The 101,305-nt window shown below is 44.4% G+C and overlaps 4 protein-coding genes and 1 non-coding gene across 7 annotated transcripts; 3 read left to right on the top strand and 2 right to left on the bottom strand.

Annotated features, from left to right (window-relative positions):
* Positions 1–4,637: 4,637 nt before the first annotated feature.
* CASS4 (Cas scaffold protein family member 4) lies at positions 4,638–42,200 on the top strand. The gene is made up of 7 exons (XM_043884729.1): positions 4,638–5,027; positions 24,781–25,197; positions 30,395–30,496; positions 32,524–32,604; positions 33,484–34,794; positions 35,659–35,736; positions 38,991–42,200. Exons 1-7 carry the CDS (start codon positions 4,992–4,994, stop codon positions 39,399–39,401), a joined length of 2,436 nt encoding a protein of 811 aa, XP_043740664.1. The 5' UTR covers positions 4,638–4,991; the 3' UTR covers positions 39,402–42,200.
* Positions 31,040–31,111, bottom strand: TRNAW-CCA. The gene has a single exon. It is a non-coding gene; the product is annotated as a tRNA-Trp (tRNA).
* A 6,201-nt stretch (positions 42,201–48,401) lies between the features above and the next one.
* RTF2 (replication termination factor 2) lies at positions 48,402–89,240 on the top strand. Of its 3 annotated transcripts, none has more exons than XM_043883733.1 (9): positions 48,402–48,550; positions 52,603–52,697; positions 53,854–53,947; positions 55,728–55,867; positions 60,603–60,681; positions 84,366–84,479; positions 87,866–87,920; positions 88,014–88,109; positions 88,857–89,240. In XM_043883733.1, the coding sequence occupies exons 1-9, from the start codon at positions 48,482–48,484 to the stop codon at positions 89,012–89,014; spliced, it is 900 nt and encodes a 299-aa protein (XP_043739668.1). In that variant the 5' UTR covers positions 48,402–48,481; the 3' UTR covers positions 89,015–89,240. The 3 variants fall into 3 exon arrangements, with proteins under 3 accessions (XP_043739668.1, XP_043739669.1, XP_043739670.1); XM_043883734.1 differs by having other exon boundaries at positions 48,408–48,550; positions 88,860–89,240; XM_043883735.1 differs by lacking the exon at positions 84,366–84,479 and having other exon boundaries at positions 48,408–48,550.
* LOC122681534 (beta-1,3-galactosyl-O-glycosyl-glycoprotein beta-1,6-N-acetylglucosaminyltransferase 7) lies at positions 69,198–77,655 on the bottom strand. The gene is made up of 4 exons (XM_043883732.1): positions 77,375–77,655; positions 71,696–72,724; positions 70,871–70,966; positions 69,198–69,421 (listed from the first exon to the last, which is right to left on the bottom strand). The coding sequence occupies exons 2-4, from the start codon at positions 72,663–72,665 to the stop codon at positions 69,198–69,200; spliced, it is 1,290 nt and encodes a 429-aa protein (XP_043739667.1). The 5' UTR covers positions 72,666–72,724; positions 77,375–77,655.
* Positions 89,241–92,277: 3,037 nt separating the features above from the next.
* FAM209A (family with sequence similarity 209 member A) lies at positions 92,278–93,829 on the top strand. The gene is made up of 2 exons (XM_043883951.1): positions 92,278–92,559; positions 93,490–93,829. Exons 1-2 carry the CDS (start codon positions 92,311–92,313, stop codon positions 93,745–93,747), a joined length of 507 nt encoding a protein of 168 aa, XP_043739886.1. The 5' UTR covers positions 92,278–92,310; the 3' UTR covers positions 93,748–93,829.
* The last annotated feature ends 7,476 nt before the right edge of the window (positions 93,830–101,305 follow it).

Raw genomic sequence — 101,305 nt, 5'->3', positions numbered from 1 at the left:
GTCCCCCGTCCACAAGCTGTTGGCTCCTTGAGCAAGGTTAGAACAAGTCACACCGCTTAGTGGTTTAGAGAAACCTCTGTGTGGTTTCAAGCTGAGAATTTAAAGCAGCTCCAGCTGGTAGTGGAGTGTCAGGCTAGCACCTCTCCACAGCTGGGTTCCCCAGACTCCTGGATCTAATGCCTGTTCTGAGGTGGAGCTGATGTAATAATAATAAAGTGTACAATAAATGTAATGTGCTTGAATCATCCTGAAACTGTACCCCCTCACCCCAGTTCACGGAAAAATTGTCTTCCTTGAAACCCATCCCTGATGCCAAAAAGGTTGGGGATTGCTGCTCTTCAGAAGAGCACATCTTAGCCCCAGGCCTCAATAACTTCTCCCAGAGAAGCTCTAAGAATCATTTTCCGGGGCTTCCCTGGTGTCTCAGTGGTAAGGAATCCGCCTGCCAATGCAGGAGACTCAGGTTCAATCCCTGGTCCAGGGAGATCCCACGTGCCGCGGGGCAACTAAGCCCATGTGCCACAACTACTGAAGCCCAAGTGCCTAGAGCCCGTGTTCCCCACCCAGAGAAACCACTGTGATGAGAAGACTGCAAACCTCAACTGGAGAGCGGCTCCCACTCACAACTAGAGCAAGCCCATGCACAGCGACGAAAACCCAGTGCAACCAAAAGTATAAGTAAAAGAATCTTTTTAAAAAGATAATCATGTGTTCTCAAGTGTAAGAAACAGCCACGGTGATGAGAATCAGCAGAAATGAGTCAGACAGTGGAATTAGCAGGTGCACGATAGGTAAGTATTGTGTAGAATACCTCCGAAAAACTAAAACAATAAAATGGGGTCAAGGATCAAGAGACTTTAAAAGTAACTGAGTAGATTTGAACCACCACAACAAAATAACTTTAGAAAAACTTTCAGCATTTCTGTAGCTTTTGTACCTCTTGTCTTTGCCCTGTACCTTTGTCGTTCTTTTCCCTTTAGTGGGTGTTGTCATCTATGAAGACTCTTTCCCATTTTCTGGCCAATTGTCTCTTCCCTTCCTGGTTGCTCCCCTATAATGACTACTGGCTCGTGGCATCATTTTCTGCATTCAGCCTTGCCCTCCAGCTTTACACACCTTTCTCCACCTGTAGTGTTTCCTCTGTGTTCTTTTTTTCAAGTCTTGCTCTGATTCCTTTCTCCTCTCAACCTTGGGATCAAAATTCAGGCTAGTAAGCTGAGCTATCACTAATTATAATACCTGCAGTATCTCAATCTTCCCCATATTACCCCTATACTCGGGTTTTTAGATGAATTTGTTGGCAATTTATGAAATCCTACTTTGACCAAAGGAGCTCTTTTGATTTCTTCTTGAGGTTACTATCTGCCAGATAACAGGTGATTTTAAAGCAGCACAGGGGATTCCCTGGCAGTCCAGTGGTTAAGATTTCAACTCCCAATGCAGGGGGTTTGGGTTGGATCCCTGGTCAGGGAGCTAGGATCCCACAGAAACAATATTGTAACAAAACCAATAAAGACTTTTAAAGCAGCACAGTCTGAAATGTCCTGCCAGAACTTTAATGCTGTGGACATTCTGAGTCTGGTGTTCGTCTGGTCTTTAATAAGTCAGGTATTGAAGTGACACTCATAAATCTGGATGGCTGAAAGTCCACACAAAAACAGTATAAAAGCGTATGAAAAAGAGCTAAGTACACAAAACAATATGCCTTCCTGCACATTTATTAGGAGTTATGAAAATGATCAGACTCCCTAAGTTCTGAAAAGAAACTCAACTCAAAATTCTGTTCTCGGGGACTTTGCTGGTGGTGCAGTGGCTAAGACTTCACGCTGTCAATGCAGGGGGCCTGGGTTTGATCCCTGGTCAGGAAACTAGATCCCACATGCCACAACGAAAGATCTGGCATGCCGCGATGAAGATCAAAGGTCCTGTGTGCCTCAACTAAGACCCGGCACATCCAAATAAATAATAAAAATAAACAAAATAAAATACTCTTCTTAGCAGCACATTACGTAAGAGGAGGGAGGATTACCTTATTAGAAGCTCTCTCACTTGGTTCTCTTAATTCTAGCTGTTTCAACCTTTGGTCTGTGGGATATTGTGAAAACAACCCAGTTTCCTAGAATAATCAACTCTCGCAATGTTGAGTTAAAATGTAAATATGAATGGACCGCAGCCAAATGTCTACAGCAAATGTCTACAGCTTTTCCATTCAGAAAAATCATAGCTGATCAAACAGGAGTCTGAGAAGTCAAGCCCCTCATTCACAAAATACCACACTGAATATCTATGCAGGGGTGAGTATTTAATTTTAGGGTCAAATCCTATTAGTTTTGTTTTTCGTTCAGACTGTTTTTCCTTGAAAAAGATATGCAAATGACAGCATTCTATCTGTATAGGGACCTTCAGGGTCATCCCTTCAGTACTGGGAAGAACTGCTGTCTGGAATTCACCAAGATGATGGGAACCATCCAAACTTAAATTGGCGTGAAATCTGTCTGTTGTCTCTTCCAGGAGACTTGGGTTCAGAGTCTATATCTGTTCATCACTTGAGCAACTTTGTCCAGCCTTTCTACTTTTTTCCAAATAGACTCAGCAGTCAACAATACAATAGAAAACAGAGGTTGCCAGTGTGGAGAGGAGAAAAAGAAGTGACTACTGATAGGTATCGTCTTTCTGATTGGGGTGATGAAAAAGTTCTGAAATTAAATAGTGGTGATGGTTGCACAACTCTGATTATACTAAAAAAAACACTGAATCATACTTCTGTGGTATGTCAGAGTGAAGTAGTGAAAATGTCAGTCGCTTCAGTCAAGTCTGACCCCTTGCGATTCCATAGACTGTAGCCCATTAGGCTCCTCCATCCATGGAATTCTTCAGGCAAGAATACCAGAGTGGGTTGCCATTCCCTTCTCCGAGGGGTCCATGTGAATTATATGTTAATAAAGCTGTTACTTTTTAAAATTCAATATCAGCAGTACAGTACAATGAGTCCCCATGGATCCATCACTCAGACTTCCCAAGTTTCAGCTCATGCCCAGTATTGTTCTAATTACCTCTATCTACTTTCCCCTTGAATTATTTTGAATTCTCAAATTTTGTCTGTAAATATTTCAGTGTATATCTCTGAGAGATAAGGGCTTTTAAAAATGCAATCATAACATCATTCCATCTCTATACATAAGAAGCATCAGAGTTTGGTTTCATAGATTCCCTCTCTGAAAACACGAACCTCAGCCTTAGCTAGACAGTGCTTGCCTCTTCCTTATAAGGTGCTCCATGACCCAAGGTCACTGACACAGAGGAGCTGGTAAAGCCAGAAGAAAGCAGGAGCAAATTGGTACACCTGAGAGAAATATCCAGATTCATATTTAAAATCATCTGCTATTTTGTAGCGGCCTTTGCCTCACAAATATCACCTGCAGTAGTACTAATGATTTGTCTCATCTGTAAAGATAAACAGGATAAACAGGGTATGTACCTGTAAAAGATAAACAGGTACCATCTGTTAGTCCAGGCTCTACACTGACCTGCCCCTGCTTCTCATACCTTGCCTTCCATGTGAAGCCTTTCCTAGATTATTCCCTCTTCTCCTATCTCTGTCCTCCGCTCTATGGATCTCCACCTTGAGCTTGTTGCTCAGTCATTTTGTGATGGTTCTGTGTGATCTTTGTTCTTTCCCTCTTATTTGCTCTCATCTATAACATGTCAACCATTTGGCCAGGGAAGTTCCAACAAAGGTAACAATTTAGAATATAGATTGTCTCCCACTGGAAATCAGCTCTTTCCACTCATAAATCCTTCCTGGTGCTCAGACAGGACAACCAGCAGACAAGACAGTAAGTGCTGTAATCACAGGATGGGAAGAGAGAGAGAGCTCATTGGAGAACCTGAGCATGGCTGGAAGGATGGACACCAGTTTGTTTACATGAAACAAAAATGCCAACATGCCTAGCAAGCCTTTTGCGCCTCTGTAGGTCCTCTCTGGATATTTAGTCTGAATTTAAGGAAAGTGGAAAGAATCTGCCTGCAATGCGGGAGCCACAGGAAACTCAGGTTCGATTCCTGGATGAGGAAGATCCCCTGGAGAAGGAAATGGCAACCCTTTCCAGTATTCTTGCCTGGGACATCCATGAACAGAGAAGCCTGGTGGGCTACAGCTCAAAGGATTGCAAAGAATTGGACGTGACTGAGCAACTAAGCACGCATGCACACAAGGAAAGTGGAACAATTTAGCAAGTTGTACTGAATTGCATGATGAACTAGCATTGTGGCTTCAAGTTCAGATGGTGGGCGGGTGAGATTTGCGAGATAATGTACTTGTATTGACAAGTGCTCAGCATAGCCCTGCTGCAGAGACCACACCCAAAGACCAGGGGGTGGGCAATGGGGGTCGGAGCAGGAGGACGTGTGTGCCTGACCCAGAAAGATGTGGGAGGAGGTCTCCTGGGTACCGCTCCCCCATCCCCGGACTCATTTTCTCTGGCTGTTGCAGGGCAAATCTTAAGGGGCAAGAAGGAAGAAACACTGACTGCTATCAGAAATGTGTCCTGGCGGCCTGTAATCAGAGAAATAAGTTTGGTCTGTCCAGTGGGAGTTGTTCCACGACGTTCAAGGAATGAGACTGCCGTGCATTCATACACTCAGCTTTTCAAAGTAGGAACTTCACCCTATAAAGGAGAAGACTATTTTTTTCCCCTTTTGTGGTTTCTCAGAGCAAATGTGTGACAGTCTCTACTCATAGACGTAGAGGCATTGAGGAGTGAGGGTGGCCTTGATTTCTCATCTCCCCTCCTTCACCTCTTTTCTTCTCCTCCTTTCCATAAAGTCTGCCTTCTGGGAGAACCATTCTGACAATTTCCTGTGCTGTCAGATAGCTCCATAGAATTCAGTTTCTGAGAACCAGCCAGAGGCATGCAGTGACATTGCGTAACCGCTTCTGAAGTCAGAGATATCAGCCGCCGGGCTCAGAGGAGCTGGTTCACAGGAGCAACATGAAAGGAGCAGGCATCCTGGACAGAGTGCCCAAGGTGAGTGGCTGGGCGGTCTGCAGGGGCAGAAGATGGAGCAGTCTGTTTGGGTTAAGGACAGCAGCTGATTTCAGTGCTGAGTTTCGGATGAAGTAAAAAATGTAACAGTAACCTGTAAGCTCTAGAGGGGAAAGTTTCATGGCAGTTTAAGTGCAGAAAATATATGTCCTGTAAAGCTCCTTACCAGTCTGACTCAGAGTTGGATGCAAATTATTTTCTAGCAAAACTCAGTGTACATGATTGATAACACAACCCATCTCTTTGTGCCCATTCATCTTCTAACACATTTCTGAGCGAGACACAGGTCTCTGCTCTGGCCCTGAGCCTTCAGCAGGCTTTCCTATGCTGTTTTCATACCTTCTGTACTGATTATGCCTGAGCAGAGCTCAAGTCTGTGGCAAGGATCAAAAAGGTTTTGCTATTATAAAGTTGAAATGGCTGCTTAAAAAAAAAAAAAAAACTGCTCAGACACAGGGAAAGTGAAGGTCAGGGTTATTTTGCTACATCTTCTTAAAATTTTAAGTAGAACAGGAAAAAGAAATGAAGCAATTATGAAATGGGGAGCTTGTTTATATGATTAAATATGTGATATTTATTATTAAAATAATAATCATAGGTGTCACTAGTGAAAGTTACAGCTGAATAGCCTATGACAGCCTCTGTTATATATCTTAGCTACCCTAGAATTTTGTGCTCAACTATTTTCTTTGAAAAAGTTTTAAAGCACTGGGAAAACAGAAAAAAAAAAATTCAGTAAACTTATGCATTATCCTTTACCTAGATGCACTGATTCCAGGCACTTTATCACATTTGTGTGCATCTATTTGTATATATTTAGATGCAGGCTACATTCACATTTTCCAGAAATCAAAAATTATCCTTCCTACCTTTTTTGGCTATTAGTATGTCTTTGTGTATGTGAGTGTTTTGTTTTTCTAATCCCAGACTCATTCCAGGATCACACATTTTGTTTGTTAGGTCTCTGTCAACCGTCATCTAGAACAATCCACTACTTTTTATTTCTTTCCTAATGTTGGCATTTTCTATGAATATCCAGTTTTTTTTATGATTTAGACTTCTTTTTATTTATGGGCCGCTAAATCTGCCCAGTTTCTACAGAACTTTACAGCATGTGATTAGCATATATATATATATGCATGTAACATATATCTGATAGTCTCAGCATCCCCATAAAATTCTATTATTGAAAAAAAAATTCTATTATTGATATTATACAGATAGTAACAGCTGACCTTTACTGACTGTCCATCTGCCAGGCCTGGTGCTGAGTTTTCTGCTTGCTTTTTCTTATTATATCCTCTCACCATCTCCATGAGATAGGTGTGTTACTTTTATCCTCATTTTACGGATGAGGAAAGTAGACCAGATAAGGACAGATGACCTTGAAACAACTTGACAAGGTCATTCGCTAGTAAGTAGAATGCCAGGAACCAACCAGGTAGACTGACCCAAGCCCCAGCTCTTAACCACCTCACTACAACCTGATCCTTAGGCAAGAGGTCCACACTGTTTTCATAAAGAGCCAGATAGTGTTTTATGCTCTGTGGGCCACCTCTGATCTCCAGTGCAAATTCTTGTTTGTTTTTACAACCCTTTAAAAATATGAAATCATTCTTAACTCTTGGACTGGTCATGCAGATTTGGTCCAAAGGCCCTAGTTTGCCGACCCAAGTCTTAGATGAATGACATGTGAACTGGTTCAAATGTCCCCACCCGGTAAGGGCAGTCGCAGGGCAAGAACCCAAGTCTTCCACTCCCAGTCCTAAGGCAGCCTCACCTCACAGTTTCCCCAGCATTCCTACAAAACCACCAATTCACAAATAAAATAATATGCTTTTAAAAAATGGCTTTACAAGAGTGGGAGCAGTAACTGAATATCTGTGGGGCTTCTTGTCTTTCACAGTGAAAATTATGTATTAGAATGCTGTCTGTTTTAGCACTGTTGATCTACCTCAGTATTTTTAATGCCTACATTGTTGTTTAGGTGCTTCTGATTAGATGGTAACACAATACTTGAGGGGTCGTGCCATGGGAGTGGTCCCCCACATTGGGGCATCTGACTTTATTTTTTTTTTAGGGGGGGCATCTGACTTTAAAGCAGCCCCGCTTTTCACTCGGGTCACCCCAACACCTCTCATGCCCCGATGTCTGCCTGTGCACGTCGGGAGGCGAACGGAGCCTGCCCTCTCGGGCTGTCCCCGGTGTTGCTGCCTAACAGCCAACCTGGACTTCCTCGTCAATAGAGTTTCACCTGTGTGAGCAGACTCTGTGTAATTGTCTGACTTTTATAAAGTTTCCCCAAACTCTCTTATTAAATGAAGAGAAAAACTGAAAAATAAACGTGATAAAATTAGAGCTAGGAAACACTGACCTCAAACAGTGTGACTGCAACAAAAATAGAGACCATGATGCGTTGCCAAGTTGGTAAACCCAGCCTCTCAGTGGACTGTAGCTGACTGGCTCCACGTCCAACTCATTCAAAAGCTAGAAAATTAGGTCTAAAAGACAAGATGAATAAGTGGTTTTATTAAATGTAAGTCTTTGCTTTGGACTTTTGGTCATTTCATAAGTGCCTTATTTGTGAAAATAGAGTCTGCGCCTACTTTTGTGATTCAGTCCCATTGGTTGCAAATTGTGTTTACTTCTGAGTGTGTGTGTGTGTGCGTGCGTGCGTGCACACGTCCCCACACTTAGAAGTGATACTGAAAATAGCATCTTTGTCTTCCTGGAGTGAATGTCCAGAAATTGAAAGAGGAATCATGGGTCAGATAAGCATGATGGTTATTTTCCATCACTTTCTGAGAATCTCGACTATTTGAAAACCTACTTTCTGTAGTATTTTCTCTACAGTCTAGACGTTCTCTCTTATGAGTAGAGCTATAGGCTGTTTGCTCACTTGGTTTTCTGAAGGGAGTTTTCAGACAAGTGTCTTCATTGTGTTACTGAAGGGTGGATGGTCCAGAGAACTGATTGAAATCATATTTATGTTTTAAGAACTTTTAAATGTCCTGAAATGTTGTCAGCATTTCAGATTTCAGCTTTGGTTGAAAAGCAAATGGTCCTGCTCCATCACACCTCTGAGTGGAATGGTTCCAGATTCAGTCAAGGAGGGTCTATAGTGAAGACTTTGAATTGTTTTTTAAAAAAAACCACCAACATTCCCAGGGTTGGTTTAAACCCTGATAGACTAGGGTGGCGTCAGAGTGTCCACCAGTTGTTGAGACTCTCCTACTCTGGTGCTTCTGGGCAAGAATGCTCACTGAGGCTTTGTTTGTGAGCGGGGAGCAATTTTAGGCTCTCCTTGTACCTTTAGAAGCTCTGAAGTCGTCATGAGACACTTGAAACCCAGTATTTGTTGAAGAAGAACAACTGGGATCACATGCAGAGAGCTTGCCATGGCCCACAAGGCCTTACCTGATCCACTCCCACCAGCTCCCCCACTGGAGCTGAATTCCTCCCTCACCGAATTCCTTCCCCTTCTCCCCTGCCATTCCTGGCCTGGCATGCTCCTCTCTTCCTGTGGCTGGACCACTGGGTACTCCTCTCAAGCATCTCGCCAGCCAGAGGCCTCTCTGCACCACGCCATCTAAACCGCCTCCCTTTATACACCCATTGCATCATCTCACCATGCATCTCAGCCTCTCTTATCAAGATGGGAAATTGTTTGTTTCCCGCTCTGGAAAGTCAACTCCATCAGGGATAGATCTGGGCTTTCTCATTCAGCGCTGCAACTTTACGTATTTACTTATAGATGTGCTGGATCTTCTTTGCTGCACAAGGACTTTCTCTAGTTGCAGAGCGTGGCGGGGGTACTCTAGTTGTGGAGGGCAGGTTTCTCATTATGGTGTCTTCTCTTGTTGCAGAGCATGGGCTCTAGGTGCACGGGCTGCAGTAGTTGTGGCTCCTGGGCTCTAGGCTCAATAGTTGTGGTGCATGGGCTACGTTGTCCATGGCATGTGGGATCTTCCCAATCAGGGGCGGAACCTGTGTTTCCTGCATTGGCAGGTAGATTCTTTACCACTGAGCCATCAGGGAAACCCTCAGTGCTGCATCTTTAGTGCCTACACACAGTAGGTATTCAAGAAACACTTAGGTGTATGTGTGTGTGTGAATGAATGGGAGGTTAACAGGCGTGCAGAGCCCTTGCAACACAGCCTTGAGGACAGGAACAGTACTTCCCGCTTATCAGATGTCTGGGAACAGAGGTCATCCCTGACTCTCAGCTTTCCTAACCCCTCCCTGGCCCCAACCTGACCCACCTCTCAACCTAGACACTTGAGAATCACCTGCTCCTTCTCCCGTGATCAGATATTGCTTTAGCTCTGAGCCTTTGCAACCGAAGTCATAGCCATAAGGACTGGTGGCCTCCCTCTGACCTTATCCAGCAGCTTGACCCCTTCACCTGCCTCCCAAGGCAGGACAGGCCAACACAGCACCCAGTGGAAAACACAACTCATGGTTCACTGTCATCCTTTCACCCAACACATAGTTATCAAGCTCTGGGGATCAGGGTGATCAACACCCTGCTCCCGTGGAGTCAGAAGGTCAGTAAGTCAGTAAAGGGACACAATGATTTCAGATGCTGCTAACTGCCCTAAAGAAAACCAAACAGGGTGACCTGGCAGAGGTGATAGACAAAAAGGGCCTCTCTGGAAACTGGAATGATGGGGAAAGTATTCCCGGCAGAGGGAACAGCAAATGCAAGGGCAGGAATGAACTCAGCAGAGCAGAGTGTCGGTGAAAAAGCCAGTGATGTTAAAGAAGAGTCACAAGGGGAGAAAGTGTCAGAAGTGACATTTGAGGGGTCAGCAGTGTCCTGTGCACACTGGGTCTCGTCGACACTGTAAGAACTTGGACTAAGAACTTGAACTGCAGTATAAAGCAGTAGCCTGTTTAAAGCAGAAGGTGACATGGACTGTCTTACCTTTTAAAAGATCACTCAGGCTGCTGGGTGCCCACGGCAGTCAGTAGGAGAGTGCAGAAGCAGGAGGTGAGTCAGGAGACTGAGCAGGGCTTCCTTTCCATCTTGGATGGTACCCTGCTGTTCCCGATGCACATGGAGAAGCATCATTCGCTCTGCTTTTTGAAAAAAATAAGATGTTTGGTGTTTGAAAGTCACCAGGAGATGTGAACAGAATGAAGAGTGAATAAAGGTATAAATAGCTTTTAGTGAACTGCATGTGCTAAATAATTTTCTAAGGAACTGATTTTTTATTTAATTTTTTAATTGGAGGATAATTGCTTTACAGTGCTGTGTTGGTTTCTGCCATAGAACAATGTGAATCAGCTTTAAGTAGACATATATCCCATGTATCCCCTTCCTCTTAAACCACCCTCCCAGCCCCCTCGATTTTTTTTTTTTTTTTTTGGCTGCACTGAGTGGCCTGAGAGATAAGTACCCAGAATTGGGATTGAACCCTTGCCCCCCTGTAGTGGAAGCTCAGAATCTTAACCACTGGACCACCAGGAAAGTCCCAAGAAACTGATGTTTATTTTTCACCAACTTTATTTCCATTTTCTGTTGAAAATCCTTTCCTTCAAAAAAAAAAAAAAAAAAGAAAATCCTTTCCTTCATTCCACAAACATTAAGCCAGATGCTGCTCTAAATGCCACAGAGAAAAAAGGTTTAGTCTCCTTTCTCAATACTTAATAAATCATCATTAGCATTAAAAATCCAGTACAGAATATTATTCTTTCCCCTGTTTGATAACCTTTAATTCCCTTAACAGGGTATTTACTAAAGAGCTCACTTTGCTGGGGGCAGGGGGGGCGGTGGTGGTGGAGTAGGGGAGGAAGCAAAACACAACACAACACCATCGCACTTACCCCTAAAGTTAAAAACATCTGCTAGGAGACTTTTCAAAGGAAAGTGGCCTGCATGATAATGGAATGGGGAAGTGGCTGTAGAAACATGTGTGGTCATCTTGGAACCGTGATGACTCAGGGAGGAAATGACAAGAGGGGAAATAACTTCAAAGGAGGAAGGTGGGAGGCTAGTAACAACAAAAAAAAATGCCCCTACAAGTGATACTCGAAGACTTCAACATGAGTTGCAAAAAGGGGAAGTCATCTGTTAGGAACCACTTCCAAATGCAGTGCTCATGAGCCATGTGTTTAGCAGAATGGGAGAGGGCTCTTGCGTGCCCACGGCCAGGACAGAGTTAGGACCCAGAATGCAGCAGAGGGGCGGCTCCTCGCAAGAAGGGTTTGCCGGTTCCTAAGGCACCTCAAGGAAGTGTTCATCCTGGGCAAGTCCAGGAGACCCATCTACCCATTCAGAGTGGTTTGCCATGACTTTATAAATTAGTGAAATGTTCTTTTTCTTTAAACCATTGCTTCTCATGACTTCTCTGGTGGTCCAGTGGTTAAGACTCTGGGCTGCCAGGGCAGGGGTCATGGGTTTGATTCCTGGTCAGGGAACTAACCTTTGCGTCCCAAGAGCAACAGCAGTTTTGTTTGTCACACATTTGTTACAGCAGCCTATCATTTGGGGGTTGCAGTTGGGGAGAACTGGGGTAAGAAAGCAGTAGGATGCTTCTCTCTTGGAGATATTTGACATCTGGTTAACAAAAGCTGAAAGGTGCTTGGTGGTCCAGTGGCTAAGACTCCAAGCTCCCAGGGCAGCAGACCCTGGTTCAATCCTTGGTCAGGGAACTAGATTCTGCACACCACAATTAAGACCTGTTGTAGCCAGATAAATAATATATTTTAAAAAAAGAATGTTCACTTGGGTTCAGAATTTAAACTCACAGGTTGAAAGAGCATGAGAATCAATTACTAACAGTGGAAACATCAAGTGGCTTTTATACTTTGGGAAACACCAAAATGTAGGGATCAGAAAATCAACAGGGACAGTTGCAGAGCACATTGTCTATAACCTTCCTTGTGGTGTCTCCTGTAAGACTAGCAATTGGTTTGTCTGTGGCTCATTACTGACAACAAAATGAATAAACCTGGTAACCTGGAAAAAAATCCTGCTAACAGAAGGGGAGAAGAACTTAAAGAACAGGTGGCTTGTTGCTTTCCTAACAGCCCTAAAAATGACCCTAGGCAATGGAGAATTCCGTGAACAAGTATGAACCTTCACTTATTTCTCTGCAATCTATTAAATAGCTTGGACCAGGTTTGAATTCTTCCTGATCAATCAAATGGAAAAACCACACCCTGCAGGGACTTTGACCTCGGTCACACGAGATTACTTTAGGTGTGGTCCATAGATGGGAGATTTGTTAATGTTAGCTATGTATTCTAATGTGCATTGGGAAAAAACCAAAGCTAGCTCATCAAATTTTTAATTTCATAGGTCATATTGCTTTGGGAGAGTGTTTTTTTTTTTTTAATTGGCTTAATTTAATATTGTTCTTTAAGTTAGAAAGTATACAAACAGCACACAGATATGACAGGAAGCATGCAGTTAATAGTCACCCTTCCTGGTGGCTCAGACGGTAAAGCGTCTTCCAGTAATATGGGAGACCCAGGTTCGATCCCTGGGCCAGGAAGATTCCCCTGGAGTAGAAAATGGCAACCCACTCCAGTACCCCTGCCTGGAAAATCCCATGGGTGGAGGAGCCCGGTAGGCTACAGTCCATGGGGTTGCAAAGAGTTGGACACAACTGGGTGACTTCACTTTCCTTTTTTCCTTTCCTATGCAGTTAATAGACACACAAAGTTTAAGAAGCACAGTCTTAGACAAAGCTTTCCCCCAATAGGGGTGGTGTAATTGCTTCAGACTGCTCAAAGGCCATGAAACACCTTCTTTGGTCTCCACACCATTCCTTCCCTTTACCTTTCAAAGCAAGAAAAAACGAAGGAAGGAAAAGATGAGATAGGAAAAGATCACACCTGTCACTTTCTTTAATTCCTCTGATGACTTTCACAAAATAGGAGATAAGAATAAGAGAAGAAACTATGCAAAATGTGGGGGGGTGGTTGGAGCTGGATGGGAACCCTACACTTTCAGATGAGGGTCCTGTCCTGAGATCCAGGAAGTTCTCAGCTACTTGCCTTCCTCCCTCCACAAGTTTCTCACAAGAGAAGGCTGAATCCCAACCACTTACCTTGGCCCACCTTTGCTCTCAACAACTCTTTTCCCCAAACCAAGTATCTTAAACAAAAATTCAGGGACTTGTCTAGCAAGGAAGGAACTTGGAGGTGGAAAGGGGCTTTGGGGAATGGATGAACAAATATCCTGCGTCTCTAGGGCACTACAGGCTACAAAAACAGTTTGGTACAACACCAACCTGTCTTGGGCCACATCCAAAAAGATCAATTACTTAGAAGACCTGGGAGATCTTCACTGTTTGATCGTTTCAACCCTGAGCTTAGACTAAGGGAACTTGTTCACCTTGCTCCCCCTAATACACATCAGACATACAGTTTGTGCTTGATAAGTGTCAAATCAGTGAAGCAGGGAAAGCATATTTTAGCAAAGTTCCCATGAATAGGGGAAGTATATTCAAACATCTGGGTCTGGTGAAGACCCAAATCTATTGGATAACCACACTATTCAGGCATCAGGGAAGAAAATGCCTCATTTCCACTCAGTGGCTTTGGAATTTTTTTCTGGCCACTGTCTCTTCCTCAAACTCTTATTAGTCGACAATGCCTTCTGTGTCTACGGAAGTCCCCGTGTGAGAGACTTTTACATCTGAACCATCAGGAAGAATTCAAAGCTGAAAAGATCAGAGTTCAACGTTCTGATGGAGAAATCAGTTAAGGTTGTGCCTGTTCACATAGTCAGGATCATTTTTAGAGATGTTGAGAAAACAAGGAAACCTTCTTTTATTTGTTTCTCTCTCTCTCTTTTTTTTTTTTTCTTTTAATATTTTTGATGCATTCTTAGCATGCTCTTTCTTTCTTTTTTTTTTATTTGGTTGCACTGGGTCTTTGTTGCTGCTCTCAGGTTTCTCTAGTTGAGGCGAGTGGGGGTTATTCTTTGTTGCAGTTCACGGGCTTCTCATTGCGATGCTTTCTCTTGTTGCAGAGTGTGGGCTCTAGGGCAAGTGAGCTTCAGTAGCTGTGGCTCTCAGGCCTTAGAGCATGGGCTCGGTAGTTGTGGCTCACAGGCTTAGTTGCTCTGTGACATGTAGGATCTTCCTAGACCAAGGATCAAACCCATGTCCCCTGCATTGGCAGATGGATTATTTACCACTGAGCCACCAGGAAAGTCCTGTTTCTCTTAATCTGGAAAAGGGTATTTCAATATCTCAGTTAAATAACTTCAGATGACTTTCTCTGCATTCTGGAGCCTTTCTGTCCAGAACTTTTCAATTTTTTCCTCAAAGTGGAGTAGTGGAAACCAGTTATTTTCCTAGCCCATCCAAGCAAATTAATATTAAGCACAAGAAAGACAGCAGTTTTCCCTCAGCATCTCTCATTTAACTACTTTGCAAAGTTAAAAAAAAAAACTCCAAAAGAAACTACCCTTCTTTATACTGTGGGGATGATGCAAGAAATCACTTAGCTCTCACTTCATTAAAAAAAAATCTAAATATTTCTAAAAATTTCTGAAAATGAAAAGCAGATCAATGCAGCCACGGTGTCTCAAGTTCTGCAGCACCCATGTTTAGGCATGACACATTCAAAGGAAATAATTTAATAGAGTTGCCAATCTCCAGGCAAGTTCTGGTTGCGAAATGTACCATCTTGCTATGTTAAGCGACTCTCGGTTCCCTGTAACTTGTGGAATTTTACTTTTCAATGTAATTGTGGCTACAGATAGCTACTGAAATTCATGAAAGGAAAGAAAAGTTAATATAACTTAAAGAAGAGAAAGAAGAGGAGGCCTGGTGGTCTCATAATACAATTCCATGCAAGTGGTTAAGCTAACACCTTCCCCAGTGTTAGAAGCATGCAATGCACAGCTGCAGTGTCCTCCGGCTGCTCATCCTTCATTTCTGGTCTTGGGAACAGCCCCCTCAAAGGAGGCCACCCATCTGGTCCAGGTGTTTGTGCCCAGGACTCCTGTCATTCTGCAGTTGACCAGAGCGGAGGGGGCGTGATGGGGACAAAGGCAGCCCGCCTCCCCTGTTTGCCTGGAGGCTCATTCCATGCCTCTCACACTTGCCTGGGCCAGCCCAGAAACTCCCTTAAAGCTTATTCCAGACTAAATTTCCGTAATTTTTTTTTCAAATTGTATTTGTTTATTTATGGCTGTGCTGGGTCTTTGTTGCTGCCCGGGGGCTTTCTCTAGTTGTGGCGAGCGCAGCTCCTTTCTAGTTGCCGTGTGCGGGCTCATTGCAGTGGCTTCTCTCGTTGCAGAGCATGGGCTCTAGGGCACGCAGGCTTCAGTAGTTGTGGCCCACAGGCTTAGTTGCCCCATAGCATGTGGAATCTTCCTGGACCAATGTTGGAACCTGTGTTCCCTGCATTGGCAGGTGGATTCTTCACCAACGGACCACCAGGGAAGTCCAAACTTCTGTGATTCTTAACACACCTGTAGTTAGACCCTGTTGCATTTATTTTTAATATTATTTATTGATTTTTTTGGCTGAATCGGGTCTTAGTTGCAGCGTGCAGGAGCTTTCATTTTGGCACACAGAGTCCTCTCTAGCTCTGGCACACCGGCTTAGTTGCCCAGTGACATGTGGGATCTTATTCCCCAACCAGGGATCGAACCCATATCTCCTGCATTGGAAGGCAGATTCTTAACCAGTGGACTAGCAGAGAAGTCCCTGACCCTGTTGCATCTAAGTGGTAGGTCTTTGTGGCCTTCCCTGGGGATCTTCACGCTGTAGTCCTACTCTCAAGGAGCTGGGGAGAAAAAAACACTGACAAAATCAGCTGATTCTCGACAATGGTCCAAACACTTCTCAGCTTTTCTTTCATGCTGTAAATGGTCCTCTGAATGGATGGACAATGAAAGTGCCATCAATGGTGTGAGTTATCCCAGAAGTTCATGAAGGGTCTCCTCAGGTGAGGGATGCTTTTATGTGACAAAATGCTTTTGGCTGAGATGAAGACTGACTTGGTCAAGGTTCCCATCTAGCAAATCTGGAAGTAGAACAGTGATCATGACAAGCAGGAGTGCAAGTTCACCAACACAGAAGTCATTTTCTTCCAACAGAACAGAACCCTCTTTACACTAGATTCTTGAGTTGAAAAATCAAAGCATGCACATGTGATTTTAAAAACTGAGACTGTACCAGTGAACATGGACTGAAAGTATGTTTTCCTTTAATCCCAGATCTCTAGGGTTTCCTGGTCTCCAGTTCCCCAACCCAGAGGGGTAGCCCCAATGACTTATGTCTTCTTCCAGAAAGATGCTGTCCTCATAGAAGCATACCATCTGCACAGTTTCTCATCTTGCATTTAAAAATATTAGCATTCAGGGATTCCCTGGTGCTTAAGTGGTTAGGACTCTGAACTTTTGCTGCCCAGGTCCAAGTTCAACCCTTGGTCGGGGAGCTAAGATCCCACCAGCTGCATGACACAGTCAAATAATAATACTCTGTTTTTGAGACTGTTCCACTTCAGCTCATATAAATTCTACCTCATTCTTTTTAATGACTGTATAGTATTCCATTATACAAATGTGTCATTATTTGTCCATTATTACATTGAAGCCATTGTCTGAATTCTTTTTTTTTTTGTCTTAATTCTTAATGCAGTATCTAATTCTGATGCTCTAACCATGCAATTTATCCAACTGTGTTAAAATGTTTTTTATCAGCTTGCCATCCCTCTCTCCTGAGGCACCCTTGGTCATTTCCTCATCCAGCGAAATGCACATGACATTGTGTGATGGACAGTGTGCTAACCACTATGACTTGAAGGCTAAAAGGAAAGACTCCAGGGTCAGATTTGCCTGTGTGCCAATCTTGGTTCTATTCCTTGCCTCTCTGAGCAGCTTTTAGCTACTCACTCACCCTCTCTGTGACTTAACTTTCACATCTCTTAAATGGGACGTTAGTAACAGTCCCTGCTTTATGGAATTGTGACTACCAAGTGAGATAATCAATACTGATTACTTATCCCAGTGCCTGGCACCGAGTTGAAAAGTTATGCGCAATCCATATGAATCAGGTATTGGCTAAATTAGTAAACAACAGCATGAACATGCCTCAATATACCTCCGGAAGATTAGAGAGGAATTTTTTTCTCTTTGCTTAATTACAGGAACTCAATATTAGCTGACATACAGTGTGTAAGAAGTCTGCATTGTTATATCGACATTGCAAAGTGGGGAGCCTCCCCAGAGAGTCTTTGCAGTGACTCCTTGAAAGCCTGTCTGCCCCTCCCTCATCTCTCCTGAGGTTACCTCACAGAATGTTGTCACTCATCAGCATCTCCCATGAAAAGATGTCATGTGGATACTGTGCTTCTTCCTCAGGGTTGTCCTTCTTCCTCTCTCTTTCTTCCCCTTTTGGAGAATGTGGGTGGGAAAGGAAAAATGGAGGTGGTAAGGGGATTTTTATTATGCTTTTGGAAATTTTCTTTCTCTCTCTCTCCTTAAAAAAAAAAAACAACAACATTATGCTTTAAAATATGATGGAAAATAAACAGTCACAAGCCAACAGATAGCACCATTCTCTCTGCTTTGATCATTCTAAGCCTATCTATGTATTTACATGATTTGAAATACTTCCAAATACATTGAAGGGGAGACCTTTGTCTGTAAAGATGATCAAAGAGCTTTCTCCATTCTGCATTTGCTCCTGATGTTCTAAGTCTGGACAGCAGCCTCATAAAGATGGATGAGAGAATACTGCACAGATCTCAAAGAAGTTCCTACATCTAGGGAAAACCTTCGTGAACCTCAGGGGTTCACATTTCCCATACACCACAGGATTTGAAATATTTACAGTATATGTGGTTTTAAAAATTGTGACTTCTGTATAACTGTTCTCTCTCATGGCCCTCAGAAGGGAAGTATGAACCATTCCATCACCTTCCCCTAAAACTAACTAAGAATTCTTGGAAGTAAGTCATGGAATCTGTGAGAAGGAAGCTAACATGCTAAACATGGACACTTTTCAAAGAAGGATTTTAGTAGAAGAAAAACACTCATCTTGTTAATGGGGTTCCATGACGTTGTACACAGCAGGAACCCAGCAACCACCTGCTACTCAGAGTTCCTTGCACATTTATGATCTCTCTCTCTCCTTGTTCATGGCATTTATTTATTTACTACTTCCTGCTGTGTGCTGATACCCTCATGGTATAATTACCTTCCCAAGGAAAAGATTATTTTCTAGCTACTTTAATGGAAACATCCCAGGATCCTTATTCTCCTATCCCCTGCCACTAACTCTGTAATTTCAGGTGTACAAGAGTCTGGGAGTGAGGGGAGACTTGTGAAGGATAAAGCAAGGAGGGAGCAGGATTGGGCTGTGATGCTGCTGATCGGACCCTTGTGGAGGGAGAGAGGGGAGCCAGCAGGGGAGGATAGAGAGAGCCTCAGACCAGGAGCAATTTGCCTATAGTCATGGATAACATAATGGGGTGGGTGGGAGGCTTCAGAACAGAATGTCCATTAGAGAACTCCTGCATTGGGCATGAATGCTCCAGCGACCCCTAGTTTTAATGCCCAGTTTGCAAAGGAAACCAGGGTGAGGCCTCTAAGACCCTAGCAGTGGGCTGGACTCAGCAGTAGAGTACGTCATTTGACCCCAATATTAATAGTTATCTTTTGAAATCTGTCTGAGCATGCCAAAGTCCCCACCACTCTCAAATGTCTGACACCTGGCCTTCCTCCCTGACATACACATACTTCTTGCCTGGTTCTTATGATCATTTGAGTTTGCCTCTCCTGCCTACGGCTTCCCAGGTGGCTCAGTGGTAAAGAATCTTCCTGCCAATGCAGGAGATGCAAGAGACCCAGGTTTGATCCCTGGGTTGGGAAGATCCCCTGGAGTAGGAAATGGAAACCCACTCCAATATTTTTACCTGGAAACTTCCATGGGCAGAGGAGCCTGGTGGGCTGCAAAGTCCATGAGGCCTCCAAGAGCCGGACATAACTGAGAGGCTGAGCACACACACGCACAGGGACTTTAGCAGAGTAGAACAGGAATTGACTTGGACTTTGGGAGGCTGTGCGGTGAATTGGCCATAGCAGGCTTCAGAGTCAGGGAGACTCACATTTGGATCCCTACTCTTCTGCCTGCTGCCTTGTGATCTTAAACTCTCCTAGACGCAGGCACCTTAAAGCCTTGAAATGTGGCAAAAACAATAGATGAGGCCCAGCTTGAACACTCTGAGTTTCTGCCACTTTGCTCTTTCAAGTGAACTGAAGAAAAGTGGAAAGGCAAGCAGGAAGGCAAGCTGGGTTCTCAGAGAGCCAGTGTGGGGCAGTCACCTAAGAGCTGTGCCCACCCTCCTGGTCTAGAGAGGATGTGACCACCCTGGCAGTGGGAATGATGCAGAAGCAAAAGTCGGTAGCTTCAGCAGGTGGCATTTCTACAGGCTCCTCTAACTGGCCTCTGCTTGGAACTGTAGCTGCTTCTGCCAGCTTTCACATCACTGCAGAAGACAAAGTATGGGACCACATCTCTCTCTGCATCTTACTTCCCCTGATCCACAGTGCAACTCTCTTTCTTTCTCAGCAGTTATAACCCTGCCCTTCTTTCAAGACTCACCTCAGGGTTGCACACAATCCCTCAGCAGCTCCTCCCAACTGTGCTCCTATAGCCAACCACCTCCATCCTCAGAGCCTCAGGCCTCTCCCACCTGGACTGGACCACCACTGGCTTTGATGAGCTTCTTTGGCTTCACATCAGCTCCATCTAATCCCCTTCCCATCCAGAAATTAGAAACATCAACCAATATGGGAGGAAGCCTCAGGTTTTTGTTTACTTCTCTCCAGACAACCTGGTCAGGGCTTCCATGATAGCTTAGCAGTAAAGAATCCACCTGCCAATGAAGGAGACGCAGGTTTGATCTCTGGGTTGGGAAGATCCCCCTGGAGAAGGAAATGGCAACCTGTTCCAGTATTCTTGCCTGGGAAATCCTATGGATGGAGGAGCCTGTTGGGCTACAGTCCATGAGGTTGGAAAAGCATCGAACACAACTTAGCAACTCAATAGCAACAACAAGACAGCCTGGACATCTTTCAGTTTCCCCGACTCACCATACACTTCACAAAAACACACAAACTCACTCCCTCCCTCACCCATTTCTCTTCCTCTGCCTGGATGATTTCTCCCCTTTTCTCAATCCGACTAATTTCTACTCACTCCCAGATTGCAACTTCCATGGCCAGTTTCTCAGGAAAACGTTCCCTAAGCCCTTATCCATCCCCACTTCCTAACTACACTCAGAATTCCTCATAACTTTCTGTATTTTTTTTGGCTGCCCTTAAGAGAAGTAGAAACCCTATGTTTATTTCTGTTGTGATTGGAGTGTGTCTCCTCTGCTAGGATACACACCGACATGAGATCAGGAACTGTTTTCTTCACCACTTTATCTCCCCAGAGCGCCAGGCATATAGTTGATGCTCAAACCTGATGTATGAATAAATGAAGATAGCTAATTACTCCCGTGGCTCATTGCCGGTTCAGTGTGGATTAGCACTTTGCCTCTGGCCATTGTGTGAACGTCTCCCCAGAGAGAGAAACTCTTATTCTTTGCCTCTGTTTCCCTAGTCTCCTTTCCCTTCTCCCAACTATTGTATGAAGATGGGCATTTGGGGGAAAGGTCCTTTTTGGAAATTGGCAAGGAAGGTTTCTTCTGTTGTACCTAGGACCTAACTGTCTTTGTGCCCAAAGAGAATAAAAATATAAATACATGCCTTCCTTCATCTCTTAAGTTTCTACACAAATGTTCCCAAATTAACACTACCCTGAAATCCCCTAACCTCACCTGATCTTGGAAGCTAAGCAGAGTTGGGCCTGATTAGTACTTGCATGAGAGACCACGGGCATACCGGGTGCTGTAGGTCTTTTGGGCTTCCCCAATGGCTCAGGGGGTAAAGAATCCTCCTGCAATGCGGGAGATGCAGGAGATGCAGGTACGATCCCTGAGTTGGGAAGATCCCCTGGAGGAGGAAATGGCAACCCACTCCAGTATTTTTGCCTGGGAAATCCCATGGACAAAGGAGCCAGGCAGGCTACAGTCCATGTGGTCTCAAAGAGGAGGACACCACTGAGCATTCACACACAAAGAATAACTTGGGGGTGGCCTCAATGATGATCATGGTTGTAATCAGAACGCTGTTGCCATAGCCCATCAGTCCCTTCGGTCTGTTGTCTGTAAAGCGTTCAGCGCAGTATCAGGGACATAAGAGCTCGATACCTGTTTGCTGAGGCTGCTATTTCTTTTTTTGTTTAATTAGATTAATTAATTTATTTTTATTTTCTGCTGCGCTGGGTCTTCGTTGCTTTTCTCTAGTTGAGGCAAGCAGGGGCTACTCTTTATCGCAGTTCGCTGGCTTCTCATTGCAGTGGCTTCTCTTGTTGCAGAGCACAAGCTCTAGGGCATGTGGGCTTCAGTAGTTGTGGCTCCTAGGCTCCAGAGCACAGGCTCAGTAGTTGCAGCACACGGGCTCAGTTGCATGTGGGATCTTCCTGGACAAGGGGTGGAAGCCATGTCTCCTTCACTGGCAGGCGGATTCCTCACCCTTCAGCCACCAGGGAAACCCAAGGCGGCTATTTCTCATTTCTCCCCACACTGCCAGCCTGTCCGTAAAAGTCTGGCTGGGTCCCAACTGGGTTCTTTCTTAACATGCCCAGAGGGCCCTCTAAGTCCCTTAACATGCCCTCTAAGTCCCGTGGATGCACGTGGAGGAGGAGCCCAGCCTTCCCGTGTGGTCAGGGACAGCCTCTACAGGAAGTGACTTGAGCTGCGATCTGAAGGATGAGGAGTCACTTGTGCAAATATATGGCTGAAGAGTGAGTGTTCAGGGCAGAAGGACTCACAAGGGCAAAGGTCCTGAGGTGGAAGTAATCTTAGTGCATCGGAGAAAGAAAACAAGGCAGCTGGGGAAAATTGACAGGAGAGAAGCACTAAAATTAACAGGAGGAAGTCACTCAAGCCGGGCAATCAGGCAGAGAGTTTAGGTTTTGTTCTAAAGGTGGTTCTAAGCAATTGGACATTTTTAAACAACAGACCAACAGTCTGATTTATATGTAAAAAATATCATTCTATACAAATCAAAACTACCATGAGATATCACATCACACCAGTCAGATTGGCCATCATTAAAAACTCTACAGAACAATAAATGCTTGCAAGGGTGTGGAGAAAAAGGGAAGCCTCCTACACTGTTGGTGGGAATTTATTAATAAATTAGTACAGCCAAAGGAGAACACTGTGGAGGTTCCTTAAAAAACTAAAAATAGAGCTACCATATGACCTTGCAATCCCTCGCCTGACATATAGCTGGAGAAAACCGTAATTCAAAAGGACACATGCACCTCAGTGTTCATTGCACCATTATTCACAATAGCCAAGACATGCATGCAACCTAAATGTCCATTGACAGAGGAATGGATAAAGAAGTTGTGGTACATATGTACAATGGAATTTACTCAACCATTAAAAGAGTGAAATACCATCATTTGCAGCAACATGGATGGACCTAGAGATTATCATACTAATTGAAGTAAACCAGACAGAGAAGGAGAAATATCATATAAAATGTCATTCTGATTGGTGTCTAGAGAATGAATTGGAAGGAGAAGGGTGCAATAATGGATATGAGGAGAAAACTTTGAATCCATGGGACCTCAGACAAGTCATCTAATCTCTCTGACCCTCAGTTTCCTTGTCTGTAAAATGGGAAGAAGAAAGCCTACCTCTGAGGCACCTGAGAATTAACTGATATGATAGCTTCAGTGTCCCCAACACAAAATAATTCCCCATTCAGTGTAGTCTACTGTTAGCTCCCTTTTCTGGGAGAGGAATTCTCCAAGATTTCTTACATGTATTTAATTCTTTTATAACATAAATATTGATAGTCTTTGTGCTCAAAACTTTGAGACATTATTTGACTGCAGGAGGTGTCTCTGGACCAGTTATAACAAAATACCATTCTGACGGGAATCCTGTTGTAGCAACATAGTTAGGGTTTTCCTTTGCTGTGACTGTACGCCCTTTAGGGTGTGGGCTGCCACTCTGAAGATTGCAGACTGTCCATGGAATGTAAACCATGTCTCCAGAGCAAGACTGTCGATGTCCATTTTGGACAGTTGTTGGTGCCTGATTAGGTGGGTGATCACACAAGGCAATTGTTCTCCAGACAAGTATCCCCTTTTGAAACAGGCAAGTCCACCAGCTAAGCCGCTGCCAATCTGGGTGCTTCCCAGCAACTGCCGTGTTGAAACAACTGCTCTGCCTAAACACACACGCTATCTTATTTCCAGACAAATGCAAGCACATTTCAGATGATGGGTTTTTTCTTCTCAGACTGCATTAGACGTATTTCATGTATTTAATTGGATGATAGATTGGAGACTGTGTTTTGCTTTCCTTTTTCTCCCCAGTGTGAACAAAGTCTCATTTTCAAAAAGGTAAAATCATAACTCTCATGCAAATATGAAATGAACTCACATCAAGGATTTTATTAAACTGATTAATTAATGAGGGAACCCGAAAAAGGTTAAAATCAGGTCAAGGGACATTTGAGGAGTTAGGTATTTGTAGGCAGTACAGTACCATTGCTGTCATTATAACAGGTGGGGTTTTTTTTTTTGTTGTTTGGGATTTTTTGAGAGCCATATAGCTTCCAGAAAGAGTCTGGGCCTGAGAATTAAGAGATTGTTTGTATTTTGATCCTGGCTGTGTAGACTAGTCACTCACCCTCTGTGTCTTTGTTTCACTGCACGTGAATAAATGAGCATAAATGGAGCCTCTGCTCTGAGCCTGGGTCCATTCAGTGCTGCGAGAGAATAGCAAATATAGCAAGACGTGATCCCCAAAGTCATGGAGCTTCCAAGGCCAGCCAGGAGAAAAGCAACAACCAGGAAAATAGCAATAGAATCGCTTTGACAGTTTGCAGCCAAGCTTTACGGAGCACTTAGGAAGTGCCAGGCGCTGTTCAGTGAGCTTTCTATACATACCAACCCATTTAATTAATAACTTTGTGAGGCAGAGGTGGCGCTAGTGGAAAGAATCTGCCTGCAGTGCAGGAGATTCAAGAGACGTGGGTTCAATCCCAGGGTCGGGAAGATCCCCTGGAGGAAGAAATGGCAACCCACTCCAATATTCTTGCCTGGAGAACCCCATGGTCAGAGGAGCCTGGAAGGCTACAGTCCAAAGGGTTGGAAAGAGTTGGACATGACTGAGTGACTGAGCACACCCACATGAGGTAGATAGTGCTATTATTCCCGTTTTACAGACAAGGACACTGAGGTCAAAGATAGTGGCTAATTTACTTAAGGGCACAGAGCTAGGAAGTCAGAGCAAAGATTTCAACCTAGTTCTGCGCTAGGCTGCCGTCTACCGTATCCCTCCGGTGGGTCATTTGTTCAGTCATTCAGTGGTGTCCAAGTCTTTGTGACCCATGTACTGTAGCATCATCTCCTGGATCTTGCTCAAACTCATGTTCATTGAATCAGTGATAGGTAAGACTACCTAGAAGTTCTGACATTTCACCTGAGACTTTTCCAACCTCCCCAAGAATGGCTAGAAATAACTTAGGCAAACAGCAGGGACGAGGGTCTCTGCGGGGGGAGGTGGGTGGGAGGGGAGGAAATGAGATAAAGGAGCAGCTGTGACTGTGTTCTAAGCGAGTGGTGTGGCAGTCTTGGTCCTTGGCAATAACAATGACTGTGAATTCTTTCTCTCCCATCTCCAGACCCTCTTGGCCAAGGCACTTTATGACAACCACCCTGACTGCGCTGATGAGCTGGCTTTCTGCAGAGGAGACATCCTGACCATTCTGGAACAAAATGTGCCAGAAAGCGAAGGCTGGTGGAAGTGTCTGCTCCACGGGAGGCAAGGCCTGGCCCCTGCCAACCGCCTCCAAATCCTAGTGGAGGCCCCCACAGACAGGCCTCGTCCCCCTTTCCTGAAAGGCCTGGACAATGCTCCCACCATCTCCCAGGAGACCTATGAGGTGCCCACCCTGCTCGACCCCACATCTCCTGTGTACGAGCAGATGAAGAGTTGGGTGGAGGGTCCCCCACCTCCCACAGTCCAAATCTACGAAGTCCCTGACCCACCAGCCTGTGCCAGAATCGTCTGTGAAAAGACCCTAAGCTTTCCAAGACAGGTAAGTACATTTCCAGACAGAAGAAATAGGTCAAAAGGTAGGCAGCACCCAGGGCCTGAATACCCTTGAATTGTGGCTATCCATCAGGAGAGCAAACGTACAGGATGGGAACCAGACAGTTGGGGTGATTGGGTTGTCATTAACACTCTGGGTACCCTGGTGGTTCCTGGCTTGCCAAGATACCCACACTTTGCAGGAAACTGAATGCTTAGTTGAGCAGAGTCTGAAAGAATGACAACATTCACAGTGGTCTCTTTTTACACTAGGAAGAAACATTAGTTAAATGGAGGGGTTGAATTTCCATGGGTCAAAGGCAAGAAATCATGCATCAGATTTAAAATATGTGTTCCTTTCAACCTAGAAAGAATTTCCAGAATTGTTGCAGAAATATACAAGAAGGCAGAAATATATCTAAATGAAGAAGTCATAGCCATTGCTGTATTATTTGTTATAGGGGAAAATTCCAGTTGCCTAAAGGAATATTCATGGAGAATTGGTGACATAAGTTTTGGCAGTACCCTACGACGAGCCACTGTGTGTGTGTATGTGTGTGTGTGTGCGTGTGTGTGTGTGTGCGTGTGTGTGCTGCAGTTATGGGGGGAAAAAATGAAATTAGTTCTATAAGGTATTTATAAGGGAAGGAGAAAGAGCCATTTAAATAAAAACCTAACAAACAAACCAAAAAACTTTAAAAAGTATACGTATATATGTGTGCATTGAAAAGAACACACACCAGCAGTGGTCACCCTTAGGAAGTGGAACTGGTTAAGGAGAAAGTGAAAGAAGTCATTAAACAGGGATCTATACTTTATTCGCTTCTGTGTCCCCTGCACCTTGGACGTGCCTAGCCTGGGGTGGGTACTTGATAAATATTTGATGAATAAAGAGACTAAGAGGTTGATTTGTGTGTTATATAGAACATGTATTACATCTGTAATTTTTAAAAAGTAACATTTTTTTTAAAAGCAGAGGAAAAGAAGCACTTTGTAAATGCAGAATGAAACATTTTTTTAAAGTAGGAGAGGAAGGGGCTTCCCTGGTGGTCAAGTGGTTAAGATTTCGCCTCTAGATGCAGAGAGTGCAGGTTCAATCCCTGATTGGGGAGCTAAGATCCTATATGCCTTGGGGCTAAAAACCCAAAACCCAAAATGTAAAATAGAAGCAATATTGTATCAAACTCAATAAAGACTTTAAAGATGGTCCACATCAAAAAAAGAAGAAGAAAGAAGCAGGAATTAACAAAAGAAAAAAAAAATTAATGCACTGTTTCCCTCCAAGCCCCAGCCTTCATGAGGTGTTAAGAATGCAGCACAGTCTTGCATGGTCTTCAGTCACTGCAAGCATTTCCTGTCATCACACACTTTGCTTTCAGCTCAGATGACACATCCCACCTGGCCTCAGCTCTGCACAGAGGTCCTGATGAGGCCCTAGGCCAGGAGAGGCCCCTCCTCCCATGTATGTGCTGTCCCTCCTCCCAGGAATGTCCCACCTACCCTGCAGGCCTCCTCCACACCAGCTTCTTCTTTGATCCCTTAAGAGATTTTTAAAAAGTCTTTATTGCATTTGTTACAATATTGCTTCTGTTTTATGTTTTGGGGGGTTTGGGAGAGTTGGGGGGCACTAGGGATCTTAGCTCCCTGACCAGGGATGGAACCTGCTCACCCTGCACTGGAAGGTGAAGTCTTAACCGCTGGACCATCAGGGAAGTCCTTACGAGATTCTGAATACTTCAGATGGCCTGCCTCCCTGGGCTGCCAGGGAGACGTCCCCAGGCAGATGACCCCAGGCAGACGACCCGTGTTACACAGAACAGCTGCCCCTCTAGGCACCGACTACAAACACCAGAAAGAGGTGGCTGATTGCCCTGCAGCCATCTGTGGGGTGGACCTGAAGTCCCTTTTCTGGAACAACTGGCCCACATCTAGACCTGGCACACTCAGCTGTCATCCGAGCAGCTGACCCAGAGTGGGGCCTGGGTGCTGGCTCCTCTGAGAGCAAGTGGCCTGGGCTGAAGTTAATTGAGTTGCTCCCTGACAGCTTAGTTGGTAAAAAATCCGCCTGCAATACAGGAGAACCCAGTTCCATTCCTGGGTCGGGAAGATCTGCTGGAGAAGGGCAAGGCTACTCACTCCAGTATTCTTGGGCTTCCCTTGTGGCTCAGCTGGTAAAGACTCTGCCTGCAAAGTGGGAGACCTGGGTTCAATCCCTGGGTTGGGAAGATCCCCTGGAGAAGGGAAAGGCTACCCACTCCAGTATTCTGGCCTGGAGAATTCCATGGACTGTATAGTCCATGGGGTCACAAAGAGTTGGACACGACTGAGTGACTTTCACTTTCAAAGGAAAGAAAAAAAAAAAATCAAAGGCCAAGTGGGACGAACTCAGAGAGTAGCATTTATGTGTATCCACTACCATGTGTAAAACAAATAGCTAGTGGGAAGGTGCTGTATATCACAGGCAGCTCAGCTCAGTGCTCTGTGATGACCTAGAGGAGTGGGATGGGGATGGGGGTGAGAGGGAAGCTCAAGAGGGAGGGGGTATATGTATATATATAATTATGGCTGACTCATGTTGTTCTACAGCAGAAACTAATGCAACATTGTAAAGCAATGATACTCCAATTAAAAATTTTTTAAAAAATCTTCTGGAAAAGGAAATGGCAACCCACTCCAGTATTCTTGCCTGGAAAATCCCATGGATGGAGAAGCCTGGTAGGCTGCAGTCCACGAGGTCTCAAAGAGTCGGACACGACTGAGTGACTTCACTCTCCCTTTCACTTTCAATAAAGGTCTTAACCCATCTGTAAAAAAAAAAAACAAAAACCTTTTTTTAAATCTAAGGTCATTTTCCCTGCCCCCTAAAAGCACAGCGGGTGCAAAGTCTGCAGTTTGCTGGGGATTCTGAACCCCCAGGACCGTGCCAGACTCCTGCGAGATGCTCCATAGACCTTTGTGGAATGAATGAAATGACCAGATCCAACATAACCATGGGCTCACTGTCAACTTCTAGCCTGATGTTGGTGTAAAAAGAGAGATGAGTTGACCATCCTAACTCAGAAAAGGGTCAGGGCATTAGCTGTAAGATTTGTCCTTGACATGAAGCGTGGAGACCTCACTGGTGCAGGCTGTGGCCATGGACAGAAACCACAGCCACTGAAGGGGATTTCAGAAGCCAGGGGCTCCTCACCACTCAAGCAGGTTTTGAGGTGGCTGGCCCCAGTAAAACACTTGGGGAAATTTCCTGCCTTTTGTTCCTGCCTAAGTTCCCTCCATCACTGCCCTATCTATATTTTGACCCTCTCCCCACTCCCTTTTTCATCGCTTCTCTGTGCTTGAGGGTCTTTTAAAGCAAGCAATGTCATCTACAGCTTAGAAATGAGGAATCCAGGTTCACTTGGTTTCTGCGGCAGCCACGGCCATGCTGGGTGACTGGAGACATCACAGCACCCCTGTAGACTTCGCTTTCTTGCTCTGTATCAGGAGAGGGTTCAGTTCAGTTCAGTCACACAGTCGTGTCTGACTCTTTGCGACCCCATGGACTGCAGCACGCCAGGCTTCCCTGTCCATCACCAACTCCTGGAGCTTGCTCAAACTCATGTCCATTGAGTCGGTGATGCCATCCAACCATTTTATCATTTCTGAGTTCACCTCAAACTGTAGCTTTTGGTAATTCTGAGTAATTTTGCTTCTTCCTCTACTACAAGAAGGAAGGAGCTAGAAGGATGCAAGACTATAATAACTTAAGAATCTTCTGATCCACAGAAGGCAGTCATCTCCTCCCTACTTGGGTAATCCAGTGGTGAGCTTTGAGTCTGAGAACGCTGAGAAAATAACATTCTGAACAGAAGGAGATGTTGGTAAAACTAAGCAAGCCCAGCCACTAGCTTTGAGCTGTTTTCCAATGGGCAGTAAACAGGCTTGGCACCTGGCCCGGGGGACCTGTTTCAGAGATTCCCCTTATACTCAGGTTGAGCATCTCTAGATTAAGGTTGGCCAAAAATTAAAAACCAAGAAGGTGAAAATATGTCCCTTGTCTCAAGTTGTCCTAATCAGGGACTCTGCATCTTTTTAGCTGGAAGAGACCTCTGTAGATCTGAGAGAAAAAGAAACCTCTTTAGGTGAGAACAACTCTTCATTTTACAAATGAGGAAATTGATTCCCTGGGAGGTGAAAGGCCCATCCAAGGTCATATCCTGATGAACACCAGAGACTAAAGTTTCTTTGTTGTATCTGTGTCTGTCCACACCCCCGGCCTGCCAACACCCAAGACAGAGCCCTTGGCATGCTTTTGATCTAGTTCACCTGACTCTGTGGCTGATACTATCTATTAATGTTTTATTGAAGTTTAACCTCTAGATCCTCATAGTTCAGTCATTAGTATCGGAATCCAGAAATACAGTGAAACCAGCACCCCAGAAGCCCCCTCCCACCTCTCCCAGCCACTTCCCCCCAGGGTAACCACGATCTTGAGCTTTGTTTTACTTTTTATTCCAACTTCCTTATTATAATACACTGGCCTCTCTAAAAAAAAAAAAAAAAAAAGACCATACAAAGAAGATATTTGATTTTGGTTTAAATTCAGAAAGGGTAATCTTTTGTATTTCAAGTAAAAAGATCATATTTCCTGATGAAATCTGCTTTTAGGTTTAAATTGCTTGTAGACACTCTAGTTCTTGAACTAGAGTTTCCTTTCAAAACCATGTTTCTCAAAAACATGTTCCTTAGTTCCCATCTACATTTTCCAAGAAAACACTGGGCATTTCTGAACTGGCTTCTTTCCACCTACAATTCCAAACCAAGGAAAGTCCCATCATAGGCTGTAGGTTGTCTCTTGGGCAAGTGTGACCCACAAAGTCAGCTCCATAAGTAAAATTCTGAGAACATCAGAATCACCTGAGGGCCCTGATGATACTGCAGTTTCCCAGGCTCTCTGTCAAGACTCAGAGATTCTGTGCAATGCACACGGGGCCCAGGAATCTGCATTTCCAACCCACTTCCCAGATGAGGCTGATCCACATGGTGAGGAAGACTGCCCTCCATCATGGACCTCCCAACCAGGGTCCTGCTGTCTCAGAGTAAAGGGTCTCCAATGAGAGGTGCCCAGAGAATGTCCTAGCATGTTAGTGCTGCCTTTGCTGTTTCGTGGTCCATGGATGTGGTGGTAACATTTCTTTCCCTCTGTTCTTCTTTTTCTCCCCAAGGCTGTCTTCATGATTCCCAGACCTGCTCGGACCTCATTACCAGCTCTGGCTTGCCAGGTGTACGACGTGCCTGCCCAGAGCCGGTGCCCACCAACCCTGAAGGTGAGCCTCATCAATGGCCCTGCTCCTCTCCTTTTTCTCTATCCAAATCGTGGGCACTCAGCATTACGCTGAACTTGCATTTCAGTTTTACCATTGAGAGATCTTTGGAACCTCAGTTCTGACTCCAAGGGACCCATCACCACTCAGAAACTAACTTTGTGCCCAGGGAACCCAGACATGCTCAGAAGAATATTACTACTTATTTGAATTCTGAATATTTAAAAATTTTTTACTTCTCATTTGTAATACTTTATGTCCATGCTTATATACACACTGGAGAAAGGATTGGCAACCCACTCCAGTTTTCTGGCCTGGAGAATCCCATGGACAGAGAAGCCTCGTCAGCTACAGTCCATAGGGTCACAAAGAGTTGGACACAATTGAGTGACTAACACAACAATATATAAATAGCGATAGTGAAGTCGCTCAGTAGTGTCCGACTCTTTGCAACCCCGCAGACTGTAGCCTACCAGGGTCCTCCGTCCATGGGATTCTTCAGGCAAGAATACTGGAGTGAGTTGCCATTTCCTTCTCCAGGGGATCTTCCCAACCCAGGAATCGAACCCGGGTCTCCCGCATTGGAGGCAGACGCTTTAACCTCTGAGCCACCAGGGAAGACTATATATACACATATCTACACGTGTTTTTTTTTTTAATCTGCACGTTTTAAAAGTAATAGTATCACGAAGGATATACGTCATAGTCTTAACATTATTGTTGGTTATCTTAACACTGATTATATCTTGGGGAGGAAATTTCAGAGTTTTTGGGTTTTTTTTATCTTACGTGAATGTAACTGGTACATCAGTTTTGTAAGACATACTTCCTGTAACAGAAAACAACTTCACTCACTTCTTAGCCCATCAGAACTGCCCCATGGTCATGCTCTCCCCTGCCCACCAAGCACAGGGGAATGGGCTGGATGCTTCAGCCATGCCTGCTTCCTGGAACCACGCCCAGAGAATCTGAGGTTTGAGATATGGGGTGGGACCCAGGCAGTAGGAATTTTAAAGCTCCCAGGTGGTTCTCAAGCTCAGCCAGGGCTGAGAGCCACAGCTCCAATCAAAATAAAAATTTAGGCTGGTTGGGTGACTTCCTGGTCACTTACAGGTAGTAAGAAGTCTCGGTGGAGGAATTTAATGTTCAGAGCAGGCAGTACCAAACTTCCCCCTGCCTGTAAAGTGAAAGGAGGAGACTTGGAGGAGACTCACAGCCTGACTCTCTCCAAAGAAACCCCTCTTGGGAATTCCCTGGTGGCCCAGTGCTTAGGACTCTCACTGCTGAGGGCCCGGGTTCAATCCCTGGTTGGGGAAATAAGATCCCACAAGTTATGATATGCAGCTAAAAAAAAAAACCCAAAACAAAAACCCTCTCCAAATTTCAGCTTCTTTTCTCTTTCTTTGCAAAACCTGTTCTGGTGCTCTTTCACCTTACCTTGGAATATGGAACTTATTTTTCACGTCCTAATTTATGTATTCCCTAATTGTTGCACCTCCCCCACAAATGTCTATTATCTCTAGAGGCGCTATGTCTTTTGCTCATTACTGGGTGTACATATGTCACTTAGCTCAGTGGCTAGTCATTAGTAGGCACTTAGTAAATATTTGCAGGATTAATACATGAGTCATAAGCACAGGAAAATTCCTACTGGGAAAAACAAGAAAGAAAAAAGACATAGTAAATTCCAATCTTATATTTGGTCTTCTTTAATTCAATCTTAGGGTGAACTTACAGAAGGAAATGAACTGCTGTTTTTAACTCAGACAAATGCAGCTAATTCTCTCTATAGTTTATCCCCACCTTTGATTGAGAAGGTGCCTTTTTTTAAAACACAGAGCCCATTGTTGAAAATGTACTCAGAACAGCACACACTTGTGCCATAAAACCATCATGACTGAAAGCCCCAGTCTTCAGTGATTTGTGTTTTTACTTGGAGAAAAAAAACAAAACACCAGCTTTGAGATGGTTTGTGATGTGCAGCCACCAGGAAGTAAAATTCCAAGCTGACCTTTGTGGTCTTTTCCCAGGAGCCAGGCATGCAGCAGCTATATGATATCCCCCCCAGCCCCCAAAAGGCAGCACTGGGTCCCCTGGCCAGCCAAACAAACGTAAGTATGATCGGCACTGAGATCTGAGACTGTGCAAACCTGAACCAGCTCTGGAAAATGTTTGCTTGGTCAAAATTAGGAACGCAAATCCCTCATAACAGAATTTACTTCACTGGAGGCAAAACTTGTAACTGTGAAGGTGTTCAGTTACCAGACAAGTCATGTGATCTAGATAAATCCTTTGATTTCCGTACACCTCCGTTTCTCTTTACAAACTTATTGTGAGAATTGACATGAAATGAAGTGTGAAGTGAAGTGAAGTCGCTCAGTTGTGTCCGACTCTTTGCAACCCTGTGGATTGTAGCCTACCAGGCTCCTACGTCCATGGGATTCTCCAGGCAAGAATACTGGAGTGGGTTGCCATTTCCTTCTCCAGGGGATCTTCCCGACCCAGGGATCAAACCCGGGTCTCCCGCATTGGAGGCAGACGCTTTAACCTCTGAGCCACCAGGGAAGCCCAATGAATTGACATAATCCCTGCAAAAGACCTAGTACAGTGCTCGGCATAGAGCAAGAGCTCAGGAGACTTGAGATAAATGCTTCTTCTTGCAATCTACCTTGGAGACATGTTGTGTTGAGCTAGCTTTTTATTTGTATGGAGGGGAGGTGACTTAACTTGAAATCTGTACTCCATGCTTATCAATGAATTCTGTCGCATGCATACAATAAATACACCTATGCACAAGGTGGGTTTTCCAGGTGGCGCTAGTGATAAAGAACCCACCTGCCAATGAGGGAGACATTCTCTCCCTGGGTTTTAAGATGCACAGTACCCAGCGCTTGGTGGCTCCTCGGTGTAATACACATGCATCTCCAGAGTCACTCCCCCTGTCTTTTCCTTAAACTAAATAACGGGTGACTTTGTGTGGTTCTTCACAGAGGCAGAATATTCCCCCGACATCAAGCATCGCCTTAAGGAGAGGTGGCTGCAACACATTGCCAAGCCCTCAAAAATCGGAATGGGTTTATGACACGCCAGTGTCTCTGGAAAAGGCTGATGTAAGAAATGCATCTCCAAGTAGCTCTGTGGAAAAATCGGGGTACCATGCCCTCCCCAGATGTATGTCCAGCTTCCACAGCCCTCCGAGCAACAGAGCAGGGACTCTCAATCCACGCCCACAGAAAAACATGTCCATGCAGAAAAAACTCAGCCTTCCAGAAATTCCTTCTTATAGCTTTCCACCAGCCAAGGGTGCATTCCCTTTGGATGAAGGTGTCAGCTACAAGGTTCCTTCAAGTTTTCTGATCCCCCGAGTGGAGCAGCAGAACACCAAGCCAAACATTTACGACATCCCTAAAGCAAGGCCAAGGGACCCCCAGGCTGAGAAAGAGCTGGGGAAAGCCACCATGCCTTCAGAGAATTCCTCGGACCATAACTCCCTGTGGTTTCCCAGCCAGGCAGCATCACTGTCCCCTGAACCAGACAGCTCGTCTGTGTCCAGCTCTGACAGTAGAGCCAGCATTCTTTCCTCCTGCTCCTCCACATCCACTGACTCTTCGTCCAGCTCCTTCTCAGAGGAGTCAGCCAGAGAGCTCCCCTTGGACCTGGACTTGGCCAGAGAAACGGTCACAGCTCTGCAGCATAAGGTGGCCAACTCTGTCGGGGGCCTGATGCTCTTTGTCAGTAGGAAGTGGAGGTTCAGGGACTCTCTAGAGGCCAACATTGATGAAATCCGCAGGGCTGCTGACCGCACAGAGGAATCCTTGAGAGAATTCCTGGATTTTGCCCGAGGAGTCTGTGGGACCACGTGCAACCTCACCAACAATAACCTTCAGGCCAGAATTAGGGATCAGCTACAGACGATCTCCAACTCCTACCAAATCCTGCTTGAAACAAAGGAAAGTCTGGAGAGCTGCAATTGGTCCCTGGAAGTCCTTGTGACTGACAAAATCCAGAACAGCCCGGATGACCTGGAGAGATTTGTCCAGGTGGCACGGATGGTTCCGGAAGATGTCAAGAGGTTGACCTCCATCATCATTGCCAATGGGAGGCTCCTTTTCAAGCTGAACTGTGAAAAGGAAGATCCTGTGCAATTGACCCCAAATGCAGAGTTTAAGCTTGCCAAACCCATCCAACTTCCCCAAAGGGAGATTGAATCCTATCAAAGGAACACGCCTTTTCATAAGCAAAAAGAAAGCAAACACTCTCCTGAACTATTAGAGAAGAATAGGACAAATGTTTGTGAACAGGTGAGTTCAGAGTTCCATGGTATTAATAAAATATAAAGTGACTTTGCATTTTTATCTGGAGTGGTCACCCATAAGCTAGATGCTGAGAATCTATTGTTTCATCTTTGGGGAGGCATGAGTTCTATTTTCCAGAAAATAAAATTCATGAAAGCAAAATTCTGTATGAGATCTTAGTAAGAAGAAAGATAAGTGTTTTAATATTAAGACAAACAGGATGTCTTCTGGACATTTTGTGGTTTGGGGCTTACCTCTGATGCTAGGATAAGAAAGGATTCTGAAAACTTTTTGAAACCTGTTCTTTGAGCAAAATTTTTAGTCTCACCATCAAGTTTCCTTGCACTTTGGAAAGTTATAAACTGAGTCATTGTCAGTGTGCTTCTTAGGAACAGAAGAGGAAGTATAAACACTCTTCCAAATTGTCCATGGTCCTAGCAGCCTCCAGACTCTAGTTACTCTTAGAAATACTTTCCTCCATGAGGTGAGACACTATAGTAAGACACCTTTAGTTTAAGAATTGCAAGTTGCAGGAGATGCAGCAGATAACAGGGGCTGTGTCACAGGATAAGTTGGTGCTTTCAGCCCCAGTCTTGGGGCTTTCTGCTGACATGCCTTATGGTGCAAGAGCTTTAACACACTCCAGAGAAGCTGGACATTTAGATATTTTTCTTTTCTGGTTAAACTCTGTGTCCTTATATTAGGCTGTGTTGATAGGCAAAATTTCGCTCTTGAGCTGCTAAAATCACCTTTGTTGGCAAAAGGTATCATAGGCAGAACCTCAACAAAAGCGTAAAAAGAAATGCTCAAGTTTTAAAGTGGATTAAAAGACCATTTTGGTTGGTAATTCGAAGGGATTTTATGTTTCAGAAGTTGCCTCTCCTGGTAGAGAGAGAAAAGCCCATCTTGGAACAAAGGTCGGATGAAAACAGCAACTTAGAAACACAGGTAAGTGATGATGCTGACTAACTCTCCAACCCTTCTGATTGACTAAAATGCTTTATCCCCAGAGACATCTGCTGTGACTAATTCAACATCACAGCCCTGACCCACATGGGAGGAGACTTGGTTTTGTGATAGTTCTTCCTTATTTAAAGTAGAAGGAACCCTGGAGATGAACTAACCCAGTGAGCCCCCGAGTGTGGAACACGGTCCTTTGACTATTCTTTTCAACATCCTTTTTTTTTCCGCAACCCCTGCCTTTGGCTTAAACAATAGACATTTATGTTCTCACAATTCTGGAGGCTAGAAATCCAAAATCAAGGTTCGTTTCTTCTGAGGCATCTCTTTCCCTGGCTTGTGCGTGACCATCTTCTCACACTTGATCTACCCTCTATCTGTTCATCTGTCTGACATTCTCTTTTAATGTTTCTGGTTACAACAGAAAAACCATTTTGGTTTGAAGCTTGTGTACCTTCAGCACTTCTTTGACATATGATGTTCTTTTTAAAAAAAAACAAGGATGTTATCATTGTGCTTAATTATAATTGGTTACCTCCTGTTGCTGGCAAATGACACTAGTTTTCCATTTACCAATTTAAACAGTTTTAACTTAAGTAAAAACTGGATTGTTTAAAAACAAAGATGAAGCCAACCGAAGTCAAGAGGAAGGTAGAAACTTCATAGCGTGTGAAGGTTTTCTTTGCATAACTGAAGCCTGGGAACCAGTGAACCCACTCAACTTTCTGGCTGGGGGATCAGGGTAGGCAAGAAGGGACAGAGTTATTCAATGATATGGATAAGATTGTTGCCTTTTCAGAGGCCAGCTAGGATAATAACCCAAGCCTTCTGATGCTTAGTTCTGCAAACTCCAAACCCCAAGCTTAGTGGCCTGTCACATTGCTAAAATTCATGCTATTTTATTCAACACGAAGTCTGTCTTGGATTAGCAGTTCTCAAATTTGAGAGTGTGTCACAGTTTCCTATAGGGCTTGTTAAAACCCAGAGAACTGGGTCCCACCCCAGCGTTCAGAATACAGTAAGTCTAGGGTAGGGCCTGAGAATTTTCTTTTCTAATAAGTTCTCAGGTGCGACTGGTGCGGTGGTCCAAGAACCACACTTGGAAATACCCTGCTTTAGACTGACTGCTTCTTAGTATGGGTGGAGGGACCACTGACCATTGGGCAGACAATTCTCCATCATGTGGGATGAACCATTAAGTATCCCTAGTCCCCTGACTGCCCGTATCCTGTGGTGCTCCCTCATCAGTGTGACAACCAAGAATACCTCCAGAGATTTCCAGCACCCCAGGATAAAAGACAGTACATTGTTTGTTTACCTACAGGTGATATTCTCAAGCTAAGATGCCAACATTCCAATTCCGCAGATGGTTGCTTCGCATTTCTAGCCTCTGAAGCATTCTTCTCATGCTTCCTGCCCCTCCAAGAGTCTACCACAGCCAACATTCCAATCTTTTCTTTGTCACTTGTCCTTGTTTGTGCTGCTACAACAAAGTACCATAGTCTGAGTGGCTTGCAAACAAGAGAAATGTATGTCTCACTGGCCTGGAGACTAGGAGTCCCTAAAATCAGGATGCCAGCATGGTCAGGTTCTGGTGAGAGATGCCTCCCAGGCTTCAGACCTGGCAGAGGACACAGGCGGGAAGCAAGCTCTCACATGACCCATATAAGAGCACTAATCCCCCACCCTGGGGGCCATGAACCACTGGGGAAGCCCTAATTCTAGTCACCACCTCCCAAAGCCTCCATCTCCTAATACCTTTACCTTGAGGGGTTAGAGTTTCATGATATGAATGTTAGGGAGACACAGTCAGACCATAATGCAGGCTGAGCGCTTCTGAGCTGTGAGTTTTGAGATCTTAGATTGATTAAAGGGTGCCGTTTAACAAAGAATGAGAATTTCAGACTTGCTGACTCGGCTTAGAGCTCCAGAACTTTTTTTTTTTTTAATATTTATTTATGTATTTGGCTGCACCAGGTCTTAGTTGTGGCTTGTGGGATTTTTAGTTGTGGCATGTGGGATCTAGCTCCCTGACCAGGGATTGGAGCCCGAGTCCCTCCACTGGGAATGTGTCTTAACCACTGGACTGCCAGGGAAGTCCAGCCCTCCAATCTTTATTTTGCTAATTGAGTGACCCTAGGTGACCTCTTCTCTTCTGGGATACTCATTCTTGTCACCTATCACCTAACAAAGGGGCTTTTTGATTGTTACCTGGGGTGGCTGCCACTAAATTTGATGCTGAGAATCTTTCACTAGTGAATAGGCTTTGGCGCCACATTGCAGAAAATAAAATTCACGAAAACAAAATTCTAAATGAAACTTTAACTAGCAAGTAAAATAAATATTTTAATCTTAAAGCAAATAGGTCAGTATATTTTTATTTCTTCTGGAAATTTGGGGGATTCAAGTTTACCTCTGATACTGGAATTAGGAAGGATTTTTTAAAAATGCTTTAAAACCTGTTATTTGAGTAAAATATAAAAAATCTCACCATCAACTTTCCTGCATTTTTAAAAATTTATAAATTTAGGGGACTTCACTGTGGTCCAGTGGTTAAGACTTTGCCTTCCAGTGCAAGGGGAGCTAAGTTCCCACATGCCTCGAGGTAAAAAAAAAAACAAAATATAAAGCAGAAGCAATATTGTAACAAATTCAATAAAAATGTTAAAAAAGGATCCACATAAAAAGAAAAAACAAAAAAAAGGTATAAATTTAGTCATTGTAAGTTTCTTAGAATGGGTTTCTAATGGCTTGTTGGGAAGACTGAATATAATTTTATGTATATCTAATATGAATGATTATATATAACACAATATATAAGATTATAAGGAAGCTTTAAAAAGGGTTTCCCTGATGGCTCAGCAGTAAAGAACCTTCCTGTCAATGTAGGAGATGGCAAGGATCCAGGATTTGATCCCTGGGTCGGGAAATTTCCTGGAGGAGGAAATGGCAACCTACTCTAGTATTCTTGTCTGGAGAATCCCATGGACAGAGGAGCCTAGCGGGCTACAGTCCATTGGGTCACAAAAGAGGTGGACAGGATTTAGCAACTAAACAACACAACATGCTTTGAATTAACATTAATTTGTTAGGCAGAATGTTGCACCTGCACATGGGGCTTCCCAAACAAAACTATACTTTTTCTTATAAAAAGCTTGCAAATTAAGCAAAAACAGGAGAAGAGAGACAACCACAGCCTGTCGCTCACATCTCTGATCTGTCGTCTTCTTCCCCTTCTCTAGAATCCTAGCTCCCTGGTCCCCCGGCCTTTGAGTCAGCAGAATCCTGAGAAGAAAACCCGCCTTTCTGAACATTGCCGCCTCTATTTTGGGGCGCTCTTCAAAGCCATCAGCGTGCTGAACAACAGCCTCCAGAACAGCCAGCCCCCCGAGACCTTCATCACGCAGAGCAAGCTGGTCATCACCGTCGGGCAGAAGCTGGTGGACAGGCTATGCCGGGAGACCCAGGAGCAGGACGTGCGCAATGAGATCCTGCGGGGCAGCAGCTGCCTCTGCAGCCTGCTCAAGGACCTAGCACTGGCCACCAAGCACGCGGTGCTCCAGCACCCCAGCCCCGCCGCCCTGCAGCACCTCCGGGCCGAAGCCAAGAAGCTGGAGCAGCACGCGCAGCAGTTCCGGGGGACGCTGGAATAAGCCTCCTTCTCCCTGTCAAACTCTTCACTTCAGCTGCACACCCACAACCTGTGCAAGTCTGTCGTCTGGGCAAAACCAACCTGGGAGTGTACAATGGATGGCAACTGTCATGGTGCCCAAACCCAGTGTTACCGAGAGTCTGGGCAACTCCAGGATGTTGGCTTATCCCACAGAGTCAAGGAGGAGTTAGGTGTGAAGAAAGGACCTATCGTGTAGGGCCAGTGTATGAAATGAGGTTGTGGAATCCAGTGTTCTATATTAGCTCAATGTGTGCCTGTTTTAAGTTCATTCATTCATTCAGTACTTATTTATTGGGTACCTATTATATGTTAAATTCTAGGTGCTGGGCTTGTAGCACTGAATCAGACCAACGCTTTGCCCTCAGGGCGTTTACAATCTAGTGGGGAGACAGACAAAAGATGAAGAAATACATACACAATATATTAGGGACTAGGGAGAAGCCTACTTTTGGGCTTCCTTGGGGGCTCAGTAGTAAAGAACCCACCTGCCAATGCAGGAGAAGTGGTTCGATCCCTGGATTGGGAAGATCCCTTGGAGAAGGAAATGGCAACCCACTCCAGTATTCTTTCCTGGGAAATCCCATGGACAGAGGAGTTTGGCAGACTACAGTCCATGGGTTGGCAAGAGAGTCGGACATGACTGAGCAACTAAACAACGGGGAGAAAATACAATATGAGAATGGGGGTAGAGATTATTTTCAAGTGATTGATTTCTGTCGCATCTGCTAGAAAATGTAGTAAAATTTTCAGTTTGGATAGAATCAATTCTGAGAGACTGGTACAAATTCTATATCTGTGACTTACACCAAATATGTATATATATATATATATTTGCTGTTTTATCTGAACAGAGTTTAACAAGCATGTTATAAGTAGCAGTAATTTGCAACACAACATGTTCTATTGGGTTCCCTATTTATTTTGTACATTATAGATTCTGTGTTGATAAATTCAACACATGGATCGAACATTTAGTATGTTAAATCAGAAAAGGTTTATACCTCAATAGTCTCAAATGTGTTACCATTTATAATATTATGTCAATACAGTCATGAATTGAAATATCCTTTGCACCAATCTTTTCTTTGGAAAGATGTTTGATCTGTGTCACTTGGGTTCTGGTACCAAAGCAAAATGTTTATTTGTGTCACGCAAATGCTTCTCCCCAGAGTGTGCAAGGAGAGGAAGTAGAGGCCAAGTTTGCACATGCAAGGCTGGCTCTGGAAAAGTAGAGCCAGGAAGTGTGGTATAAACAGCATCCCTATCACTGGGCACAGATCTGAGAGTGGCCCAGAATTCCCCCCCACTCCCCCGCACCAAGTCAAATACCTCCTCTTCCTGTCCTCGCAGCTGGGGCTTTAGCTCACGTTTCTATGGTTACATCATCACTTCAAGTGGAGGTTCATGTCTTCTATGTGCCCCTCTGCCATGAGACATCTCTAGGCTGGAAATTACCTGAAATGGTACCAGCTGCAGTTCCTATCTGCTACTCTGCACTTATAAATTGTTGATGACCAAAAGACTGATTGTATACATCGAGTTACTCTCAGGGTCCCTAAAGAAGGATCCTGTCCTGGTGAGGCTTGGTTCTCTGCACTAGAATGGAGACATTTTCTGGGAGCAGCCGTGATCTGTGTCAGTTAGGACTCCTTCTGATACCATCTCTCTTAAGCAATAAAAGGAATTTATTGACTCAAGTATCTTAACATAATCCAGGGGCAAGTTGGCTTCAAAAACAGCTGTTTTGGGTACCCCTAGCAGATTCATCAAGGCCCAATTTCTGAGTCCCACATTCTCTGTGTTAACTCTCATGGTTTCAAGGTGTCTGCCATGAGTTATGGTCTTTCTTGGTCTGTGGCCAGAGGAGAAGAAAGAGTCTTGTTTTCTGCTTGGACTAGTTTAGATCAGATGTCTGCCCCTAACAACTCCGTGGTAAGACGGGTGTATAATACCCAAGGTGTCCTAGACCTGGGATTCACCCCTACACACAGACACACACAGACACACACAGAGAGCCGTGTGTTCCTAGACAGATAAGGAGATGGCTCTAGCAAGAACTGTGAAATGTCTTCTCTTACTTCAAAGTAACAAGTCAGCCTGCCATAATCTCATGGATGCTGAGAGAAGACATGAGATTCTGGGGTCAGAGACCATGTCGGGGGTACCCAAGACCACCCTGAGGCCCCCTGATTCAGTAGGAAGCTTCACAGGTTCCCACGTATGGTGTCTCACCACTCTATCACAATGAAAGGAGACAGAGCAAAATCTGCAAAGGGAATGGGCTGCATGTGGGAATGAAGCGCCAGGGCAGGCTCAGGCTGTCAAGAGTCCCCTCCCGGGGGTTACCTAGGACCCCCTAATTCCCCCAGCTGGGAGCCATGACAATATACAGGGAGTGTTGCTGGCCAGAGAAACTCATGACAGCCTGGCCTCCAGGGTTTTCACTAGGGTTGATCACGTGTGAGCCTCTGTGTGGCATGGACCAAAGTTCCGGACTCTTTGAAGGGAAGCAGGTGTCCTGTGTGAATCACATTGTTTGTACAAACAGTTTAGGCCCTGCTCCATTCTTATCAACTCAGGGATGGTGGAAACCCTCCCTGAAACCAAGTTCCTATACAACCGCCAAAGCCAATCTTGCCAGCAGGCCTTTCTAGGATATTAGTCAGACCTATTATTATGTCAACTCTCCTGCACAGAGTCAAAGGGCTTCTCTTACAGCCTCACAAGCAGTTACTGATTCATTTTTTAAAATAAAAAAAAAATAATTTATTTATTCTTATTTTTGGTTGTGCTGACTCTTCATTGCTGCTCATGGACTTCCTCTAGTTGCAGTGAGCATGGGCTACTTTTGTCGCGGTACATGGGCTTCTTATTGCAGTGGTTTCTCTTGTTGCAGAGCACAGGCTTAGTGCTCATGGGCTTCAGTAGTTGTGACTCCAGGGCACTTGGTTGTGGCGCACAGGCTCAATTGCTCTGTGGCACATGGGATCTTTCCAAACCAGAGACAGAACCCATCTCCCCTGCATTGGCAAGATGATCCTTAGCCACTCTACCACCAGGGACGTCTGCTAATGCTTCGTTTTTACATCATTGCCCCATATCCCTCAAGTCCCAGGGGCAACACAAAGGTGTGTGTCTGTGATGCTATGCACACAAAGGGTTTGCATCAAAGCCATAAAAACCCCTGAACCTAGCAAGCTCCCAATCTTTTATAGCAGTCTCTGTGTAAACCTGACCAAGCTTTGCCTCAGATGGAGACTTTATCTTTATGACACTGGACAGCAAACAATCCTGCCCTTCGGCTTTGAAGGAAGGCGTTGTCTCTGTCTTCCAAGGGGGTTTGCTATATACATCCTTGACAAGATAGTCTGGAACAAAATGTCAAGCCAATGTCTCTGTTCAGAAGACATGCAGAAACATGAGAGACCCCTGGAGAGCCGTGTCCCAGCCAGAGCCCCTAGCAAAGAGAAATGGCACCGTAAAGAGGAAGGGTTGCTCCAGGGAGACACCAGTCAGGGTTCGCTCCAGGAGGCAAAATGACATGTTACACGCTAGTGATAGCAACGGGGTGTATCTATTAAGTGATGACTACATTCCAGATACTGTTCTAATGCTTTAGATGTTTTAACTCATTTAGTCCTTTATAAGTGACGTAGTCTCCAGTAGGTAATGAATAGGTCCCACGTGGTTTCAGAACACTATGTATGTACCTATGTATGTAGAGAGATAGAATGATCGAGAGATAGAGCCAAAAAGAGAGACAGAGACACCACAAAGAGACAGACATCTGGAGCTACATCTATCTATCTATCTATTTCTTTTTTTGAAATCAGTTTAAGCCAGGGACCTTTGGCAACAAAGTGTAAAACCAAAACCACTAGGTTCAAAACTTTGAAAACTGCTGCTCCTAGCTAAATGGGTTTCCTTCCTTTTTTTTGAAAGAGAGCAGTTATGGGATGAGTTTCCACTGATTGATTTAATAGAATAATTACTTCTGAAAAAGTTGTAAAGTTGGATAAAATCATAATTTTTTAGCTTTCAGCAGCTTTTTGCTAAGTCTGTTTCTTCAACGTCCAAAATTCTGTACTGTTTCCTCTCAAGGTAGGAAGAGGAAATGGTGGGTGTATGGTGGTGGTGGTGGTAGCAACCTGACCTCAATTAAGTTAAATTTCCTCAGGAAGATGGAAGTGGTGAGAAGCCTCATTTAGAGATCTTTCAATGTGATAGGCACTGGGGGAGCCAAGAACCCAGTTGGGTGGCAACTATTTTTCTTAACAAAGCATCTTTTAAAAATGTTATGTTCTCCCCAAGTACGCACCCCAGGTCTCCCGAAGCTTTCTCCTTGCAAGTTGCCCATATTTGTAGGTTATTTGCTAATGTCCTTTTCCTTTCCTTCATTCATTTAACAATCACTTATTGAGCATCTCCTATCTGCCCAGGCCTCTTCTGATCACTAGACGTGCTGCAGTAGACAAAACAAAGGGTCTCATCATGCAACTTTCTTCTCAGCTGAGGGAGATTGAATACCAGGGCCAGAGTGAGGGTGAAGGCCAGTGAGGCACTCTCTTTGAATGCAAAATGCAGGCGGGCACACCCAACACTTGGTAATCAAGATAAATTGTATTTTGATATAACATAAAAAAATTCTAAATTACTGCAAAAACTCCATGGTGAACAAGACATCAAAAGTTACACTTATAACAGGTTATCAGTGATGGTAAATGAAAGGAAGAAATTAAATCAGGGTAGTGGGTAGGGTGATGTGCATTTTTAAAAAAGATTTATTTTATTTTTTGGCTGTGGTGGCTGTTCACTGCTGCACTCAGGCTTTCTCTAGTTGCTGCAAGTGGGGGCTACTCTTCTTCACAGTAGGCGGGCTTCTCAGTGTTCTGGCTTCTCTTGTAGCGGCACACGGGCTCTAGGGCAGGTGGGCTCAGTAGTCATGGCACGTGGGCTTAACTGCTCTGTGCTACGTGGGATTTTCCTGAACCAGGGATCGAACTGGTGTCCCTTCATTGCAAGGCAGATTCTTAACCACTGGACCACCAGGGAAGCCTGAGTTTTTTGTTTGTTTGTTTGTTTTGCTTTTAATCGCACCCTGCAGCATGGCGGATCTTACTTCCCCGACCAGCAAGCAAACCCATGCCCCCTGCACTGGGAACACAGAGCCTCAACTACTGGCCCACCAGAGAAGTACCAAAATGTGCCTTTTCAAATGGAGAGGTCTGGAAAGATTGCTCTGAAGAGGGGACCAGGAGCCAAGTGATGATGCATCACTGAAGAGAGTTTGGCAAACTTGGGGGAAGAGTGTTCTGCAAAAGGAACAGCAAGGGGAGTGTGCAGAGTAGACCTGGAGAGCAAACATATACCTGGAGAATAAATGTACACCTGGAGAGTAAATGTATACCTGGAGAGTTCTACCAAGCGGAGGAGATGCCAGTGTGGGAAAGAAAAATGAATGACATGAGCTGGGAGGTGTAGTTAGGAGCCCAGTTCATGTAAGGCCCTGTAGAGTCCTGGAATAGTTTTAATATTTCACTGAAACTGCAAACGAAAAGTAACTTTTGTCTTGAATTACTGTGGCAATCACTTCCATTTTCTACTTTATTTCACCTGTCTTTGGGACACCCTCCCAAGTGTAACCTTAAATGAGGCTGGGAAATTCTTTTTAGTTTTTGGCCATGCCAAGAGGCATGTGGGATCTTAATTCCCCACCGGGGACTGAACCTGTGCCTCCAGCATTGGAAGCATAGAGTCTTAATCACTGGACCACTAGGGAAGTCCCCAGGCTGTGAAATACTTAAAGAATCCTAACACATAGTTTTGCATTTTTGTTTTTGTTCTTTCACGCTGACTCTTAAAACGAGTTGTTCTGCATATAAGGTTTTTCCAGACAGAATTTAAAACTGCAGCTTTGGAAGAGCACATGGGCAGAGCTAACAGGAAATAAAACCCTCAATGGTTTAGAAGTCGGAAGTATTTGGGAACTATTGTAACAGGCAGTAGAAGCACTTAAAGTATTGGTTCTTAGCCTAGGCTTCAGGAAGCCATGAATAAAATGCATATATATATATAAACTACAGCTGGGCTTCCCAGGTGGCTGAGTGGTAAAGAATCCACCTGCCAATGAAGGAGACAAGGGTTCAAACCCTGGGTCAGGAAGATCCCCTGGAGAAGGAAACGGCTACCCACTGTAGTACTTTTGCCTGGGAAATGCCATTGACAGAAGAGCCTGGCGGGCTACAGTTCATGAGTCACAGAGAGTCAGAGACGACTTAGCAACTAAAATAACAAACTGTAGCAAATTTTCCCGAGTGCTTATGGATAATTTTTCTGGGGAATAAGTCCAAAGTTTTCACCAAATTCTCCAACAGGTCCAATGACCCCAGAAAGGTTAAGGAATACTGATTTTTTTAATTGGCTGAACAGCATGTGAGATCTTAGTTTCCTGATCAGGAATGGAACCATGCTCTCTGCATTGGAAAAGCAGAGTCTTAACCACTGGACCACCAGGGACATCTCTAAGGAATACTGATTTTTGGTAGAAGATAATGGTTTTCTCTATCATGATTTCACTCCTCTCCTGCCCTTCAAGTTCACAGCTTGATCCAGGGATCAAACTTGTCACCAAGGATCCTCACAAGGGAATATCCTTTACCGTCTCATTCAACAAAGACAGTGGGAAGAAGCAGCAGATAACAGACCTACTTCCCAGTGTGGCTGGAAATGAAATACTCTAATGAAATAAAGGCAGAATACAATGCCTGACAGCTCTCAACACAAACTAGTAGCTCCTGATGATAAAAATAAACCTGTACATTTTAGCTGTGTATAGTCTGCAACACAGAGTAGCTTAGAAACCAATATTCTAAAAGAGGAAACCAAGGGGGAAGAGAAAAAGCATCCAGCTGCCTGAACTTTAACGCCTGCATAGTCATTACTACTGGGTGTCATCAGTAGCTTTGGGGGGAGGAGGTGAAGGATCCTGGCATCTGTGGTTAGATGGGCATCATTTGAGAAAGCCCCTCCCTCACCTCCTTCCCCTTCTACTTCCCTGATGTGTGCCATGGACCCTAGACATCTGGCACATCTGAGCCTTAGGGTTGTCACTTGGATAGCAGAAGGCACCATACTCCCTACTAATGTTGAGAGGACAGAAGGCAAAAATGCTTCCAACTCTCCCAGCATAGAATTACAGCTTGATAAAGAGCAGCTAATTTTGTTTATTTTGCCCCAAATGAATTTGGTGAGGGGTAGTTGTACTTGTCCGAAAAGAACACTGGTTTGAGAGTCTGTCTAAAGATCCTTTGTTTTTGCTCTTCTCTGTTTTTCTGTCCACTGCTTTAAGAGAAAACTAATCTTAGAACCCATCCCCAGCTCTCACTAGCTGTTTAACCTTGGACCAGTGCTTCTGGTCTTTCCAGCCTTCTGTTTCCCTACCCTAGAAATGAGATTCTAGTTGAATGAAACTTTTTTAGGGTCTGCTGGTCAACCCTCTCGGAATGAATCTGTACTTTTTGGTTTATGGAGGACTGAAGACTCTTACAGGCACTGAGAATGCAAGAGGGAGTAAAACAAAGTCCCTAGGGAGTTTACAGTTCTTGAGATGTTAATAAAAATAAATCAGGCGCCAATCAGAGACCAACTGATTAAAGGATTTTTCTTTTAATTCTCATTAATTGCAGTATCAGATAACTCAATCATCTAGCCCTTGAAGCTTTCCAATCCACATACACTGTATTTTCTGTTCCCAAGTGGGGAGTATTTTTAGTCTTTTTGTTTCATTTTGATCAAGGTGGAAACACCCAGTCATAAAAGGTCTGCTTTACTAGCAGTGGATAAGCTTTCCTCTAATATTTATAATAATTAAAGGAACAAATGGAAAGATGGTCAAGAGCATGAAAGCAGACAATCATGGATTTTAACAGGTTTTGCAAGGGTTTTGAGTTCTCATTATAGATATGATACAGCCTGTCTCTCGGAAAAGACATGGAAACATCAGTACACATTTTATAATTATATCTGTGTCTGTCAATTATACCTGCTTTTTCCTTTGTTTTTAATTTTCTGTATGTGTGCTCAGTCTCTTCAGTCGTGTCCAACTTTTTGCAATTCTTTGGACTGTAGCCCGCCAGGCTCCTCTGCCCATGGGATTTTACAGGCAAGAATACTGGAGTAGGGTGTCATTTCCTCCTCAACGGGATCTTCCTGACCCAGGGATCTTCACGATCCTGTATCTCCTGTGTCTCCTGCATTGCAGGGAGATTATTTCCCACTGAGCCACTGGGGAACCTTTCAATTAAAAAAAAAAAAAATTATCCTGGGCTTCAGGAGGCTGTGAATGAAATATATACATGTACAAACTGTGTGAACTCTTTTATGTATATACAATATGCATGGCAGTATCAGAAAGTTTAAGGCCATATAGAATCTTACTCCCGCGCAATCTCAGTTAACATTACTTCTTTGTTGTGAGTGCTTCGATCACAACCGACGCCCAGTAAAAAGATAGGTTCTCTTTTAGACACATAAACGTTAACTGAAATGATGGCTCCACCCCTATTCATCGCTAATTGCACTAACAAAATTCAGTCTTTTCCTCCACACGGTCCCAGTCTAGGGATGTCTGCCCACAGTCAGAAAGGCTGGGGTGGGATGGGGCCCAAAAACACGGCTGCTGCTCCAGAGTCGTCCCCACCCGCGCCGCCCCGGAAGGGTGGAAGAACGATTAGGCGGATGCAGCAGGAATCCCACGTCCAACTGAAAGATGAAGGGACTGGCGGCAGCCGGAGAGTGGGAGTACACTCTGCGCGTTGCTTGCACCAAGACCCAGCCTTCGCTTTGCAGCTGCCCCCGCTGCGGGGCCACGCCCAGCGCCTAGCGACGCTCTCCATAGCAACCAAGACGCGGCACAAGCCCTTCCCACCCCGCCCCGCCCCGCCCCTCCCGTGAAGACTGGCGTATTGTGTCATTGCGGTGCGCCGGAAGTGAGTCCTACAGTCGCCAGGGACTCCGGAAGTTGCTGCGGTAGGTGATTGCTCTGGACTCTGTCGGCTTGCGATGGGTTGCGACGGAGGAACAATCCCTAAGAGGCATGAACTGGTGAAGGGGCCGAAGAAGGTTGAGAAGGTGAGTTACGTGGGCCCAGTAACCACCTAGAGGTGGTGCGGCCTGCGAACGCTCCCAGGAAGCGAAGCGGTGTGGGAGGAGGAGCTAGCGGGTTTCCACATACAACCGTGCTTATTTATCCCTTTCGGGGAACTCAAAATTAACCACAGTGTTAATAAGGGACCTTTATTGACTGCGGGCTGTTGCCATTCATCCGACAGTACGCATAATATGGGGTGTCTCATGTAATTTTCAAAACAGCCTTACGGGTATATACTTTCAGAAGCCTCACTTTTGAGACTTGGAAATTGAGGCTCAGGAGGAGAAAGTTGCAAAGCTAGTAAGTGGCAGAACCAGGATTTGAAGTTTGTCTGCTGCTAGTAACAATGATACAAATGGTCGCTGTTTATTGAGTTCTGTACACGCTAACTTCGTTTTCTCAGTGAAGTCTTCTCGAACTGTTACCTTTGAGGTCAGGGCATCCACTTAAAAAGTAACCACCGTGTACACTGCGTTCAATTTGATTACTGTTGGTCTCAGAGGGTGGTTGGGCTTCGCTGATAGCTCAGTTGGTAAAGAATTGCCTGCAATTCAGGAGACCGCGGTTCGATTCTTGGGTCGGGAAGATCCCCTGGAGAAGAAATAGGCTACCCACTCTGTATTCTTGGGCTTCCCTTGTGGCTCAGCTGGTAAAGAATCCGCATGCAATGCAGGAGACCTGGGTTAGGAATATCCCCTGGAGAAGGGAAAGGCTACTGAACATTTCCCAGTGTTCTGACCTGGAGAATTCCATGGACTTTATAGTCCATGGGGTTGCAAAGAGTGGGACAGGACTGAGCGACTTTGACTTTAACTTTCAGAGGATGATAAGCTCCTGGGGGCTGAGGCTGCACCTTTTCCCCCTCCTCAACTAGCACTATAAATACGGTAGATAAACGCAGGTTTGAATAATCCATAATTCTCACCAATGATTGAGCAAATTACGCATTATAATTTCCCTGCTTTTGTTGTTGTTCAGTCGCTAAGTCGTAGGCTACTAACAGGGAAATTGAGTCAGTAACATGACCAAGATCACACAACTGTTAGGTAATGAAGCCAGGATTCCCATCCAGTTATTCAGGATTTCAGAGTTAGCACCAGTGATTACTTTTTAATAATAGAAGGTGTTTAAAGTACCTAATATTAATACAACTGACTGCCACACTGGGTGGTCCACATGAGTCTCCAGTCAGTAGCCAGAGAAGTCTTTAAGTAAATTCCATGTATCACTACTATATTTAAATCACTACTGTATTTAAACCCCTCCAGTCATTTCCCATTGTATTCAGAAAAAAAGTCCCACAAGACCCTGTGTGATCAGACAGGATGTGATCTGTTTACCTCATCTTCTGCCCTTCTCCACTTCTTTTATTCTATTTCAGCTCAGAGGCCTTGTTCCTCAACCTGGAGTTTAATTTCCTCAACCTGATATGTCCTTCACTGAGACAATCGTATCATTTGGTGGTTTGTTTTTTTTTTAAACATCAGTTAATTCTTTACTGAAATGTCATCCCAGCCCACCGTAGCCAAAATACATCTCTCTTCTGATCACTCTATCCTCTATCCTCTTCTGCTGCTTTACTTTATAGTGCTTATCACTATATTTATTCATTCTTTGTCTATTTCTTGTGTAGACAGAGACCATGTATGTGTCACTTTTGTGACCCCTGTGATGTGTTTGCCACACAGTCAACTTCCAACAAATGTATATGGAATTTGAGAGTGAATAAACACCCACGGTGATGGCGTATGCCCTCTGATCACAGCTACCTATGCAGAGATTAATGCTTGGTAGCTACCACTTGTGTGAGCGAGCTTTTACCCAAATAGTATTTAGCTCGGTTTTGTTACCTTGAGCCCAGAACTGAAGAGGAGTAGCTTATTGACAGGCTTGGCTAAGAATAGATGTCAGAAGGGGAAAGAAATGAAGAAAGGGTGATCTGAAACAACTAGAGTACTCAGGCAGGGTGGATTTTTATTCTCCTTATTCACTCAACAGATACGTATTAAGTGCTTACAATATACACTATACTAGGCCCTGGGGATATAGCAGTGAACAGAGTCCAGCCCTTGTAGAGCTTGCATTTCAGATAGGTGTATAATAACATTTGTCGATCACATACAGTATGTTTGATTTGACCCAAGACATTCCTCAGGTTTAAGACCTTGGGTGGACCAAATTTTAAATTGGGAAAGAGTAGTTCCTTCCCTGTTCCCAACTCTCCCAGGCGGTTTTTTTGAAGCAGTGAAGGACTGTGGTAAAGCAGGTGGGGGATCTAGAAAGTAGATACTAAACTTGCCTAATGTAGCTTTTTAAATCTACAAAAAGTATAGTACATCAGCTTCACTGGTGACGAGTCTTGATGCCGAAATGTGGCTGTTGGATCTTGGGACCGAATAAAACAACATCTGCTGTAGTGTGGTGGGGTTTTTGTTGTTTGTGTGTTTGGTTTTGTTTTAAACTATAGAGGGGAAGGACACATTTATCTGGATTAACAGATACTAACTACTATACATAAAATCAGGATGAGATGGTTGGATGGCGTCATTGACTCAATGGACATGAGTTTGAGCCAACTCTGGGAGATAATGAAGGACAGGGAAGCTTGGCGTGCTACAGTCCATGGGGTCACAAAAAGTTGGATGTGACTGAGCGACTGAACAACAAATACATAAAATAGATAAGCATATCTTGTAACAGCCTATAATTGAACGTAATCTGCAAAAATCTCAAATAACTATGCTGTACACCTGAAGCTAACACAATATTGTATATAAACTATACTTCAATAAAAATAAATAATATAAAAGTTATACAAAATAATACAAATGTAATAGAGAGTAGCGATTAAAAGCATGGTCTTTAGAGCCCGCCTGCCTGACTTTTTATCTTCACTCCTCTGCTGGAGTGTGTGACCTTGACACGCAACCTAACTTGGTACCTCAGTTTCCTCCACTACAAAGATAAGAATCCTAACTCATAAGTTTTTATGAGGGCTAAAACATGCTGAAGCTGGAGCTCCAATCCTTTGGCCACCTGATGCAAAAACTGACTCACTGGAAAAGACCCTGATGCTGGGAAGGATTGAGGGCAGGAGGAGAAGGGGATGACAGAGGAGGAGATGGTTGCATGGCATCACCAACTTGATGGACGTGAGTTTGAGCAAGCTCCAGGAATTGATGAACAGGGAAGCCAGGCATGCTGCAACCTATGGGGTTGCAAAGACTCAGACACGACTGAGCAACTGAACTGAGAAGACTTACGTCACAGAAACTGTCTAGCACAGTACCTGGCACACAGTAAACCCTTAAATAGTTCCTGCAAAAATTAAATATGAGGGAATTTAAATTCTTTATTTTTTCTTCCCCTTTTCCCCCCAAGTGTGCCATCTTGTTACATTATTCGGGTTTGACATTTTAGGAACAGTAGGGTGGGACATGGGATATTAAATAGGTGGAAATATCATTTGAGGGCTTTGGAGGATCTCTGATCTGAATCTTTAGAGTGTGGATAATGACTTGATAGGCCTCGTAGTGAGTACTCTGCAAAAAACGTTTCTGTTAAATGGGTGATTTTTGTAAGGAATTATACAGTCTTTGTGCTGAGTGTTTTTGTTTTTGTTTTTGTTTTTAATGCCTGTCTTCTCAATTCTTTGCCCTTAAATTCTGCTACAACAACTTTGGAGCTGTTCCCACTGTTAGAAATCAACCTGTACTGCTTGTTATTTCTGTATGAGCTTCCTAGTTTACTATTAGGATATAAATATTAATATTTATATGTAATTGACATAAGCAATTTAGTGATTTGGTGTACTTTTATTGTACACATCATATATAGAGAGGCCTTTATTTGACATACTGTTGATTACTTGTGACTTTTTAAATCCCAGGTTCGTGTGTCAGTAATTTGATTTAAAAAACAAAAATCATCACAGCGTGGTATTACTGACTAAGCCTTTATATGTAGAATTCTGTGGAGCGTGTGTCTTTCAAAGAAGAAAATTAACTGAAAGGATTTTTTTTTCTCTTCTCAGGTTGACAAGGATGCTGAATTAGTGGCCCAGTGGAACTACTGTACTCTAAGTCAGGAAATATTAAGACGACCAATAGTTGCCTGTGAACTTGGCAGGTAGAGTTCCATCACTTAATGGAGATGAGTTTTTATTACATGGTGTTAAAAAGAATTTTAACATGTAAATGCAGTTCTTGATTCATCAGATGTGAGTGATCTCAAGCAAATTTGTGAAGCCTGGGTTGTCATTCCCTGTCTCAGAGCATACTTCTGCACTTTTCTCTTCAGTTTGGTTTGTTTAATCCATGGGTTGAAAACTCAGGGGCCAAGAGGAGGGAGCTAAGTTACAAACATAAATGCATGAAGGACCCATGTGGGATCAGTAGGGCATGGTGAGGACTGGGTGAACTGGAGAGTTCATGTTCCCTGGTGTTCCAGTGGTTAAGACTTGTTCTCACTGCTGAGGGCCTAGGTTCAGTTCCTGGTTGGGGAACTCAGATCCCACAGGCTGCATAGCAAAAAAGATAATAAAATAAGAGGCAGCCGGTATCCAATTCCAGCTTGTTGTTACATTTCAAGAAGGTAGACTGATTCCAGAACATCTGATTTTTTTTCCCCCCAGGGAAAGTTGAAAATGTGTACTTTAATTATTTTTTTAAATAATTTAATTTATTTATTTATGGCTACGCTGGATCTTTGTTGCTGAGCAGGCTTTTCTCTGGTTCCAGCGACAGGGGGCTGCTCTCTAGTTCCAGCGCACAGGCTTCTCATCGTGGTGGCTTCTCTTGTTGTGGCACACGGCGGTGCTCAGGCTTCAGTGTTTGCGGCACAGGGCTCAGTAGTTGAGGCTCCCAGGACCCAGAGCACAGGCTCAGTAGATGTGAAACACTGGCTTAGTTGTCCCTCGGCAGGTGGGATCTTCCTGGATCGGGGATTGAACCCGTGTCTTCTGCACTGGCAGTCAGATCCTTTACCACTGAACCACTAGGGAAGCCTGAAAATGTTTCATGTTAAATTTCCCAATTTAAAAAATCTGGTTTGGGTCACATTCAGTCCTCTGACTGCCAATCTACATAGCCCTTGATTTAAACTGGTTTCTTTCTTTGTATGCTTTGGAAATGGTTGAGACAGGATTAAATTTACTTTTTTAGGAGTGCGAGGACATTTCTGTTATCAGATGTCAATGACTTTGGATTGTACTCAGTTTAGTCTTCTTCCCTTGGATGAAGGTTGATTGTTGCCAGAGTGTCCTGACTGATCTTTATTGTTGCAGACTTTACAACAAAGATGCAGTCATTGAGTTTTTATTGGACAAATCTTCCGAAAAGGCTCTTGGGAAGGCAGCCTCTCACATTAAAAGCATTAAGGTAAGATAGGTGATTCTGAAGTGCTCTGGGGGTCTCAGTGGTTAAGGTTTATTGTATAGAATTCATGTGTGTTTTAGACTGAACTTGGAAATTGGAATTCCAGTCCCATCCAGCCGTCTAATAAAGGTGTGATTTAGGACAGGTCACTTAAAGTTCAAGCCAGAAGTCCCCACACCTGTACTTAACTGTATTATAAATCTCTGGTGACTTAATATGTGTGAAAGAGCTTTAAAAATTCTCAGTGTGCTGTATAAATGTTAAGAGGCATAATTTTTTAAGTTAAAACTCAGCTACTTGAAATTTTTTATTTAGAAGACACTTCTGTACAATTAGAGATTTTTATAGATAGATCACTTTTCAGTCATTGTGGTTATCTCCTGCTGATTAGATGTTCTGATTGACATATTTCTATCACAGAAGCGGAAAAACAAGTTTTTTAGTAAAGGAACTTTGTTGAGAAGACAAAATCTTTCAAATCTGGTCAGTGGGAGAAAAATCGAAAAAGTAGTGAAGAATCTGAGAACTGCAAACTTGTCAGACACTTCATCTCACTTTGTGTGACTTCATCTCACTGTGTGTGACATGTTGAGGCCTCATGGCTTGTCAGAGGGTTGCTTAAATCAGAGCCAGAACCCTGACTCCCAGGCTGAGGCTTTGAGTTTTTTCCTTCTCCTCTTTCTTTTTTTTTTTTTTTTCTCCTCTTTCTTTTCTAAGTTTTTAGCCTATTACTATAATAGGCATTTTGTTTGAGTTTTGGGGGGGGGGTAGTAAAAGGATACGGGGATTTGGAATAGTTCATTTCAGACAAATTAGTAATTCTGAATTGTGGCTGATGGTCATGCTGTGGAGATATCCATGTCGATTTTTGTCATCATTTCCTTGAGAAGAAAATTTATTTCTCAAAAACCCACAGTAGCAGAATTACCTTATCTCAAAAATGTGATGACCAATGAAATTAACTTATACAAGTCTGTACTTACAATATATAATGTATGTGGTTGAACTTTTAATTTTAATGCAAAATATTTTTTCTAAGAACTCATAACTCTATAAAGACAGAAGGATTCAAATAAAACAATGCAAAAGTGATTATTACTGTAATTAATAATCCACAAATACCCTGAGCAAAGAACCTAATGAACACACACCAGCTCTCAAGCAAGAAGTTGACAGTTTGTGTGGTGGCTTTCCTTCCGACGTGCTCAGCTGCTCCCTGGAGTTGAAATCAAATTGGTGCAGTTAATTATGAAGAAATGCTTCAGATGCTAAAGTGAGGCTGTTAAGTCACTCCTTGTAAAATTGAATTTTGAAAACCCAAATAACTGGGTCTAGGAGTATGACAGTAATATCCAGCTGATAGCCTGCCTTGGACTCATTAGACCGTGGCCTCACAGATTTTACTGTCTCTTCGGCTATTAAATTAACATGGCAGGTCAGTAATATGAACAGCCTGACTGAGGCTTCATTAGCCAGGAAAACAGGTGTTCCTTTCCAGGGAATACTATTACAAAGCTTTCTTCTCTTAGTGGGACAAATTTTCATGTCCAAAGTTCCTTTGCCTTATTTAGCAAAATGCTAGTAAAATAGAAATTAATAATTTGCTAGACAGTACATTTAAAAAATCTTGTTTTCTATCACAACTTATGGTTTAATTTCATTTCTGTGTTAATTGATGTGAAAGGAAAGTAGAAAAAGAGATTTGGATGGGAAGGGACTAGAACAATAATTAAGGCTAAGGATGATCCATTTGTCAAAGGAATTTTTGATGTTTTTTTCACAGAATGTGACAGAGCTGAGGCTCTCTGACAACCCCGCCTGGGAAGGCGATAAAGGAAACACTAAAGGTGACAAGCATGACGACCTCCAGCGGGCACGTTTCATCTGCCCTGTCGTGGGCTTGGAAATGAACGGCCGACACAGGTAGGTAGTCAGTGTGGACAGGTGACGTGGACTGTGGGTAAGTAATCCCAGGGCTGTTATGAACTATGCTGTAGCTTCATAATCACACTGGTTTCTCAAAGGTGTCTTTTGGTTAGGGAAGCGCTTCAGCCAATCTGGAGTGTTCTCGCACATCTGTACATGGCCGTCTAAGAGACATATGTACATTGTATGCGGAAAGCTACGCCGGAGGAACCGACCACCCAGCTCTGAAATGAAATAACCTAAGGCTTCATTGGTTTGTGGAGAAGGAAAACTTAAGGCCCAAGGATCTTGTACTTTTAAAGATTATATTCTTCAGAGAGTCTGAATGGAAATTGTTTAGGCCTCTCTTAAAGTTTACATTTAGTGGTGACCTTGTGAGGTGATGGGTATGTTAACAAGCTTGTTTGCGAGGATTATCTTAACAGTTTATACATATAGCAGATCATCAAGTTGTACACAAATATATACAATTCTTGTTTGTTTGTCAGTTATACCTAAATAAAGCTGAAAAAAAGAAAAGTAAATAAAATGAAAGGCCAAAGTTCACGAGAGAGATTCTGAGGAATGAGATTTGTAACTAACCTTGTTCTGTGTGTGTGTTGTGTACATACACAGTATTTTGAGGTGAAGTTCATAACGTAAAATTGGTCATGTTAAGGTGTATGTTTCAGTGGCATTTAGTATTGATCCAGTCAGAGTTGTGCAGCTGTCACCTCCATCTAGTTCAAAAACCCCCCACCCATTAACCAGTCCCTCCCCATTCCTCCCGCTGCCTCCATAGAATTACACACTATGTGACCTTTTATAGCTGATTTCCCACTTCTTTTTAAGAAAACCGTGGTTCACCCCAAAAGAGGAACTTAGCAGAGACAGTCTCAGCTCCGGGGTCTAGAGCAGGGGTTACCTGCAGTACGTTGCTCCAATTGTGGTTTACCCTAGATTTTCTTTTCACTTGCTAGTTAATCTCTTCTCCTTTTTCTCTTCTCAGTTCATTGAGCTTTGCCTGTTTTGGCTTTTCCCTGGTGCTATTTGTAGGACCTCCACACTAGAAAATTGATTTTGGGGTTAGTTTATATATTTAATATACAAAACGAAGCAGGTCAAAGGCTAACAAGAGTTTTGCCAAGAGAACACACCGGTCATAGCAAACACCCTTTTCCAACAACACAAGAGAAGACTACTCATGGGCAGATTGATTATATTCTTTGCAGCCAAAGATAGAGAAGCTCTATACAGTCAGCAAAAACAAGACCAGGAGCTGACTGTGGCTCAGATCATCAACTCCTCACTGTCAAATTCAGACTTAAATTGAAGAAAGTAGGGAAAAACCACTATACCATTCAGGTATGACCTAAATCAGATCCCTTATGATTTTACAGTGGAAGTGAGAAATAGATTCAAGGGATTAGATCTGATAGACAGAGTGCCTGAAGACCTATGGACGGATGTTCATGACGCTCTACAGGAGGCAGTGATCGAGACCATCCCCAAGAAAAAGAAATGCAAAAAGGCAAAATGGTTGTCTGAGGAGGCCTTAAAATAGCTGTGAAAAGAAGAGAAGTGAAAGGCAAAGGAGAAAAGGAAAGATATACCCATCTGAATGCAGAGTTCCAAAGAATAGCAAGGAGAGATAAGAAAGACTTCCTCAGTGATCAATGCAAAGAAATAGAGGAAAACAGTAGAATGGGAAAGACTAGAGATCTCTTCAAGAAAATTAGAGATACCAAGGGAACATTTCATGCAAAGACGGGCACAATAAAGGACAGAAATGGTATGGACCTAACAGAAGCAGAAGATATTAAGAAGAGGTAGCAAGAATACACAGAAGAACTACACAAAAAAGATCTTCATGACCCAGATAACCATGATGGTGTGATCACTCACCTAGAGCCAGACATCCTGGAATGAGAAGTCAAGTGGGCCTTAGGAAGCATCACTATGAACAAAGCTAGTGGAGGTGATAGAATTCCAGTTGAGCTGTTTCAAATCCTAAAAGATGATGCTGTGAAATTGCTACACTCAATATGCCAACAAATTTGGAAAACTCAGCAGTGGCCACAGGACTGGAAAAGGTCAGTTTTCATTCCAGTCCCAAAGAAAGGCAATGGCAAAGAATGTTCAAACTACCGCACAATTGCACTCATCTCACATACTAGCAAAGTAATGCTAAAAATTCTCCAAGCCACGTTTCAACAGTACGTGAACTGTGAACTTCCAGATGTTCAAGCTGGATTTAGAAAAGGCCGAGGAACCAGAGATCAAATTGCCAACATCCATTGGATCATCGAAAAAGCAAGAGAGTTCTGGAAAATCATCTACTTCTGTTTTATTGACTATGCCAAAGCCTTTGACTGTGTGGATCACAACAAACTGTGGAAAATTCTTAAATAGATGGAAATACGAGACCACCTGACCTGCCTCTTGAGAAATCTGTATGCAGGTCAGGAAGCAACAGTTAGAACTGGACATGGAACAACAGACTGGTTCCAAATAGGGAAAGGAGTACATCAAGGCTGTATATTGTCACCCTGCTTATTTAACCTATATGGAGAGTACATCATGAGAAACTGTAGGCTGAATGAAGCACAAGCTGGAATCAAGAGTGCTGGGAGAAATATCAATAACCTCAGATATGCAGATGACACCACCCTTATGGCAAAAAGTAAAGAAGAGCTAAGGAGCCTCTTGATGAAAGTGAAAGAGGAGAGTGAAGAAGTTGGCTTAAAGACTCAACATTCAGAAAAGTAAGATCATGGCATCAGGTCCCATCATTCATGGCAAATAGATGAGGAAACAGTGACAGACTTTATTTTCTTGGGCTCCAAAATCACTGCAGATGGTGACTGCAGCCATGAAATTAAAAGACGCTTGCTCCTTGGAAGAAAAGTTATGACTAACCTAGATAGCATATTAAAAAGCAGAGACATTACTTTGCCAGCAAAGGTCCATCTAGTCAAAGCTATAGTTTTTCCAGTAGTCATGTATGGATGTGAGAGTTGGACTATAAAGAAAGCCGAGCACTGAAGAATTGATACTTCTGAACTGTGGTGTTGAAGACTCTTGAGAGTCCCTTGGACTGCAAGGAGATCCAGTAAGTCCATCCTCAGGGAATCAGTCCTGAATATTCATTGGAAGGACTGATGCTGAAGCTGAAACTCCAATACTTTGGCCACCTGATGTGAAGAACTGACGCATTTGAAAAGACCCTGATGCTGGGAAAGATTGAAGGCAGGAGGAGAAGGGGACGATAGAGGATGAGATGGGTGGATGACATCACTGACTCGATGGACATGAGTTTGAGTAAGCTCTGGGAGTTGGTGATGGACAGGGAAGCCTGACATGCTGCAGTCTATGGGGTCACAGAGAGTCAGACATGACTGAGCGACTGAGCTGAACGCTTGTTTCCATAGGGAATGTTTCTGTAGGAGAAATTCAGAAGAGTGATGCTTTACCCGATGCTGCCAGTTGTCCTCCTGAAATGTAGTACTGTGTCATACCCACCCACCCACAAATGTGCCTGTTTCCTCAGACAGTGTCCCAACTGGTCACCTTCAGACTCTTTCATTACTGCCTGATCGGTAAAACAGTATGTGTCTTTGTTTGAAATGCATTTCTGTAATTAATAGATGGGGGTTAAGCATCTTTTATGTGTTCTGATGTTTATGTTTCTCTTGTCAACCACATGTTAAGGCCCTTGGCCCATTTTTCTGTATTGTTTATTACTGCTTTGAAAGACTATTTTGAATATTCATAAACTCTGAATCTTGGGACTTCCCTGATGGTCCAGTGGTTATGACTGTGCTTCCAATACAGGGAACCTGGGTTCAATTTTTGGTTGGGGAACTGAGATCCCACATGCTGCATGTAGTGGCCAAAAAAAAAAAAGAAAAAAAACTGAATCTCATATATATTTAAAATATTTTCTCCCTGAGTTCCTATTCTGTCTTTTGACTTTTGCGGAGTTTTTTAAAAATGCATTTATTTATTTTTATCATTAGTGTTTTTTCCAAAAGATTATTGCAAGGAGGTGGGAGTGGAACTGTGGCCTGTGTTTGTGGTTTCAATTTCAATATATGGGATTCTTCTCTATCTGAAAAGTAGAGCTTTCCCTAAATTTGTATGAATTTTTATAAGAATTTTTTTTACAAAATGAAGAAGCAGTTACCTTGGGACATACCTTGCTTTCACATGCACAAAATAAATAGGGATAAAGGCCTGATGTTCACAGACATAATTCAGAGCTGTGGCAGCTTGATGCTGAGATGGTGAATGTAGTTAGCTGGAAGGAGTTTGGAGTGCAAGCTACCTATATAATAGCTCTCTGCAAAACAAACACTGAATGCTATTTTCTACTTTTTTGCCTTGTTTCATAAAAGCAAAAATTCAGTTTGAGTTTCTTTCCATTAGTAAAAATAGGTGCTCATGTAGGTCTTTTGAAAAAATGAAAGTGTAGGTCTTTTGTAAAGAATGAAGTAGTCTTAAAAAAAAAAGAATGAAGTCGTCTAAAGCAGACTTTCAAAAAGTGGGGGGATACCTCATGTGTGGGTCTGTACTTATTTATTTATTTATGACACACTGATTTTTTTTTTTTTCTTAAGGGAATCAGATATAACCATTTTTCTCTTTGTGGTTCTTGGCCTTTGTGTAAACAGAATAAATATTAATCAATAATGTGGGTGGTAATTTTTAAGTTGTTATTTAAGTCATTCTCCGTGTTGTATTCTCTCTCCAGGTTTTGCTTCCTCCGGTGCTGTGGTTGCGTGTTTTCTGAGCGAGCCCTAAAAGAGATCAAAGCAGAAGTTTGTCACACGGTGAGTTGTTGACATTATTTGTTCCTTCTCAATAGCTGAAGACATCAGATGGTTTGGGCTCCCGCTCTCCGTGTGTTATTTCCGCATCTTTCAATTCTTTTGGAGACATGGATCTCATCAGTTGCTTCTCTGCATAAAACCCTTCCATCCCCATCCTTGCTTTGAATCCATCTTCCATCCCCTCCTTGGAGGTAGAGATTCAGACCACCTCTGGTGCGTGTCCCTGCCCACCTGTCCTCTCTGGTGCCTTTATTCCTTCTAGCGGGTGGAGGCCTGCTCCCAGAACCTTAGTTCAGAGCCGTTGCTTCCTGTGTGAACCCAGCCTCCTTCCCCATTCCTTGGGCACCTGGTTATCCCACAGATCTCATCAGAATGTACTTGCTGGTTGTGTGGTACTTTTCCCATTGGACTATGAGAGTTTCTTCTTTCTCATTTTCTTTTTTATTTTTATAAATAGGACTTTATTTTCAGAGCAGTTTAACGTGCATAGCAGAATTAAGAGGAAAGTAAAGGGTTTCTCACAGACCCTCTACCCCCATATGTGCACGGCATCCCCCTGTATCCACATCCGCACCAGTGGTGTATTCATTCCAGCTAATGAACCTATCTTGATCCCTCACCATCACCTGGGTCCCCTTTACGTTAGGGTTCATGCTTGGCAGTGAGCATTCCTTGAGCTGGGACAAGTATGTAATGATGTGTCTGTCACTGCAGGCTCACACAGTGTGTCTTCACCGCCCTCACCATCCCCTGTGCTCCACTGGTACATGTTTGAAAGTGGGAGCAGGGCTTGCCTGTCCCTTCGCCCTTGCCTTGCTCTGTCCAGGCGTGCTGCATGTCCTCAGTAGACGCTCATACTCGTGAGCACACGTGTAAGAGTGCCCGCTCAGCTCACATAAGAAGGTGCAGAGGACTTTGCTCTCTGGGATTGCCGCGCAGCCTAGGACCTCTGTGTCTTGGTGTTCCGCCTCTCTGTGAAGAACCTGGCATTTATTTTAATGTCATGGATGCCAACAACTGACTGCATTTTCACCTATATTAGCTCTGCTTGGGTTTCCTTAGGCTTCCCAGGATGGTTTCTTCCTGTTGTGAGTTATTCTTTGATTCAACAGCTTTCATAAGACAGCTGTTATGGGCCAGCCCCATCCTGGCAACTGTGGAATGGGGTACACGGTAGGTAAGATTGATTCAGTCCCTGCCTTCATGGAGCCCACTTTGCAGTTGGAGAGACACTCAGATAAATGAGCAAGGTAATGCTGATTGTGATAGCGGCCAGGAAGGAAATGCAGAGGCCGAGGTACCAGAGGGAGGAAGGCCTCCCAGTGGTCAGTGGAGGCGCCTCTGCAGGTTTGAGTTAAGACATGAGGGCAGGAAGGACCCCGCTGAGGAAGGTTTGTGCCTAAGCTCAGAAGTGGCAGAGGATTTTGCTAGTTGAAGGAACAGAAAGTGTGGTGGAGGGTGGGGACGGGAGAGGAGAAGTGGGTGAGGTGGAGGGTTAGGCAGGGTTCACCTTCCGTAGGCCCGGGTGGCCACGTGGGGGCTTGTGGATTTTATCCTCAGAGCAGTGGGAAGCCGGGGGCAGCTTCCAGCTAGGCCGGATGACTTTAGTTTCAGAATGACTTCTCCTCAAAGAAGCCAGACGCAGAGGAGGACTCACTGAAATGTGATTTCATTAATTTGAGGCTCAAAGGCAGACAGAAGGTGATGGGTGGTGAAGAAGTTGGGGATGTATAGTTGTTTCCACTTTGGGGTGATTATGGATCAAGCCCATCTCAAAATTTGGAATCTTTCTCATTAAGCTTTTACCAAAAAAAGAGAAATTTAAAGAATGCATTTAGGAATCAATCTGTGTCGTTTATCGTCCAGTATTGATTATGTCTCCGGTATTAAAGACGATGTTACAGGGGTTCCCAGGGAAAGTGGGATGTGGATGACTCGGTCCCTGCGCTTAAGGAGACTGCAATCCTGCAGGAATCAAGTTACATGAAAAATCGTATTCTCCTTTGTTTCTTGAGTTGTTGTTGTTTAGTCACTAAGTTGTGTCCAACTCTTTGCACCCCTGTGGACTCGCCGCCAGGCTTCTCTGTCCATGGGGATTCTCCAAGCAAGAACACTGGAGTGGGTTGCCATTCCCTTCTTTGTTTCTTGAGGCCAGTTGCCAAGTGGATGTAAGGATGTTATTGGAGTTGAGGGGCCAGAGAACTTCTGGTCGTGCTGGTGAGAAATGGCTTTATGAAGGAGGCATTTGTTTTGGGCCTTGGAGGCAGAGCGTGTTCTCATCAGTCAGGCTTTCCCAGAGATTGGGACGTCACTGTCGGTGTAGGAGTGCTGGCACGGGGACCACAGGAAGGACCCCAGACGTCCTCACAAGACATTGCGTGGCAGGACGGCAGCTCCCATTTCCCGTGCCTTCTGTCATGTGCCTGCCCTGCAGGGAAAGTTTCCATTTGGTCCTGGGATGGTTTTAATGCATCTCCAACACTCACTCAGCTCCCAGGAGAATGGGCCTTAAGCTCAGAGCTTGGGCAGGCAGGGCCTCCAGAGATTTGTTTTCGGCATTTCTACGCTTCCTAAATCCCATGGTCAGAGGAACCCGGCAGGCTGCAGTCCATGGGGTTGCAAAGAGACAGACATGACTTTGCATGTGCACACACACACCATTTTTATACTTAGCAAGATCAAGTTAATGTTTCAAGTAAATTTAAGTAAAAACAATGGGTAGATTTAAAGAAAAATATTAAGATGCTGACAGTACATTAGGCAGGGGAAGGCCTGAAGTTTGAGAGATGCTATTAGTGATGTTGGGTGCGCTGTGGGGGTGGGAATAGGTGGGAGAGGAAGAGCAGCGGCCGCATTCAGGAGAGGAAGTGCCCAGGCAGCCTGAGAAGGTGGGGGCTCGAGGTGCCATCACTGCCCGGGCCGCTCAGGAGCAGGGAGAAGCCAGGGGTGTGAGTCAGACTGCCTGGTGGAAACCAGGAGCACCAGGCTGAGGAGCAGCTCCCCGGGGGTGGGGGCTGAAGGGCAGTGCTGTTGATGCCTTTGCAGCAGCAGAGAGCCCTGGGGGCAGCAATGTGTAGGTCTGTGCAAGAGTGACAGAGAGAAAAGACTAAACAAGAGCAAGTAAGAAAAAGGAGCCTGTGAGAGAAGCGTCGTGAAGGAGAGGGAACTCAGCTGGCCTGGGGTTCCCATGAGCAGGAAAGGAACCTCTCTGTGTTCAAGCGTTTGTGTGTTTTAACAAGTAGTGTGTGAGGCGCTGTCTGTGTCAGGCACATCCACAGGTGCACTCTGGAAGCTTGCTTGGAAGAATGTAAATATGAGAAGGTGGGAAATTAAGCTGAAATCTTAAAGCAGTCAGATACCCTAAACCAGTGGTTCCCAGCCCAGGTGGCGCTGTAGAGTCACCGCAGTGGTTTTTTAAGTCCCCACTCCCGACCTCAGGCCCTGCGTCAGGATTTCAGGATTAGTGTGGAGCCCCCGAATATTTCTTTTCTTTCTTTCTTTCTTTGTTTTTTATTTCTGCTGGGAGGCTCAGCGATCTAAAGGAATCAGGCTTTTTCCCCTGACCCTCCGGGGGTGACCATCTCTCAGATGGGCGTGCAGTTGTCCTCTTCACTGGCTGACCTTGGATGTCCTTGGTGGTAGCCATTGTGACAGACCTGCAGCAGAACAGGAGCGTGTGCTCACAGCTCTGCAGAGAAATTGTTTTATTTCATGGAAAGGCAGTGCCACTCGGGAACTCTGAAGTCATTCTGTTGGTGTCTCGGAACAAAGTGCTAGTCAACTCTGAAAGTCACCGTCCAGTGCTTCAAGGAAGGGGAGGAAGCAGGGGGAAAGGGGAAGTGACCTCGTCAGGATTGCACAAGCGGCGGCCAAGACCAGGTGAGAACCGGAGCGCCGGCTCCTTCTACCTCCTGACGGGCCGCAGGGCAGCCGAGACCGCCCAGTCAAGACGGGACCCTGGCCGTATAACTCGGGAACCAACCTTAGGACCAGCTTCCCTTAAAATCAGTCTGTTGTCAGAAGAGTAATATTTTACTCTTTTCACTTAGGTGGTCTCCTTAAAAATCGCCTTTGCACACAGAGCTAGGTGGAGTACTCTGCATTTTAGTTTGCTAGGGCTCCTGTAACCAGGCACTGCAGACTGGGTGACCCAACAGACATTTAGTTTCTTACCCTTCTGGAGGCTTGAAGTCTGCAGTCATAGTGTTGGCTGGGCTGGTACTTCCCGAGGGCAGCGAGGGGAGGATCTGTTCCAGATCTCTGTCCCTGGCTTGTCCATGGCTGCCTCTCCCTGTGTCTGTTCACAGTCTTCCCTCTGTGGAGCGTGTCTTTGTGTCTCAATTCCCCCTTTTATAGTAATCCCAGCCCACGCAGTGACTGCATCTTAACTAACTGCATCTGCAGAAGGTGACATTCTAACGTCCCGGGGGTTAGGACCTCACCATTTGTGGGGAGGTGGGGAGCATAATTCAACTGATAACACTATTCGGTTTAGAAAATTAGAGCTTGGGACAGTCATTGGTGCCCTTGGTGGGAGTCATTCATTCAGTCACTCATGCAGCCAACACTGAGAGCCTTGTATTTTATAGGTCAGACCTGGGTATAGTACTTACTGCTTCTGCTCACATGCCTTTGGCCAGAATTTAGTCATGTGCACACACCTACCTGCAGGAGCCTGGGGATTGCGGTCTAGCTGGACACCCCGGAAGAAGAGGTGAATACCAACCACTTCTGCCCAAGTACCCAAAGGAGGAATAATGGTGCAGTTTCAGGAGCTGTGGTGCGTCATGAAAATGTGAATGAAGGGAGATAAGGCCACAGTGTGGAAATCTAAAGCAAGTATTTTCATGTTTTAGATAATGTCTGAAATTTAGAGGAACCAGTGTTGTAAGAACGGTGTCAGGGACTTCTCTGGCAGTCTAGTGGTTAGAACTGTGTTTCCTTTGCACAAGAACACCGTTCTTGGAAACAGGAAGGAATAAACACGTAAACAAACATGGTAGAATGTTATGTTTAAAAAGAAGAACAGTGTCAGGAGTGATACTGAGGGGGTGCACTTTCTCCACTTTTTCCCTCTGTCATTCCATGGACATGGGGCTTTTTGGTTCACCAGAAGAGACTCCAGGGTTTGAAATTGCCCTGGTTCTGTGTTCTAAAACACACGCTGTGTGCTTGACTTCAGAAAACAGAGTCCAAAGAGATGTAGTTGCTAGGTTTTTCTGTTTTCATGGTAAACAAAGCACTAGCCTAAAACTAACAGTATTCCCCACTGTGTTCGTCCCTGCTTGTAATAAGAAGAAACACATTGGAGTAACCACGGGTTGCAAAATAAATGGTGTGCTTGTTACTCAAAACATGAGCCATGGTCCTGCGAATACTGACGTCACCTGGGAGGGTTTTGCTTTTGTTTTTTAAGAAACACAGACTCCCAGGCCCCTCCTCAGACCTGCAGAATCAGAAACTGCATTTTAACAAGAGCCTCCTGGGGGATTTGTATGCACAGGTAAGCTTGAGAAGCTGACCTGGATGTTAAAGGGGGTGGTGATGGTGTTCCATCACCGAGTCATGTCTGACTCTTTGCCACCTCATGGACTGCAGCACACCAGGCTTCCCTGTCCTTCACTATCTCCCAGAGTTTGCTCAAACTCATATCCATTGAGTCGATGACGCCATCCAACCATCTCATCCTCTGTTACCCTCTTCTCCTGCTCTCAGTCTTTCCCAACATCAGGGTCTTGTCCAGTGAGTCAGCTCTTTGCATCAGGTGGCCAAAGTATTGAATCTTCATCTTCAGCATCAGTCCTTCCAATGAGTATTCCAGGTTGATGTCCTTTAGGATTGACAGGTTTGATCTCCTTGCTTGTCCAAAGGACCCTCAAGAGTCTTCTCCAGCCTCACAGTTGGAAAGCATCAATCAGTAGAGGTGTGAGTAGTAACATTTGGCTTGCTGACCTGGCTTCATTTAGTTAGGATTTGTGACAGGTGAGTGCAGTGTGTGGCTGTTTTAAAGTCAGAAGTGAAACAAAAATTTACACTCATACACTGGTTTTTTGTTTTGTTTTAGTTTTTATCATGGAGTGAGCAGAGTGGAAAGGGGAGAAAATAAAGAAGGAGGCACTTCAAAACCTGGTGGTGAATTCTGCTTCTCAGGCCCAGCCTCCTTCAGTTGTTTCCTTTCTGCCATCTTCATGGTCTCTGTGAATAATAAACCTTAGGAAATCACACAGCATACAGCACAGGCAGCCTTAAATTTTTACATGTAAGGAAAACACAATAGGAAAATTGAACAGTAGACTCTACATGTTCGCAAGCAGGTTCTGTATCCGGAAACTTGCAGAAATTATCTCAAGATCCCTATTTGTCTCACGATCACCTTTAAGATACAATCCTTAGAAATATTGTTCAGACTTTATTTTATATGTGATTTAATTTTGTTCTTTTATGTGATGAATAAACGCAGTCAGAGGCTGGCTCAGGGTAGAGAGCGCGGCAGCTTCCCGCTGGTTCTGATGTCCATGGAGGCTGCTGCTTTGTCTCGGCCTCCTGGGAGGTGCCCTGATGCCCCACTAACACCCAGCTTGTGCTTCCCCAGATCTCACGCTGCTTCATTCCACTGTGGTGGTGGTTTAGTCGCTTAGTTGTGTCCGACTCTTGCGACCCCATGGACTGTAGCCCGCCAGGATCTTCTCTCCATGGGATTTCCCAGGCAAGAATACTGGTGTGGGTTGCTGTTTCCGTCTCTAGGGTATCTTCCCGACTCAGGAATAGAACCCAAGTCTCCTGCACTGCAGGGGAATCTTTACCAACTGAGCCACCGGGAAGCCCCTTTCATTCCTCTACTTTTAAGTTATTTTTTATTTATTTATTTGGCTGCACCGGGTCTTAGTGCAGCATGCAGGATCCAGTTCCCTCACCAGGGATAGAACCCAGGCCCGCTGCGTTGGGAGGGCAGAGTCTTAGCTGCTGGACATGTCTTTAAGTTATCTTATTATTTTTTAATCTCACTGTTACAGAAATGATTTATTGCAGTATTTGAGCCTTTTGAGGGCAGTTGTGTGAATTTGTGTTCTATAATTGACATTGAAATGAAGGGAAACTTATCTTTTAAGTAACTTGAAACAATGTAAGCTTCTTTTATTTTTTATTTTATTTAATTTAAAAGTGTACTGGGGTTTGCACTTACTTGCGAAGAGTTGTTATAAAATGTAGGGGACAGGATTGTGGTGAACCTGAGCTTTCTGAACAACCACTCAGAGCATGACCATCAACTCTGTCTGCTTGTGAGCAGGCTGTCTGGGGCGCTGACGTTCTCTGATGGTCTTAACCTTCTATCGTGCGCTTTCCCTGGAATCGCATATCTTTGGGGAAGAAATGTTTGTTTTAGTGGAAATTTAAACGTGCTATGGTTAGCTCAAGTTTGATTTGCAGGCTCTGCTTTCAGAGCCTCTTTTCTTCTGTGTAGTTCCATGCTTTTCAGGCGCTGTTTTCATTGACTTAAGTGGAATCTCATTTAGTTTCTGTGTTTGAGAAGTGTCAGTTCACTGAGGGGTATGCTTTGTCCTTGAATTATACATTTATTTCTTTAGTGTCCTGTCCTGTGGTTCCTACTTGCCCCTTATTTTAGTTGTTTTAAGTTATGCTGTTTAATAGTTGTATGTTTCTAGCCCTGTATGATGCCGTGGGCTCTAAGTATATAAAAAGTCCTCGACAAAGATTTGTGGATTTTTGAAGACCTGAATCTGTGAGTAGAGAGAAGTAAGACCATCCATGCCTTTGACCTGTGCTGTTCTGTATGGTAACCACCAGCTACGTGTGACTATTTCAATTTTAATTAATTAAAGTTAAAGTTAAGGTTCACTTGATCAGTCACTCCAGCCACATTTCAGGTGCCCAGCGCCCCCTGTGGTTGTGACTGGTATAGGCAGCTTAGATATAGACCATCTCATCATCGCAGCTGCAAGCCTGCAGAAACTTGGGGGCAGCCTTTGTAAGAAGTTGTGTTTCAACTCCATAATTTCCTTTTACCCAAAGGAAGTAGACTTCCTTGTTTTTCTAGGATTTCTAGAATAAAGTTACATTGTTCCTAGCCAAAGAGGACTGCTAGAAGCATATTTTCATCTTCAGTGGGAGTTTGTTCTTTATTAGAATCTCATACACAATAGTACCTTTACGACAAGATACATTCTTACTCTAACTTGAGCCTGGATCTAAGTGTTTGGAGAATCTTGATTTCCATTAACTGTTCAGTGAGGCAGTCAGGTCTCCATGTCACTTATCCAGTCACCAGTGGAACTTTGGATTATTTTTTCTCTTGTGATTTCTTTCTCTAAACTGTGAAAGTAGCTTATCATTAATAGTAGAGTCTTTGTCAGTAGCAAGTTTCTAAATTCATTTTAGGACTATCTTCTGTCAAGGAATTATTTTTCCATTCTCTTTTGGTCGAATGTTCTCTGATTTCAAGTCAAGAAAACAGAATGATACCAATAAGAAAGCAAACACTCTCTATAACTTCCGACTCAGCGGTTCATTTCCGTATTGAGATGGCTCTTCCGTTGGAAATGCCAGTGTGCCTCCACAGGGACCTCTGCCTGCCCTAGAACTCTGCGTCTGTGCCACCGCTCCAGGCACGAGACCACAAGAGGCTCGGTCGAGTCAAATTGGTTGGCAAACAGAGAAGGGGATTGAATGATCCATGGCAAGTCTCCTGGTCCATACACACAGGTGTCCTGGACGTAGTGGCCTGCAAAGAGAACACAGAAACTTAGCTGCCTTGGTCGTCAGTTTACATCTACGTGGACAAGTGACACACTTCCAAGATCGTCTGTCAGGCCTCTCTGCTTCTTGCAAGTTCAGGTTAAACATGATTTCCATAGTTGCTTTGAAAGGGGCTTTTATTTTCAACTTTGAACTTGTGATGGAAGGGAACCATCACTAACCATTTGTTTGGTTAGTGATTCCTGAAGTCTTTAAGGGCTAGTTTAGGTGAATTCTTTAGAATTTTAGCTTGTCATGAGCACAAGTTTTCCATGAGCTGCAACACTCTGGCCCCCTGATGCGAAGAACTGACTCACACACGGATTTGCTCCAGTTTCCACTAGTTCTCTGTCCACCACGAGCTGCGGGCTCCCAGAGGTCATGCATGCTCTGTTTTCCCTTCCGTGTGTGCACCAGAGAACTTGCCATCTTTCTACTGGACTCGTCCGTGTCCTGTTGTGAATTGTCATCCACCATTTCCTTCCTGAGACTGTCTGCCCCTCTCTGCCCTCTTCACACTGCAGGTCTGGGTGGGCGGGGAGAGCCAGCTCAGGAGAGTAGGCTTGAATCGATCCCCAGGAGCCAGGTTCTGGCTCTTCAACCCGGAGGTGATTGCCCCAACCTGATGAGCCTGAGCACTCCCCTGCAGCCTGCTAATTCTCTTCCAGACTGTTCAAGAACAGAGGCACTGCTCTCTCCTCCACCCACTGTCTGGCTTCTGCTTTTTGTCCCAGTAACTGAAACCTCTGGGACACCAGTCAGAGGGGCAAAAGAATTCACAGTTCCTGGAGGGAGAGCCTCCTGAGGGCAAAGCAAAGAGACCTTTTTTCAGCAGGAACTGTGTTGGAAGTGTGGGGTATCGCTGGCTGATCCCACCAAGGAGCACAGACTTGTGTTATTCAGTTGTTTTGTTCTCATATGCCAGGGAGGCAGGGAGCTCATTTTAAATAAATGTTTGGGTTTGAATTCTAGGAGCAAGTGGGGAAAGCCAGATAGCTGGTGTATTTTTATCTGAATTTTTATCTGAATTTTTATCTGTATTTTCTCTTTGGAAGTTGCATCCCTGTTGTGTGTTCAGTTCGTGAAAATTTATTGACTCAGATTCTTAGAATTTGTATACTTTTCTGTCTGGAGAGTAGTTAGAAGTTTTTTTAAAAATTGACACCATGCTAATTGGATCATCACATACATGACCATTAGCCTTTTCCTACTGTTACTGAGGCAGCAGTTGTATAATTTTTGTAAAATTTGAAGGCATCCTGGGGCGTGTGTTTTTGTTTTGTTTTCTTTTTTTTTTTTTTTTTGTTTTCCTGAGCTGCTTGGCTTGTGGAATCTCAGTTTCCGGACCAGGGATGGAACTTGGGCCCCAGCAGTTGAAAGCCTGGAGTCCTAACCCATTAGGCCACCAGGGAGCTCCCTTGGGTTTTGTTTTTACCTTTACAGCCTTCATGAACTGTTCCCTCCTTGTTTCTCCATTTAACAGCTCGAATGTTTCCTTCCCAGCCAGTGTTTGGGGTGGAGCCTGGAGCATCTGAGGGAGAAGACAGGCAGGCTTACAGTGAGCAGGTGGAAAGAAAACCCCACCTCACTCAGGATGCCTGCCCTTGTTTGCACAAAGGACAGCTCTTGGGGGTAATTTGAAAGGATTTTCAGTGGTTAAAAATGTCTTCACCCATTTCTTCTGGACTCATTGTTTGCACTGTCTTCCTGGACCTGTTCACTTAGCTATTCAAGCTTGAAGGCATGTCCCAAATAGGAGCTAGCCAACTTTATATAAAGAGCAAATAAGCCCATTCAAAGGAAAGCATCATATTTCCCTCTGCCTCTCAGAAAACCTACCTACCCACACACAATGGCTAGTTTTAATATTTTCCATTCTTAAAGAGCCCCTAGCATGATATACAGTACTAGTAGGTATTCAGCAGTATTTAATAAGCAAATGAAGAAAGGAGGAACTTTCCAGTGATCTGTGCTCAGAATTTTCAAAGGGCTCTATTTGAGGAGACGCAGAATGCTGGCACTTCCTTCTGGAGAGGAAACAAAGAAGCGAGCCTGGCATGGGAGCCTGGCAAACCCCAGATCCCTAAAAGCAGAGACGCCCCGCACCCCCACCCCCGCCAACAATCACACAAGGGGGAGGTCTTACAGAATATATAGAGCTGTTTGGCAAGTCAAAGAGCTGAAATAGAATCTTTACGGTTATACGTCTGCTGCTGTTGCCTCGGGCCTGCACAGACACCCCTCTGCTGGGTTGTTTTACCTTTCAGTCGGTTCAGAGTCACCCAGTAGTGTCTCTCTGGGCCGTGGATGTCTTGGGACCACTGGAGCATGTCTTTTGCGCGGATGTCAGTCAGCACAAACTCCACAAACTTCCTCGTTAGTACATAGTAAGCGCTTCCAAAATAAATGGTTAAGTTATGGGGTGGCTCAACCTTGAATCCTGCATTTGGAGACACGTAGATGTCTCCTTCAGGGCTGAATTCAAGATGGTTCTGACTTGTCTTAGAGTTAATGCTTGGTGGCTGGATTACTCCGGGAGTGATATTTTTATCTTTCCACTTGCTTCTGATGTAGTGTATGATTTCTTTGTTGGTTCTGATTGGAAAGTCCTGTCCGCAGAGATTAATGACATAGTTCCATTGAAACTTGGAATGAACTAGATCTCTCATACAGTTAATATCTGCCTGTAGTCTTCTAAAGCCAGTGTGAGCCATTTTCTCTCTCTTTGATGAAATAAAAATGTTCTCAAAACAATTAACCAGGGATTGCACCGCAGTCTTATACTTCTTTGGGGCCTTTTCATCCACATGAATACAGTAAACATTCTGAGGCACATAAACAGCCCTGAGTAGCTGCACAAACATAGCCAGCTCCTTATGAATAGTTATGATATATGCCAAAGAGAAGCTGCCCTCGTCTGCAGACAGGGGTCTGGTTATGAAATGCAACTTGTGGGAAATCCTGGAGCAATTTCCTGGTCTGTGTAAATGAGCGAGTATTTCAGATCCATGAGGGTTTCTACAGAACTTTGCAATCTGGGGAGCCGCCTCTTTCCCTTCAAACAAAGCCGAGCACAGTTCATCTGGATAGAAGCCACATTCCACCACTGCTGGGTGGGTGGGTTCCTCCTCTGCTTCCTCGGGAGTCAGATTCCTTAAATAAATAAAAATGAAGATGCAAACGGCTGTGCATACGAGAAGACCAGGCTTTGTGGCTCGCAGCTGGCTCATGCTTCGAGCTCCAGTTGCCTTCTTATTACCATGGTTTGAAATATTCTCCTCTCAGCTTCCTGAAGGAACAACAGAAAGAATTTAGAGTGTTGTAAGTGCTTGTGAAACCCACACCACAGTCATGTTAAGCATTTCTTTTACCCCATAAGAGTTTTCTTGGGCCCCTTTTACTCTATCCTCCTTCCATCCTTGTCTCTGGGTAATCTCTTAATGTGCTCTTGTCACCATAGATGCATTGGCATTAACTGCAGTTTTATATAAATGGAGTTATACTTGTGTATTTTTTTGCCTGTTTTTTTTTCACTTAGGATAATGCTTTTAAGATTTAGGATAATGCTTTTAAGATAATGCTTTTAAGATTTGATCCACATCATTGCATTTTTCACCATTTTCCCTTTTTACTGCTGAGCAGTATTCCATCAAATGGACGTGGCACAATCTGTTTGTTCATCTGTTAAAGGACACTGAAGTTGTTTCTAGTTTTAGGATACTACAAGGTGCTGTAAGCATTTGTGCATAAGTCTTTGTGTAGACCTGAGTTTTCATATCCCTGAGGTAAGTACTTAAGAGTGAACTAGCTGGCTCGCATACAGGTTTTTATGTTTTAACTTCTTAAGAAATTGCCAGGTTGTTTTCCAAAGTGAGTATGCCATTTTATATCCCCACCAGCAAAGTATGAGCATTCCGTTTACTCCACATCCTTACCAACACAGGGTGTAGCCAATTAAAAAAATTTTTACCATTCTAGTAGGTGTGTAATGGTAATTCATTGTGGTTTTAATATGCATTTCCCCAATGATTGATGATGTTGAGTATATTGCCTTTATCTTGGCGGGAAAAAAAATTCTCAAATATTTATTTTGGACATAGATCCTGTCCTGGTTTGCATTACCCAGAATTTCTTAGGCTGTTATTCTGTATCATGTTATGAGGATATATCTTTTCAATAAAAGGAACAGCAAATCAAGAGAAATTTTGTGATCACATAATTCAACTTATTGAAATGAATTTATGTATTGTTTTAATTTTTTTTAGAGAAGGCTTCAGTGATTAAAAACAAAATATCTTTAATAAGATTATTTGATAATAATTTAGTTGCCTCCCTTGAACTCTATAGAGATGCACAAGTAGGTGTTTTAATTAATTATTATTAGCATACAAATACCATCCTTGGGAATTTTGGGAAGAAAATTGATCAGGTAAAATGTCTGTATTGTTAGTCATTTTTTTCCTTGTTTATGAGTCTTATTTCTAAGTTTCTGTTAAAAAAAAAAAGTCATATCATTGCCTATTCCTCCTTCCTGTTTTTAAAAACCCATTTACTTTTGACCAGTGTTAATCTCAAATTTGACATAAGCCCCTTACCTTTCCACATCATTATTGCAAATACCATTTGGGTAAAGTATGGATGAGGCAACATTTTTGAGTTATCTCTGTGCTTTTAAAACTGTGAGCCAGGAAAAACTATAAATGCTGATTGAGGGTTGTGGATTTTTAAAATGTATGCATTTTCATTGTATAGTTTTCTTTTTACACATCATGCTTCGAAAATAAAAAGCAACTGCTGCCCAGATGTGCGAGGTTACATTTTACTCTAGTTCAGTAAATGTTTGTTGATGGTCCCAAACATAAAACCTGATGGCATAATTTTAAAGACTTTTTTTTTATAAAGTACAGAGTCATCGTTATAATTAACACATTTCATATCTGGTCTCTAAAATAGACACAAACCTTTATCATGAAAACAGAAATCCAGTTGGAAGGAAATACCTTCCTGAAATGAAAACAAATGCTTCTCTGTTAAGAATTTTGGTTAAAGGTAAACCATGTACCATAGTTTATTACATTTTCTCCTGCATTTAGCTTTAGCATGGGAAGAGGGTTTGGGGTATTTTTCAGTTTGTTGTCTTGGTTGATGTTTTTAAGCTTATGGTCAAAGTAAAACCTGCTGGCCTCATCACAGAAATGTTAACCCCGCTTCACTGACAGACTCCACTTCATGCAGTGCCCAGAGGATTGGGTATTTTCCGTGGTTTGTGATAATTAAATGAAGATGAGCCCCATGTGTAACCTGTTGTCCTTCAGGGCAATGCATGGGCGAAGTCCCTGCCCTCCCTTATAAAGAGATGGTCAGTGGAGTGTGGTCAGGGTTAATCAGCTGCTTTTCCACCTCTTGTTCTGTGGCACATTGTTCACAGTTGCCCAGTCTTCCTTTTAGCTCGGGTTCACTTTGGAATCTAGAAACTGGGGAGTGCTAGAATGTCACATTGTGGGAAGGGTCACCAACTTTATTTTCATTGCTTCAACACACGCTTTTCGAGGACAGCCTTGAAATGAAGCCTTTGGAGACTCCACTGAAAATTCCTATAGGGATCAACCCTTTAGGGCCTGGCAATTTTTTCTTTTGAAGTCGTAATGAACACCATTTTCAGCTTTGCAGGCATTTCCTAGCCTCTGTTCTTGGTGATTTGTTGTTGTTTTGTTTCTGTAATGTAAAATCAACTTTTATAGTCATCATGAAACTATAATTGTTAAGCATGTGACTTTTTATCACTAATTTCCAAGAAATATAAGCAATATTTTTCAAGTGAGGGGAACATGCATCCCATTTAAAAGTACAGTCTTTTATTTTTGAGCCATTTTTTTTCTTCTGCAAAAAGTTTTATTTAAACTGTATTTTAAAGGCTTTAGAAAGAGCGGAAGTTATTGTGTTTCATGAAGCAGGAGCAGATATAGAAGTTCTTTGTTCAGACTTTTTTTTTTTTTTTTTTTATAATGAGTAGCCTCATTAAAATAAGGCTTCACAGGTGGTGCAGTGGTAAAGAATCGCCTGCCAATGCAGGAGCCACAGGAGACTCGAGTTCAGTCCCTGGAGTGGGAAATGGGAACCTGCTCCAGTATTCTTGCCTGGAAAACCCCACAGACAGAGGAGCCTGGCAGGCTATAGTCCATGTGGTTGCAAAGAATCAGACACGACTTAGCAACTGAGCACAGCAAAAACATCATTGAAATACATATAATGGAACTTTCCTGGTGGTCCAGCGGTTTAGACTCTGTGCTTCCACTGAGGGGTGGGGGGGTGGGGCACAGGTTCTGTCCCTGGTAGGGGAATGTCCAAAAAATAATAAAATATGTATAGTGTACGGTAGAATTAAATAGCTTCCAGACAATGAATAATGTTTTGAAGGTTTTACAGTCAGTTGACTGAAGACATATGACATCTCAGAGATTTTGTAGAATATCCTTCAATAGAAGTAATTACCAAGGCTATGGTTAAGGATGGTGTTAAGATTTTTTCCTTTTTGTGGTATTAGCAATCGCACATGATTTCTAATTCTAGTTCTCAGAATGGAATAATTTAACCTTTTATGTTTTTTGTCCAAGCCTAAAATGTTTCCAAGAAGTTATTTCACAATTCCTTACTATCCTAACTGTGAGAGCCAGTGAGTATATTTTCCTTCTTTCTTTCTTCCTTCTCTATCCTTCTGTAGTCCTCCTCTCCCACCCCACTAACAAGCCTTAACAGCCCAAAACAAAGCCAGTAATGTGGGTTTGGTACCAGGTATTGCCACTTGAACACTTCAGGGCAGTCGTTTTGAATTTTATTATGATGGGATTTAAGTTGTTATATAGACTTTTCAGGGCAGGTTGGCAACATTCTGTATAAATTAATTATTTTGTTGAAACTCACACTTATTTAAAGATTATTCCTGTTAGTAAATAGATCGTGGGCATCTTTAAAGATGAATGTGTAGTATTTTGCCATATACTCTAGTATACTTCTGTTTTAGAGCATTAATATTAGCTAGTTAATGTCAACTTAACAGGGATTAAACAATGTAGTCTTTATCTTCTGGACTGCAGGTTGGGGTATATGATAGAACCTGTCTCGTACGGCCTGGGGACCCAGGGTTGTGGGAGTGGATGGATGAGTGTTTCCTCCTGAGCCTGGCCTGGGAGGGTGCTCGATGCTTAAGTTGGATGGCGGTGCCTAGGACCCACCAGTCCCCTGGAGTGGTGAGACCTTTGGACCATGAATGTCAACTCTCTCTCCATTTACTGTGTGTTTATCCTAAAAAAGTCACTGTAGCTGCAGCGATGAAAACTTTGTTTTTTCTGTCATCCCTAGGCTCAGAATGATGTCCAGAGCATCCTATAAGTTAACGGTTTTTTTCTTGAACTATTTGAGCTTTAACATAGTAGACTAGTTTTGAACTCATACCGTCTAGCTATCTGGTAAAATAGATGTCTTAATCACAACATGCTAATTCCTAAAATGAGTATTTGTTTCTTCAGCCACTTTGATATGAAGAGGGAAACTGCATTTCAGGATATCCACTCAGAACAATCACAGCAAATACAACATTCTTATTATTGGTGGAGATTGAGAACTGAGAGTTTGGACATGCCCTTGAGGCTGACTTAGTTATTTCCCACATGAGGAATCAATAAATGGCAGCATTTAAAATTTAAAAATCAAATTGATCTCATTCTTAAAAACATTCCACTTTAAATTTTCTTGGCTTAAATGAAAAAAGGAGGGCTGTTTTTTGAGAGGAAAAGATGCACGATACTTCTGAATTTTAAAATATTACTGATATTCCAATAGTTCTATTTTAAAGGCATGGAGGAGACACAGAAAAACTTAAATTTCATTTTATTAGTAGTAACAACACCTGCTCAGCCTGTGGCATTCACGAAGCACTTACCGAGAGATGCTCCTCGCATGGGTCGGAGGTCCTGGCGTGTCTGCACCCTGCCTGGCTTTTCTTTTCCTTCAGTTGCTTCTCTTTCTGTGGCTCCTGCTGAAATCACATGAACCAGAATCGCTTGGCAGGTTTTGTCACCCTTTCGTCCCTGGAGGATTTTATTCTTGTCGATTCTGACCCATGGGTTGAAAAACAGAACCTGAGTGTTTCTTCGGGGCTGGCTCCCTTTACAAAACAAACACCTGGCTCAGGTGAAGGGCAGCGCGGGTGCTTCTCGGATTCTGAAAGCTGGGTGAAATCCTGGCAGTCCTGGGTCAGATTTCTTAAATGTTTTTAAAAGTAGGAGGCCAGAATTGATTATTGAGCCTTTTTCATTCAGGGAGTAAATAAAAGTCACTTAAAAATCTCCTTGCTTCCTACGTAGCATTGGAGCAGTCGAGTGCCTTAGCATGGCTCTCCAGAGGCCTGACTTCAGGGACACAGGCAGAGTCCTGGCCCTGCCCCGTCTTCCCACAGCCACCAGCTTAGCCTGTGCACAAGTCGGAGGTGGAGTCTCTGTCCACCAATAGTGGCTCCCCCCTTTGTTACTCTCCTCTGATGGGTACGTCTCTTAACATCCTTCCCTTTTCTGGCTTAAAAGGTCCTCCACTTGCTGGTCTGTTCTTTAGGTTTACCCCCACGTGTGTCTGCTGGGGAGAGCGAAGCCAAGCGATGCAACTCAGAGCCCTCAGAGACTCTCACCCTCGTGGGTGTCCAGACACCCGTGCTCTTTGTTAAGTCAGACGGGTCCAGCTTTTCTTCACCTGCGGTCACTTGAGATACCTGTTGCTCTTTTGCGGAACAGATGTTTATTAAGGTTTCTTAATGGGGCAAAGATAACCTGGTCTGTCTGATCTTAAGGGGCTGCAGCATTGCTGTATGTGTGACATGCATGCTTTTTATATAAAAACAGATCTGTGCAGCCTTTCAGTGGGGAGACCCTGTGTACATTTGTATGAAGGTACTCAGAGTCTCTGAGTCGAGAGACTAATTTTACCAAGAAAGGAAAGGCTATCCTGCCAGCTCGTGAAGTATTGCTGCACTGCTGCCCCCCGGGACCCTGAGGGCTTGTCTTAAATGTCCCGTGGGTGCTGCTGAACTGGCCTGGCAGGTCCGTCCCTGGGGGAAGAGGTTTGGTGCTGGATTTCACCTGGATCTCACATCCGTAACCTGGGGAAAAAAAAACAGTAGAAGAAAACAGCTGAGAAAATGATGAGGAGAGTTGCCTGAATGCACTTCACACTCCCAGAGCTCTCAGGAAAATACAGAATAAAAACCAAACATGTTGGAGGAGCTGTTGTAATAAGTGGACGAAAGATAGGGTTACTGTATCAGTTTCTTATACAGATTGATTCAGCTAAACTTTTTTTAATGAAAATCCTAATAAAACAGCCTAAACACATAAATAACAGAAGAGGTGCTATGAATACAGTGGGGTATTTTTGTATTTCTTAAAGCCCAAGAGGAGTGATGTTCTCCTTTTTAGATTACCATAAGTTTTTTTTTTTTTTTTCCCCTGCCTTTGACGTGATGTGATGGGCATTCTCACGTTTTAGGGAGTGTAAGTTTCATGCAGCCTTTTAGGGGAGCTATTTGGCATTAAAATTTCACTCCATTCCATCCTGGTTTGAAATATTTCTTTAGGTTATGTTCTTACTCATTTAGTCAGCAGTTATTTACTGAGCGTCCACTGTGTGCAGGAGCCTGTGCTTAAGACTTGGCTACAACCAAGAAAGATGAAACCTTCTCCTTTGGATCTTACGGTGTGACAGAGGGAAGCCCTGTTTTAAAAGTCCACACACACATACAGGCAGACATTCATTTATTAATATTATAAGCCATGAATGCAGGAAACTGACAGGGTTCTATGACAATAACCAAGTCTCAGAAGTGAAATTTCTGGGTCAGAGGTCCGTGTAATCAGTTCTTCATCACAGTTACTGTTTGTAAGAACAAAAATTGAGAAACCACTACTACATTTGTCTCCTATATAAAAATACAGATATAGAAGCATATTACTCTTAATTCTGTCTCCTTCAGCACTTTCCTACCTACCTGTTTTTTTCAATATTTAAAAAGAAATTAGCATCCAGAGATCGTATGAATATATAACTTCCAGCCTACTTTTTCTTTTAACACATAATCATTTTCTATGTTGTCAGAAACTCTAAAATAGCTATATATACTCTTCCTTTTTAAGAATGTATTATGATTTATTTAGCTATTCCCCCCCCCCCATTTTTTTGGACATCTAAGGTCCAAGTGATGAAGCAAAACTGAAAATGAATGTATGATTTCAAGTGTATGGTAATGGCACACATAGAAAAATGCATTCACAGGGAAATATGGGTGTTTTCTGCTTTGTGTGCATGTTACTTTTATAGGCAGAAGATCAGTCCCTTTGGGGTCTTTGCAGCAGCCCTCCCCCACCCCCCTTTCTAAAGTGGCTCCCACCCGTTAGTCCACAGAGAAGAGTCCCAGTCTGGAGGCTGGCATCATGGCAGAAGGCTGATTCCTGCCCTGGTTTCACTTACCTCCAGGGATGGTTTGCTCCACCTAGGGCCCTGGAGTCCTGCAGAAGCCTAGTGAGGTCAGGTGACAGGCCTGCAGCTGGTGGGAGAGCCAGGTGCTGTCTCCAAGGGCTGCCAGATCAAGTCCAGGCAGTTGAGGCCTTGAGGGAGCAGTGGGTTTGATATTAGTGGGTCTTTTAAATTTTGGAGACAAAGAGCAAGATACTGCGAGGTGTTTTTTTTTTTTTTTCCTATTTATTTTTATTAGTTGGAGGCTAATTATAGTATTGTAGTGGTTTTTGCCATACATTGACATGAATCAGCCATGGATTTACATGTATTCCCCATCCCGATCCCCACTCCCACCTCCCTCTCCACCTGATCCCTCTGGGTCTTCCCAGTGCACCAGCCCTGAGCACTTGTCTCATGCATCCAACCTGGGCTGGTGATCTGTTTCACCCTTGATAATATACATGTTTCGATGCTGTTCTCTCGAAACATCCCACCCTCGCCTTCTCCCACAGAGTCCAAAAGTCTGTTCTGTACATCTGTGTCTCTTTTTCTGTTTTGCCTATAGGGTTATCGTTACCATTTTTCTAAATTCCATATATATGCGTTAGTATACTGTATTGGTCTTTATCTTTCTGGTTTACTTCACTCTGTATAATGGGCTCCAGTTTCATGCATCTCATTAGAACTGATTCAAATGAATTCTTTTTAATGGCTGAGTAATATTCCATGGTGTATATGTACCACAGCTTCCTTATCCATTCACCTGCTGATGGACATCTAGGTTGCTTCCATGTCCTGGCTATTATAAACAGTGCTGCGATGAACATTGGGGTGCACGTGTCTCTTTCAGATCTGGTTTCCTCGGTGTGTATGCCCAGGAGTGGGATTGCTGGGTCATATGGCAGTTCTATTTCCAGTTTTTTAAGAAATCTCCTCACTGTTCTCCATAATGGCTGTACTAGTTTGCATTCCCACCAACAGTGTAAGAGGGTTCCCTTTTCTCCACACCCTCTCCAGCATTTATTGCTTGTAGACTTTTGGATAGCAGCCATCCTGACTGGCATGTAATGGTACATCATTGTGGTTTTGATTTGCATTTCTCTGATAATGAGTGATGTTGAGCATCTTTTCATGTGTTTGTTAGCCATCTGTATGTCTTCTTTGGAGAAATGTCTGTTTAGATCTTTGGCCCATTTTTTGATTGTTCATTTATTTTTCTGGAATTGAGCTGCAGGAGTTGCTTGTTTATCTTTGAGATTAACCCTTTGTCTGTTGCTTCGTTTGCTATTATTTTCTCCCAATCTGAGGGCTGTCTTTTTACCTTGCTTATAGTGTCCTTTGTTGTGCAAAAGCTTTTAAGTTTAATTAGGTCCCATTTGTTTATTTTTGCTTTTATTTCCAATATTCTGGGAGGTGGGTCATAGAGGATCCTGCTGTGATTTATGTCGGAGAGTGTTTTGCCTATGTTCTCCTAGGAGTTTTATCTTCGACAAAGGAGGCAAGAATATACAATGGAAAAAAGACAACCTCTTTAACAAGTGGTGCTGGGAAAACTGGTCAACCACTTGTAAAAGAATGAAACTAGAACACTTTCTAACACCATTCACAAAAATAAACTCGAAATGGATTAAAGATCTAAATGTAAGACCAGAAACGATACCGCGAGTTTTAATGTGAGCAGTTCCTGACTTGGTGGTGTTAGCAGCTAAGTCAGCTCTAAGAGTACAACGCTGGGGGCAGCACACCACAGCAGTAGGCAGGGTAGAGCCCACTGTTACACACAGACAACTAGGCAGTCATGTACAGGGGAAGGAGGCTGCAGGCTGCTGACGTGATCGGACCAGGGCAGCAAGGCATGGTGGAAGGTGGAAGGAGGCACAGAAAGCCCCCAGAGGAGGACGACGAGGACTGTGACGGAGCAGGGGAAGCAGACACCACACCTCTGCCTCATGGTTGTGTGCTCAGGAGGGTTACTGACACGGGAACCCGGCACCAAGCCCTACTGGGCCTTATCTACCACCCGATCCTGTTCCTGCAGATTTTCTCTCATTGTCTCTCCAAGGAGGACACCTCCAGGGGAAGGCTCTGCCCAAATCTCCCACAACCCGGGGCTTCTGGGTTAGGGGGACTCTCTCCCTGCAGAGGGGCTCTTCCTTTCCCCTGGCCTGCCAGCCTCACTGTTCTCCAGGGGCAGCCCTGGCTGGACGCCAGGCTGGACACGCCTTTCTCATTGTGCACAGAACTATTTGTTTGGCACCGATCTTGGACTTGGTGGGTCAAAGGAATATCTTTTCGGTTGAGAAAACTTACCGAAACATGAGCTTATTTTGACCTGAAGCTATGCTTTTTGGACTCGGAACCACAATAAATAACCCAGCTAAGGCAGTAGCTGAGGAGGGTTGGGAGATTCTGGGAAAGCTTTGGCAACTTCTAAGAACAGCACTTGCATGTCTTTTCTTGTGCTGAGAATGTTGTCTATCAAAGAGATTCTGGGCACAGTGGGTCTCTTACTGGTCTGGGCAGAGTGAACTAGTAGGACCCACTGGACCTGCCCTACAGCTGTCCTCATGGCCCAGCTTTGTCCACTGATCCAGCAGGGGTGTGTAGCCCTCATGGTGAGGGATGGAGACTTGGGCAGAGTCTAAAGGAATCCTGTGAGGCTTCCTTCTGCATTCTCCCCCAACGTGGGGGCGCACCTCCCAGCAGGGAGAACACAGCCATGTGACTGTCAGCCCTCCTTACTGGGCTGGGGGCTAGGGGGTTGGTGCAGGACCATCCCCCGCTCCAATACCAGAATCCGAAGATGCTGAAATCCCTTATATAGCATGGTGTAGTATTTGCGTATGACTGACATCCATCTTCCCATATACTCCAACCCACCTTCAGGTTACTTAATAAAATACCTAATAGAATGTACCTAAGAATAATAATAATACCTAATGATCTTCCTGGGTTGGGAAGATCCCATGGAGAAGGAAATGGCAACCCACTCTAGTATCCTTGCCTGGAAAATCCCATGGATAGAGGAGCCTGGTGGGCCGCAGTCCATGGGGTCGCGAAGAATCTGCAGGACTGAGCGACCAACACTACTACTAATAGAATGTAAATGCTTTGTAAATACGGTGTAAATGTTATGTTAATAGTTGCGGGTCTGTGTAAATAGTTACTGCCCTGCACAGATGTGTGGTAACTATTTAAATAGTATTCAAGTGTTGCTTTCTGGAACTTCATGAAAAAAATTTTTTTCCCCAGTTATTTCTAGCTAGAAATTGGTTGAATCCATGGATGAAGAACTCAGGGTAGGCAGTGCTTCTGCCTAAGGAAGCTGGTTAGAGCATGGTGTGGAGGGCTGTGTCTTAGAGCTCCACCTGTGATGATACCGGAAGCTCTGCTCCAGGAAAATGCAAAACTGCAACAGTAGCTGAGGATGGTTGAGTGCTCATGCCCAACTCGGCATTCTAGTCCCTTCAGTGTTACCCTTGCTGGAAGTTCAGTTTATTCCCATTTAACAGAGGTGGTAACTGAGGCCAAGGTCTAGGCAGAGGGCCTCTGGAGAGCCCACAGGAAGAAGTCCTCCCTACCCCCTGGCTCACACCCTGTCCTCAGCAGCGCAGGCTCCCCAGGGAGCAGCTGAGAGTGCAGGTCCCTGTGGGGATGACAGTGGCCACTGCAGCCCAGGACGGAGCTGAGATGCAGCTGTGTCTCTGGAATGGTGCTTCCCCTGTCCTGCTGGAATTCAGCCCATTTACCCAATTGCCAACTTCCTAAACTCTAGAACCGTGGTTTTCAAGGCGTGGTTCCCCCACAGGCAGCACCTGCAGGACCTGAGAACACGTTAGAAATGTAAATTCCCAGGTCCCACCCCAGAACTCCTGATTGGAAACTGGAGGTGGTTCCTAGGGATCCCCCAGGAAGGGGCTGCTCTGAGGTCAAGGTTACAGACCTCTGTCTGGAATGTGAGATCCCCTGGTCCCTTCCCTTTTAGCCTTGGCTCAGCTGTGTGTGAGCCTCATGGGCTCTTATTAAGTCTGTCATCATGAGATGAGGCAGCAGTAGGTGCTCAGTAAGTACTGCTAGTGAGTCCTTAACAGGCATCTCCTAAATGCCCACCCTATGCTCGGGTCTGTGCACCCAGAGGTCGGGTCCAGTGGTGGGGATGGGGACTGTGAGCAGAAGCCCAGCACAGTTTGGAAATGGGAAGAACCCTCCAGAAACGCACGTTCCCAGATACCAGCCAAGGCCAGTCTCGTAGGCAGGCCTACTGGGCTAACCATGCCCAGAAACTTCTCCAAGCAGGACGGGACCTCCACAGCTGATCAAGCCAAGGTGCAGGCGGGAAAACGACAGGAGGCCCAGTGGCTGGCCTGAGAGCCAGGACCTGGGGTCACTGCCGTCCACGTGCTCACGGGACCTGTCTCCTCTCTGTCCAGTGTGGGGCTGCCTTCCAGGAGGATGACGTCATCGTGCTCAATGGCAGCAAGGAAGACGTGCAAGTGCTGAAGAGCAGGATGGAGGAGAGGCGGCTGCGAGCCAAGCTGGAGAAGGTACTGCGTCCTGGGCTTTGCCCTCAGCCTCTGAGTCTGGGTGAAAGTAGGTCCTGCCCAGCTGTTGCCCCTGCTCTGGAGCCCGTTGCAACCCCCCAGCTGCACTGCTGGTGGCGCCCTCAGGGTTTGCAGTGATGGAGGTGGCTTTTATGACCTAGAAGAGCCTGGGCTCTAGGAAGATGCCTCGCAGCTTAGGCTCCATGGTCTGCTCCGCATTGAGCTTCCTCTGAGCTTCCTCCTCAGTGTGGAGGGAGGAGTGGTCAGTCCACCCACAGGGGATGGACGTGGCCAGGAGAGTAGAGAACAGCCTTCCCACTGCTTGGCCTCTCCTCCTGCCCACCTGTTTTGAGTGGCGCCTCGGTGAGCATCAGCTGCAGGCAGCACTCTGGGTGGGGATGTGGGGGTGCAGGCTTTGTTTTGTGCCCCAGGCTCAAAACAGTTGATCAGCTAAGAAATTTGTTCAATATGCCATCGATTCTGGATCCAGCAGTAAATTTTGTTTTTTCTTGAGTACTTAGAGTGATAGCTATGGTCTTTTTTTCATTCTTAAAAGAAAAAGGTTTAGGTTAAATGTGGGAGAAATTTCGTGTCTTCAGAACTAAGGCAAAAGAATGCCTAAAATACTAGAAAATTGAGGACATAAAATTATGGGGAAGAAAAAATAGCCTGCCTGTTTTTATGCAATTGGAGTACATCTACCAGTGATGTAATAATTAAAGATTTTTCAGGTTTTTCTTTTTTAAAACCCATAATAGAGGAAAGTGCAGGACTGTATCACTCTCAAATAATATGTAGTTCATGTTCATGGGGCTTTAAAAGCCTGATGCTTGAGAATGTGGTGTTGGTATTACGTGTCCAGAATTCTCAGAAAGAGCTAAACCATTTGGGTTTCCTCCTCTTATTGTCTCACTTAGGTAGAAAATAAATAATGTGTGTGAATTATTCTGTAGTGCAGGAAATTGTGCCCAACTTATGTGATCAAATGCCAATAGAAGTGTTCCTCGAAGTGGTCTTGTACGGGGTTATTACAACATTCATGAGGATAAAGAGCCACTCTGTGTTTTAAAGGGGTGACTTTAGGTTTCAGTTCAGTTCAGTTCAGTCGCTCAGTCGTGTCCGACTCCTTGCGACCCCATGAATCGCAGCACACCAGGCCTCCCTGTCCATCACCAACTCCTGGAGCTTACTCAAACTCATGTCCATCGAGTCGGTGATGCCATCCAGCCATCTCATCCTCCGTCGTCCCCTTCTCTTCCAGCCCCCAATCCCTCCCAGCATCAGGGTCTTCTCCAATGAATCAACTCTTCGCATGAGGTGGCCAAAGTACTGGAGTTTCAGCTTCAGCATCAGTCCTTCCAATGAACACTCAGGACTGATCTCTTTTAGGATGGACTCGTTGGATCTCCTTGCAGTCCAAGGGACTCTGAAGAGTCTTTTCCAACACCATAGTTCAAAAGCATCAGTTTTTCGGTGCTCAGCTTTCTTCACTGTCCAACTCTCACATACATACATGACCACTGGAAAAACCATAGCCTTGACCAGATGGACCTTTGTTGGCAAAGTAATGTCTCTGCTTTTAATTTTTTTTTTTTTTTGTCTCTGCTTTTTAATATGCTATGCAGGTTGGTCATAACTTTCCTCCAAGGAGTAAGTGTCTTTTAATTTCATGGCTGCAGTCACCATCTGCAGTGACTTTAGATTTAGGAGAAATTAAATCTATAAATGTGTTCATTTTAAGTTGGTTTTCTAAATAACTGTGATCTTATTATCAAATGAGCAAAAAAAGAAAAAGCTTGAGATGTTTTTGACAGAGCACATTTACCAAAAAGGATCTGCTTGTTCTTGATTGCTACTATCAATCAAGTTCAGTTTTGAAAAAGCACAGAAGGGGGAGATTGTATTTTGAAGGAAGTTTTAGGAGAGACGGTAGGTGTGGTCGTAGCCCTCTTACCTTAGTTGTCTCCTGTGTCCCAGGCTTCCCCCAAGTTGTTGAAAGCCCAGTGGAGCTAACCTGCCCGTCTCCGCAGGGTCCTCCCCGGAGCTTCTGGGAATGCCTCTTAGAGACAGCTGCCGGGAAACCAAAATATTTCCCAAATATACCCACAGCTAGGAATAGGACATAGCATTTCCTTTCTAATGCCCCATTGCCGGTGCTTTTCAAATATCATAACCTTAGCTGTGAATGGAGGGCTTAGAAGTCAGTTTTCTGTATTATTTTTGAACCGTGAGGTGTTACCCTCAGAGTTGAATGCATGTCTTGCATGTGTGAAATGAACAAGACGTTGCGTTTTGTACAGGTGTTACAAATCACATGGCATATATATATATATTACAAGACCAAGAGACCACTGCCTGAGCAGGGTCTCTGATGTTTTCTAGAGATGGGATGTTTTCTAGATATGGGAGCCTCCTGAAAGGGTTAGGCTGTGTATCTTTAGCGCCACCTTTTGCATACTGAAGGAAATGGCATGATTAAAGTAAATTCCCTCAGTGAACAGAGTCCTGTTTGTCCCACGATTCAATCAGCTGTGTGGTTTTTAATATTCTTCTCTTAATGTTTATTTATTTATGGCTGCACTGGGTCTTCACTGCTGCGTGGGCTTTCTCTAGTTGTGCTGCATGGGCTTCTCATAGCGGTGGCGTCTCTTGTTGCAGAGCATGGCCTCTAGGGTGTGCGAGCTTCAGGAGTTGTGACATGGGCTTAGTTGCTCCTCGGCCTGTGGGATCTTCTCAGTTCAGGGATCGAATTTGTGTCTTTTGCATTGTTAGGTGGGTTATTTACTACTGAGCCAGCAGGGAAGCCCAGCTGTGTGGTTTTTAGAATAGTTTCATTTCTTAATTTTTTGCTGACCAGCTTAACTATTATGAGCGACAGAATTCTAACAGAAGTAATCCACAGTTGAGAATTGGCTAAAGTGTTCTTTAATACAGGCCTCAAGTCCTTACAGTTAAATACACAGATGTCAGAGCATTTTGACCACTTTGAAGAGGTCTTCCTGAAGAGGTTAGGATTCGGTCCATAGTTATCCTGTCTGGATTTTATGTTACTCTCCAGCTAACTGCTCTATGTGTGCAGCGGTCACTATTAAAACGGACTGTTCTCACCGAAACTTGTCTTCCTCCTTGAAATTGTCTGAGGATGTGGTTTTGGAATATAACTGCTGAGCAGATCTCTCCAGATGTATACTGCGTGAGGCATAAGTGTGCAGCCAGAAACACCTAGGCAGGACCAAGGTGCAGGGCTGAGGGTCAAAGTCGTCTTCAGAGGGAACCCTGCCCTAGGTGACCTGTGTCAGCCTCAAGTTGGACTCCCAGGCCAGTGGCAGCCACACGGACGCTAAAATCAGTGAATTGGAGCAATGTCCTCTCTCCCTTTCTTTTCACAGAAAACAAAGAAACCTAAGGCGGCAGAGTCTGTCTCAAAATCAGATGTCAGTGAAGGTAAGATGCTAAAAGAAGGCCTTATTTAGCAAAAATAAGACCCTACGCCTGTTTTGCTAAATAAGTTCCTGATTTGGTTTTGTTTTTTCACAGAAACCCCAGGACCATCAAAAATGAAAACAGGGAAGCCCGAAGAAACCAACCTTGACACTCGAGAGAAGAAGACCAACTCGGCTCCAAAAAGTGCAGGTGGGTCCAGTTGAGATGACGGTGGGCCACTCAGATGGCTGGAGACCCGCGTGGTTGTGTCACTGTTTGTTGGGGTGAGTCTGAAGACTCGAGCTTATCTTGATTGTGTCTCTTGCTCTGTTAGGGGTTCACTGAGCTCTCTTGGGGGTTGACTAAGAAACAGTTGATTCACGGGATTGAAGGGGGTGTTCACACATGCCGTTGTCCAGTTTTCCTGTGGAGCCTGCTCGTAGGGCCAGGCGAACGGGGTGCAGAGACCAAAGACCTGACTCGTTCGTCCCCCATTTTAAGGCTGAGTTCTCTGTGCACCAGATGTGCACTGGAGCCAGCCTCCCTCCACCTGCCTCCCGACCAGGAGCCGTTTGGTGGCTAGTCCAGAGTTTAGAGACACTAGTATTTATTTCACAAAAGAGAAGCACAGATGGATAAGGTGAGGAGTGAGTCATCTTGTGTTCATGGGTTCCAGATACCCCTCCACATACCAGCCACCTGGCCTCAGGGTCTCATGTGTGTCAATCTCTGAAGCTGGGGCCTGTGCAAGTAGTGATTAAGGTGATTTTTAAATGACAGATTTACATACAGTAGCTTCGTTTGTTTTTTGGGCTTGGTGATTGAGATACTGTATTTCAACATTCCTCCCCAGAAAGGAGGAGGGAAATTCCTGGGCTTGGTGGCCTCTTGAGAATGTGATGGTAGGAATGGTCTGCAGCCCCAGCCTCAGAGTTCAGAGCTTTTCGTTTTTTCCAGCAGCACATGGGATCGCTTCTGGAAAAGCCGCGAAGAGGTCCATCGCCGACAGCGAAGAGTCAGAAGCTTACAAGTCTCTCTTCACCACCCATAGCTCCGCCAAGCGCTCCAAGGAGGAGTCGGCGCACTGGGTCACCCACACATCCTACTGCTTCTGAGGCCAGCGGTGCGGCCTCAGCCAGGCCCTGTGTACTTGCTGTCCCCTTAAAGCTGGAGCCACTCGAGTAGGAGGGCGCAGTGGGGACTCTGTGACCCCACCCGCCTCGCCTGTCATCCTCTTCCGCTCACCTCCACCCTCTGTGCACTTGGACCTTCCCACGGCCCTGAGAGCATGTTGGCTGCATATTTATGCTCAGAATAATTAAAGACTCCAGGTTCCTCCTGGGTGTGTGGTCAGCTCATTTTGACTAAAATTTTCGTGGTTTTGCTGCCAATGGTTAATTAATTAAATAAGCCGAGTGAGACTGAACTTGAGAAAGGACGAGTTGAGTTTCTAGTTGAGTTTCAAGTACGTTCTGCCTACGGGGCTGTGGGAGGGAGTGTTTTGCACCAGAGCAGGGGACTTAGGGGGTTTCCTTGCTCCATCGGTGTGATGAGAGAGGAGATTTAATTGTGCACCTGATAATTTGGTACAAAAATTAAGTCTAAAGTCTGCTTTTTCTCTCATCTCTGTGTTTTCCTTCTTCCACTAATATTTGAGTAAGAAACTTGCAGCCATTGCATTGTTAGTGACAGTAATTCTGTGACGTCACGTCAATTCCACGTTCTCTCTCAGCAGATTATGAAAAGGGAAACTGGGCATAAAATTGGTGTGTCTCATGCATAAAGTGTGTTGAAGTCAATAACTAATGAAACTCTGCTCTAAAGGCAGGAGCATCAAGATTGTGAGCCCTGCCTTCTGGAGACGGGGGCATATTACTGAGATGGTTCCTTATAGGAGATCCGGGGCATGAGGTTCCATTAAAAAGCAGGCAGAAGAAACACAACACTGTAAATCAACTATACTTCAGGAAAATAAAGTTTTTTAAAAATCAGGCAAAGGAGCTGGGAGAGGAGGTTGGAAGCGGGAGAGAGCAGCCTGGAGTTGGGGAGGGGAAGGTGCTAGAGAACTGAAGCCAGGCTGCTCTGTCACCCTGTCCTCTGCCTTAGCAATCTGAGGAGTTGGACCTGAGGATATGTGAATATAGATTCATTTTCATCAGATTATATTAACATCAGTGAATTTTTGTTGTGAACTTTTTCCAGAAAAAACATGAAAATTATCGTTTATGTACATTTACATACAGATACATCTAGTTATGATTACCATGCCTATTTCTGATCAACCCTGGGGTCTCGCACCCCTGTAAGCTCTCTACCCAGGAGCCCCCCACCCCTGAAGCTAGGGGGAGTGTGAGCCCCAGGTCAGCCTGTGTGGTACGTCCGACTCTCCTCTGTCTCCCCTTCTGATTTCACATCCTCTCACAGAACTTCCCTGGGCTCGACACAGTCAGAGGCTGAGTGCAGACACCCCGTGGACCCTGGGTTGTAGCAGCAGAAGTCTTCTTTCTGAGGAATAAGTGTGAGTCAGATGACCCAGCGGAACTGGTGCAGGCCCTGTGTTCTGCTAATTGGGATTTTTTTTTGTTTTGTGTCACTTCTAGAAGCTGCTGGTTTCGAATGCAGTGGCCCGGGCGCTTGGTTGTATTCCTGGCGGCGGCCTCTATCTGCTGCACCCCTGTCACCTCCCAGTCCCCACACTTGCCTGGATGTCAGCCTTTCCCCCACTTCATCCAGCCAACTCCTGATCATCCCTCACACTCTGCCCGGATGTCTTTTTCAGGAAAACCTGCCTGCCTGAACTAACCTCCAGCTACCCCCTTGCACTCTTAAAGCTCTCATTTCTTACCACAATTTTTTTGTTTTTTGGCCATGCTGTTCAGCCTGCAGCATCTTCATTCCCCAGTCAGGGATTGAACCTGTGTCCCCTGCATTGTAGTCTTAACCACTGGACCACCAGGGAAGTTCCCTCATCACAGTTTGTTTTTTCACAGTGATAACACTTCAGTCCCTGGATTCGGAAGATCCCCTGGAGAAAGGAATGGCTACCCACTCCAGGGTTCTTGCCTGGAGAATCCCATAGACAGAGGAGCCTGGCAGGCTGCGGTTCATGGGGTCACAAAGAGACATGACTGAGCAACTAACACTTTTCACTTTTTTCAATAACAGTTATATTAAATATTAAAAATGAGTTTTCATTTACATTTGAAATTGAGATGTCCAATCTCCATTGTTTTTCCAGAGAACTAACAGGAAAAAAAGATCACCTAAAAGCATGTAGATTTTTTAAGGCTAGCTATTCACAAACTTCACTTTGGCATTTTTCTTCAGTTTTCATCTCAACTTATTAGTACTTATTAGTCTAAAACTCAAACATAATTTGCTAATGAACAACTGCACACTTCATACTGTAACCATTTGATAACGTCATGTAAAACTAATCTCAAATGTTGGTTTGTCTTCAATTTATAAATAATAAAAATATAGCAAAAAAGGTCTTTCCTAATCCCCTTATCACAATTTTAATGAAATAAATGATACTTTTAATTAAGCCAGGCATTGTACACTCAGGTGACGTCATCGAGTGTGGATATGAGGTGATAGGAAGTGGTGGGGACAATAGAACATGGCCACCAGAGGGGCGGTTCCTCCACTCCAGCAGAGTGGGGCCCTGTGTTATCAGATCTTCCATACTTTTCAAGGAAATCAGAAATCTGACCTTTGTAAATGGAGCTCCCCCACCCCCATTTAAATACCCCAGCCAAAGCAAGAGATGCAGGAGACTTGGTTTGATCCCTGGGTCGGGAAGATCCCCTGGCAGAGGAAATGACAACCCACTCCAGTATTCTTGCCTGGAGAATCCCATGGACAGAGAGCCTGGCGGGCTACAGTCCATGGGGTTACAAAGAGTCAGACACGACTTAGCGACTGAGCACAATCATTTTTCGGAACAGTGTTGGCCACACAAAAAACATCATTAGCTCCTAGTTTGCAGCCTCTGGTTTATTATCTTTCTCTCCCATTTGGCTTTCTGCTGCACCGGGGCACATGCCTTGAGTCTGCTCTGCTCACCACAGTGTCTGGATTCAACAAATGGAAAAATAAAAATAGGAGATGGACCCGCTCTCCCAGTAGAGCACCAGGCTCAGAAAGCATACACTGGCAAGGAGATGGCATTCTGTCACTCCCCGCCTGCTTGCTGGAAATGACGCCGTTTCCCTTTAAATCCTACTCCCAGGCAACCCCCTCAAGTCTCTCTATCCTCTGCCCTGAAGTCATCACAATGGCCAGAGCGGGTTCTGGCTGGGGGGCCTCTGTGACATCACCGCGATCCAGCCCTGCCTGGTCCCCTGTCTCCAGGTGCAAGAGCGTAGCCGCCCACTGTGAGCCACATCCTGCCCCATCTCTGCTCACCATGCAGTCTCTGAAATGGTGCTTGTTCTTGCCTCTGTGTTTCTCCTGTGGCTATGCCTTTATGTTTTCTTCTCTAAGAGATAAATCCAAAGAAACCCAGGGGAAGGTGCCCTGTGGAGGGCACTTTCGAATTCGGCAGAATCTACCGGAGCATACCCAAAGCTGGCTTGGGAGCAAGTGGCTCTGGCTCATTTTTATTGTCGTGCTGTACGTGATACTGAAGTTTCGAGGAGATAGTGAGAAGAATAAGGTAAGGGTGGCTCCGTTTGTTACTCCATATTGATTCCATCTCAGAAACCTCAGACTCAGAGAAACAGATGCTCTCGTTATTATAGGCAAGACTGTTAGGTAAAATGAGTTTGAATATGGAGTATCTACTCCCAGTCCTGAATGTGCTGGTTAACTCATTTCCCCACATATCCTTAGAGAAAACTAGACCTGAACTCACAGAGGTTGGGACTCATAGTTAAAGGCCACCTTTTGTTTATTAGGTAACTAAAGCCTTGGCTCAATGTTTATCCTGTTAAATCAGATTTTCTTCAAATAAGGATAGATTGAAGAATTTGGCATGTTTCAGGTCAAAATTATTTACAGAGCCAGATTCACTGCCCCTGATTTTTCATTTCCCTGGCATCTGAATTATTACCAGTCGCTGAACTGAATGGAAGTGGTATCATTATTCCAAGTAAAGGAAGAGATCTGTCATAAAGGGTCAGAGGTGTAAAGAAGTAACAGCCTGTCTATGAAGTGGCTGAAGAGCTCTGAGAAGGGGATGGGAAGAGAAATACAGTGGCTTGTTCCCTCTTCAACAGACCCAACGCTCCAGGATACTGTGTCTAAACTGATGGGAGCAGGGGATTGGCAAACATTTTCTGCAAAAGGCCAGATAGTCGATATTTTCAGCTTTGTAGCCCATTCAGTCTCTGTTGCAAGGACTCAACTCTGCCCTTTGAGCATGAAAGCAGTCATAGACTATAAGCAAATGAATGAGCCTGGCTGTGTTCCAATAAAACTTTATTAACAAGAACAGCTGGCAGGCCAGATTTGGCCACCATTTGCCAGTCCCTTGACTAGATCAATGCTAGAGCCAACTTCTCTCAGGTGAGCCCAATTCTCTTAGAACTCTGTCAAAACTAGCCGTGTCAGTGGTATCATTCACCCTGAATATCTTTCTTGACAGGTGCAGACTCCCTCCACCCTTCGGGGCTGTACATTTCGCCCTCCAGGAAGGAAAAACGCTTCTCCAAACAAAGACTATGCATTCAATACCTTAACCCAGCTCGAGATGGACCTTGTGAAATTTGTGTCCAGGGTGCGGAATCTGAAAGTCACCATGGCAACCAGCGGTCACTTCAGGCTTCAGAACTTAGGGAGTGCAGAGCCACACCATAACGTTACAATATATGAGATTTGGGGTGAAGAAGACTCTGCCGATTGAGTGGGTTTGTGTGTCCAAATAGGAGAGGAAAAGTTGGGTACTGACAAACTGTATCCAAACTATAAAACTGTTGTGAAGAAAAGCAGTTCTCAAATTCGTGACCTTTTTCCTTTCTCATTTTTTTTTTTAAACTGGAAAAAAAAACATGAGGCCAGAAGCCATTGCAGTTACTGTTTTTGTGTTTCTTACCTCCTCCAGAGCTGAGGGTGGTGAGAAGCGTGAGGACAGTGACATTAGCATTGGGTGACAATCTTGGCCACTGTGCCATGACCTTTGTAGAATAAGGCTTGGGAGATATTTGGGATAAGATGCTAATATTATTTCTATAATAGCTATCTTTATAGTAGCTAGTTTTAGAAAGGGCAGAATCATTTTTCTCTAATTAACTACATTACAAAGGACAACTTTAATTATAGGTTTAAAATTATAAAATGATTGAATTAGGAGGTGTGTGTGTCCAGAGAACGGTGGATTCACTTCATTTTCTTTCTTTCTTTTTTTTTTTAATGTTTATTTATTTAGCTGCACCTGGTCATAGTTGCAATCTGTGGGATCCAGTTCCCTGACCTGGGCTCCCTGCATTGGGAATGTGGAGTCTTAGCCACTGGACCACTAGGGAAGTCCCTCACTTCATTTTCTTACCTTCAGAAACTTAGTCATTCTATCTTTGTGGGTCTCACGTATTGACTTTTTCTACTGTAAAACTGACGGTTTCATGTATCTATATGGATTAAGAAAAATGGAGACTCAAACCATGTTTCTAATGTCATTTGGATATAGACAAGCTAATCAGGAGCTTCCGAAGCAGTCAGTGTTAACATTCTTTGTGAGTGCTAAGTCGCTTCCGTCGTTTCTGACCCTTTGCGACCCCGTGGGCCACTCTCCGGGATTTCCCAGATGAGAATACTTGAGTGGGTTGCCTTCTCCAGAGGAACTTCCCGACTCAGAGATCAAACCCACATCACTTATGTCTCCTGAATGTTCTTTATAATACTTGTTTAAAGTATGGATATTTGGGGAACTTCTCTGGCAGCCAGCCCAGTGCTTCCATTGCAGGGGACAAGGGTTTGATCCCTGGTTGGGGAACTAAGATCCCACATGCCTTGCAGTGTGCCAAAAAACCCCAATAATAAAAATGAAATAAAATATGGATATTTTGGCATGTTTGTATGGCTAATGGAAGCTACGCTTTGTCTGGGCTGTTCTATTAGCTCATGACGCCTCATATAGGCCAGCCTGATAGTTTTAGGACAAGCAGATGCAGGCCTAGGCAGAGACATCTGCTCTGGAGGTTCCCTTATTTCCACTTCACACCTAACTAAAGTGTGCTTGAACCTCTATTGCCTTCCATCTGGCTAAAAAGAGTTAATCCTCGTGGTTCGAGCACCATCCTCAAGACCAATCCCACACAGTCTGAGAGACCTCAGGTTAGACCTGCCCATCTCTTCCCCTCTCATCATTGTCACCGTCTTTGAAAAGTGGTCCCTGAACCCTTTGCTTTTTGTCTTAATTTCAGCTTTCAGAATATTAAAAAAAAGAGAAGGAAAAAAAAAAACTGGAAGGAGTTGAGACGTCTCCTCAGTGCCTCCTGTACTCTCTGGGTGTTTTCAAGCAAAAGTTATTTTTCCAGCACATTCTGAAGAAATGCAGATAAGGAAAAAAGACTTTGGTTTTAACCTGTGATGTCAACATGGGGCATATTTTAGATTAGAATGGAGATAATCAAAAGGTTGCCAAATCACGACTCACAGGTCAAATAAGCTTCTGCCTGTTTTTGAACAGCCCTTGAACTGACAATGGTTTTTTTATTTTTAATTTTAATTTTTGGCCACGCCATGTGGCAGGCAAGGTCTTAGTTCCCTGATCAGGGATAGAATCCATTCCACCCACAGTGGAAGCGTGGAGTATTAACCACTTGGACCATCAGGGAAGTCCAAAAATGGATTTTATGTTTTTAAATGGTTGAAAAAAAATCAACTGATGAATCATATTTCATGATATGAAAATTACATGAAACTCAAATTTCAGTGACCATAGATAAATTTTTATTGAAACAGAGCCACACTATCATTTCATGTTGCCTATGGTGACTTTTGTGCTCTGTGGCAGAGTTGAATTACTGCACAGAAACCATTGTGACCCACAGAGCTGAAAATATTTACTAACTAGCTCTTCACAGGAGAAGTTTGCTGATCCTAGTTTATGTTCCTCTCATTCGGTCGTGTCCAACTCTGCAACCCCATGGACTAGAGCCCGCCAGGTTCCTCTGTCCATGGAATTCTCCAGGCAAGAATACTGGAGTGGATTGCCGTTCCCTTCACCAGGTGATCTTCCTGACCCAGGGATCAAACCTGGGTCTTCTGCCTTGCGGGCAGATTCTTTACCATCCGAGCCACCAGGGGCATCCTAATTTATATGTTAACAAACAGAAAATATGTTCATTGGAATCTGATATATTCAGTAACCTTCACAAACATCCCCTCTTTGATAAGCAAAAATGTAATTCCGTATCATTTTTGTGTCATTTTGTCCTAGCTAATGATGGGAATCCTACGAAAGAGCAAAACATCAAAATTTCGTATAGGAAGTTGATCTGGGATATAATTAGAACAAAATCTGCTGTACAAGTGGATTTAACAATTCCCATAAAAAAGTGTCCCTAGTCTTTGCCTCGACTAACACAAAGCTTTGCAGACCCCGGTGTTGCCTAGAAAATAGTGTTTTCCTTGCCCCAGTCTGTTTCATGCATTATTTTCATGCAAAAATGTAATAGATATAGATCAAGGAGCGAGAGCCCCACAAAGCCGCTCACCTCTGCTGTTTGTCAGCTGAAACCCCAGGGTTTCCGCACTCTGCAGTGACGCAGCAGCTCGAAGCCACCAGATGGCTGTAGCCGTCTACGCTGCTGTCTCCATCAGAGGAGATTCACTTGGAGGGTTGGCAGGATTCGTAGCCAAGACCTTCTCCTGGCAGCCTGAAGAGACCACTGCCAGAGGTGGTAGGTCATGAGGCAGAGATGTGAGAGCATCCTCTAGGATCTGAGAACAGTCCCCAGTCAACAGCTAGAAAAGAAGCCCAGAGTCTCAGTCACACAGCTGCAAGGACATGATCTGGAAGAGCCCCCCATGTCACAGGGAACCCCTGTTGTGTGAGACCCTCGCAGAGGAGCCCACCCACCGGAACACAGACTCTCGGTCCACAGAAACTGTAGGAGAATAAATGTGTGTTGTTTGAAGCCACTAAGTTTGTGATAGTTTATGACACAGCAGTAGAAAATCAGTACCACACACACACACACACACACACACACACCATCTTTCTGTTCCCAATTGCTGAACACCATTGCTGTTCCCAATGCCTTGGAGGATAAGTCCATACTCCCTCTGACCTAGTCCCTGGCCTCTAAACCAGAGGAATGGGACCAAAGGAATAATGGAAGGGGATCAAGAATAGGGTTGTCCTGCTCCTTGAAGCTAGAAGTTACAAACTATTGGCTCAGGGACCAAACCTCCCCATGCCCTGACATGTTTGTTTGACCATAATCACGTTTTTTAGCATTTTATTTGAAATAATTGTAGATTCATAGGTAGTTACAAAGGTAACAGAGTGTCTTCTTAAACCCTTCACCTGGATTCCCCAGTGGTTGCATGTTATGCAACTTGAGAACAATCACAGAACCAGAAGACAGATGTTGCAACAGTGTGTGGGGAGAGTTCTGTGTTGTTCTGTCCCCGGTGTAGAAGCATGGACCACCACCCCCCCAACTACACCATCTTGGCAGAGACCCTCAACAGCCTTCCCCACCTCCCCTGACCCCTGGCAATCGTTTCCATCTCTATGACAATGTTATGTGAATAAAATCACACAGTGTGTGACCTTTGAGGTTGGCCTCTCACTCCATACAGCCCTTCAGATACATCCAGGTGGTGTCATATGCCAGCAATTCATGCCTGTCTGCTGCTGAGTCTGTTGAACCATCCACTTGTGGGGGGACATTTTAGTCTTTTGTAGTTTTCGCTTATGATAACAGGACTGCTATGAAGAATTGTGTGCAGGTTTCTATGTGAACACACACTTTCATTTCTCTGGTTTAGATGTCCAGGATTATGGCCGCTGGTTCACATGAGAAGTGTAGGTTTTGGCCTTCACTGAGAGTCAAAGATTTAGAAAAAAAGATGCACCTAGAGAACTGCCTCTCTTTCTCATCCCTGCTACCTGAATCCCATGCCCTCTTCCCCTCCACAAAGCCCTGTGGGGCTGTGATCAGCCTCGTTGCTTTCTGTCTTATCCTTCCTGCATTTCTTTTGCGCAAATGAACAGATACATGTGTATTTTCTTATGCTCCTTCTTTCTGATGTGAAGGAGAGCAAGCGTTCTATATTCTTTGGGGCTTTGCTTTCTCCATTTAACAGAATGTCCTTGAAAATCCCTTATTGGCTTTGAGAGGGTCTTTCTCATCACTTTTTCCCCCTGCGGAGTGCTCCATAGTGTTTGTTCAGCCTCTGTCTTACATGCAAATATTCAGGTAGTTTCCAGTAGTTTGAAATGACAAATGATAATGCAGTGAATCACTTGTGCATACCTGTTTTTGTGTTGTTGGAGACATAACTTTAGGGTAAATTTCTAGGAATGAGCTTAGTGGGGGAGGAAGGTAAGCCCAGGCCTAGTTTTGTTATGTATTGCCAAATTTCCCTCCAGGAGGCTTGTACCAGCTCGAATTCTCATCAGAAATGCCAATACAGTTTTTTTTTTTTTTTTAAACGGATGTGTGGACAGCTGAATGGACATTTCTGTCTGAATTACCTGTCCTAGATGGCCTTGTGAGGCTTGCAGTTACCTAAGATTGCTGCTAGGTGGCAGACGAAGCCTGTCATGGGAAACAGCGCTCTGGTTTCCCAGACTTTGTTTTCCAAGACCCTTGAAAATAATGTGTGAGATGAAGTGATAGTGGTCATAACACTTTTATCATAGTTAGCAACTGGCGTTCTTTGTACCAGTGGTAATAACAGGGACTTCCCTAGTGGTCCAGTGGCTAAGATCCTGAGCTCCCAATGAAGGGGGCCTGGGTTCAATCCCTGGTCAGAGAACTAGATCCCACATACTTCAACTAATAGCTGGTGCAGCTAAATAAATAAATAAATAATATTTTATATATATATTTTTTAAGCAATAATAACAAGATTACTTTTTATCAACAATGAACTTTTGTCATTGATTATTTATTCATTTATTCAAGTGTTTGTTCTGTGCACTTCTCCAGGTTCTGGGCATGAGAAGATAAAAACAAATAAACATCTTCCCGGGACAGAGTTTGCTGTCCACTGAGGGAGAAATGAGAAGCATGCCCATGAGTCCAATAGGTAGTCTGTCCAAGGCAGGAGGTGAGGGTGTGGGGGTCAGTGAACAAGATGGTTTTTTAGATCTTCAATGGTGTGGTCATGGAAGGGTTACTGAGAAATCATTACTGGAGGGGGTCAGCCCTGAAGACCAGCTAGAGATGGGTATGGAGGACACTGGGAGGGGAGGTGCAAAAGCCCAGAGGCTGGAGGGAGCCCAGCCTGATGGGGAGCCCTGGGTGGGGGTGGTGTCCTGTGCTTGGGGTGGAGTTGGGGAGGGGATGAGGTGGGGCCCAGGGAGCAGGTGCCTTGCAGGCCACCGACAGGACTTGAGTTTCCCTCCTTGTGAGATGAGGGCCATGGAGACACGAGACTGGAACCCCCGTCCCCCAACCCCCCAGGCCAGGATGCACCCATTTCTCCAGGTATCTCCAGATGGCCCAGCCTGGGCCACACCCAAAGGATGCCCAGTGAGTGCTGGTCTCTGCTCTCAGGGGCCCTTGGTGGGGGTGGGGGGCCTCAGAGGACAACAGACATGGCAACATGAGGTTTCCCGTGGGAAACAAGGAGTCTTCTGGAGGCCCTGAGGGTGAGCTCTGCCTTCTGGCGCCTTGGAGCCACTTACCAGTTCTGTAAACTCTAGAAAACAGATAATACACTAAGCGTTCGAGTTTATGAAGATGCAGGTGGGTTGCACATAGGGGACCCAGTCAAACAGCTCTGCCTCTGTCTGTCTGTCTGTCGTCCTCCTGTAGACTGCCGGTCCCTTGAAGCCTCATCTGAATCTCATCTAGAACGTCCAGCTGTCCCCTCCTTAACTAATGAATGACATCTCTCTTTTTTTGAGAATTTTTTTTTGTTTCTTTTGTTTATTTATTTATTAGTTTGGCTGTGTTGGGTCTTAGTTGCATCTTGGTGTGTTGTTGGCAGTTGCTGCCAAGTCGTGTCTGACTCTGTGTGACCCCATGGACTATAGCACGCCAGGTTTCCCTGTCCTTCACCATCTCTTGGAACCTGCTAAAACATGTCCATCGAGTCAGTGATGCCATCCAACCACCTCATCCTCTGTCACCCCCTTGTCCCCTGCCCTCAATCTTTCCCAGCATCAGGGTCTTTTCCAATGAGCTGGCTCTTCACATCAGGTGGTCCAAGTATTAGAGCTTCATCTTCAGCATCAGTCCTTCCAGGAACTATTCAGGGTTGATTTCCTTTAGGATTGACTGGTGTGATCTCCTTGCCTTTGGCATGTGAGATCTTTGTTCCCCGACCAGGAATAGAACTCACATTCCCTGCATTGCAAGGCGCATCCTTAACCACTGGACCACCAGGGAAGTCCCCTGAGTAACATCTTTGACACGTGATCATCGTATTGTAAAAGAGTCATGATTCCCTTACACGGAGCCCTGAGCCCGTCTCAGCGACAGTGCTGACATGAAGATAGCTCTGAAGCACATTACTCCCAGAGATGAAGAAATTAGATTCCCTTCCATCTTGAAAACCCATAGAAAAGGAAACGTGATGGAGAGGAGGGAACAGTGGCCATGGGAGGACACACTGCCGCCCAGGCTCTTCTTTCTCTCTTTCCTAGGGGCACCTGGGGAGGCCCAGCAGGGACCTGCCCCAGAGTGGTGACCTGGGAGAGGCAGAGACTTGGGAGGCAGCTCCCTGGGGGCGGAGGGAGGCCCTGAGTTCCCAGGGCAGAGCCCCTCCCTGTCTGGCCCCTGGTCCCCACCCGGACCCTCGCGCTCCCTGCTGGGGCTGCGGTTCTGAGCCCTGAGTTTGGAGAGCCTGCTCAGTGCCTTCCCCTCCCAGTGTGTGTGGACTCAGCCTTCAGGCAGATGCGCGGGAGCTTTGCCATCATAGCCATCTCCCTCGACCTCGATATTCCGGAAACACCATCACTCACCCTTCCCACTGTCATTTATCTGTTCGTCATTCAGCCAGGGCTCAGGAGCATCTTGTGTGAGCACGGCAGTGGGTGCTGCAGATCCAGTGATGTGTGAACGTGGAGCACATGGCCCGCCTCACACCCCTCAGAGGCTGCTCCCAGGAAAGAGGCTGAAAATGGCGCAGCCACGAGAACAGGATGGAGCTGCCCCAAAACTTAAAAAGCAGAATTTCCATATGATCTGGCAACTCCACTTCTGGGTAGACACCCCCAAAGAGTTAAAAGCAGGATCTGGGAGAGCTGTTTGCACACCCAAGTTCATAGCAATGATTTT

This window comes from Cervus elaphus, chromosome 23 (assembly GCF_910594005.1).
Source record: "Cervus elaphus chromosome 23, mCerEla1.1, whole genome shotgun sequence".
NCBI lineage: Eukaryota > Metazoa > Chordata > Mammalia > Artiodactyla > Cervidae > Cervus > Cervus elaphus.
Note: the sequence above shows the minus strand (reverse complement) of the source record. Positions and strands in the feature narration are given on the sequence as shown.

What these genes read in the sequence shown, in the direction of transcription:
- CASS4 (XM_043884729.1), top strand. Translation starts at nt 4,992, where the DNA reads ATGAAAGGAGCAGGCATCCTGGACAGAGTGCCCAAG. An exon ending in GGTGCCCACCAACCCTGAAG is followed by an intron (nt 30,497 to 32,523) that starts GTGAGCCTCATC and finishes GTCTTTTCCCAG; the next exon opens with GAGCCAGGCATGCAGCAGCT. An exon ending in GGACAAATGTTTGTGAACAG is followed by an intron (nt 34,795 to 35,658) that starts GTGAGTTCAGAG and finishes TTTATGTTTCAG; the next exon opens with AAGTTGCCTCTCCTGGTAGA.
- RTF2 (XM_043883733.1), top strand. Translation starts at nt 48,482, where the DNA reads ATGGGTTGCGACGGAGGAACAATCCCTAAGAGGCATGAACTGGTGAAG. An exon ending in GGCCGAAGAAGGTTGAGAAG is followed by an intron (nt 48,551 to 52,602) that starts GTGAGTTACGTG and finishes TTCTCTTCTCAG; the next exon opens with GTTGACAAGGATGCTGAATT. An exon ending in CTCGGCTCCAAAAAGTGCAG is followed by an intron (nt 88,110 to 88,856) that starts GTGGGTCCAGTT and finishes CGTTTTTTCCAG; the next exon opens with CAGCACATGGGATCGCTTCT.
- LOC122681534 (XM_043883732.1), bottom strand. Translation starts at nt 72,665, where the DNA reads ATGAGCCAGCTGCGAGCCACAAAGCCTGGTCTTCTCGTATGCACAGCC. An exon ending in GACTCTGAACCGACTGAAAG is followed by an intron (nt 70,967 to 71,695) that starts GTAAAACAACCC and finishes CTTCTCCCTCAG; the next exon opens with ATGCTCCAGGCTCCACCCCA. An exon ending in AGTTCATGAAGGCTGTAAAG is followed by an intron (nt 69,422 to 70,870) that starts GTAAAAACAAAA and finishes TTCTCTTTGCAG; the next exon opens with GCCACTACGTCCAGGACACC.
- FAM209A (XM_043883951.1), top strand. Translation starts at nt 92,311, where the DNA reads ATGCAGTCTCTGAAATGGTGCTTGTTCTTGCCTCTGTGTTTCTCCTGT. An exon ending in GAGATAGTGAGAAGAATAAG is followed by an intron (nt 92,560 to 93,489) that starts GTAAGGGTGGCT and finishes CTTTCTTGACAG; the next exon opens with GTGCAGACTCCCTCCACCCT.